Source organism: Aethalodelphis obliquidens, unplaced genomic scaffold (assembly GCF_003676395.1).
Source record: "Aethalodelphis obliquidens isolate GAN/ISIS:26980383/991018 unplaced genomic scaffold, ASM367639v1 scaffold1, whole genome shotgun sequence".
Lineage (NCBI taxonomy): Eukaryota > Metazoa > Chordata > Mammalia > Artiodactyla > Delphinidae > Aethalodelphis > Aethalodelphis obliquidens.
The window spans coordinates 67,563,743-67,707,921 of NW_020837945.1; the positions used below are offsets into that span (position 1 = coordinate 67,563,743).

The window sequence follows — 144,179 nt, forward strand, 5'->3', positions numbered from 1 at the left end:
ATGCAGCATGCAGGATCTTACCTCCCCGGCCAGGGATCAAACCTGGTCCCCCTGCAGTGGAAGCACAGATTCTTAACCACTGGACTGCCAGGGAAGCCTGTCCTTTATTTCTTCTTACATTGCAGATCTTCCCTGTAGGACAATTTTCTGTCTATCTGAAGTACATGTTTTAGAATTTTTTTCTTTCTAATAAAATTTTTTTATTGAGATATAATTAATATACAAAATGCTGTACATATTTAACATATACAACTTAATGAGTTTGGAGATAAGTACACCCCAGTCAAACCATCACTTCAAACATTAGAATTTCTTTTAGTGATGCTCTGCTGTTGAAAAACTCAGTTTTGTTTATTTACCCTTATTTTTGACAGATATAAAATTCTATTTTGGCAATTATTTTCCCAGTGCATTGAAGATACTACTTCACTGTCTTCTAGCTATCCTTGTTAAGTTGAGAAGTCAACTGACAAGCTGTCACACCTTTGAAAGCAGTCTGTATTTTTTCCCCTCTGGCTTCTTTTAAGATAGTCTCTTTGTCTTTGTCTTTCTGATGTTTCATTATGATGTGCCTAGATAAGGATTTCTTTTTATTTATGTTGGTTAGCTTCTTAAGTTGGTATATTGCTGTGTCTTTTTCATTTTCAGTGAGTTACCCATTATCTCTTCATATATTATTTCTCCGAATTTCTCTTTCCTCTCCTACTGCAACTCTGATGAATTGATTTAGACCTTCCCATACTATCCTCCTTGTCTCTTAACTGTTCGTTTGTATTCCCCCCAGTTTTTTTTCTCTAGACATTTTTTTCTGTCCTATCTTGTAATTCACTAAATATATCTTTACCTATATTTAATTTGCTGTTAAATATTTTGACATTGTACCTACTATGAAATATAATCCCTGGTCCTTCTCGGGATGTAATGGTTACCATGCATTCATTCATGTATTCAATTAATACTTACTGAGTACTTTCCATGTGCCAGGCACAGTACTAGGCCTTGGATATACAGTGGTGAAAAGCACACAAGACCCCTGCTCTCATGGAGCTCACAGTCTAGTGGAAAGAACATACATTAAACAAGTAATTAAACAAGAACATTCATTTCATATTGTAGTAAATATGATGCAAGAGAAAAACAAGGTGCTGTGAGAGAGAATGAGTGTTAGAGCTTCCACTGTGCCTGGCTCACCTCCACAACAGCTCTCATCATGATTTATTCTAATTGTCTGATCCCTGTGGCTATTATTTTGCCTGACACCATTCCTCCCTAACAGTGATAGACTCTACTTTGACTCTGCTTCCCTCTCTCTGGCTGCCCTGCTGACTCAGCATGGCCTGGGTCACTCTGGCTCTGAGAAACAAATTTCTGAGAAAACTGAGCCAACAAACAGGTGACAGAAAAATAAAACTCCTAGCGTAAGGGATTTGGAGCATGTAGGGGTGGAAAAATCACTCTGGAGTTTGTCAGATGAACCTGATCCAGATAACATACTCTGTGCTTAGATGAACAAACAGATAGTACAGTAAATAAAAGTACATTGTGAGTACTGTTTGAAGCAGTGGCATGTAAATACCTCCTATACCTTGAGAGAGGCCCTCACAATAATAGGGGAGATCTTGTCACAAAACCAAACCTAAATATATGGACTATGAAAAAAACAGAAAATAGGACATGCAGTCAATGAATCCACATTTTCTCTGTTCATCATCTGGGAAACAAGCCATTATAGCCTCAGGGTTTCAGGATCTTAGAAGTCCTAAAATGACAGGAAAGTGCCTTCCAGTGTCTTCCCTGAACTCAGGGCCTGGCATTTCCAGTCAAATCTCTGCTCCACCAGCTGCGTGGTCTTGGGCAGGTTGTTTAACCTTACTCACCCTGGGCTCAGTTTCTTCATGCATAAAACGTGAATAATAATGGGTCTCCTATGTTTCCCACCCCCCAGTTTTATTAAGAATCCTAGGAGTTTTTAAATATTTAATATATAAAAGGCATTACACTTTTATAATATTTAATTTTTCAGCACGCAGCTCAGTGCTGCACATATTAGGTACCCAATAAACGTTTTATTGTTTGATTAGCCGTGCTTTTATTACTGGGGGCTCTCTGAAATAGTGAGGCTGCATCTCTGAGATAAATGAATAGGTGGTCTCTGTGACCCCACAGAGGCTTTCAGAGGCCTGGTGATAAGTCTACAGAGTGACTCAGGAGCATTCAAAGACAGCTGAGCCTAGATAAGGCCCTCAGGGATGGAAAAGAAGAGCCTTCCTCCATTTACCTGCTCAAGTGCCTTGCTGGACTTATTTACCTTCCAACTTCCTAGGCAGACCTAGTCACAAAAGCAGACAGCAATATGGATATTCTTTGCTTAAGTGAATAAATTAAAAGCACTGGGTAATGTATATTGCACACTCTTAGTCAAGTTTAGCTAAAAGGAAATCTCAAGCTGGCCAGAGGCTTTGCCAACCACCTGCTCAACACATAAGGTTGTATGATGTTAGTTGGACACTGAGCCTGTCCCAAGCCCCATACCTGGATCTGGAGCTTTCTTTCCTAACCAGAGCTCTATCCATCCCACACCGTGGTGGTCTTCAGTCAGCTCACATGTTTTAACTTTCCCAGTGGAGCAGCAGGAACTATCTTCTCTATTCTGTCATCTGCTTCGTCACCACCCCACGCCAAATCATGAACTGTCAGAGGATGGCTTCGGGGCCTGCCTGCAAGGGCACCACCTCTGGCTGCTTCCCTGATTGTTTAATGGAAGCTTTAGCTCTGCAGGGAACTCTGCTCACGGGGGCCCAGAAGCAGCTCCCTCTGAACCGCACTCAGTCCCAAACCAGTCTGTGACATGGGATTTGCTCAGAGAAGTAGAGAGACAGTCTGCACATCTCCACCTGAAAGGGGAAGGATCATGCGAGATATTCTGATGGAAATTCTGATGGACCCAATCAATAGATCATCTGAAACTCAAGGAGATTTTCTTCTACCGCAAAGAAAAATAAGGCCAGAATTTTCCTTCTCAAAGTAGCCTGAACCACTACTTGGAAAGGAAGTTTGATATTTCTAATTATGGTTTTCTTAGTAATCAGCTGACAATAATTTTAAAAATCGAGAACTGAGATAGAATTAAACACTCAGATATGAGCTTGGTACATCGCAGTTAAGGACAATACTGAAAGAGTACAATGATTAATCTTGGGTTCACGGCTGTGGGGTAAGACTCAAAGAAAAGTTTATTTCCTGAAAGCTAAAGACCAGGCTCTCTCTCTAATCCCAGACCGTATTATCCTGATAAATAAGGAAGTTGTGCTTATTAACAGGAGCTTAATAAGATTGCAGACCCTTTAAATATCCTGAAGACACCAGCCGCTTCCCTCTCCAGCAGCAAATTGTGGTAAGCAACTCAAGGTCATTTCCTGCCTTGTCCTTGACTACCGGCTACAGCCTGTGGGCATGGCTGACCAGGGCACGGAGCCACATGTGTCATCTTTCTTCCAGCATATGGATATGAGGGCAGCACCATTTCACATGAAAGCACAGTTTTGTTTTAATTTGTCTAATGTGGTTCTGAGACAGCACAAGCTGTCCCTAATCTGAGGCGAGAGAATTTGATTTCCTGTCTTACCTGTGGAAATGGGTTCAGCATATAAGCCTATTTAATCACAAACTATTAACACTAACCTTACTAAGATGGCCAGCCCTGGGCCACCACAGATGCAGCGCGGATCCTTCTCACTGAACCTTGCTCCAATCTCAGAATACAGAGCTCTTGGCAGCCGCATCAACCACAGGAGGCATGTGTGATCTAAACCATCATATATTTCCTCAGTTCAAAGATGCATATTTTTTATTCACTAGGAGAAGAAAACACATTACTACTTTAATAGTTGACACCAGAATTCCACTAAGGGAAGAGTACAACCACTTCTCCCAACAGTAATGTACATTCATGTTGATGCTCTTTCCAGTGCTATTTTCAAATTCCTCTCTGTTATCCCTAATTCCTCAATCAGAGTCTAGGATAGACAGCCACCTTGTATTCCTGAAGAGTTGGGGAATAAAGGAAGAAAGGTGGTGCCTGTGTGGGGTGAAGCAGGGGGAGACAGGACCACAGCTACCGACGCTGAAAGACAGGGTAGAAGCCAGGAAACAGTAGAGAGGCTGGCTGCAGTGTGGACAGACTAAGAGAGACAGACACAGGAGAAACCCTGCAGTCGAGGGGACAGGGAAGGGAAAACAGGTAGACGGGGCTAGAAGGCCTTGGGGCTGTTACATAGAAAGGGGCTTTCCAAGTGATAGGCATGTACTTGTTTAACACATCTGGGATGATAATTCATGAAAATCTAGTACCTTGACTATTTTTTGCAAAATATAATCTCAGTAGCACTTTCTATGTTAATAATATATTATCTTCATGAATATCATTTTCAGTGGTGTCATAATAGTCTACTGAGCAGCTTTACCATGGATTACTTAACATTTCCCTATTTTGGACTTTTAAATAAATTCAAAATTTTAGCTATTAAGGATGATGCTATGAATATCTTTATGTATAAAGCTTTTTCGTAGTTATGATAACTTCCTCATGATAAATTGCCAGCAATGGAATTTACCAGTTCAGATGACATGAAATTTTTGAACTCTTGTTAATATGGGTAAAGTAGTTTCTACTTCCATCAATACTAGGGGAATCCCATTTTCTTCACACAAAAGAAACTCTCTGTTAACTTCCACTTATTCTCTGGAGGGAGATGTTCTTAAGATTGATTGGTATTCTTAGAGGTATAATTGCTAAGTCAAAAGATATGTATATTTGAACTTTTGGTAGATAATGCCAAATTACCTTCCAAAAAGCCTAGACCACTTAAACTCTCATCAACCATGTATGCAAATACTCATTCCTCCACATTTCTGCAAACATGGGTATTATAAAATTCATCATAAAACTATTTTGGTCAATCTGATGGTCAAAGATATATTATTATTTTAACTTACATTTCCACAACTGCTAGAGGGGCTGTCTTTTCATATTATCAGCCACTTGTATTTTTTTCATCTGTGAATTGCCTGTTCACATACCTTGACCATTATTCTATTAGATTGTTCATTTTTTACTTACTGATTGTAGAAGAGCTCTAAATATTACAAAAATATATTGCCTATTACATATATTGCAAATATTTCCTTCCTTCTTTGTTTTTAATGCTTTTTATTGTACAGAAAATTTTAATTTGTATGTAGTCAGATCCATCTGTCTTTCCCTTTTGAACACCTGTGCTTTTTACCTACCTTAGAAGGGTCTTACCCATCCAAGATTATAAAAATATTCTCAGAAGATTTATTCTAATATTTTTGTTTTTTGTAGTTAGCTATTTAATCTATATGGAATTTAGTTTTGAATAAAATGTGATTTTATTTTTCAAAAACAATTAGCAATTGTCCATTTATCACATAATAAATTCATAGTCTTCTTGTATCTAGCTTTTTTTGTTTTGGGCCACGTGGCTTGAGGGAATCTTAGTTCCCTGAACCTGGGCCCTGGCAGTGAAAGTGCCAAGTTCTAACCACTGGACCACCAGGGAATTCCCTTGGATCTAGTGTTATACTCTCTAATTATTACCTTCATAATAGGTTTTGTTCTGCTAGAGCAAGTTACTCCTTGATATTTTTCCCGTTTTAAAATTTTATGAGTAATTCTTGTATATTAACTTTTCCAGATGAACTTTAGAATCATCTGAAGAGCATTTTTTTAAACAATTAATTTTTGTTGAGACTACACTGAATTTATATACTGCTTTGGGGATGAATAGTACCTTGCTATAATATTAAAACTTTCTATGCATAAAATGGCATTACTCTCCATTCATTTATTTACTGGACTACTTTTCAATTTATTTTTATTGGTATTTTCAAATTTTTCACTTTGTCTTGATTAAATTTTAATAACAGCTTTATTGAGATACAATTCATGTACCATAAGGTTCATCCTTTTAAAGTGCATTATTGAAGATGGTGGAAGAGTAAGACGCTGAGATCACCTTCCTCCCCACAGATACACCAGAAATACATCTACACGTGGAACAACTCCTACAGAACACTTACTGAACGCTGGCAGAAGACCTCAGACCTCCCAAAAGGCAAGAAACTCCCCACGTACCTGGGTAGGGCAAAAGAAAAAAGAATAAACAGAGACAAAAGGATAGGGGCGGGACCTGCACCAGTGGGAGCGTGCTGTGAAGGAGGAAAGGTTTCACACACTAGGAAGCCCGTTCGCGGGCGGAGACTGCGGGGGGCGGAGGGGGAAAGCTTCGGAGCCGCGGAGGACAGCACAGCAACAGGGGTGCGGAGGGAAAAGCGGAGAGATTCCCGCACAGAGGATCAGGGCCGACCGGCACTCACCAGCTTGAGAGGCTTGTCTGCTCACCCGCCAGGGCGGGCGGGGCTGGGAGTTGAGGCTCAGGCTTCGGTCGGAGGGCCGGGAGAGGACTGGGGTTGGCGGCGTGAAGACAGCCTGCAGGGAGTTAGTGCGCCACGGCTAGCCGGGAGGAAGCCCGGGGAAAAGTCTGGACCTGCCGAAGAGGCAAGAGACTTTTTCTTCCCTCTTTGTTTCCTGGTGCGCGAGGGGAGGGGATTAAGAGCGCTGCTTAAAGGAGCTCCAGACACAGGCCCGAGCCGCGGCTATTAGCGCGGACCCCAGAGACGGGCATGAGACGCTAAGGTTGCTGCTGCCGCCACCAAGAAGCCTGTGTGCTCGCACAGGTTACTATCCACACCCCCCTTCAGGGACGCCTGTGCAGCCCGCCACTGCCAGGGTCCCGGGATCCAGGGACAACTCTTCCGGGAGAACGCACGGCGCGCCTCAGGCTGGTGCAACGTCACGCCGGCCTCTGTCGCCACAGGCTCGCCCAGCAGTCCGTGCCCCTCCCTCCCCCCGGCCTGAGTGAGCCAGAGCCCCAGAATCAGCGGCTCCTTTAACCCCGTCCTGTCTGAGCGAAGAACAGACGCCCTCCGGCGACCTACACGCAGAGGTGGGGCCAAATCCAAAGCTGAGCCCCTGGGAGCTGTGAGAACAAAGAAGAGAAAGGAAAATCTCTCCCAGCAGCCTCAGAAGCAGCGGATTAAAGCTCCACAATCAACTTGATGTCTGTGGAATTCATGAATAGACAACGAATCATCCCCAACTGAGGAGGTGGACTTTGAGAGCAAGATTTATGCTGTATAGCTTTGCTTCCACCATTTGTCCTAGGGTTCCATCCATACGTTGTTTTTTTTTAAATTTTTTCTTAATAATTATTTTTTTATTTTAATAACTTTATTATATTTTATCTTACTTTATTTTATTTTACTTTATCTTCTTTCTTATTTTCCTTCCTTCCTCCCTCCTTTCTTTCTTTCTTTCTACTTCTACTAATTCTTTCTTTCTACTTTTTCTCCCTTTTATTCTGAGCCATGTGGATGAAAGGCTCTTGGTGCTGCAGCCAGGAGTCAGTGCTGTGCCTCTGAGGTGGGAGAGCCAACTTCAGGACACTGGTCCACAAGAGACCTCCCAGCTCCACATAATATCAAACGGCGAAAATCTCCCAGAGATCTCCATCTCAACACCAGCACCCAGCTTCACTCAACGACCAGCAAGCTACAGTGCTGGACATCCTATGCCAAACAACTAGCAGGACAGGAACACAACCCCACCCATTAGCAGAGAGGCTGCCTAAAATCATAATAAGTCCACAGACACCCCAAAACACACCACCAGACATGGACCTGCCCACCAGAAAGAAAAGATCAAGCCTCATCCACCAGAACATAGGCACTAGTCCCCTCCACCAGGAAGCCTACACAACCCACTGAACCAACGTTAGCCACTGGGGACAGACACCAAAAACAACGGAAACTACGAGCCTGCAGCCTGCAAAAAGGAGACCCCAAACACAGTAAGATAAGCAAAATGAGAAGACAGAAAAACACACAGAAGATGAAGGAGCAAGATAAAAACCCACCAGACCTAACAAATGAAGAGGAAATAGGCAGTCTATCTGAAAAAGAATTCAGAATAATGATAGTGAAGATGATCCAAAATCTTGGAAATAGAATGGACAAATGCAAGAAACATTTAACAAGGACCTAGAAGAACTAAAGATGAAACAAACAATGATGAACAACACAATAAATGAAATTAAAACTACTCTAGATGGGATCAATAGCAGAATAACTGAGGCAGAAGAACAGATAAGTGACCTGGAAGATAAAATAGTGGAAATAACTACTGCAGAGCAGAATAAAGAAAAAAGAATGAAAAGAACTGAGGACAGTCTCAGAGACCTCTGGGACAACATTAAACGCACCAACATTCGAACTATAGGGGTTCCAGAAGAAGAAGAGAAAAAGAAAGGGACTGAGAAGATATTTGAAGAGATTATAGTTGAAAACTTCCCTAATATGGGAAAGGAAATAGTTAATCAAGTCCAGGAAGCACAGAGAGTCCCATACAGGAAAAATCCACGGAGAAACACGCCAAGACACATATTAATCAAAATGTCAAAAATTAAATACAAAGAAAACATATTAAAAGCAGCAAGGGAAAAACAATAAATAACACACAAGGGAATCCCCATAAAGTTAACAGCTGATCTTTCAGCAGAAACTCTGCAAGCCAGAAGGGAGTGGCAGGACATATTGAAAGTGATGAAGGAGAAAAACCTGCAACCAAGATTTCTCTACCCAGCAAGGATCTCATTCAGATTCGATGGAGAAATTAAAACCTTTACAGACAAGCAAAAGCTGAGAGAGTTCAGCACCACCAAACCAGCTTTACAACAACTGCTAAAGGAACTTCTATAGGCAAGAAACACAAGAGGAAGGAAAAGACCTACAATAACGAACCCAAAACAATTAAGAAAATGGGAATAGGAACATACATATCGATAATTACCTTAAATGTAAATGGACTAAATGCTCCCACCAAAAGAAACAGATTGGCTGAATGGATACAGAAACAAGACCCATATATTTGCTGTCTACAAGAGACCCACTTCAGACCTAGAGACACATACAGACTGAAAGTAAGGGGATGGAAAAAGATATTTCATGCAAATGGAAACCAAAAGAAAGCTGGAGTAGCAATTCTCATATCAGACAAAATAGACTTTAAAATAAAGACTATTAGAAGAGACAAAGAAGGACACTACATAATGATCAAGGGATCGATCCAAGAAGAAGATATAGCAATTGTAAATATTTATGCACCCAATATAGGAACACCTCAATACATAAGGCAAATACTAACAGCCATAAAAGGGGAAATCGACAGTAACACATTCATAGTAGGGGAATTTAACACCCCACTTTCACCAATGGACAGATCATCCAAAATGAAAATAAATAAGGAAACACAAGCTTTAAATGATACATTAAACAAGATGGACTTAATGGATATTTATAGGACATTCCATCCAAAACCAGTAGAACACATTTTTCTCAAGTGCTCATGGAACATTCTCCACGATAGATCATATCTTGGGTCACAAATCAAGCCTTGGTAAATTTTAAAAAATTGAAATTGTTTCAAGTATCTTTTCCGACCACAATGCTATGAGACTAGATATCAATTACAGGAAAAGATCTGTAAAAAATACAAACGTGTGGAGGCTAAACAATACACTGCTTAATAACGAAGTGATCACTGAAGAAATCAAAGAGGAAATCAATACCTAGAAACAAATGACAATGGAGACATGACGACCCACAAGCTATGGAATGCAGCAAAAGCAGTTCTAAGAGGGAAGTTTATAGCAATACAATCCTACCTTAAGAAACAGGAAACATCTCGAATAAACAACCTAACCTTGCACCTAAAGCAATTAGAGAAAGAAGAACAAAAAAACCCCAAAGTTAGCAGAAGGGAAGAAATCATAAAGATCAGATCAGAAATAAATGAAAAAGAAATGAAGGAAATGATAGCAAAGATCAATAAAACTATAGCTGGTTCTTTGAGAAGATAAACAAAATTGATAAACCATTAGCCAGACTCATCAAGAAAAAAAGGGAGAAGACTCAAATCAATAGAATTAGTAACAACTGACACTGCAGAAATACAAAAGATCATGAGAGATTACTACATGCAACTGTATGCCAATAAAATGGACAACCTGGAAGAAATGGACAAATTCTTAGAAATGCACAACTGCCAAGACTGAATCAGGAAGAAATAGAAAATATGAACAGACCAATCACAAGCACTGAAATTGAAACTGTGATTAAAAATCTTCCAACAAACAAAAGCCCAGGACCAGATGGCTTCACAGGCGAATTCTATCAAACATTTAGAGAAGAGCTAACACCTATCCTTCTCAAACTCTTCCAAAATAGAGCAGAGGGAGGAACACACCCAAACTCATTCTACAAGGCCAACAATACCTTGATACCAAAACCAGACAAGGATGTCACAAAGAAAGAAAACTACAGGCCAATATCACTGATGAACACAGATGCAAAAATCCTCAACAAAATACTAGCAAACAGAATCCAACAGCACATTAAAAGGATCATACACGATGATCAAGTGGGGTTTATTCCAGGAATGCAAGGATTCTTCAATATACGCAAATCAATAAACGTGATATACCATATTAACAAATTTAAGGAGAAAAACCATATGATCATCTCAATAGATACAGAGAAAGCTTTTGACAAAATTCAACACCCATTTATGATAAAAACCCTGTAGAAAGTAGGCATAGAGGGAACTTTCCTCAACATAATAAAGGCCATATATGACAAACCCACAGCCAACGTTGTCCTCAATGGTGAAAAACTGAAAGCATTTCCACTAAGATCAGGAAAAAGACAAGGTTGCCCACTCTCACCACTCTTATTCAAAATAGTTTTGGAAGTTTTAGCCACAGCAATCAGAGAAGAAAAGGAAATAAAAGGAATCCAAATCGGAAAAGAAGAAGTAAAGCTGTCACTGTTTACAGATGACATGATACTATACACAGAGGATCCTAAAGATGCTACCAGAAAACTACTAGAGCTAATCAATGAATTTGGTAAAGTAGCAGGATACAAAATTAATGCACAGAAATCTCTGGCATTCCTATATACTAATGATGAAAAATCTGAAAGTGAAATCAAGAAAACACTCCCATTTACCATTGCAACAAAAAGAATAAAATATCTAGGAATAAACCTATCTAAGGAGACAAAAGACCTGTATGCAGAAAATTATAAGACACTGATGAAAGAAATTAAAGATGATAGAAATAGATGGAGAGATATACCATGTTCTTGGATTGGAAGAATCAACATTGTGAAAATGACTCTACTACCCAAAGCAATCTACAGATTCAATGCCATGAAGAACCTGGGGTAAGACAGGAATAAAGACACAGACCTACTAGAGAATGGACTTGAGGATATGGGGAGGGGGGTGGGTAAGCTTTGACAAAGCAAGAGAGAGGCAATGGCATATATACACTACCAAACGTAAGGTAGATAGCTAATGGGAAGCAGCTGCATAGCACAGGGAGATCAGCTCAGTGTTTTGTGACTGCCTGGAGGGGTGGGATAGGGAGGGTGGGATGGAGGGAGAAGCAAGAGGGAAGAGATATGGGAACATATGTATATGTATAACTGATTCACTTTGTTATAAAGCAGAAACTAACACACCATTGTAAAGCAATTATACTCCAATAAAGATGTAAAAAAATAAATAAAATAAAATAAAGTGCATTATTCACTGGTATTTAGTGTCTTAATAGAGTTGTGCATTGATCACCGTTGTCTAATTGCAGAAGATTTTTATCATTACTTATAGAAACTTCATACCCATTAACAGTCACTCCCCATTCCTTTCCTCCCCCTAGCTCTTGGCAACTACTAATCTATTTTCTGTCTCTGTGAATTTACCTATCCTGGACATTTCATTTAAGTTGAATCATACATGGCCATTTGTGTCTGTCTTCTTTCACTTTGTGTAATGAGTTTTTTTTTTTTTTTTTTTTTTTTTGTGGTACGCGGGCCTCTCACTGTTGTGGCCTGTCCCATTGCAGAGCACAAGCTCCGGACGCACAGGCTCAGCGGCCATGGCTCACGGGCCCAGCCACTCCACGGCATGTGGGATCTTCCTGGACCAGGGCACCAACCAACGTCCCCTGCATCAGCAGGCAGACTCTCAACCACTGTGCCACCAGGGAAGCCCTGTATAATGATTTTAATGTCCATCTATGTTGTAGAATGTTATCAGAACTTTACTTCTCTTTATGGCCAAATAATATTCTGTTATATGGATATACCACATTTTGTTTATCCATTTATTAGTTGATGGATTTTGGGTTGTTTCCACTTTTAGCTGTTACAGTAATACTGCTATGAATATTTGTGTACAAGTTTTTGGTGGAGGTATGATTTCATTTCTCTTGGGTATAGATATAGGCATATATACTTATATATATCTGCAATTACTGGGTGATATGATAACTCTATTTATTACACTTTTAGGAACTGCCAAACTGTTTTCCAAAGCAATTATACCATTTTACATTCCCATCACCAATTTATGGGAATCCTAATTTCTTCCACTCCTTGTCAACACTTGTTACTGTCCATTTTTTATTATAGCCATCTTAGTGAGAATAAAGTTGTATTTCATTGTGGTTTTGATTTTCATTTCCCAAATGACTGATGATATTGAGCATCTTTTCATGTCTTCCATTTACTCCTATGTTTTTTTCTAAGAGCTTTTTGGTTTTAGTTCTTATATTTAGGTCTATGATCTATTTAAGTTAATCTTTGTATGTGATCTGAAGTAAGGATCCACGTTCATTCTTCTGCTTGTGGCCATCCTGTTTTCTCAGCATCATTTATTGACAAGACTATTCTTTCTCTCAGTGAATGGTCTTGGCACCCTTGTTGAAAATCAGTTAACCATAGATTCATGGGTTTATTTCTGGACTCTCCATTCTATTCCATTGATCTATATGTCTATCCTTATACCAGTACCACATAATCTTGATGATTGTAGCTTTATAGTAGCTGTGAAATCAAGAAATGTGAGTTCTTAACTTTGTTCTTTTTCAAGATTGTTTTGACAATTCTGAGTGCCTTGCAATTCTATATGAATTTTAGAATCAACTCACCAATTTCTACCCAAAAGTTCAGGTGAGATTCTGATAGGAATTACATTGAATCTGTAGACCAATTTAGGGAGTATTGTCATCTTAATAATATTAGCTCCTCTGATTCATGAATATGATATGTTTTTCTATTTATTTAGGTTTTCTTAAATTTCTCTCAACTATGTTTTGTCATTTTCAAAGTATAGATCTTCTATTTGTTTTGTTAAATTTATTGCTAAGTATTTCATTTTTTAAATACTATTGTAAATGGAATTTTGTTCTTAATTGCATTTTCAGCTTGCTCATTGTGTATAGGAACTTGATTTTTATATTGATCATGTATTCTTCAACCTTGTTGGACTCATTTATTTGGTCTTATAGTTTTTTGTAGATTTCTTAATATTTTCTATATAGAAGACCATGTCATGAAGATGGTTTTACTTCTTTCTTTCCAATCTAAATGCTTTTTTTTTTTTTTTTTTGCCTAACTATTCTTACTAGAACATTCAGAACTGAGTAGAAGTAGTGAGAGCAGACATACTTGTCTTGTTCCTTATCTGAAGGAGAAAGCGTCTAGTCTTTCACTTTTATGTGTGAAGATAGTTGTGGATTTTTCAAAAATGCCCTTTTTCAGGTTAAGGAAATTCTCTTCTATTCCTAGTTTTTTCAGTGTTTTTATCTTCATAAAAGGGTGTTGGGTTTTGTCAAATAATTTTTCTGCATCTATTGAGATGAACATTGTCCTTTATTTTATTAATGTGGTGTATTACAATAATTGATTTTCAGATGTTAACCCAACATTGCTTTGCTAGTATTTTGTTGAGAATTTTTGTTTCCATGTTCATAAGGGATATTGGTCTGTAGTTTTCTTTTTGTGTGGTTTCTTTCAATGGTTTTGATATCAGAGTAACATTGACTTTATACAATGAGTTAGGGAGTTCTTTATCCTCTTCTATATTTGGGAAGAGTTGGTGAAAGATTGGTGTTAATTCTTGTTTAAATGTTTGGTGTAATACATCTGTGAAGCCATCTGGGCCTGGACATTTCTTTGTAGAAAGAATTTTGATTACTAATTCAATATCTACTTATTATAGATTTATTCCAATTTTCTATTTCTTCCTGAGTCAGTCTTGGTAGGTGTCTTTTGAGGAACTTATACATTTCACCTGGGTTTTCTAATTTGTTGGCATATAATTTTTTATAATATTCTCTTATAATCTTTCTATTTCTGTAAAGTCAGTAATAATGCCCCCTCTTTCATTCTTTAATAATTTGTGTCTTCTCTCTTCTTCCTAGTTAATCTAGGTAAAGGTTTGTTAATTTTGTTGATCTTTTCAAAGAATCAAATTTTTGTTTTACTGATTTTATTAGTTTTCTAATAAATTAGTTTTCTCTGTTTCACTTATTTCCACTCCAGTCCTTTTTTCCTTTCTTCTGCTTGCTCTAGATTTAGTTTGCCTGCTTTTGCATTTTGTTTCTTATGGAAGGTATTGTAGAAAACTAGATTATTGATTTGGGATCTTTCTTCCTTTCCCATAGAGTTGCTTACAGCTATACATTTCTCTCTAAGCACTGCTTTGCCTGCATCTCATACATTTTGGTATGTTGTTCATTTTTATTCATCTCAAAGAATTTTCTAATCTACCTTATGATTTCTTCTTTGCTATATTTGTTATTTAAGGGTAATGCTGTTTAATTTCCACATATTTGTGAATTTCCTGAATTTTTTAATGTAATTAACTTCTAACTTCATACCATCGTGGTCAGAAAACATACTTTGTGTGATTTCAATCTTTTTAAATTAATTGAAGTATGTTTTACGCCCTAACATATGGTCTGTCTTAGTTCGTACAGGCTACTATTAAAAATATATATACCATAAACTGCATGACTTGCAAACAACAGAAATTTATTTCTCACAGTTCTGGAGGCTGGGAACTCCAATATCAAGACACCAGCAGATTTAGTGTCTAGTGAGGGCTTGCTTCCTGGTTTAGAGATGAATGTCTTTTTTCTGTGTCCTCACATGGGGAAGGAGGCAAGGGAGCTCTCTGGGCCTCTTTTATGGGGCTCAGCACTCATGACCTAATCACCTCCCAAAAGCCCCACCTGAAAATAACATCACATTAGGGATTAGGTTTCAATATATGAATTTGGGGGAGATACAAACATTTAGTCTATAACACAATCTATCCTAGAGAATGACCATGTGTACTTGAGAAGACTGCATATTCTGCTGTTTAGGGGTAGAATGTTCTAAACAGTTATCTGTTTAGGTCTAATTGGTTTATACTGTTGCTCAAGTCTTCTATTTCCTTGTTGATCTTCTTCCTAGTTGTTCTAGTTGTTTCAGATGATGAAACTAGAGTACTGAAATCTCCAACTATTATTGTTGAATTGTCTATTTCTCTCTTCAATTCTATCAGTCTTTGCTTCATGTATCTTGCAGCTCTCTTGTTATGTACATATATGTTTAGAATTGTTATGTCTTTCTGATAGATTGACTCATTTATCACTAAAAAATAACATTCTTTATCTCTAGTCATAAGTTTTGCCCTAAAGCATATTTGTCTGGGTTTAGTACAGCTGCTCCAATTCTGTTTTGGATACTGTTTGCAAGGTACATCTTTTTCCACCCCTTTATTTTAAACCTAAGTGTGTCTTTGAATCTTGTGTCTCTTATTACAGTATATAGTTGGAGCATGTTTTTTTTAATTCATTCTGCCAATTTCTGCCTTTTGATTGAGGTTTTTAATCCATTTACATTTACTTACATTACTGCAAAAGTAGAATTTATGCCTGCCATTTTGTTGTTTGTTTTATGTGTGAATCTTAGGTCTTTTTGTTCCTCTATTTCTCCATTACTGCCTTTTATCAGATAAAATATTTTCTAGTGTAACACCTTAAGTCCCTTTTTGTTTATTTTAGTATATAATTTTTAGTTATTTTCTTAGTGATTGCAATTAACACCCTAACTTAAAACAATCTAATTTAGATTAGTACCAACTTAATTTCAATAGTGTATAAAATTCTTTCAAAGCTCACCAACACAACATTATAATTATTCTTTATGTGGTTATCTTTTAAATTAGATAGGAGAAGAAAAAAACATTATTTTTTTCCTTGGTAGAAAAAAATAATAAATTAGATAGGAGAAGAAAAGTATTACAAACAAAAATACATTTATATCCTCTCTTATAATTATCTCTGTAATTACCTTTACTGGTGCTCTTTATTTCTTTAAGTGGATTTGAGTTGTCATCTGGTGCCCTTTCATTTGAACCTAAAGTATAACAGTTAATATTTCTTATAGGGCCAGTCTCTCACTTTTTGTTCATCTGAAAATGTCTTAATTTCTCTTTTGGTCTTGAAGTATGATTTTGCTGATTATAGAATTCTTGTTAGACATTTTTTTCTTTCAGTACTTGAACATGCCATCCCTCTGCCTTATATCATGTGGGGCCTGAAGGCCTGTATAGTCTCTGAGAATTCTATCAGCAGTTGATCTCATTTAGGATCCCTTGTATGTGATGAGTTGCTTTTCTCTAGTTATTTTCTCTTTGTCTTTGCCTTTTGCCAGTTTGATTATGATGTCTAGATATGGTTTATCTGAGTTTTTCTACTTTGATGCATTGAGCTTCTTGAATGTGCAGATTAATAGTTGTTTTTTTTAATCAAATTTGAAATGTTTCCCACCATTATTTCTTTAAACAATCCTTTATGCCCTTTTCTGTCTCTTCTCTCCTTCTGAGACTCCCATTATGTGTATATTGATATTCCTGATATTATCCCACAGGTCTGTGAGGCTCTGTTTATTTTTTCTTTATTCTTTTTTTCTCTTGAACTGAATAATTTCAATTAATCAGTCTTTGAGTTTGCTGATTCTTTTCTTCTGCCAGTTTAAATATGCTGTTGAGTCCGTCCAGTAAAAACTTTATTTCAATTATTTTACCTTTCAGTGACAGAATTTCTGTTTGTTTCTTTTCATAATTTATTTCTTTATTGATATTCTCTATATGATGAGATATAGTTCTCAAAGTTTCCTTTAATTATTTAGACATCAGTTCCTTTAGTTCTCTTACCACATATAAAATAGCTGATTTAAAGTCTTGTCTAATTAAGTCCAATGTCTGGGCTTCTTCAGGGACAATTTCTATTGACTGCTTTTTTCTTTTGTATGGACCATACTTTCCTGTTTCTTTGCATGTCTCGTAATTTTTTTGAGAGCTGGACGTTTAAAATAACATAGTGTATCAATTATGGAAATCAGATCCTCTTGCAAAGTCTGTTGTTGTTATTTATTGTTTGTTTGTTTGCTTGGTAACATTCCTGGACTAATTCTGTAAAGTCTATATTCTTTGTGGTGTGCAGCCACTGAAATCTCTGCTTAGTTAGTTTAGTGGTCAGCTAATGATTGGACAGGGATTTCCTTAAATGCCTGGGACCAACAGCCTCAGCCTTTGCTGAAAGGCTCTGTGTGTTGGGATATGCCTTCAATGCTCCCACAGGCAGTTTACAACTCTGTTTTAGCCTCCACTTCCTGTTTGCACAGAATCTCAAGGCCAGAAGTGAGAAGTTAGAGCCTTCTCAGAACTTTTCCACACAGCCCTGCACATTAGAGTCCAAGGAATATGTCACAGCTTTTTAAAGTTCCCTATGGACATCTTATTCCCCATGTTTTATCAAGTTTTTCAACTTCTTGTTAGCCTCACTGGTAATGCCACATCAGGCAGCTGTGATGTTAATTACTGCTGCTTGTTTCCAAGGAATACCCAGAAGGCAGGGCAGTTTGCATGCGGTGAGCTCTGAGTGAGGTCTAATAAAGGCAAGCCCTGAGAATGGAGCTTTTAAACAAGTTTCTAGGCAGGTAAAATGGTGATTATTCTCTGGGGATGGGGCTTTGGGGAGCTCCAACTCTTTTTGTTCACTCAGTAGCTTCTAGCCTGCTGGTTTTCACAGCTACCATAACTGCATTACTCTTGGCTTTCAAGGCTACCACACAACTGGGGAGAGGGAGATAGGATTAAGGCAAGGTAAAATGCCACAAGATTTGCCATTCCAAGTAAGCTTCAGCAGATTTTCTTGAATAAACACTCCTCTGATTGTCGTAAGACTTTAGTGAATTTCCAGAGTTCTGAAAAACTTGGTCTGTCCATTTTTGCCAGTGTTCTAATTAATTGCTTTTATGGAGATTTTCAGAAGTCCTTACTCTGTCATTCCAGAAGTCAAGGGCTTGATTAAATTTTGATCATTTATGATTTCCTATTAATTTTTCCATTTTTATCCATATTGTCTAATATATTGATATAATGAATTTCCTTTCAACCATTGTAGTTCTGTGTACTTTTTTGTTTCTAATGACTTTATGATTTTTTTTTGTTTTTTTGAATGACAACATTTATCTATTTTATTGGTTTTCCCCAAGAAAAAATAGTATCTGATTTAATTGAAGCACTGGATTTTTTTTGTATGTTTGTATTTCATTAATTTCTGTCTTTAACGTCTATTAATTCCTGTCTTCTACACTTTTAGACAATTTATTGTCCTTTTATGGACTTAAATGTTTAGGTACTTTATGTTTAGTCTTTATTTTTTTCCCAAGGAGAAAATTTAAGACTATACATTTTTCTCTGAATAATGCTTTGGCTAAATTCAACAGGTTTTTCTATGTTCTACTTACTGCTAAGCAATCTATAATGTCAGTTTTTACTTCTTTAATCTAAGTGTTACTTAGAATAATTTTTGTTAATATCCAACTGTAGACACTAATAAATATAAAATAGATAACCAACAAGGACCTACTGTATAGCACAGGGAACTATACTCAGTATTTTGTAATAACATATAAGGGAAAAGAATCTGAAAAAAATTAGATATATATGTATGTATAACTGAATACTGTATGTATAACTGAATTACCTTGCTGTACACCTGAAAATAACACAAAATTGTAAATCAACTATACTTCAATTAAATAAAGATTTTTAAATATCCAACTGTAGAGAGTTTAAATGTCTGTGTATTTCATTATTTTATTATAATTGAGAAATGTGGCTTTTATGATGTCTACTTTGGAGAATTTGTTGAGATTTTCTCTGTGATCTAATACATGGACAATTTAAAAAATATATTCTAGAAGTGAGCGAAAGGAATTAATATTCTCTATGGACCACAAAATTTTATGCATACACGTGTGTGTTTAACCTCAATTGTAGTACTCACATAGCATATGTTCTTACTCATTTTTTAATTTACTTGATCTTCTAATTTCTTTAAAAATGTATCTTTTTTAAAAAAAGGTGTCAATTCTCCCTCTATGAATGTCAATTTGACAATTATCTTTGTGCTTCTAATACATATTCTTTTATATGTTTCAAGATAATTTTTGGTGTATCAGCTGATGTGCTTTTTGCTCTTGGTAATGTCTTTTTTCCCAGTGTTTCTTCCCCCATTCAAACTAGACCTTGAATCATTCATTTCTTTGAGAGAGGAAGGCTTCTACACAAAAACAGAAGAAAATAAAGTCCGATATCAGTCAAAAGCTTTTGAGTTGCACATGCCTGGCTTTCAAAGGTCTAAATCATGATGGATTAGAAGCCCAAAGCCATAAAACAAATTTGCAAGAATTCCTGATGTTATAATAGCTAGGTTTTACTTTCTCAGACTAGATCAGTATTCCTTGGGCTAGGCTCAGGAGACCGGAAAGGAATTAAGAGAGTTGGAGACTGGTGTGTCTCCTTGAGAAAGTGACCAGCTCCCTCTCCCCTCCCCACTATGGGCTAACTTACTTTGGTTAGAGGACACACTAAAAACTCCAGACAGGGTTGAAAGATCTAAGAGCATAGAGGACCTGCACGTTGCTTCCTGAGTGAAGCTTGAAGAAGTGGCAAATACTCAGAGTTCTCTATCATGAAATATGGAATGGGAGCAGTAGAGTAGAGGTGGCTGCATTCACTGACTAGGCAAATATTTCATACAGTGTTGTAGAGGTTTCCAAATTTTCCCAAGAGGGGCATAGAAGTAACCAAGAGAGGGTCGGACTTGAAGAGGTCTTGAAATGAGGACAAGAAGAATACTGCCTCACTGATTCACATGGGCCAATGATTAGAGACCTATCAGGAATAAGCATTTCAGCAGATGCTAAGAACAGACAGAAAATCATGCCCCCCTGGCATTAAGTATGTCCCCTGGAACACAAATTCAACTCAAAGAATTTGTCAGGTAGTATAAATGGAATACGGAAAATCTGAACTAACTGAGATTCGCCTGAACCAAGTAAGATTACATTTCTGCCATCTAGCAGCATGAACAGTTGAAACAAAATTTAATTTCACTTACATAAAAATTTGTTTCATTTTAATTTTTATACCTAAGGTTGTAAAACAATACCCACAAGATCTATTTCAAAATTAACTTGATAGATGCATAAAGAATTGACAACTGTCCTATCTTCTAGATGGATCATACTTTCTACCAGTGTAAATTTTTTTCCATTTGATGCTTTTAGCTTTTAATTCAGCCTTTTCTGTTACTACTATTGTTTTTGTAAGTGTTTATCAGTTACATTTTTATTCCTATAATTTTAAATATCCTCATGTCATTTTATTTTTGGTGTGTCTTTTGAAACAGCATATAGCTGGATGCTTTTAAAACTATCCTTGCGATTTTCTGCCTTTTAATAATTTATTATGATTAGTGATGTGTTGGATCTATTCCAGTCATGTTCTTTTATGTTCTCCATTTATTATGCCTTCTTGTTGGGGCTTGTTTTTCTATTTCCTGCTTTTTGTTCCTTGATCAAGTTTCCTTTGTTCACTTTTTTTCCTCTAATGGTTTTTAAAAAGTTATCTCCTAGCTCTCCTTTGTTGCCACCATAAAATTGGATGAAGAAAACATGCAAATTGCTTCTTTGGCTAAGCTCCATCTTCTCTCCAGTACCTGGGAGCTGCTCCAACCCCTCCCCCTTCTCCTCCAAGCTGGAAAAGGAGGAGACTTGAGACAAAAGACAAAAGCAAAGGTGGAATCAACGGGAGGAAAGAGAAGCAGAGGTCAGGAGAGGCTGTATGTTCTCTACAGCACACCTACCACTGGCCCAGCTGGCCCCTGTATTGTTACAGATGATATCAAGAGTGGTACATGGAGTTAGGAAGGTGAAGGAATGTTCTTATGCGTATAGAAGCTGGAGAAGGGTGACGGTCAACAGCTTGGGTCCAGAGAGCTGTCTCAAATTGCAAATTACACCCATTTGAAGAGTAGTGTCTGTCTGTCCCAGGACTTTTGCCAGTTCTCCTAAACAAAAGACTTCATTGTGTGGGTTTTGTGTTTTTTCTAATTCTCTGACACTTGCATGAGTGTGGTCTCTTTTTCCCAGTGAGACTAAAACTTTCTATGGAAAAGGAATTTAATAGCTAGTTCAAAAATAATTTATAACCAGGCTATCAGTGCTGAATCATGAAAAACTGTGGCAAGAAGTTGGGTTAGGACCATAGAACCTGGTAAATACGAAAAGTTTAGCAATCCTAACATTCCTAAAGGATGGTAGCTCAGGGAGGACACTGTGTTGGGACTGGGGCAAAGAGAGGAAAACTAAATTTCCTCCAACCATACGCCTAGGTAGCTGTTTACCAGTGCAGAAAAGGCAAAACTATTCTAGATCTGTTTTGCCTCTATCTTCTCAATCAATCAAAGTGGCCTTCCAACAGAAAAGGGGAGAATTAACATCGGAAAGAACGTCTGAGGTAGATGGAGAGATAATAAAGATACCTAACCCCTATGAACGGGTTTGAATCCTCAGATTCCAGAAAACCTCATTCTAATGAGGTAGAAAACGTTAAAGGTATGATCTAAAAGTCCCTGTATGCAACACTGAGAAACCGTAAAGAATGGATAAAGAAGGCAAATACTCTCCTTATTTTCAAATAAGGGGCAACAAATGGATTCTGGACACAAAAGACAAATAAGGTAGGTGTTGATTCCAGACAAAATTTTTTAAAAACTAAACTTTTGTTTTTTTTAGTATTTAGAAGGAAGGGTCATTCAGTTCAATAATACAAGTTGAAACAAGCAAATGTCATTTCTTTTTTTACAGAATTACTAGGATTATAACAGGAAGGGTGTTATTAGATTCCTTGAGTTGGACAAGTCTCTCGTGATAGTAATGTTACTTGTATGGTTAAATAAGAGCTAGATGATAATATAGCCAGCAATTCTGCAGCTGATTGGCCAAGTGTATCTTCAGAGAGTTGATAAAGAGATTGGTATTTACCCAGAGGTGTAAATAAGTGAAGACCTGCAGGGCCTGGTCTTTAACCCTATCTAGGTTTGTAGGTTTTAAGTTACTTAAATAATGTATAAGAGAACCTGCTTATCAAATTTTCTAGATACACAAGGGTTTAATAATATGATTGATGACAGGTTCAAGACTCAAAATGATCTCAATGAGTTGTAATGCTAGGTTAAAATTTAGCAGGAGCAGATCCAAGAATTGTGGGGCCTGAAGCCTACAGAATTTGGAGGGGCCTCTTTAATTTAAAAAAATTATAAATACAAAAAAAAATAAAGAAATAAAATACAAAAGTGAATATTTATCAGCATGGTAAAGAAATCACCCCAGGCTTGGAGCTAGATCTCTTTATCCAACTCCCAACATCTCCCTACATTCACAGGGGCCATACAAATAAAAGACCCTGAAGCTTAAACTTTTTTAGCTTCAGGGTATAAGTACTTCTGGCAATACTCCTTCATATATATTAAAATAATTAAACTTTATTTCAAAAATACAGGCTGGGGGATATTGTTTGACCACAATCTTACTATGCATCAATATTGTGACACAGCAAATAAAAATGATCCAGCTCAGGCAATTAATATTCTAAATTTACCATATACATTGATCAGATCAATTCTGGGAGCCCAGATTGAAAGGGAATATTGGCAAACCAGAGCATGTACTAAGGGGAAGCAGACAATATAATAAGAGAATTCTGAAACCTGCCTCATGAGGAACTGCTGAAAGAACTGAAGTGCTTGGCTTTGGGAAAGGAATAGTGCTGGGGGATAGATGACAACCCACAGTATACAAGAAGAAGGAGACTTATTCTGTATTGTTCTGGAGGAAGGAAGTATGAGTTGCAAGAAGATTTCAGCTCAATATAAGTCAATCCAATTCAATAAATATATATGAAGTCTATTATGTGTCAGGAACTGGTTAAGGCACTGGGCATAAAGAAATGATCAAAATAGACAAAATTATCTAGTCTCACATAGTTTACATTTTGGAAGAGAGATAGACAATAACATAAATACATAGTATATCAAGTGATGAGGTGATGTATCCTAAGAAGTTAAATATAACAAGGTATCAGCAACAAACAATTAAGAATACAATTTTAAAAGGATGTCAAATACAATTGCATCAGAAAGCATCAAATACCTAGGAATAATCCAGCAAACTATGTGCATGACATATACACAAAAAACTGTAAATTATTGGTGAGAGAAACTAAAGAAGACTTAAATAAGTGGAAGGATATCCTGTGTTTGTGGATTAGTAGTCTAAATATTTTCAGGATGTCAATTTTCTCCAAAATTGTTCTAGAGATTTAACATAACCCCAATGAACAATTCGTGAGTGTGTGTATGTGTGTGTGTGTGTGTGTGTGTGTGTGTGTTGACAAGCTGATTCTAAAGAGGTATATGGAAATGCAAAGGTCCAAGAGTAGCCAAGATGATCTTAAAGAAGAATAAAATTAGAGAACTTACTGTACCAGATTTTACAACTTACTATAAAGCCACAATAAATAAGACAGTATGGTATTTTGGCAAAAGAATAGATAAATAGACTAACCAGACACAATTGAGAGTTCATAAACAGAACCACACATATATGGGTGCCTCAAAGCAATGGTGACACACAGAACAGTAGAGAAAGGTTGATCTTTTCAATAAATGGTGCCAAGTCAATTGGAAATTCATTGGGAAAAAAATGAAAGTTGACCCGTACAAAAATCAATTCCAGCAGGATTGTAGATCTTAATGTAAAAGACAAAACAAAAAGGCTTCTAGAAGATAACATTGGAGAATACATTCATGACTTGGTGTAGGCAAAGATTTCTTAAGCAGGACCAAAACACATTAACCATAAAGGAAAATATAGATAAACTGGACTACATTAAAAATAAGAACTTCTGTTCATGAAAAGGCACTATCAAGAGAGTGAAAAGGCTGTTCACCTGAAATTAACACAATATTGTAAATCAACTATACTTCAATTTAAAAAAAGAGTGAAAAGGCAAACCACAGAATTGGAAAAGGTATTTTCAATATCAATAATTGACAAAAAAAAACCCTAAATATAAGCCTAGCATATCAGAAAAAAAACATATATTGATAAGGAAAAAGAGAGACAACCCAATTTTTAAAACGAGAAGGGGGAGAGAGACATAAACAGACACTTCATTAAAGAGAATATCTAAATAGTCAATAAACATATGAAAAGGCACTCAACTTCACTGGTCATCTGGGAAATGCAAAGTAAAACTACAATGAGACATCACTTTACACACACAAGAGTAATATTTTTTTTAAAAGACTACACCAAGTGTTGGTAAGGAGATAAGTAAGAATTCTCATTTACTACTGGTGGAAATATAAATTAGTATGACCATTCTGGAAAATTCTTTGGCAATATCTTCTAGTGCTAAACATATGCATATCTTTTAACCAAGTAATTCTACTCCTACATATTGCCCAACAGAAATGCAAGCACATGTACACCGAGACATATACAAGAATTTCACAGCAGCATTATTAATAATAGCTCAAAACTGAGAGCAATTCAAATGCCCATCAATAGTAAAATGAATCAATAAATTATGACATGGTCACACATTGGAATAGGACACAGAAATGAAAAAGCAACAAACTACTGCACAGTATGGTTGAATCTCACAAATTACTGGGTGAAAGAAGCTAGACGTAAACGAGTGTTTACTGAATGATTCCATTGGTATAAATATAAATAATCTATGGTATTAGAAGTCAGGCTAGTGGTTACTCTCTGGAGGGTTTAGAGGATGGAAAATGATATACGCACTGGTCAAACTGTACATGTTTCTAAACATATGTTATACTTTAATGAAATTAGTTAATTAAAACAAAAATGAACAAAAGAGATAGGCCCCATTTGAGTTTTTTAGAGTATCCTGAGCGGGGTTAGAATAAAAAGAGCACTTGGGCTACAAGTGAGAGTGTGAGAAAACCCGACAGTAATGAAACAGGAGACTGGGAACCATGGAGGAAAGACGGCCAACAAGAAATTCACAGTAGCTGGATTCCTTAAGTGTTTTTAAAGAACAGAGTATTTAATATTCATTTTTAAGTTGTTTTCTGTGCTGTGATTTGCTCTAATCCCTCTATGACCCCATCACACACACACCCCGCAAATTTACTGCTCTCAAACCATCAGTAAACTTTACAACATCTTTAAAACATAGTAAAGCAGGATAAATAAACAGTGATGAAGAGGGGTGAAAGAGAGGCTATGCTATCAGAGGACAGGAATCCCAAAGGAAGGTCTCTCTGAAAAGGTAACACTTAGAATTGAGAGCAAAAGAAGTTAGGGAGAAGAGTGCTCCAGACTGAGAAAAGTAAATGCAGAGACCCCAAGGCAGGATATGCTGGGCACATCCCAAAACCAGTAAAGGAACCAGTGTGTATGGGGCCAAGAAAGATTGTAGGAGATGACGTCATAGAAATAGCGAGGGGCCAGATAATGCTGGTCTCCATGGGGCATGGATTTTACTAGGTTTTACTCTGAGAGAGACAGGAAGCCATTACAGACAAGGTTTTAAGCAGAGAAATTACATATCCAAGTTGTTCCAAATCTATCAATCCAGTTGCTGTGTGAAGAATAGACTATAGAGATATCCGCAAGGGTGGATGCAGGACCAGTTAGGAGGTTTTCTAAGAGTAAGATCATGCTGGCTTAGAGAAACTGGTAGTGGTGAAGGTGGAGAAAAGAGTTTGATTCTGGATGTATTTGGAAATCAGAGCCAGCAAGACTTGCAGATGGACTGGATATGGAGTGTGAGGGAAAGAAAGGTATCACGAATGCCTCAGGAAAGAACCTCCTAACCCAAAGAGCTGTCTGACAGTTAGATGAGCTTTCCCTTGATGCAGTTATCTGAGTGGAAGCAGTTATTCCTTCATGGGGCCTTCTGAATGCTCTTCTCCCTCCAGCTCACCTGCCAAACAAGCTAATAAGAGGATCTCTGCCCTTTGAGGCAATGGACCTAGGTGACCTCTAAAATAGCTCATGTGCAAAATATTCTAGAACTTTAAGGCAGTCAGAACGTGGTCTATACATCATCAATTTTAGGCTAAATGGTTGCGAAGTAAATTTCCTAAACCAAAGTAACTTTTTAACTGCTATTTACCTTTTTCCCCACACACATATTTTTATTCCAGTCAAAACGGGTTACAGTGAACAGCAGAAGCAGCTGCTTTGGGGTAAGCAGATACCACAAAAGCCTGGAGCTGGGAGATGCTGATGTGTGGAAGGAAGGAGCAACTCCATCCTCTTGGCCCTTGGGGATGGTTATGAATACAGGCTACTCAAAAGAAAGTGTAATTAGAGAGTAGATAATTGAATTGTAAACAAGCATCCTAACATTTTCAAGTGCTCCATAAATTATACAGTTGGCACAGTGGTGCAGCTATTGCTCAAAGCTCACTTGGAACTCTTCTTTGGGATTTGTCCTCAAAGGAAGTTAATGTAACTTACTCCAAAATCCAGTCTTTGAGGTGGTCAGATCCCTGGGAAGCTCTGCTTTCAAAAATCTCAGATTCTGGTTTGCAGGAACTATAAAGCTTCTAGCCTATCTGGTGTTTGACCTCTCATGGCATCATTCATGACAAACAGGCATCTAACCTCTGTTTCAACCCCAGAGTGAGGGAAATATGGTTAACACCCCCAAGGCAGCCCTTTTTCATCTTCCTAGACAGCTCTGATTGTCAGAAAGTTCTCATTCATTTTGAACTGAAACCCACCTCACCATACCTTGCACCCACTGATCATAACAGAGTGTAGGGCAGTATTTCCCAAACATCAAACACCTGTGTACCACCTCCACATTTTGTCCTTTTTACCATATCTAAGTATCACTGGTCCTATTAGCTCCTTAACATCTCCCTTTCAAATTACCCAATTTACTTAGCCAAGTAATTTTGCCTTAAATGGAAACTACATCACCTTGTAAGTGAAAACCTCACACCAATTACAAATTAACAGCATAAGGAATAATATCAGAAGGAAGAGAAAGTGATGATGTTAAATTCTACTCAGGAACTGTTGCCTGGCAAGAGTGCTGCTCCTGAGGCAGGCTCTCGCTTTGTTAGAACAGGAGATTAGCAAGTGTTGAGAGGTGTGAAGACAAAGCACCACAGAAATGATACTTCTTTCTTAACATTCATAGGTTCAAGAGAATTGAAGAAAGCATAACTTTTTTCACCATGTGATCCACTGTTATTTAACATTGTCTGTGTACCACTCAAAAGCACTGCCTATACTTCTAGTGGGAGATGTACACACTGGGACCCACTGGCAAAGCAGCTTGGCAGTGGTCAACCTGATCAGATTCAGGTCATTGTTCTGCCATTTTCTAGCTGCCCAATCCTATACACCTTAACCAGTTTCTTCATCTTCAAAGTGGAAGTAACAATAGCTCTTCAGAGTGATGTTTTCTTAAAGACATTTGAATATTTTGCTCCAGTTGTAAGTTGATGATTGAAGAATATAAATTCAGGCTAAGATTGCAGTGTCATTCAGCTTTTGGGCTGAATTAATTCAGCCTTTGGGCACTGACCAGGCTGTGCTGGTAGCCAACTAAAATCTCTAAGATATTTTGATATGGACGGCTGCTGAGCCAAATCCCCCACTGTGAACTTGTATTGCTGGGCATTTGGGCCTGAGGGAGGACTAGGCATTTATTCTTATTAACTAGATTCTCCCCTTCACTTTAACCTGGTGCTTCAACATTTGTTCAACTCCTTCTCTTACCCTACATTTGAAGAGAAGGAGGTCAGCAGAACTGGGCTAGGATGAGGATGTATTTGTGATTCAAGATGTATCTGTTCTTCTGGAGTAGGAAAATGGAAACTTTTTGCTGAGTTCCCATTAGGTATCAGGCACTTTTCTCCAATAACTTATTTAATGCTCCAAGAACCCCTTAAGGTAGGTGTTAACCCCATTTTACTGAGAAGAAATCTGCTTTTTCACTTGAAGTTGTTAAGCATGGTAACTATTCAATTTCTTACTCTTTTGGCTTAATATTATTTTGTAAACACTTTATCACATTGCTTCATATTTTCCTTTTTTTTTTTTTTTTTTGCTTTATAAGTAAATAAATACTCCCTACTTGTTCTAAAAACATCTTGAGGCACTCCTGCCTTGATGTTTCTCATTTTAACGATTGTATAATATCTCATTAAGTTACCCTACCATAATTTATTTTACCAGTTTCCTATTGTTGACAGTTTGATTTTGTTTCTTTGCTTTTTGTGGTTTTTTTATTGTTTTCTGTAATAAAAGATCCTGCTACAAACATCTGCACATAAGTATTATTTTGTTCCGGAAATTTCTCCAAGAATGGAATTAATGCATCAAAGAGGATAACAACTTTTGTGGCTCTTTATAGAGACTAGCAAATTGCTCACCCAAAGGAGTATGTGTTATTTGAGGATAAAAAGAAATAACTGGCTGTTTACAAAAGAAATCAATTTTCCACTTATTCATAAAGGATTCGATCCCCTGATAGGTGGCAGGTGCCGTGCCAGGGACTGAGTACAGGGATGAGCAGGGCAGGCCGAGTCGCGGTCTTCAAAGAGAGCACGGTCAGGTCGGGCAGAGGAAATGACACGCAACAGGTGTCTGCCTCTAACCAGGGAGGGCCGAAGCGCCCTTTCGCACAAGAGAGTGGAAGGAGGGAGCTGTTTGCAAGCACCGAGGAGATCTCGCAACGTAGGCAGCACCTGACCTGAGTCTTGCAGAATGAGTAAGAATTTTGGTACGCGATTTGTATTTATTTTACGGTGACTTTCTGGCCTTTTATCGGGGAAAAAAAAGTTTCCCACTCTTAGCACTGAGCACAGAGAACGTTGGAGGAGTCGTAGGCCCCCAACCTCTTAAGCCTCTTTCCATCTCCAAGGAGGAGGAGGAAAGTGGGGGTCTCTCCAACCTCCGGAGCAGGATCTGGGGTCCGGGACCTCCCAGCGCGGCACCGGAAAGAACAGGAGAGGACGCGAGCGCGGGGCCCGCCGCCCCGAGAACCAGACCCGACGCGTGGCCCTCGGCTCCTGGCTCCAGCGGAGTCAGCTCAGCACGACCTGGGAAGCCGGTGAGGGAAACGGAGCTGCCCGGGGTGGAGGGCTGAAGAGCAGCCCGCGAGCGGCTCCGAGGGAAGCTGGACTCGGCAGTCGGGGACCCCGAGGGGGCGGGAGCGGGAGAGGGGCGGAGCTCCGAGGCCGGGGCAGCGGCTGCAGCCCAGAGGGTCTGCGGGGGCTGCTTTGGACATATCCGAGGACGAGGGCCTCTCCGAGACCGTGACCTTGGCTTCGGGAGCTGACCCCGCGCGCCGTCTTGAGCGCGCCTTGTGGAAACCCACGGCCGACGGGCCAGCGCTGCCCGCGGTGAGGCAGCCCGGGCCGGGGCGCCAGGTAACCTGGACCACCGGCCGCGAGGGCGGTCAGAAAGGGCCCAGTAGGGGAGGGGCAGTGACGGGGCTGGGGGCCGCGGGCTGGGGGCTAAGCGAAGGGCGCACGCTGGAGCAGCTCAGGCCTCGGGACACTGGGCGTGGGGCGTGGGGGAAGTCAGAGTCCACCTTACCGGACCAAGGGCTCACCGGTCCTCAGAAGGGGCAGTGGGTCGCCCTCGCGGATGAACGGGAGTGCGCACGAAGACGCGGCTTCTGGGTAGCGTCTTGCGCCTCCGCCTTGTTTCTGCCCGTGACACAATCAGAAAGTATTCCCTTTCCGTGTGTTAATGAGAGAACGGGCAGTTTTCTAATGTGTGTGCATATGGAAGGCTACAGCGTCAGCACCCATCCTTCTGGGCCATGAGTCCCCTAGCAGAATCCTTGGCCCAAGCCTCCAGCTGCCTTGGGGACCTTGTCTCAGTGACACCAAACTAAGGTGTCAGTCCCAGGGCTTTATCACCAGCCGCTATATTCCTTGGGGAGAAAAAAGAAGTACCAGTTTGATAGAATCTTTTATTATTTTTTAATCAATAAATTATAGTTTAAATAGATGATTTTTTAAAAAATCAAACAATGCAAGTTTAACTTCTAGAGATATTCCTATACTTGTATTTGTGTCTATTTATACCTTCCTTGTTTTTTACCCATATCTTTTTCAACTCTACTTCTTCTGTCCCCTCCCTTTGATTCGTTATCTCACCTCCTGCCTAATGAAAGTACCAAAAGAAAATGACGTCACTGCCACTGGCTGCATCCCTTAATCTCCTGGGTTACTCGCTGGTCCCACCCCTGCTCTCTTCAAAAGTCTTTCACCCGGGTGGCCCTTGGGGTAGGGAGCCCACTCCCGAGAGGACATTTCTTTTACTTGTCTTAACTCTCCCAGAGATTTAAAGAAAGGAGCTTTGGGAAAGAGCCCCTGATGAATTCTGTACTACCTGTTCTTTCCCTTAAACTGGACTTTGCAAATGCAGTTTAAGTAGAGTCTGGTACTGAGGAAAATTAATGAAGGAAATTTCCTAAAGTGTTCTAGATTTCCAGAAATTAACACTTCACTAGTTCCTATTCCTGAAAGCAGAATTTTGCCAGTCACACTTCCCATTTTCTCTGCTGCCTTCACCTAGGACCAGCAAAGTAACAGGAATAGGATTTTTCATCAGTAGGAATCTCCTAGGGTGGATGTTTTATATTTGTGAAGGGGCTCAGTGACATACCTTTGCGGTAGACAAGGCGGGAGGGGAAGATATAGAAGAAGGAGTTAGAGGGGATCAGGGGATTAGAAAGAGAGGAGCAGGCCAAGAGCCTTAAGAGGAGAAGAATCCTGGAAGCGGGGCCCTGTCATTTAGGAGCAACCTCTAGATAATTTGGCTAGCAGACCACACATGCAGCTTACTTCTTGCCATCAACCAACACAATCAACTACTTTCCAAGACTTTTTCTATGCAAGGCAAAAACATACTGAGAAGTGGGGGAAAAAATCAGCAAATTAACCCACTTTAGTCTGTGTGATAAAATAGAAGTGGTTTAAATTATTTTTCCTGAATTAATAGGGTTTTTTAGGAGTTGTGTAGACTGTTTAAAATAACCTAATAGCTACTCCAGTCACTACATTTTCCTTTGCTGTGTTCATTTTTTCATGTTGCATGACCTTGACCTGCATCCCACACAGTTCAGGAAGTTCAGGTTGGTTAGAAGCTGCCACTTCTAAGAGCCTTTTTAAATGAAGGATTGGGAGAGGAGAGGATTGGAAAATAAGGACTGAGCCTTGTGGTAGGGTAGGGGAATAATGAAGAGGGATGCACTGAGTACCAGCTTGAGACTGGTAAGGAATCGGGTATAATTCTTAGAACAAGGCAATAATGAGTAAGTAAGACGTGAAGGACTCATTCATCATTCATTCGTTCATTCAAAATGTTTGCAGAATGCCTGGCTATGTACCAATCACTGGGAGAAAAATGATGAATAAAACCAGGCAAGGTCTCTGATCTCCTGGAGTTTACAGATGCTTTGGGGAGGCCACCATTAGTAAAATAACTGAGTATTGAATATGTAATTACAAAGTAAGATAAGCTTTCTTTTTTTTTTTTAAGCTTTCCTTCTTTTTTTCATTTTTATTTTATTTATTTATTTTGATTGCTCCAGGTCTTAGTTGCGGCTCACGTCCTGCTTAGTGGCATGCAAACTCTTAGTTGCGGCATGCATGTGGGATCTAGTTCCCTGACCAGGGATCAAGACCCGCGTCCCCTGAGTTGGAAGGCAGATTCTCAACCACTGCGCCACCAGGGAAGTCCCTAAGATAAGCTTTCTAAAGGAAAGAAATAAAGGTCTTTGAGGGTGTATACAGACTGTCCTCTGAGATCAGGGAAGGCTTTCTCAAGGAGGTTTCCCTTGAGATGAGATTCAAGGGTAGGTGGGAATGTTGGGGATATATATGGCTTTGAGGTAGGACCAGAATGTATCAGTTAGGAATTCCATTTGGCTGCCAGTAATCAAGAAGCCAGGTGTACTGTTTGCAATACTGCATATGCACACATGTAGAGTTGGAATTTCTGGAATTTGGGGCAAGGATGCTTTGTTATCACAGCATTGTTTGTACTGCCCTGAGTTGGTCATGGTTTTCCATTATTGTTGTTCTTGCTTCTAAATTAAATGTTTAGATTAATTTTATTCTTGTCAGTTTAGTTTATTGTGCACAATAAAATGTGTGCATTGTGGTTCAAATGTGAATCATCCATATTTCCACTGCTAAGGTAGATACGTACATAACTCCCATACCAAATTTGGCTTGTATGGTGATAGCTCATTGTTGTCACTGAATACTTTCCCAGGTGAAAACAGGTGTGGCAGGTCAGCTACAGTGTCTTCTCTCCACCCCTATCCACTGCTCTAGTTTTAGTTACCCTAAAGCCGCATGTACCTCTTCAAAGTTTCATATACAGTCGTTAGGTAAAGAAAAAAATTACTAATGGCATTGACGCTGTAAGTAAAATTAACATAAATCTCACAATATAGTGGCATGGTGAGTCTTGACCAAGCATCATATTTCATGTGCAAATATTTTTATTCATTCAACAATATTTACAGTGAACTTTCAATATGCCTAGCACTCTGTTAGATACTGTGGGTAAAATGGATTAGTAAGATTCAGTCCCAGCATTTAAGGAATTCCCAGAAGTGTAAGAGGAGACAGTCATACTTATCTATGTAAGGGTAGGAAAGCATTGTGGTTGCTAGAATGGAAGCATAACTAAGGTACAGTGATGCACAAGGAAGGGGAGTGGTCAATTCTAGTAGAAAAGGAGAGGAGGGGTCCAGAAAAGGTTCATGGAAGAGTTAATACTTGAGCTGAATCTTGAAAGATGAGACATACCACAAGATAGACAAAGGGGAGAAGGTATTATAGAAGAGGGATCCATGTGCCCAAACAAACAAAGACACGCATGAAACAGAGTGTCAAGGTCGAGGACCTGCAAGTGTCTCAAAGAGCTGAAGCATAAACAGCAAAGAGGGTCTCATGAAGAGATAAGGCTGGAGTGGCGGGCAGGCCAGGTCACAGAACCTGCATGCCATCACACCGATAGCATTGTGATTAAAGTATGTGCTCTGAGGTCAGACAGTCCCAGGTACGAGTCATGGTTCTGCCATTTTCTAGCTGTGGGGCCTTGGTCAAGTCACTTAGCCTCAATAAGTAATGGTAACGAAGGTTGTATCTCTCTCATAAAGTTGCTGCAAGAACTGAATTAAGTCGTGGAGTACCTGGCACTTTATGCACCCACTTGTTGTTGGCTGTTATTTTCATTTTTTATCCTGGGGCAAAGGGAGCCACTGGAGGGTTTTACGTAGGGAAGTGACTGAGTGAGCATTTTTGTTTGGAGCGCTGTCATTCTGGCTGCATGTGGATGCTGGGTTAATGGGGGGTAAGTTTGGAGGAGAGCAACCATTTAAAGAGATTATAACCATTCAGATGATGGTGATGATGGCCTGAACCATGGTGGCCATGGGCATGGAGAAAAGGAGACAAGTGCTTGAGATGTCTGCAAGGTAAATACCACAGAACTCAATTACTCATTAGCTGTGATAAGTGGGATTCTGGTCTGTCATCCTTTGGTACTGTCATCCAAGTGTTCTTAGGATAAAAAAAGGAAGCCAGGTGTCAAGCAGAACTGGGGATCAGATATTTAGGAAGTGCTTATGTACTGAGGACTCAGTGATTGATACCAAAAAAAAGCTGCCTTTCTAATTTAGGAGACCCCTTGACAATTTCCATCTCATAACATTAAATAGGATCAGGAAAGTCTAGTTCATCCATAACAAATTTCATTCATTCATTCATCTTGTCTCTCTGTTTTTCTCTCTCTCTCTCTCTCTCTCATTTCTGGGAGGCTTTTAGCTCAAGGTGGACGAACGTTAGACTTCATCCATTTGCCATTGTCATAATGTGGCACATATAACCCTCACTCATGACTGGTACTTTTGGTTCAATTCTTGCCTGACACTAGCATGACTGAATTTTTCCTTCTTTTTTCTCAAGCATCCTCCCACAGTCCAATAACCTCTGGCCAAGGTGCCTTTATTAAAGTCAGTGAGAATTAGAGGATTTAGGTGGTCCCTATTTTATAATACAGTGTAGTCTTGGTAACCACATTTGTCCATTCATAAGACAGAAAATAATCCAGACATATGGATAGTGTCTGCTGAAAAGTTGCTGAGAGCTTTATGCCTGTATCCCCCAAATGTGGATCCTGGGAAATGCTGATTGAATGTGATTCTCTTGGATTCAGTTGCTTGAACAACTGTCTAATTACTTGAAGCCACAGAAATGAACAGACCTTAAATTAGGCAGGGCCAATGAGTGAGGTGGCAAAATGTGAAACGAGGGGAAAAAAGGTCTGTTTCTGTCATGGACAGTCTAGAATTTGATTAAAAGTGGACTTTCCCTTTTCCGATAAGCAGCCTGAGGTGACCTCTAAAACTGGTTCGCTATTCACCTGACCCAGAAAACCCCACAAAACCATGCAAGTCAAGATGTTCAAATCTTCATGTTCACTTTAAGAACACTCGTGAAACTGCCCAGGCCATTAAGGGTATGCATATCCAAAAAGCCACCAAGTATGTGAAGGATGTCACTTCAAAGAAGCAATGTGTGCCATTCCGTCGTTACAATGGTGGAGTTGGTAGGTGTGCCCAGGCCAAACAGTGGGGCTGGACGCAGGGTCGGTGACCCAAAAAGAGTGCTGAATTTTTACTGCACATGCTCAAAAATGCAGAGAGTAATGCTGAACTTAAGGGCTTAGACGTAGATTCTCTGGTCATTGAGCACATCCAGGTGAACAAAGCCACCAAGATGCGGCACTGGACTTACAGAGATCATGGTTGGATCAACCCATACATGAGCTCTCTCTGCCACATTGAGATGATCCTTACAGAAAAAGAAGTTTGTCCCTAAACCAGAAGAGGACGTTGCACAGAAGAAAAAGATATGCTAGAAGAAACTGAAGAAACAAAAACTTATGGCCTGGGAATAAATGCCACAAAAAATAAATGCAAATAAAAGTAAAAAAAGTGGACATTCCATCTCTGTGACCTTCGGCAATATATCTAAGCTCTATGAGCCTCAGTTTTCACTGGTGGCTGTCCCTTTGCTATCTATAAATCTGAGGTAATGTTTCCTCCAAAGGGTAGTTGTCAGGTTTAAATGGACTATATATGGAAAGTGCTTAACACAGTGCTTGGCATATGGTAGCTGCTTACCTGGCCCGTATCCTTTGCCCCTGCTTGTCTCTGAGGTTTATCCTTACATGGAAAAAACAGGAAGGATGAAGGTTTCTTAGGTTAAGTAAACTGAATTAATTGGCTTTTATGTATTTCTCATCTATGATTGATCACCCCCCCCCCCCCCCCCCCCCCCCCCCGCCCCCTGGGAACCGGGTTGGAAACCTGTTTTCCTCCACCCTCAGGGAATGCTTATCAGTGATGAGGGCAAAGGTAATATGATACCTGCAGAGAGGAAGCTAATTTTAGATATTCTTCTTTCAACAAATCTTTCAATTACACACAAGCAAAATTACTATCAAATAGAAAAATGGAATTATTTGACTTCTTTCACCCATGTTGCTTTGTTGGTGGGGTTCCTAATATGCATGTTTCTTGTTTAAATTGTTGTTTTTCATGTAGAAAGAAAGAAGCAGGCTCAAAGAGATTGTAATTGTTCCCCCTAATAACTGTGAACTGTTTGTACTTAGGAGAGAAAAAGTTTTGTTTTTCACCTCATAATGGAGGTTGATGGTTGAAAGAATGATCATATCCTCAGAGTCTCTCTAAATGTTCTATAATTTGACATAGTTTAGTTCAACAAGCATCAGTTGAGTTCCAACTGCTTGTCAGGCATTATGTTGGCACCGTTCACTCAGAGACACCAGCTGTGGTACCCAGATCTCCAGTCTGGTAGCCCTTGCGGAATAGGGTGGCCAGGGAGAGGAGGGTTGCCAGCTAATCTGAAAGAGCTGGTGAGAGGGGAACCCTCAGGCCGAGGTTCTCCACCACAAGCTTCAGAGCTTCTTCAGACCACAAGTCCATCAGATCTTGAGCACCTTCAGGTCAGGATCCAGATCTGCTCATCCTTACGTCCACAGGGCACCTTCTGTGCTAAGTGATCAGGAGAAGAAGGGAGTGAGGAGGCCAAGTGACCTTTCCTTTCTGCACTCTTAAAAATGAAAATATTCCAAATAAAGTATGGCTCTGTGCCATTGTCAGCCAATTTTCAGCCTCATCTTAGGAGAGGCAGTGCAGTACATTGGTTAAAAGTCTGGGCTCTGTAGTTAGATTACCTGGGCTTATGTCCCATCTCTACAGCTTATCAGTTGTGTGACCTTGGGCAAGTTGTTCAATCACTCCAGGCCGTACTTTCCTTATCTATAAACTGGGGTTATTAATATTATCTACCTCATTGATTGTTAAAGGACTCATTGAGCTAATACACATTGTTCAAGGTCGTCAGGCACAGACAGCATGTCTTATTTAACACTGAAACCCCAGAATCCAGCATAGTGCCTGGTACGTTGGAGGAGCATACAGAATGAACAAGTCTAATACACAGGCTGGTATAGCAGTAAGTGACTGACAAAGCACTCATAAGGGATATGGGCAGGCTAGGTGTCATCTTTTACAAATGAGGAAACCAGCAAACTGAAAGGTAGAGTGACTTGCAAGAGAAACACAGCTATAAATGATATAAATGACAGACCTGGTTAATGCTCCTGACTCTATCTCTAGCCCTCTGCTCTTCCCACTATCTGACTCTCGATCCTATACAGGTTTTGTGAATATCCACCTGAAAAAATATCCACCTGAAAAAAATGAACACACATAACTTGTTTAGCTCTCTGAAAAAAATGAATCTTACTGTAAATATCCTCAAATAGTAACTTCAAGTTAAAACTTGAAGTTTGGAAAGTTTCTATTTTGGGGTGTGGGGAGGAAAGCAGAGGATATTTTTTGTGAGAATGCAGAAGTTCTTTCAAAGTGAGAAAGTAACAGAGAATCATAAAGGAAAATTTTGATAGATTGTATTACATAAACATTTTAAATACTTATGTATAAAAAGTCATAATTAAATTAAAAGGAAAATAAACTAAAAAATATTGCAGCAAGTATGCCAGTTGGTTAAAAGTTTCAATATCTAAAGAGCTCATAGAATTTAAAACCATGGCTTCAAAAAATTGGGCAAAGGCTATAACACTTTTCAAATGAGGAAAATCACATGGTTGGTGAACATATACAAACATTTTGACTCGACAAAAGAAGTAAGAATTTTTAGAATGATATACCAGTTTGTTGATCAAGAATACTAAGACTTTAAAGATAATGAAGATGGAGTAAGGAAATGGCTACCCTCTTAACATATTGTCTGGAAAACAATTGCCTTAAAATTGTTGATCACCCTTGACCAAGGATTTCAATTTCTGGAACTCTATCCTAAAGAAATCATCAGAAATATGGTTAAAAACTTATACCCAAATATGTTCTTCACAGTGTTTATTAATGAAGCTGAAACACTAGAAGCAACCACTGTGCCCAATAGTCAGGGGATGGCTAAGTCATTTATGGTGGGGGTGAAGCAGCACAGACTAGCAGCTAGAAGCATGGATCTGGAGTCTCACCGCCTCGCTTCAAATCCTGGCTCTGCCAGTTATTAGCCCTTTAAGCTTAGACACCTCTCCACGTCTCACTTTCCTCATCTATACACTGGGGATGACCAGAGTACCTATCACAATAGGGTAGTTTTGTGAATTAAATGAATTGATATAGGTTTACAATTCTAAAATCCTCAAAGCTTTAAAAACGTAAAGGTTTTTCAGAACTTTATTATCAGGAGAACATGATTGAATAACATAAACTAGCATAACTTTATCCCACTTACGGTGACTATTTTCTACTATTATAATTAAGATTGAATCTTAACTCTTTTTCATAGTTTCACTTTCCTTGTAGAATCTCTAAGGTTCTCTTTATAAATTAATAACCCTCTTGCACATGTGAAAAGACTAATTTTGAGGGCAAAGCTAACTGGAATCAGGTATATCTACTTTGAGCTAATTTCTTGGCCAAGAAACTTTTCCACATCCTCCAGTCCAGGGCTTTCATACTTTAAGATGGGGATATTATTAACATGCAGATTGCTGAGCTCCACCCCCAGAAATTCTGATTAAGTAGGTCTGGAGAGAAGTCACCGTTGTTACAGCTCCCAAGGTGATGCTGGTGATGCTGATCTATGGACTACACATTACGTAGCCCTGCTGTAGTCCACGCTTTAATTTTTTTTATATACTAAAAGAATAAAGATTTTTATTAAGCATTGTAAGTTGCATTCAGTAGCCTTCAGACACACCACACCACAACCCATCTACAATCGGTCAAACCCAACAGCAGTTCATTCTTGCACAATCCATGAGTTAGGGCAAAACTCCCTTCAACTTACAGTAAGATCCTATTCAGGTCTTGTCACGCCTTAATTTTTTTTATTATTAATTAATTAATTTTTTAACATCTTGATTGAAATATAATTGCTTTACATTGGTGTGTTAGTTTCTGCTTTATAACAAAGTGAATCAGATATACATATACATATATCCCCATATCTCCTCCCTCTTGCATCTCCCTCCCACCCTCCCTGTCCCATCCCTCTAGGTCATCACAAAGCACTGAGCTGATCTCCCTGTGCTATGTGGCTGCTTTCCACTAGCTATCTATTTTACATTTATGCCTTAATTTTTAACACCCCTTATGTTGTCCCTTTTTTTTTTTTTTTTTTTTTTTTTTTGGCGGTACGCGGGCCTCTCACTGCTGTGGCCTCTCCCGTTGCGGAGCACAGGCTCCGGACGCGCAGGCTCAGTGGCCATGGCTCATGGGCCCAGCCGCCCCGCAGCATGTGGGATATCCCGGACCGGGGCCTGAACCCGTGTCTCCTGCATCAGCAGGCGGACTCTCAACCACTGTGCCACCAGGGAAGCCCTGTCCCTTTTTAATGTGAACATTTTCATTTCTGGAAATCTTCAACTTGCTTTTTATATTCTCATTCTCCTGTCCTCTTATTTCTATGCTGTGCTTTTATGTCCAGGAGTAGTAACATAATAAACTTATCTATCACTTTCCAAAGCACTTGTCATGTACTGGTAACTGTGTTAGTGCTCTATTCATATCATTTTTTCACCCTTTCAACAACCCTGAAAAGAGGGCATTATTATTCTAGTTTTAGAGGTGAGAAAACTGAAGTACTAGGACTCCCAGTAAGTGGGAAGAACAATTTACTTTCCATTTTACTGCCCTACCTCTTTCACACAGTGGTACATGTCACCAAGTCTCCAGTGACATGCCTTCTCAGTCCTGTCCCAGCTGCCTAGCTCCCCAATATGGAACCCCTCACCTCAGAATCTGTCCAGATCCCATCCAGGCCTTCTACACCAGGAAGCTTTCCTAGCTATACCCTGCCCATAGCCCACAACCCTCTGCATCTTTTGTTATAATCTGGCCATTTATCGTATGTGTTTGCATTTCCATACCAAGGGATTTTGTCTTCCTAACTGGACTTGGAACTCCTCGAAGGAAGGGCCCATCCCTTGCATCTCTCGGTCACCCTTGGAATAGCCATGGTGGGGACTGATTGCCCCCCTTATCCCCCTTTCTACTCTTCTCCTTTCCGATCCCCCCAGTCTCTACCTTGTCCTTTCCTAATTTGGTAAAATCAAGCCACATCAATGAGAAGGTGAAAAATAGGCCAGGCTGAACCCTTCTTAATCCCCTTCCCTGCAGTGCAGTTGTGGGTGGTTTGCTGGTGTTTGCCCTGTTGTTCCACAGTATCATGAGAAGGAAGGTTTCCATGCGGCCGTGCACTGGGCAGCAAAGTACCTGCAGTGCCCTTTAACCCTTGGCTCTTCTTGAGGGTTTCCAGACACCCCTCCCCTCCTTTCATATTTCCTCAAATCCCATTTCCTTTGTTTTACTTCCCAGTAAAACAAGAGTTTCGGGCTTCCTGGTGGCGCAGTGGTTGAGAGTCCGCCTGCCGATGCAGGGGACACGGGTTCATGCCCCGGTCCGGGAGGATCCCACATGCCGCAGAGCGGCTGGGCCCGTGAGCCATGGCCGCTGAGCCTGCGCGTCCGGAGCCTGTGCTCCACAATGGGAGAGGCCACAACGGTGAGAGGCCCGCGTACCGCAGACAAAAACAAAAACAAAAACAAGAGTTTCACTCTCCATCCTTGTCTTCATTCAAGTATATGTCAAGAAGTTCTCACTTGCCCACTCCTAACTTGTACATCTTCGGAGTTACTTCCCCCCTAATGAAACCTCCTAGGGCCAGTACAGTGGGACATATTCACCTGGTCTGTACACTTTGGTTCTTTTCTCCTTTCTCCTCCCCTTCCCTTTCCCCTCCTCTTCCTCCTCTTCTCCCTCCCTTCATTTCTCCCTTCCTCCTTCTGAGGTCATCATTCCTGATATTGCTTGTTTGGTATTATAAACCCACTCTGATAGCTTACACATCTCAGGCCTTGTAAGCTTCCTTTTGTAATTTTCCCAAAACTTGTAAGGGGTCTTCAGAGCAACTGTGCCTCGTAGCAAAAGGGTAAGATTTCTGTGTTGCTTTCATTTCCTCCCTGTCCATTAGATGAAAGTATTGGTTGTGTCCGCCTCGTGGAGCTACACTGCTAAACTGACACCTGCACTAGTACATGATTTTAGATTCAATTAGTTTTCTCATTCAGATGGTTTTTTGTGACCCATGGTTATGAGCCAGCTCCGTGGTGATCCTGATACTCTCCTTCAGTGTCTCCGGGGCCTCAATTCCTTCCCCTTGGGGCCTCATTCCATTTTCTTGGATGCTTTCAGAGTGAAACCCTAGGAAAAAAAGTCTTTCTGAGGACTGCCCTTTACTGTTTCTTTAGTGTTTCCAATGTATTAGGCATGTTGCTAAGTATTTTTTTTTTTTTTGCGATACACGGGCCTCTCACTGTTGTGGCCTCTCCCGTTGTGGAGCACAGGCTTCGGACACGCAGGCTCAGCAGCCATGGCTCACGGGCCTAGCCGCTCCGCAGCATGTGGGATCTTCCCGGACCGGGGCACGAACAAGCATTTTTATACCTTGTTTTGTTTAATCCTGTCAAAAACTTTAGTTAGGTATTATCCCAATATGATGGGGAAACTGAGGTTTAGGAGGTTGACTTGCGTGAGGTCTTGTGGCCAGTAAGTGGAACAGGCTAGATACAAACCTATGTCACATAATTCCAAAGCTCATAGTCAAAATTTAGTTTCTGGGAGCTTTCTTCCATCCTTCAAAAAATATAATGATTTTGCCAAAAGCTCTCACGTACATCACTGTGACAGTATAAATGGGTACACCCTTTCTGGAGGGCAATTTGACCATACATATTAAAAGCTTTAAAAATGTTCTTATCCTTTAATCTAACAATTTCCATGCCTGAATTTATGCTAAGGAAATAATCATTAGTATGTGTAAAGACTTAACCCTAAGGAAGTTCAGGGCAGCAATATTCATAGTATGAAAAATTTGAAACAGGCTCCATGTCCAACAGAAAGGAATTGGCTAAATTAAGTATGATACATAGAAACAGTGAAATACCAAGCAGTCATTATAAATTATTTGCAAAAAAGAATATTTGGTGGCATAGAAGTGTGTTCATGATGTAATAAATAACATACTATAGGATTTCAGGTATGTAGCATACATAAAAACTGTGAAGAGTCATGAGATAAAGGAGATAGAATTAAGACTGATTTTTCTTTTCTTCTGGAGAAGAAAATCTCCAGATTTTCATATGTAATATGAAAATCTTTTTTCATATGTAATAATTACTTTTTTAATTGACATTGAGGGTTTTTTTATATTTATTTACTTTTTAATTGGAAAAATGTCTGCACGTTGTTTGGACATGCAGTCTTTGTTCACATTTACTAGTGCTCCCATTTTATATTTATAATTTCCCCCACAAACAAGCATTTCTCCAGACACTGAGTTTACCTTTGCAGTTTCTTTTATTTATTTTTTTTTTAGTGTAGGTTTTCATTCGTTTTTTTTCTCATTAGCCTAGTGTGCTTTGGTGTCCTGACCAGGTCGCCTCCCAATTGCCTGTGCCATTGACTCACACTGATCTCCTGCACTCATCACACTGCCTCTCCTTCTTTCAGGACTCAAGGCGTCTTTACAAAGTGCCCTCATTCTTGCCTCAGCTTTTCTTTCTGCTCTCACCACTCTCATCATCTGTCTGCTGCTTGCTTCATCAACCCCTTTGTATTCCCCTTTTCTGTTTCTGTCGGGCCCACCTGTCTGTCTCTTATCTATTTACAGTAAGTCCCCTACATACGAACCTTCAAGTTGCAGACTTTCAAAGATGTGAACGTGCGTTCCATCAACGTCAGGTGTGAGTGAAATTCCAGCTTGCCCTCGGTCCCCTATTGCTGATGATCCTTCAGCTCTACCATCTCCCACCTCCTCTCCCTCCTCCAGTCAGTAATTCTTCTTGCCTGTTCACTCCATGCCAGCCCCTGTATGCCAGCTGTTGTACTGTACTACTGTACTTTTCAAGGTACTGTACTGTGAGATTAAAAATGATTTCTTTATGTTTTGTGTTTGCTTTTTATGTATTATTTGTGTGAAAAGTATTATAAACCTAGTACAGTACTATATAGCTGATTGTGTTAGTTGGGTACCTAGGCCAACTTGGTTGGACTTAAACGAATATGCTCTCAGAATGGAACTTGTTCATGGATAGGGGACTTATAGTATATTCTCCATTTAGCTGGCAATCCTTGGTCTGATCATTTCAGCCTTTGATCTGGGCCTTCCCTGAAGCGTTGTTTCAGGTATTTTAAAACCAAGTTCCAACAAAAAAAAAAGAATGAATTCAATTCTTTAATGGAAAAAAAAAAGTCCCACCACACCCTGTCCTGAGAGGGGTGTGGAGTTTTCTGACTCGTGCCTTTTTCTTTAGGACCTAATCAGTTGTAGAAGGAACAGTTTAACCTCAGAAAAATAAAATACTAAAACAAAACATTAATTAGCATTTCCTCTATAAGATATATATATATTATCCCTGACTAACCAAAACAAGAGTTCGTGACAGAGCATTAATTTCCACCCCTGGGAATGAATCCTAAGAAGATCTCTGGCAAGTGTTAAAGAAGTATTTGAAACTAGGTTAATTGAAATGTTGTTTGTAATAGTAAAATAAGAACTATCTTAAATGCCCAGCAGTGGATGATTGGCTATGTACATTTGGACTCGTATATACTACTATAAAATCATTGAATATGATTATTCTGTATTTATAGCAATAAATAAACTGGGTTGCAGACTGGAATGTATAAGAGGATCCCATTTCTGTAAAGTTATACATGTACGTCTGTATAGAGTCAGCAAAAGGAAGTCTCTTGATGATGAACTTTTTGGATGATTTTTAATTTTCTGTTTCTTTTGATTTCTTCTTTATACTTTTCTACATTGCTTGCATATTTTACAGTTAGCAAATTTTGTTTTTAAACAAAGAAAAATCTTATTTTTTTTCTTAGTAAATTACATAAATAACTTCAATTTTTGATTGTTTATTTTATATTTTCCTACTGGTTACAATGAAAACATCAAACATCCTTTGCCTGGCTTCTTCTTATGAAATCTGTCATTCATATCAGAGATAAGTTATATTACAGTTTAAAGAATAATAATAAAATGGATACCTGTGTACTTATAATTCAGCTTAAGAAAATTAATTCTTTGGAGCCCGTATGTGCCTCTAGTCAAGTCCTACTCCTTTTTCCAAAGAGGTAACGACTCCCAAATTTGTATTTCACATTCCCTTGCCTTATAGTTTTATGAGATACATATGTTCAGTTCATTATGCTACAACTTGGTGTTACTGTAATGCCCATTGATTCATATGCAATAAGTAAATAAGGGAATTGTGTCAATATACACAGGAGTCACATTGCTTATACAGTATTTTTACCCACATGTAAATGTGCATCACCAAGGAGCAGCAGCTGACACAGAGTACACGGACACAGCTGAATGCAGCAAGCTGTGAATCTCTGTTCCCGAAGCTCGTCCACTCCAAGTTTTTCTCTTGGCTCACTTTGGCCTAATACCTTGTGTGGGAAGTGCTTGTTACACATGCCTTGATCATCAGGCGTTTTGTCCAAAGGCAGCTTCCTCAACCTTTCTTAAACCTTCTCCTAAGAAGCTATCTTCCTCTTTTCTCATATTTTCAGTATTATTTATTTATTAAGAATGCAATGTATGTTGTGATTATACTAATGTGTTTATTAGGAGTTTTATTGGTTTTATTAATACTCTGTTTACGAAGTGATATAGCACTTTTTTTCATTTTTTCCATAGGAAAACAGTCCATAGTCTGTTACTTTTTAAATTTTTTTAACATCTTTATTGGAGTATAATTGCTTTACAATGGTGTGTTAGTTTCTGCTTTATAACAAAATGAATCAGCTATACATATACATATATCCCCGTCTCTCTTCCCTCTTGCACCTCCCTCCCTCCCACCCTCCCTATCCCAACCCTTTAGGTGGTCACAAAGCACCGAGCTGATCTCTCTGTGCTATGCGGCTGCTTCCCACTAGCCATTGGTTTTACATTTGGTAATGTATATATGTACATGCCACTCTCTCACTTTGTCCCAGCTTACCATTCCCCCTCCCTGTGTCCTCAAGTCCATTCTCTAGTAGGTCTGCGTCTTTATTTCCATCTTGCCCCTAGGTTTTTCATGACCATTTTTATTTTTTTAGACTCCATATATATGGGTTAGCATATGGTATTTGTTTTTCTCTTTCTGACTTACTTCACCCTGTATGACAGACTGTGGGTCCATCCACCTCACTACAAATAACTCAATTTCGTTTCTTTTTATGGCTGGGTAATATTCCATTGTATGTATGTGCCACATCTTCTTTATCCATGCATCTGTCGATGGGCACTTAGATTGCTTCCATGTCCTGGCTATTGGAAATAGAGCTGCAATGAACATTGTGGTATATGACTCTTTTTGAATTATGGTTTTTCTCAGGGTATATGCCCAGTAGTGGGATTGCTGGGTCATATGGTAGTTCTATTTGTAGTTTTTTAAGGAATCTCCATACTGTTCTCCATAGTGGCTGTATCAATTTACATTCCACCAACAGTGCAAGAGGGTTCCCTTTTCTCCACACCCTCTCCAGCATTTATTGTTCGTAGATTTTTTGATGATGGCCATTCTGACTGGTGTGAGGTGATATCTCACTGTAGTTTTGATTTGCATTTCTCTAATGATTAATGATGTTGAGCATTCTTTCACGTGTTTGTTGGCAATCTGTATATCTTCTTTGGAGAAATTTCTATTTAGGCCTTCTGCCCATTTTTGGATTAGGTTGTTTTTTTTTTGATAGTGAACTTCATGAGCTGCTTGTAAATTTTGGAGAATAATCCTTTGTCAGTTGCTTCATTTGCAAATATTTTCTCCCATTCTGAGGGTGGTCTTTTCGTCTTGTTTATGGTTTCCTTTGCTGTGCAAAAGCTTTTAAGTCTGTTACTTTTAATGCATGGTTTTGTAGGATGAGAGAGTTTTTTTTTTTTTAATACATATATTACCTTATATGAGAAACACCTATGTATTCCTAAACAATGCATTGTTTAATTTGCATTGTTTTGAATTTTGTACAAATGGAGTCATGTTCTTTGCATTCTTCTTCAATGTACAGTTTTTTAAATATTTTATTTGTGAGAGTAATCCATGTTAATGACTATAGCTGTGGCTCATTCATTTTCACTGCTGTATAGAATTTCATTGTACAAGTGTTCTAAAATTTATGTATTCTCCTGTCGACCAGCAACTAGTAGTTGCAGTTTCCTGCTGTTGTAAAAATAAAAATGTTGTTATAAATATATATATATATATATATTTTTTTTTTTTTTTTTTTTTTTTGCGGTACACAGGCCTCTCACTGTTGTGGCCTCTCCTGTTGCGGAGCACAGGCTCCGGACGCACAGGCTCAGCAGCCATGGCTCACGGGCCCAGCCGCTCCGCGGCATGTGCAATCTTCCCGGACCGGGGCACAGACCCGTGTCCCCTGCATCGGCAGGCGGACTCTCAACCACTGCGCCACCAGGGAAGCCCGTTATAAATATTTTTGTACATGACTCCTTGGCATATGTGCAAAAATCTCTAGTGCATTCTACCTAGGGGAGGAAGGGCTGGGCTTAGAGTATGGACATCTTCATGTTTACGAGATAATGTGAAATGGATTTGCAAAGTGATTTTATGAATTCAAACTTCCATCATTAGCGTATGCAACTTCTCATGTATTCATGTCATTGCCAAGAGTTGAGTTGTTGCCAAATTGTTGTGGTTTTAATTTGTTTACAAATGTGTATATATTTCTTTCCTTGTCTACTCATTTTTTCCTCTGTGAAATGTCTGTTGATGTCTTTTGCCCATTGTTTTTCCATTGGGAGGTTTCTATTTTTCTTACAATAGGAATGCTATATATTCTGGATACCACTCCTTTTTCAGTTATATTGTTACAACTATCCTCTTCCTTTTTGCAGCTTATCTTTTCACTTAATAGGGTCCTTTTATGAATGGCAGTTCTTAGTTTAATATAGTTGAATTTATCATCTGTTCTTTTGTTGTTTGTGCTTCTTTTACTTGTTTAAGAAATCTTTCCATATTCGGGGTTATAAAGATGTTCTATATTTTCTCCTAAATTTAAAAAACTTTCGTCTATCACATTTAAACCTTCAAGCCATTTGCAGTTGATTTTTGTGTATGATCTGAGTACAGGTCCAATTCATTTCTTTCCCACATGGTTAACCAGTTGTCCCAATACTGTTATTGCATAGTCTGCCCTTTCTCCTACCAGTACAGATGCCATCTGTCAACGATCACGGTTCCATGTATGCATGAATCTGCTTCTGGGCTCTCTGTTCTGTAATATCTGTCTTCTCTGCCATTATCAGCTGTTTTGATTATTCCAGCATAGTATTGTTTTGGCAGCTGGTAGGGTGAGCCTTCCTTCCATGTTCCTCTTCAGGAGTATTGACTATTCTCAGCCTGTTGCTCATCCATATAATTTTAGAAGAAGTTTGTCAAGTTGTGCACATGCAACACACACACCTGCTGTCAAGTACACATGCACGCACACACACACACACACCTGTTGAGATTTTTATTAGGATTGCAGTGAATTTATAAATCAGTTTGGGGAGAATGACATCATAACAATATTGAGTCTTACTATCCATGAATACAGTGGAGATCTCCATTTATTTCAATTTTTTCAAAAAGTTTTTCAATAATGTTTGAAATTTTTCCATACAGTTCTTACACATCTTTAGTTCATTCTATTTTTGAGAAACTTACTTTTTTTCTATTATAAATAGTATCTGTTTACAAAGTATATATTTCTGTTACTGATGATTAATAGAAATGCAGTTGACTTATATAGTATATGTCTGGTAACTTTGCTCATTTCTCTTATTCTAATTATTTGAATGTGGATTCTAAGGTTATCATGTTGTCTATAATTAATGATAATTTTATTTTTTTTCTAAACCTTACACTTATGATATCTTTTCACTATGTTACTAAACTGGCTAAAACCTCTGGGAAAATGTTAAAGAGAAGTGGTGAGGGGGCATCCTTGTCTTCTTCCTGATTTTGAAGGGAAGGCTTTTAACATTTTATCATTACATGTTGTTTTCAGCACCTGTAGCACCAAGTTTCTGTGTATTTTGGAGTACACTTTTCTCATACTTAATTGGAAAGAGCGCAACTCAAAGTTAGCCTTGGAGAAAGGGGCACGATTGCTTGCCTTAGTCTAGATTATTTAGGCTAACGTAGTGGAGAAAGAGGATCCTCCGTGTTGTTCACCCTCAGTTACTAGAGTTTGACATTGGGGTTGGGGGGCAAAGCCCAGATAATATTCTCTGTACTTGCATTTTCCTCTGAAACCTTGAGGGCAGGATTTGAGTAGTTCTGAGTCCCCAGCCAAAACCACCTCATAATGCAGTGGGTGGGGTATCAGAATTACTCATCGTTGGGTCCCACCCCAGAGTTTATGACTTGAAAGGTCTAAGTTGGGGCCTGAGAATTTGCATTTCTAAGAAGTTCCCGGGTGATGCGGATGCTGCTGGGTTTGGAATCACACTTTGAAAAACACTGTCCTAATACTGTCTCTTTAAAACATCCCAACACTGGGCAGAACAGAGACAAGGAAGCAAAATTATTAAAGTGCCTGAGAAGGAAGGAGGAAAACTCAAGAGAGTGACAGCAGCTACCATGAGTAGCACCCCTGGAGGATGACAGACGGCTACCTCCAAACATGGGAGAATGGAAGGAGAGGGAAATGCAGGAGGAAATGGGAGATTTGGGACAATGAACAATGGAAGGAACTCATGGGAAAGTATGAAGGGAGACCATGAATAAGCAAATACATCAGGTAGGGCTGATCATTCAGTTTGCATCCCACAAAGGACACTGAGGGGAACGTTAAGAGACCTGTGTAACTTTGGGAAGGAGAAGTAACAGGATGGCCATTTAAGCCATGGTTCCTTGTAAAGACCTGTTCCACATAGAGACAGGCCTCTGCCTAGTAAGACAATAAGTGCTATATAAAACAGAAACCCAAGCCTCAGGAAATGAAACTTAATGCAAATTTCCTATTAAGCAGATAAACTGGATTTATTCTTTTTTTTTTGATTTTTAGAATTTTATTTATTTTTTTATACAGCAGGTTCTTCTTAGTTATCCATTTTATACATATTAGTGTATATATGTCAATCCCAATCTCCCAATTCATCACACAATGAATTGGATTTACTCTTAAAGTGGAAAAGAAAAGGGGAAGTATTATAAGCAAACAAGGCTTAAAATCACGTTCATCACTTGAGGAGCTGCAATTCCTGCCAGAGACGCTTTGACTTGGGCTCAGGGCCTGCGAGGTGGCAGGAGTGAGACAGGGAGAGTCACTCGAAGAAGAGGAGGTTGGGGCTTTGCCCTGCTGGAGGGAAGGCAATACCAGAGGCGCCAGAGAGAGCCAAAGGCTAACTCTACACAGAGAACTGGAATCATATGGTGCTTTCGAATCTGGGTTTTTACTCATCAACAGTGTGAATAAGCAACTGATAAAAATAAGAAGGGCATGAGCTCTCCACTCCCCTTGCATACCTGCTGCCAGCCACCTTCCTGTCAAGGACTAGCTGGCTTTCTGGGGCACCATGTCTTAAAGCTGCCTCTGGCTTTGATAGTGTACAACATGTCAGAGCTGGAAAGATCTGAAGAGGTGATCCTCACTGGTCCAGCAGGGCCCAGACAGCAGGAGTGACTTGCCAAAATTCAACCAGAGTAACTGCATTCATTCATTTATTTTATTTTACAAATTCGTCATTAGGACTGCTTGATTCAATTTATTGACATATTAAAACATAAAACTCAGTATCCCCATATTTACTGTATAAAATCTGAAAAGCTTGCCTTGGATTTATGTAGTATCTTGCCTCTGGGTAAACTCAAGTAGCTTCATAGGTATAAGTGCATAGAAACCACTGAGAATTATATTCCTAGGAAGGGTTTTGGTGTTTTTTGTTTTCAATGTTTTCAACTTAATTTTAATGATAAAACTCAGCTTCTCAGACTGATACATCAGATCCCACTGGCTCACTGGGGCCCAGATTCTTCTTGCTATGATCACAGAGTGAATGGCAGTGAGGCCTTATGCCCAACGTCCAAAGAGAAACTGAAATAGTACCTATGTGTTAAAAGGGAACATTTCATACCTTTTATATTTTTAAGACATTAAGGGAAAAAATGCAAGCATTTTTAAAAAGCTATCAAAAAAGCCTTCTTAAACTAAATGTTTTTCAATTATTTAAAAGCTATGCCTTAAAAAATATTTTTAATCACTCTCCTTTAAAAAAAAAAATTTATTTATTTATTTATATGGCTGTGCTGGGTCTTTGTTGCGGCGCACGGGATATTCGTTGCAGCACGTGGGATCTTTTAGTAGCGGCATGTGAAATCTTTTTTTTTTTTTTTTTTAGTTGTGGCATTCGGGATCTTTAGTTGCGGCGTGCGGGACCTTTAGTTGTGGCATGTGACCTCTTAGTTGCGGCATGTGAGATCTAGTTCCCTGACCAGGGATCGAACCCGGGCTCCCTGCATTGGGAGCTCAGAGTCTTTGCCACTGGACCACCAGGGAAGTCCCTAAATCATTCTCCTTTAATGTTATTTGAAACGTCAAAATAAATGTTATGATTTTTAAATTAAGAATATTAAATCTACTTTTGCAAAGCACCACTTCTGTGATCCCCACTAACAAATAACAACAAAACCCATTGCTTTAACCTGCAGCTCTCTGTGGCCACTAGTGTTTCCTAGAGGCCCAGAGCCTGGTGGCCGCTGATTGACAGGCCCACAGAAGGGCTGTGCTGCCCCTGTGGGCAGCATCACTGCTGCGGCTCATACGAGGCCCAAACTGGGAGCTCCTAGGAAGGGTTTTCATCCCAAATTGGCTGCAAACAATTTTTAAGCAAGTTGCTTCATTGTTCTGTGATTCACTGAATCTTGTGAGACTAGAGGTAAAGGCACTTTAAGTTCCAAGAAAGAAAAGTGCAGGGACTTCCCTGGCTGTCCAGTGGTTAAGACCTCACCTTCCAATGCAGGGGGTGCAGGTTCTATCCCTGGTCGGGGAGCTAAGATCCCACATGCCTTGGGGCCAAAAAACCAAAACATAAAACAGAAGCATTGTATTGTAACAAATTCAATAAAGACTTTAAAAAATGGTCCCCATCAAAAAATCTTAAAAAAAAAAAGAAAAGTGCAATATAAATTCAAGATTATTCTTAGAATTGCAGGTTCCTCTAGTTGGACCTACACATCTCATATCCACACTTACCCTGGCACGATGTCCTCTCTGCTTCCCTTACACCTGATCATCTAGCCTTTTTCTGAAAATGTTTTCACTTTCACTTTGGGAGGCAATATTTCCATTGTTGACTAGCCCTACTTGTTGTAATGGGAAATTTTTCTTGTGCTGTGTTGGAAGCCTAGTGCATTGCTGTACAATTCTGAGGTTAGCAAATTCTTCCTCACATCACACCAAAATCTATCGCCATGGAATTTCTGCCTGTCTGTCCAGCCCTATTCTCCATACCCACCTAGAAAAAAATTTGAGACTTCTTTTAGCATCTCGAGTGTCCAAACTATGTCCCAAGTAAGAGTTCTTTTCTCCAGGCAGACTCTCAGGGTTAGTTCCCACTATTGTTTCCTCCCCATGGCTTCATTTCCAAGCTTTCACTGTCCTGCTCTCCTTCTCTGAACATAGGCCAGCTTGTCTGGGTCCCCTTCTCTGAGACTGAGGTACACAAACTTGGACACCATACTGCATATGAAGTCTAGGCCAAGGCTGAGACTGATAGGTCCCCCTGGTCCTTGCTAACGATACATTGCTTTTAGTAATCACCTGACCCTGAGGCTCATGTATTGTCTTTATGAGGCATCGTAGACTCTTTTGTCTTTTTTTCTAACTATTTACAAATAGGGACTAAGCCAGTTTCATAAACACCTGTCTGAATTACTGAAATCACTTATTCCCTATCTGCCATTTTGACAACCATAGCAAGGAAAGGTCAAGGATAATCTAGGATGACTTGCTCAGGGTGGCTCCTGACTATTTCACCTGTCGTTTCTAAGAGGTGCAAGACCTCCACTTGAAGTTGTCTTTCTCATTTCTCCCATGTGGTTGTTCCTCTTGACCAGATTCTGCCTGTTGTCCAGGACCTATATCAGTGCATTGTCTGCCCACATTTAGCTCCTCAACATTGATTCTGTGTCATCCCCTCTTCTGGAGAACGCCAAGGTGACTTTTAGAAGTGCCTGCATTTCTGTTGTTTTGTATACTATTTCCTTATCCCTTTGTCCCTCTGGTCTCTGTGCCAGAGTCTGTCATTTGCTCTTTTAGGCTTGTTGATGCGACTTTATGACTCTGTTCTTTTTTTCTACCTACACTATCCATTTGAAGATCCTTTAATGGAGCATATCCATTTTACCCATTAAAGTCTTTATTTTGTGCTGTCTTCTAAAAAAAGAGAAAAAAAGGAAACAAGCTTCCTTCTGAACCTCTCTAAAATATACCATAGTAGCTTTATGGTATCTTAAATGGGAGGGGAGTGGTGAACAAGCAGTTTCAAAGCTGGAAGAAAAGCCAGTTCTCCAGCTTCTCATTTGTGTGTCTCAGACAAGAGCATGGAGACACAACCTTCTTATTCTTTCTTAGTTCAGAATGTTTATAAACCTCCAGGAGATAGTGGGGTGGGTGGGAGGTGGGGGTGCTGGGCTGGGCACATCAGGAGCATCTAATGCCACATCTGAGTCCCAGCTCTAGCCCAACAGGGAGAGGTGTACCACTATTCAAGTAAGCTCTGTTGTCGTTCACTTTGTACTTGGACTGTATAGGAATGCTTTACGGTCTAGACTCTAATGGCTAAAATTTAGCCAAGTAAAATTTTTCTTGGCTGCTAAGGAGTCCTTGGAATGAAAATGGCCGAAAAAGACCATTTGCCCTAACAGGACACGTGGCAACGAGGCAGTAAGGCCAATTCCTTATTTGAAAGTGCCCACAGCACAGTACTTTTTCATTGACTGGACTGAGGGTCACACAAAAGCCCATGATAAATGACTTGCTTTTCTTCAGAGTCATTTATTAACCTCAGGAGTGTGGAATGCATCACCAAGAGACTAATCTGTGTCACTGAAAGGACATAAACCAGAGTTTTCTGGACCTGTAAGGGGGAGGGTAGAAGAAAGGAGGAAGTAGGTTTATCCTTGCCTTTGCTACTTTCTCAAATATGGATGCCGCACCATGTAACAAATGGATAAAGAGCCTTGCCTGCACATAGGAGTAAGGTGGGCCATATTATGATTACCTCTGCCTCTGGGTGGGAGCAAAGGGCACAGCTGGACAGTTGGACTACGAATGAAGCATAAAATAACTTGTTAATTTATTTTCCACCAACACACTGGTGTGTGCACAGCCAAATGAGTGTGGTCTTCTTTTAAGAAAAGCCTTTTGAAAGGCTTTCCACTTATCCCATGATGCTTCCGTTGCTCAAAAGATTGTTGGGGAACTGGGTGAAGGAAAACACACACATGCACACAAATGACAACCATCTACATCTACAACTCAGAATTAGATACTGTTAATATTTTGGCATATTTGCTTCCAACATTTTTGTTTATTTAAGAAATCTCTTTCTATTGTTTCTCATTAAAATGAAACATGGTTTATTATAGCAATTTCAAGTCAGGTAGAAAAGAACAAATATTAAACGATTTTTTATAAACACCTGAAAGTTCATCGTTAATATTTGGTGAACATTATTACAGGCATTTCTCTGTATTTCCCATTCTTTTGAATATCTTCAGTTTGGGCCAAGTTTCCACCTTTGAAGGAGGATTTGATTTTCAGAAATAGGTCCAAGTTGCCAGGAGCCAGCTAAGTCTGGTGAAGGTAATGATTAAGCTAAGTAACAAGATTGTGTTGCCAAGTCAGGTGTAATTGATTTTCTTGGACAGCTTAGAAATTGGCTCTAAGAGGGGCACTCATATCAGAAGTGTTCTGAGCATCAAGAGCTGCTCTCTGAGGGGCTGTCTCTGAAGGACATGTGCCTGGGGTGGCAGAAGCCTAGGGAACCATAAACTCTGGAACCGAGCCAGGCTTGTGCCCTAACTTGAGGGCTGTGGCTTCGATCAGGTCCTTACCCTCGCAGAGCTTATGTTTGCTCATATTTAATGGGATGTTCCTAATGTCCACTTTTCATGAGCTGTTATGAGAATCAAATTAGGTCATGGACATGAAAGCTCTTTTGCAAACTGTCAAGCCCTATACAAATGTAAGGCACTATTATTTAAGTATGTTTGTCAAATTAATCTTGTTTCTTCGTAGGTGCACCTCCTACAAACACAGTCACTCCATGGCCACATCATCAAAGCATAAGTGGGTAGGACCATTCTCTTCCCTTTTGCTCTCCTTGGGCTGCAGGTTTATTATCCCTTCGAGGCTGCTTTGCCCTTGACCTTATGATCATTTTACCTGATTTTTCCAATGCCCAAGCGTGGGCAAGGGAAATCAGAGAAGGCCAGTGGGACACAGTTTCACACATCACCACTGGCATTTCTAGCTTTCAGCAGCCTGGGGTGGGGGGCAGGTGTGAATGATCTCAGTTTGGGGTGTCTATCTTGGAAGTTTAAAAGGATCTGATCGATTTACTAGTTACCTTAAAGTTCTTTTGACATTTGAAACTCATCAAATCATCTTTCACAGAACAAGGGAATCTGAGTTCCCATGATGCATTTAAAAAGGGAAGAAAGATTTAAAACTCCAGTTATCTCATCTAGAAAAGCGGGAGTAAAACTGTACCATCCTAACAGGTGGTTGGGTGGGCTAAGTTTCAGGTACTAGTACAGTCTGGCACATAAAGTATGCTCAATAAATGTTAGCTATTATTTCTGGTGTTATTATTAACACGAAGATTGGAATCTATTGACCCTGTAAGTTAGAAAGATGTCAGTGTATATGTTATCAGTGACTTTTGATGCATGAAAGAGTACCTCAGCAATAATGAGCTCTACTACTCATACATAATTTATAGATATAATTTCACCATTTGGAATGTCTGCTTTTTAATTTTTATTCATCATATATTCATTGAGTGTTTACTACATCTAAGGCATTGTGTGTCCACTGGAGATACAACAGAGAACCAAACAGCCCTCATCCCCATGAAGCTTACTGCATAGTGAAGGAGACAAGCAGTAAACAATTACGGAAATGAATATTCTATTAGAACTTAAGTGCAATGATGGGAAAGTATAATTCTATGATGTCATGTAGCTGAGTAGACCCAGTCTTGTGTGGATGAATGGGGAATGGGTAAGGAAGATTCAGGGGAATTTTCCTTAAGTACATGACAGGTGTGCTGAGATCCAAATAATGAGCAGGACAAATGTAGCAAAGAGTGAGGAGAAGCAGCAGATTCCCAGTGAAAGGAATGACAGATGCAAAGGCCCAGAGGCTGGAAAGAACAGGACATAGTCACATCTTGGAGTAGTGAGAATGATGGGTGTGGAGCAGAAAATGAGGTTGGGGCAGGCGGTGACCGAAAAAGGCAGGGCTTTATAGACCATGATAACAGTTGTGGTCTTGACCCTCACAGCAAAGGAAGCCATTGAAGTGACTTAAGCAAGAACATGAAATGACCAAATTCCTGTATTCAAAGATCACTCCCACTGCAAAACAAAGCATGGATTGGAGGGGAGGGGAGCCCAAGTTAATGCAGGGAGACAGTGTGAGAGGCCATCACAGCATGCCACATGAGGGCTGATGGCAGCTTGACCTAGGTGATAGTGGTGAAGCTGGAAAGAAGTGGGAAGAATCAAGCGTTATCTAAGAAGCAGAACTCTATAGGATCTCCTGATGAATTGGATGGTAGGAAAGGGGAGGGTGAATAGTCTGTTCATTCAGCAAATATTTATTGCACCCGTATTAAATTCCAACATATGCTAAGTACTGAAGATTCAGCTATGAACAAGACAGGCAGGTCCCTGCCCTCAGGGGGTTACAATCTAGGTTTGGAGCTTAGAGGGTTGATAATAAGTAAGTAAACAGATAAACAATTACATGCTTGCCTTTGCAAATTACAATTCCGTGTTACAGAGTGTGTGACTACAGATAAGTGCTACGAATTTAAAATATACAGGGATGTCAGAGACTAGGTGAGGGCAACTTTTGATATATTAGTCAGGAAAGACATGTGAGGTCAGACCTGAAGGATGAGAAGGAGGCAGACAGAAGAAGAGCATTTCAGGTAGAGGTAAAAGCAAGGCCAAAGAGCTTGGTGTGTTCCAGGAACAGGTAAGAGTCTAGGGTGGCTGCATATAATGAGCAAAGGGAGAATTGTACAAAATGGAGCTGGAGAAGCAGGTCATTTAGATTTAGATCGTTTAGGAGAGGCAGATCCGTCGGTATTTAAAAGATTACTCTAATTGCTATGTGAAAAATGGGGGGTGGGGAATGGATTATTTAGAAGGAAGCGTGAGAGCAGGGAGACCAGTTAGGAAGCTGTCATTCAGGAGATGGAAGATGATGGCTTGGACTAGGTGGGGTGTTGGTGAATCAGGGAGAGGTAGACGGATATGAGGTGGATAGTTGTGTTTCGTAGATAAATCTAACTGGCTTCACTTAAGATCCAAATGGCCCCTAAAGCAGTGGTGACATGATTCATTTGCAGATTTGCAGAGGTTGACAGCCTGGTGTAACCTACCTATAGAAACAGTATAGGGCTCATTTCCTGAGTCCAGGCAAGGATGGGGCTGCAATAGTCCAAGCTCCAGAAGAGCAGGTTGTTGGCATTAGGGAAACCCAGCCTGGATCAGGGATCAGAGACTCAAACCTGGCACCAGGGTAACTGGGATCAGAGTTCACCAAGACTGGGGTCGCCAAAGTCACACAGTGAAGGGGAAATCTGTTGAGCTAGGTCTCAACAGGAAGAGCTGCCTTCCTGGCACGAGAAGTGGGAACTGGTTCAAAACCTGGGTCAGGGCTGGGCCAACCATGGAGGTTAGAGTGGCAAAGCTGCCAGTTAAAGGTTAGAAGGATGGAGACGTGCCGCCTATCACACCAGTTTGATGAGACATTTGGAGGATGAGTCAGACATTTGAGATCTATTGTAGAATAGCACACAGTGTGATCTCAATGTTCTTTATTTCTTTGTGCTTTAGACAGGAGGAGTCCCTGCCTCCCAGTCTTGGTTTGACCTAGAGCATAAGACCTTTTGGAACCCTTGCTGGGAACATAATTGGCTTCATGATTCCATTCTGTTTCTCTGCCATTTCAACAGCATTTTGCACATAAGGTAAAATATTCAGAATTCTGTGACAAGTTTCATTCCAGTGCTCCCATGCTGGTATATCTGCACGCACATAGGTGTATACACACGTTGTGTCAACCATGATGAACACATGTGGCAGCTGGGGTGTGAGTAATGGCTACACTAAGGTGCACTAACCTGCAGGGTAACAAGCATCACCATGCTCTGAGTTACATATGAAGTTAAAGATAAGCAAAACTAATCTCAAGTAATAGAAAACAGAACAGTAGTTGGGGGTGTAATTGACTAGGAGGGGGGATGAGGGAGTCTTCCGGGGTGCTGGGAATGCTCTATGTCTTGATCTGATTGGTGGTTACATGGATGTTATACATTTGTAAAAGTTCATCAAGTTGTACTTTTATGATTTGTGAACTTTGTTGTATGTTAGTTTTACTTCAGTAAAAATGCTTTTATAAAAGAAAGAAAAGTGACACCTGATTCCAAGGCAGACGACAAATAAGGATGGTCCATTCTGGTGTCAATCACAAGGATCAGCAATTACCTTCTCCCAGAGCTTGGCTGCATCTGACCACTCCTTCCTGTTCTTCTCCCAATCTCAATCCCAGCCAACGTTAAATACCAAACAACACACAGAAAGTTTGGCAACTTACGACAATAAGCCAGAAGCCAGTGACATGTCAGATAGTACTGATTATTTCTAACTAATCCAGTGTGACATAGACTGAAAATTTCTAGAGAAACACAGAGCAGCATCCCTGTTCATCATCATCAGGGAATCACAGTTAACCACAAATGAATTAAATAAATCATAGAACATCAAGGACTTACAGCACTTTGAACTTGAGATCCAGGGAAGAGAAAAAATAAGAAGAAAATTAACAAAATGACATTAGTTTGTCTTAACTTTCAACTTTATTTACTATGTCCTTTTCTTGGAGATTATACGATGCACATTAGACTGTATATAAATTCTGCAGTAAAGAGACATGTTTACTTTTATTTGACACTGTGTTTCCATATATATTTGACCAAGAACACTTGGCGAAATTCCACCTTAAGGCTATCGTTCATTTTCTTTTCCCCTTACTGCCTTCCTTGGAGAATCATCACTCCTCACCATTTGGTGCTAAAGTCTTTCTTGTCCCAGCCCCAGCCCCAGCCTCTCCCTGCCCATAGCAGATCTTCACCTGGATGGTCCACAATGGGGTAGAGTAAGGATCTACAGAGGTTTGGAGGAAGCTCTGAATTTATTAATCTTTCATTCAACAGATATTAAGAATGAACCTAATTGGTATGGAAGAGGCTCTAATTCTGCAGTTTTTATAAAGCCATTTAAACTCAAATCTTTTATTAAAGTTGTAGACTCTTTACTGATCTATTACAGCTAGAAAGACTGTAACAATAAAAACAACAACAAAAATCTCCAGTACACCAGTGAAGTCTTCTGGGAACAATCCACCCTAGGTTTAAATTCTTTCTCCATCATTTATTACAGTGTGACTTGGCCACATTGCTTCACATATCTGAGTGTCACAAAATTCATCCTGTGAGCGGGGAAAACATCTGTGGAGATCGTTGGGAGGGTTTAATGAACAGCTATGGCAGATACCTTTTACCTTTTACTCACGTCTCTCTTATTTGTCTATTAGCTCTCATCTTCTCCTACTTCCTTTGAGATTCCATTAAGCTGCACATTCTCCACACAAAATACCTGCATCCACATCTATTAAGCCCCTTCCTCCTGACCCAGGCACATCAACTAAGAATTCTACCAGAAAAGGAGAACTTTCTTTCAGGTTTGAGGTGGGGTTGGTCTTCTTCTGGGATAGCCTCTAAAAGACAACAGCATTATTTCAGAGTAGATTCTACAAAGTGAGATAATGGGGACTGGAAGAGGCCCTCAGGAGTGTCCATTCCCAGCTGGGGGTAAAGACAATTCACTTTGTCTTGACCCTTCATGTTCTCATTTGCTAAGTATTTCCCAGGGTCCCCTCCAGCTCTGATAGCCTAGGGGCAGAGAGTGTGTGCATAACGTGCCTGGCAGCTTGCCCATACGACTTGCCTATGAGAGATTCAGGAAGCAGGGAGGATGTCTTTCTAAAGGCATCTAAATGACCCTGTGACCATGTCAGTATGGCTACGGTAAAGTAACATGTCCTTCCTGAAATGTTATACCTATGAGGGACACCAGCAATCTGGAGGAGTGGCTTAGAATGGTCCAGTGGAAGAACATTGAAAGTGGAATGCGAAATCTGGCTCCAGCTGAGGCTTTGTCAGTTACCAGTTATGTAATATTGGGCAAATAAGTTGCTTAATCCCCGTGAACCTCAAGTAATTTTGCTTTTGCTGTTGTTTGTTTTCAGCATCATGGGACCAACACTAGTAATCTCTTCCCTATTTAGCTCACAGGGATGTTAATACTCCTCCATCTTTTCTTCCTTTGTCTATTCGTATTTTCAGAACAAATTAGTTTCACTGTACATTCTGTTCCGTAAATTTGTTTTTTAAATTTATTTAACAGCATATCATAAGTATTGTCCCATGTCTTTAGGTAGTTTTACCGTGTGTTTTTTAGGAATGCACAGTCTTCTGTCGTGAGACTGTACCATCTTTGCATGCCAGTCCTCACGTGTTGGGCATGGAATTCCATTATTTGCTGTTATGAATAGTGTTGCCAGATGCAGAGAAAAGGAAGGAATCTGAGCTCCTCAGACTGAGGTCACACCTCTTGGGCTCTACTTACATAGACCCCTCTGTCTCTGGCTGGAATCAAGACCCTGAAAACCCGAGGGACTGAAGGGCTGGTAACTTTGAAGAGGGGAAGGGTCTGAGTAGAACAGAGCCAGAGCTGTGTCTGTTTATTGGGGACTAACACTTTTACGTGTGCTAAAACAGCAACACTGTGAGGTAAAGGTTATCCCCTAAGAACAGAACCACCACTGTGCCACCCCCTCCTGTGCTTCCTGTCCCCACCTTCCATCCCCCAACACCCCACTCCTTTCAAATACATCCCTCAGATACTCACTGATTTATCTTTTCCGCGATTCTTAACCGCATATTTAGCAGTTTATTATGAATGACTTAACCCTCAGATTCTTAGGGTTACCACAGTTGGTTTACACAGCCCTGCCTGCGTGCAATCACGTCCCTACAAGATAGACAAACTCCTTGAGCTTAAATTTTCGTGATCCCACAACACTATAAAGATACTGTATACTAAGTGTATATTTTATGGTAAACAGTCTTAAATTTTAAATGTACATAAGTCTGCTAAACACTTCTTACCAGCCTCCATACTTTTCCCTCCCACTCCACCCTACCCTCAAAATCAGGACACACACTAGAAGCAAACTTTTTTCCTTTCTTACTGGATTGTGTGTATGGATTTTATTTGCATTTCTATTAAGATGAGTTTCCTTATTTAAAAACAGCTGGAGCAGTGGCAGGGTCTGTGGGAGTCTCTGCTCTTCTCTGCCACTAAGCAGTCCGTGACTGAAGTGAGTGAATGAGCCAGAAGACCTCTAATATCCTTTCCAAATTTAAAATTCCGTATCATTTGGACACAATATGTAAATGTTCCAGTGGGATGGATCTTTCTGTCGACAAAAACAAATTAGCCAACAGTCAATCTAAGAAAGAAATAGAAAATTTTATTCAAGCCAAACTGAGGATTATAACCTGGGAGTCAGTCTCTCAGAGGGCTCTGAGAACTGTTCTGAAGAAGTAAGGGTGGGGGGTCAGAATATATGTGCTTTTGATGAGGAGGGTATGTGCAACCAAGCATACGTCTTGGTAGAAGGTTGCTGCTGGTCATGAGGAACAGACATCTTAGTTAACGGTTTTAGTGCTTTTCTAAGTATGGGAAGATGCAAGAATCCAGGCTCATAAAAAATTTCTCCTGAAAATATCTATCTGAGAGCCAGTTCTGTAAGTTTTCCCAGGGCACAGTCCCTCATCCTGATCTTTGGCTCTGAGTTCCTTTTAGGATGTATTGTAGGTCAGCGACTGCAGTGGCAAATGACTTGATTCGTATAGAACAAGAGGTCAGGCAACAATTACTTTATAATCCCTTCCCTTTCAGACTTAATTTCGACCAAGATTTGGGAGGCATCTCGCGACCAATTTGTTCCAGGGCACTAGGAATGCTCATTCCCAGGTCAGGGAAGGATTTTGTTGTTAGGCCACTCAATGTGCTGTTATTGGACTAGGCCCTGTTAACAGTAGCCAGAAGCCTCTGGATTGCCCGTCTTATTAGTCTCTCATCGTCCAGGAAATGCTTCCCTCTTATTGCTTCTTCCTGTATCTGGAGTTACACTGTTAAAATCATTGATCTTATAGGACTATATATTTGGTCAATTGTTTGTTGTTAATTTTATTGGAGGCTCAGTCATTTGGTAATGCAAGAAACAGTCATCTTATAAAATAGGCAGAATACAAGTAATATAACTAGTAACATTAATAAGGTCATAAATAAGTATTTAAGCTAAGAACTTCCATTAGGTGCGGCCCAGTATCTTCCCAGGTCAGCTGACCAGTCTGCACCAACTGATGTCTTTAAGGAGATAATACGTTGGCATTTGTGCATAACGTTCACCAAAGATGTCTGCACATGCAAGTCATTGTGACGTTACATTGTGACCTGTAAGGTCAGCCTTACGGGATTGAGAAAGCAATGTTATCTTCTGGGGAGCTACAGGGCTGGCACCAGAAGAAGAAAACTTAACTTTTATAGCTGAGCAGGTATTTCTGCCATTGGGGAGGTCTAGTTAAGACATAATGCACAATAGAGAGGAGGGGGGAGGCCAAAATGGGCAGAGAAAATTTTTATGTTTACATTTTTCTTGTCATGCCTTAAAATATGAATTATTTCATCATTTCCATTGTTTTATTTTCTTTTGTAAAAAGTTTGTACACTAAAAAAAATTTGAAAACCTTCCATTCCTTACCTAAGTAAGCTCTATGGAGTGAGAGACATTCACATCCTACTCCTAGCACTGCTAGAGGCTGGCCATGTGACCTTGGCAAGCTGCCTCCCCTCTCTGAGCCTCAGTTTACCCTTTTGTAAATGGGAGATTTAAGCTAAAAGTATTCCGAGATGACTTCTGGCCCAGGCATTACTGGATTCTAATTACGTATTCATTCTGCTTAGAGTATGTCGCTGATCTTAAGTTATCAATAACCCCTGGAGGAGCTAGGACCCTGGGCCGGGATGCTCCGAGCCCAGTAGAGGCACGCAGGGGCGGCCCTTCGGAGGAATGGCCCGCCTGGACCAGGAAGGCTCAAAGGCAGCATCCCCGCGCCGTGGAGCCAGCGCCCAAGGCCAGAGGGCCCCTCCTCTAGCCCCATGCATCACAAGTCAAAACAATCTCTCTTCCCTGCTGACGCCACGGCCGGGTTGGGGCTGAAAATCGATCTTCAATCTTTCTGCTCCAGCACAGCCAGCCCCGCGGCGGATGTGGGCATGGACGCACAGGCGGAAAGGCCGGCTGGCTGCTGACGGCGGAGAAAGCAGCCCGCGTCCGGGGAGAGCCCTTCTCTCCCCACACGGCGCCCCTAGCCGCAGGACGGTGGCTGAGACCCCAGGAGATGGGCGGTGGGTAGGAAGGAGGAGGGAGACCCTCTCACCCACGAGCCGAGGGGAGGGGACAGGAAGAGTGGCCACTTCTAAGCCCAGTAGTCACTGAGGCTCCGCCTGCATAGAAGGGTCCTCGCAGGACCCACGAAACCCGCGCTGCTCAACCCCGGCCCACTTACAGATGAAAAGACCAACGCCCAGAAAAGGGCAGCAGCTGGTCCCAAGGAGCAGTGGCAAAGCCGAGCCTAGAACCACGGTCTCCTCCACCAGGTTTCTTCAGCCCGAGGGCTTTCTCTTGGTTTCTTCACTAGCAGGCTTCCAAGTTGTTGCGTTGACCTGTCAGATTGTTGGGTTTGCACACTGGGAACCTGAAACCCATCCCTCCCTGTGGAATCTACAGCAGTCTCTCCTTGCTTGTTCTGCTTGCCATCAGTTCAGACTTTTTGCAGCTTTCTGAATGTCACCATCTGGCCTGTGTCACCTTAGAGATGTCAGCAAATGTTTTGATCATGATCCCATGTAAGAGTGTGTCACATAGCTAATCTCATCCACCCTGTGGACAGCATGCTAACTGCATCTGGGAGGGTTCCATTTCTCTAATCTAGCTGTCGGGTGACGTGCCTGGCTTTCTGAAGCAGTCCTGTCTCATCGTCATACACTTGCTGTTTGAAGGCAGCCATGCTGCAGGTGAACTAAACCAGGTGTGTTCTAGGACCAGAGGGAGATGGCACACTGACAGTTCTGCTCAATTCAAGTGGGGCATCACTATCCTCATCATATGAAGAACTAAGTTTCTTGAGCATTTACTATGTGCTAGGCTCTCTGCCAAGTTCTTACAAGTATTTTAATATAAGCAAACCTGCTATTGTTCTTCCTGTATTGTTATACAGATGAGGAAACAAAGTCACAGAAATTAAACAACTTGCCCTAAGTCAGCAGCTAGTGGTTGTCGAAGCAGAGATTTGAACCCCAGGTTCATCCAGAGCCCATACCTTCAAAGGTTATGCCCTGTTGCCGCTCGTGATGGGATAAACATTTTGTTGTAAGGGAAAGGATACTACATGAGGAATGAGGAAACAAGCCTTCTAGTCTAGCTCTACCTCTGTGGGCAAGTCACATAACCTTTTTTTCAGGTACATGAAACCCCTGAGACATTTAGAATCATGTGCAGATGTGCATTTTTCTGGGACGAGCCTCCATAGTTTTCATCAGCTGAATCTCAGCTAGATTCATACACCTTCTCTGCCTCCCCCCTGCCCCAGAATACTATATATGTATAAGAACTCTCTGAACTATCTTAGCTTTTATACACTTTTTCATGTCAGTCTTCTCTATATTCTCTTCTAACATTTTAGATAATGATGCAATAGCAGCTTCAGACTCCAGGACCTTTCTCTGGTTTAGGGGTGTGAAGGGCTCCTGGCTGCACTCTGTTCTTTCAAGCACACCCGCATGTCCAGATAGCGATCGCAGGAAAGACGACGTTGGAATAAGATCATCAAATTAATCCTCCACCTCCTTGCAACACCTCAGCATTTTTACTTTAGCCCGTTGTATTCTTTACTTGCAATCAGACTGTACGTTTATATAGAGGCCCCAAGATTTCAGAATCCTTTTTCTACTCTACTATAAAAAAAATTCTAGTGGTAGAGCCTCCAGCAGGCTTGGGGTAAAGCATCCATTCATTAGTGAGCATCTGCTGTGTCCTGAGCATACAGCAGTGAACAAGATAGACCAGACCCCCGACTGCATGGAGACTCAGAGGGAAGTGTTAGAAAGATGCACAGAGCACAGGAGAGTGGGGCCTGGGGAATCAGGAGGGGGCCTGCTTAAGAACTGGTGTTTGAGCCAGTCCCTAAGGATGGGGAGGAATGGATTGAGCAAGAGGTGGAGATCATAGGGGTGGAAGAGCGTTCCAAGCAGAGGGAACAGCTTGTGGGAAGGGCCTAAAACAGTAAAGAACCTGACCTGTTGGAAGAACTGAAGGGATGGGCAGGCTGGAGCACAGAAAGAGGGAGAGCAAGGTAGGCTCTCCCTGCACCTGTGGATGAGGCTGCTGAGGAGGTACAGCCAGTGTATGCAGGGCTTTCAGAGTCGGCTGTGACATGCCACCTGTGATGCTTACTGGCTGTGTGATATTGGCAAGGCAGGTAACATCTCTGAGCTTTCATCTCTTAAACTTAAACATGAGAGCTTTGAACTAGGTGGGGGTTTTTTTGTTTTGTTTTGTTTTGTTTTTTGCAGTACACGGGCCTCTCACTGTTGTGGCCTCTCCCGTTGCGGAGCACAGGCTCCAGACGCGCAGGCTCAGCGGCCATGGCTCACGGGCCCAGCCGCTCCGCGGCATGTGGGATCTTCCCGGACCGGGGCACAAACCCGTGTCCCCTGCATCGGCAGGCGGACTCTCAACCACTGCACCACCAGGGAAGCCCTGAACTAGGTGGTTTTTAAAGTCCTCTCTGTTTCCACTATCCTGTGATTTTGTGACTTTGAAAAAAGTGAAGTGGTTAGTGAAAAAGAGAAAAATGGCCCCTGATAGCCAGGAGCAGGGTTGTACTGTCAGTGAGGCCCTGGCGTTCTCCTGTTGAACATAAGCAATTTCATAGAACATCACTATCAAACACGGCCACTCTGACCATGATAAATAAAGACGAAAATAAGGCCACTCCACAATCACATCCGCACATGGACAAAAGCACATTAACATTGTCACCACTCCACAGTCACACCTGAACACACACACACACAAAATTAACACTGTCCAAACCTCAAAAATGACCAAACATCCCCTCATCCTGGCTCAGATGACTGCTGCTTCTTTACCGATTACAGCTTCTGCATCACGCTAGTCTTCCTTCCTTCTAGACAAGATTTACTAAGATACCCAATCATAGAATGACCCCTGCTTCCTGACAGCATGCAAAGCTCTGCTTCCTTAAACCCTCCCCAGAATCACCGTGCACAAGCCCCAACCCCGTAAGTCCTTTCCAACAGTCTACTTCTCTGCAGTGAGTAATGAACCCTCTTGTCCAACCACAGGGGTGTTCCTCAAGCAGGGTGGGACTAGGGCCACTACAGCAAGCAGCGCCTTTTGCATTTTGCACCCTCGCTGTCTGTCTCTCCTTCCTCACCCTAGTTCCAGCCCCGTCCTAGTGTTCCTTGGCCAAAGGGCATCCGCTGCTGATGCTCACCCAGCTCTGGGCCTCAGGGTGTTAGGGAGTGGAGCCTTGAAGTTGTGGGGCAGGGGAGTGAGGAAGGGAAATGCAAGATGACGACTTCACACAGGAATTTGCTCCCATCCAGCAATGAGGGAGCGGAATTAAGACTACCTCCAGAGTGAACGTTTCTTCCCTCACTTGAAGCCCTGGGCTTTTTCCTTTGGGCCTACACCCCACCCAGATTATGCCTGGGCTACTTGGGAGGTAGCCGTACTTCTGTTGTACTTCTGTACAGCCACACCACATCAATCATACCCTCCCTCAGAGTCGTCTTCACAGGAAGGTCACTGGCTCCCAGAGAACTGACTCATTTGCCAGTGTTGAAGGGGCAGAAAGCGCTGCTGCTGGTGATTCAGCTTGGACTTCCCATTCTTAGCTAAAGTTTTTTCACTGGCGGGAGAGTCTCACCGCACAACCCACTCTATTCTGTTCATGTGAACGAATGGTAAACAGACACCACACCTGGTGCCTTCTGAATCAGATGGCAACCAAGGGGAAGAAGTGACCTGTTTGGCCACAAAACAGACTGTTGGACTCACTCCTCTGAGAAAGCTAGTGGAGTCAGCTCCTTCTTACCTGCAGAAACCAGTGCTCTCACCGGCACATAACTGTTTCCAAAGCTGTCATTATACAGTCATGGCAAAAGTAGAGTTTTCTCTGTGTTCAGTTTAATGCAGGAGTCAACAGACTTTCTCTGTAAAGGACCAAACAGTTAACATTTTAGGCTTTGTGGGCCAAACAGTCTCTGTCATCACTACTCAAATCTGCCCTTCTAGCCCGAAAGCAACCATAGATAATATGCAAATGAATAGGCATGCCTATATTTCAGTAAAACTATCTACAGAAACAGGTGGACCAGATTCGGCCCACTGGCTTGGTTTGCTGACCCCTGGTCGAATGTAATCCACACATGGGCACAGCTGAATAAGAAAGGAATAGTGTATCCTTACATGTAACTTTTAAAAGAGCCTTATTTTTCATCAGAAAGATAGGAAGAAGACTTTTTTTTTAAAGTTTAGAAACTTCCAGAAGACAAAGGAAAGAAAAGAGGGAGAGAAGAGAGAAGAAAGCAAAAATAAGAGAATAGGATTTTATTTCAAAAAATGAATGGGGACCTGAGATGGGGAAAGCTCTTTTAAGGCGTCTGGTGGCTGCTTCTTACCCCGGCCAGCTCTGCAGGAGCCCCTTACGGGCTCAGGGGCAGGCAGAGAGGCACCGAGAATGCACTGGATGGCCAGGGATTGCAGAGTATTCAGGACTGTTCCAGCTCCTGAGGAAGAGGCCTTTCTGAGCCCTTGGAAGGACTCCCAGAGAGCAGAAGAGACTGATGGTGCTGAACAGAGGGGATTCGTGAAGGTGACTTCTAATGGCCCCATGTAAACAGGGTCCCAGACCTTCCCAGGCTTCTGGGGCTAATGCACTGGCTGTGAGGAATATTCCCTCAAATTTTGCAAATCTGAAAATGGTTAATAATGAAAGATTTAAGTTTAAAAGTAGAGGTCCCAAGATTCTAACAGGGAAAGGTAGAAGAGAATGGTAACCAGATAGGTAAATCCCCTCCATTTCTCTGGGAGAAAAGGCAAGAAGTGGCTGGTCTATGGTAAATGGGCATTTTCTGTAGTTCACAGAACATGCATACTGATTATAGGTTCAGAAAGTTACCCTAGCAGTGGAGCAATGATTTCTGAATTGTGTTTCCTGGAAAACTAGTGTCATAAAATGTTAGCAATTATTGCATGAGAAAAATTTCAAGGAATCTGAAGAATGAATTGACATTGACAGGAAACTGTTGTGTTGCTGTGCATTTCTGTTTTGCTAGGTTATGCTCAAGGGTGTGGGGGAGGGAGAGTCATAGTATTAGGGAAAAAAAAAAAAACACGTTCATTTTGAAGATTATTTTTAGGAAACAGGTTTTTCAGGGCCAAGACCAGACTACTAACCCGAGCTAGTGCAGTGTTTCTCAAAATTGAGTGTACATTAGATTTATCCAGAGGGCTTGTTAAAACACAGGTTGCTTAGTCCCACCCCCAGAATTTCTAATTCAGTAGGTTGGGGTAGGACCAAGAACTCGCATTTCTAACAAGTTCCCAGGTACTGCTGCTGATCCAGGGACCTCACTTTGCCCTGTACCCAGCCTGACAGATATGAGGCTCTTTATGCCATCACATTTCTATCTGAGGGGTACCACATTACAGAAAATCAATTGGTTGGGTTTCCACCATGTGTGAGGGTGTGTTGGATAATCCAGCTTCAAAGTCAGGCTTATAGAAACATCCGTGGGATTTATTTGGGGAAAAGGCTTATTACTTTGAGACAGGCTTCCTCCAGAACAGCTGCAGATATCATTAGCAATGGAGCATCTTCTCACAGGGACAATGGAAGGGGGCATATTGCAGGATTTATTTTTTAAATGATGGCTCACGATTCTCCTGTGCTAAGCTGGAGAGGCCAGTTGATAAATCCTTAAATTTTTCACTGACATTTTCTGACAGGGAGACATGGTCCTTCAAAAATGGGAACAAAATCCAAAATGAATTTAACAGGGGGCTATAGTTCTTCGGTAATAAAATGCAAATTCAACAATTGCACTGTGATATATTTGGGGATTTAAAAAATACAAATATAAGTTCGGATAGGACTGTTCAAGCAAATGTATATTAGAAAAATGAAGAGGACCTAAATGACCAGAATGTGGATGTGAGTCAGCCAAATTATGGAGTTACGGGCAAAAGGCAACAAAACAGAGTCATGGAAGGGCTGGGACATGATGCCTCCCAACCTTAGGTCAGTCTCAAACATGGTATCAATTTTTGTTAGCATACTCTAAAAAATGACATAAAGGAGTTAGAGAAAGTCCATGGGATATTAGCATATATCTCTAGAAAATATGAAATAGCCCTAAGCAGAAACATTTGAAAGAAATTTGGGTTGTTAAGCCTGGAAAAAAATGAAGACCACTCTATTCTATCTTTAAATGAATGAGAGTTTTCTGACTCTGGTCTTTCATTGCAGTGGTAAAGTAAGCAAGAGGAAATGGCCCTAATTTTTAAATATTGGGTTGGCCAAAAAGTTCATTCAGGTTTTTCTGTAAGATGTTATGGAAAAACCTGAAAGAACTTTTTGGCCAACCCAATATATGTGATTTTCACTAACTTTGAGGAAAACAATATTCTTTAAAACAGCATGATTAAAACACTGGTGGGGGGGGCTTCCCTGGTGGCGCAGTGGTTAAGAGTCCGCCTGCCGATGCAGGGGACACGGGTTCGAGCCCGGTCTGGGAGGATCCCACATACCGCGGAGCAATTAGGCCCGTGAGCCACAACTACTGAGCCTGCGCGTCTGGAGCCTGTGCTCCGCAACAAGAGAGGCCGCGATAATGAGACGCCCGCGCACCGCGATGAAGAGTGGCCCCCGCTTGCCGCAACTAGAGAAAGCCCTCGCACAGAAACGAAGACCCAACACAGCCAAAAATAAATAAATAAATAAATAAATTAAAAAAAAAAAAAAAACAAAACACTGGGGCATGTCATTTTGACCTTGCAAATGTGCAAGAAGCTAATAGCAGTTATCCATATTTTTTTTTTTTGCGGTATGCGGGCCTCTCACTGTTATGGCCTCTCCCGTTGCGGAGCACAGGCTCTGGACACGTAGGCTCAGTGGCCATGGCTCACGGGCCCAGCTGCTCCGCGGTATGTGGGATCTTCCCGGACCGGGGCACAAACCCGTGTCCCCTGCATCGGCACAGCAGTGAGAGGCCCGCGTACCACAAAAAATAATAATAATAACTTAGAAATAGAGAAATAAAAGTGGGCGAAGTTGGTCAAAAGGTACAATCTTCTAGTTATAAAATAAGTCATGGGGATGTAATGTACAGCATGGTGACTATAGTTAATAATACTGTATTGTATATTTGAAAGTTGCTAAGAAAGTAGATCTTAAAAGTTTCATCACAAGAAAAAAAAGCTTGTGACTATGTACGGTGTTAACTAAACTTATTGTGTGATCATTTCACAATATATACAAATGTCGAATCATTATGTTGTAAACCTGAAACTAATATAATATTATATGTCAATTATATCTCAATTAAAAAAGAAATAATATTCCTAGAAAATACTAGAGAATCAATGAACAATAAAGCTAATTTAAATGATAAAAGAACTCAGTAAGGTATCAGGATATATAATTAACATACAAAACTCAATAGCTTTCATAGACACAAACAATGACCAGCTAGAGGAGATAATGGTAAGAAAGCCCCATTTATAATAATAACGAAGGTGATTAAATACTTAGGAATAAATTTGACAAAAATGTGCAAAACCTAAAAGATGAAACACTCTCGAAAGACACAAAGTTAGACTTGAACAAAAGGAAAGGAATTTCTGTTCTTAGGAAGATTCCTCATCATAAAGATGTAACACAATTCCAATAAAAATATCTAGGGACCTAGACAAGTTCATGCTCAAGTTCATAAGGAGAAAGAAACCTGCAGGAATAGCCAGGAACACACTAAGAAATAAAAGCTACAAAGGTGGACTAGTCCACCAGGTATTAAACCATACTATAAGTTCCCATAATGAAAACAGGGTGCTACTGCCACAAGAATAGATGTACAGACCAGTAGAATAGAATAGAAAGACCTGAACTAGATCTGGGTAAATATGGAAATAATAAACATGGCATCTTAAATCATGGAAGCAAAGATGGGCTTTTTAATAAACGTTGCTGGCACAACGAGGCAGCCACTTGGAAAAAAGATAAAATTAGATCCATACCTCACCCCATACACAAAAGTAAACTCCACACTGATTAGGAAACTAAATGTAAAAAAAAAAAAGAAAATAATTTAATAAGCTAGAAAGTATGGTGAGTTCCTCTATAAACTCTGTAAGGAAAAGCTTTCTAACACTGACTCAAAATCCAGTGGCAATAAAAGAAATAATTCATAAATTTGACTACATAATAATGTTTTTAAAAATTGCATAGTAAGGTAAAGTCAAAGAAGACCTGCTAAATTAGAAGAAAACGTTTACAGCATGTATCACAGATAAAGGGCTGATCCATAATATATAAAGAAGTCTTAAAATTTGAGGGGAAAAGGACCAAAACTCTGATGAAAAAATGGGAAAGATATAAGAACAGAAAAAATTTAAATAATAATAATAAAGAAATAAAAAAGGACCAGGCATGGGCCAATGATAAAGATATGTCACCAACCAAGGATTATGATTAATCCAATTTTGTGCACCTGAGTTTCATTAAAACTACGAGAATTCCCAAAATAGATTTTAGGCTATAATTGAAAGTAAGTTTAATCTTCTGAAGACCTAAAATAATACTAAAACACACTAGGGTGCTCTGACAAATCAGAAAAAAAAAGAAAAAAGAAAATGACTTCCTTTTCATCACCAAACCTCACACAGTTTTTTCAATGAGTTCTGAGTTCCAATTCCTACTATGATAAAATTGGCCACCACAGTCCAAACATCAGTGTGTCAGAAGCCTTCAGTGTGAACCAGATAAACTTCCCAGGTCCCTTTTACCTCTAAAATTCTGTATTTTAAACTAATGACCTGGTGTCCCAAATGGTCTGTTTAAATCCACCCACTCAGTTAATGAGGCAAAAGTGACTTTCCCAGGCCCCTTCCTCCTAATTACACAGGGAGTTTCACCTGGGGACACAATTGCCTACAGCAAAACTCTAGATTTATGCATTTGTTTGTTTCTTTGTGTGTTTATATCTCTATCACTGTTTATAAAAATGAAAGATTTAACATGGTGAGGAGATTGGAGTGAAATAAGAGCAGTAAGAAATAAAAAGTAATACTATAAGTAATATTAGAACACAAAAATGCACACTTTTGGTTTCTATCTTAGCTACAGCTGGGCCACAAATTTGGCTTGCAGTTTCCTAACAGTTGGAGCAGAGATGGAAACAGGAGGAGATAAAAGATTCACAATGCCTATAAAGTAATTTGGGCAGTTTTTCCAAAGACCAGGATTCCACTTACTTAGAGATGTGTCCCAGTGGTGTGCTGCAATAGGTTCTACCAGTTCACAAGAGGCAGTGGTTAAATATCAAGGATTTTTGCAAGTTGGCTGTTAAACCATTGGTAGCTTGAAATTAGCCATGGTGGGAGTATTCAGCAAACACTACAAATCAGGGCATTTAGGGGTTTGTTTGTTTTTGTTTTTTCTTTTTGCCTTCAGAGAGCTGGTTTGCCAGCACTCCACTGCATGTTCCAATGGTCCTTGTAGGGGGACACAATGCAAGGCCAGAAGAGCTACAAGTAGGAGAGAGAAGGGCTCAGTGTGCAAACTTATTGAGTATAGCAGAAACTCCCTCAGGAGAAGAGAGAGGGCATATATGCCTGAGACCAGAGAATGATGGCAGAATACATCCTCATTCACCTAACCCACCTCAGTCCTTCCTTCTTTCTGGTACTACCCTTTGGAATTTCATAGCTGGGGTTACAAAAAATGTTAGGTCCAGTGAGAGGCAGACATACCTCTCCATTCAAAAATGCATCCAGAGAGACTGGGAGAGGCTCAGGTGAAGGGTTTTATGCTTTCCACTAGGTGAGCACTTCCCAAGCCTGTATTTCACAGCATTGTAACAAGTGTCCTGCAGGGAGAAAAGTGTCCCAGGCCGAAATAAATTTGGGAATGAGTGGGTTAAAGTTAAGCAGTTTTCTTTACTGCAGGTCTTACAAGAGCCTTTGGGAGGTGAATGTGCCCTTTGGCACAGAGTACACATCAATTCCCAAACTTATCTTACACGAGAATACCTTGCGGTGGCACGTCTTGGGACACCAGGCTGAAAAACGCCAGCCTGGGTAGTCAGGGTTCCTTGCAATTTTGAAAGGCAATACTGAGGATGTTATCCCACAGAAACATTACTTTCACGTAGGACTTGAAGCTCTGGCATTTTTCTTTATAAAAACATGACTTGCATGTCTTTGCTTTTCACCTGAACCGTTTCATTAAGTCTGTGGGTATCCACATATCCGTCAGCAGAGCTTACTTAAGGGAAATGTTTCAGGCCAAGGAATTTCGTAACTCGTGTCCCATGTCCCAAGGAACTCACTCAGTCCTGGACCACCCTGCATTAGTAATGTTAATGCCCAAAGCCAGTGTCCACTTACTTTCAACTCACCAGATTCTGGACCAGAGAAATGAGCATTTCTTGTCATTTTTTAACCTTGATTGTTCACCCCCCTCAACACCCATTCTATTTCTTTTTTCTTCTTCTGTCACTTTCTTTCTTCTTGCGATAGTTTCATAAACTTCTAAGACAGTGTATCATGCCGTGGGCACTCCACACATATTCAGTCCTTTACGGAGCCCCTCCAGGTCCCCAGGCCACGAAAGGGACAGACCAGGCCCTGCGTCAAGGAGCTCATAGTACAACATTAATGAATGTTCGTTTCCTCTCCTATTTGTCTTCTTTATTTGCTTTGTCTCCGCTCTTTGCCCCACTTTGCTCGGCGCCCCCCTGTGCTGCTCCTCCCCATTCTCGTTCATCTTTTCACCTCCCTCCCCTGATAGCTTTTTCCAATGACTAACGGGGACCCAACTCAGCTGGTTTTTATCACGCTCCTGTCCTTGCATTTTTCCGACTCAGTTAAGCCATTACCAGAGCTAAATGAGGCATGGACTCTCCAAAAGTCACACCTGTCGTCGGGGAGATGGAGGGTAAGACCCTGTGCAGCTGGCGGGCGGGCAGCAAGCAGGGCTGGAGGGAGGCAGCCGAGTGTGACCTGGTAGTTTGTGTTCCCCCAGTGCTGAAAGAGGGCCCTCGTTGTGAAACAAGATGCCCCTTGCTTTAATATAGAAAGCATGGAGTCTGACACAGAACTGAGGACGGTCACGTTTGTGATGACAGATGAGATGTCCCTAATTCTTTGGCAAATGTGTACCAGGTGCATAGAATAACCCACGTTGTGGATGTGTCCTCAGCAAGAGGTAAAGAAAGCTGTAACCAGAGCCAGCTACGCAGGGTTTCGTGATTATTGGTTGAACTTCCTCAGGTTTTTCCCTGTTCACCCTCATTAAAACACACACATTTCACCTTTCTGCAATGGTGGCTTCACGCCCTACTGTTAGTATTCTTTACGATCAGAGTGACGAAAGAGGGCAAAGATCACAGTACAGTAAACCGGAGACAAATCAGTGTACTCACCCTACGAAGATAAATGATAAACGATCTCTACTGGAAATCAATTTTGGTTTCCACCTTATTTCTAGGCAACCTAGAATGTTTATTTCTGCAGCCTAGGAGTTGAGAAATTGTAGCTTCTGAGCTTGTTGTGCTTCTAATTTACAAGAGTTGTTTTATGTTCAGAAGATCTATGCCTCTCTTTTCTCTAGTTGAAATGTGGGCAAAATCATTCTGCTCTAGAGTTACACAATTTCCAGAAATGTTAAAGCCAAGAGGCAAGAGCCAGGGTTTTTACTTTGATGAGTGTTGCTGTGTTGACCCTAACCTTGCCTTGCTATCCTGTGTTAATTTGTCCTTAACTCTGGAACTTGGATGAGCCATCCAGCTTTTTGGACAAATGCAAGGTCAACAGATTTTTTTGAGCATTCATTCAGTACCAGGTTCCTTGTTCCATGCTGGGGATGCAACTGTGATCATGATGAGGCCCCTGCCCTTGGGAACCTTCAGTCTTGTGGGGTGACCCCTTCCCTGTTCTGTCCTAGAATTGCCCAACCAGCCCCTGGTTTTTACTGGTTATGCTTTATTCATTCATTCAGCAAATATCTGTGGAGAATCTACTAAGCTCTAGGCACTGTGCTTGGTACCAGGCTACAATGAGAAAAAGAGACGGGCCCTACCCTCATGAAGTTTCCAGTCCCCACCTTGAGTTAATTCACTGTCCTGGCAGTCACCAGAAAGAGTGTCACTCCTCCCTTTGTACTTTCTCAGTGCTTAGTTCATGCCTCTTCCTAGGTTTTGTATCACTGTAATTATAATACATCTTCCTGTCTCCTTTTAAACCATGAGCACATTGAAGGCAACTGTCTCAACTTTCTTTCCTCAGTACCTTGTACTCCCTAGTGTCTAGCAAATGGAGGAGCTCAATCAATGTTTCTTGAGTGAATAAATAGTTGCATGAATTTAGAAGTTCATGAACCTGTGGAACCATAGACCAGTCTGCTCTGACCTCCCATTCCAAGTCTCTTGGACGAGGAGCTCAATGATCAATCAATCACCTGTCAGTACTGAAACACTCCTCGTGATTTCAAGGACATTCTAAATGTAAAACCAGCTGTTCCACGGGTCATTTCTTCTTCCAAACATATCTGCCATTGAGATAAAGAACAAATAGTAGCTTCAGCTTGTATTTGCGATACTTTTTGCAGGAGGGTAAACATGATTATATGTGATTTAAATGAAATGAACTTACAATAAAGAGAACGAATGGGTTTATTTGTGACTCTTGGATAGATACTGTTAATATATCTGCAGTGAGAAAAATATAACAGTGGCTTAAACAAGCTAGAAGCTTTTTTCCTCTGTCATGCCAAAGTCCAGGAACAGTCTGATATAGAGCTTCTGCTCCATGAAATCCTCAGCTCATGGCACCATCATTCCCTGGGATAGGCTTATGGTTCAATATGGGCTCCAGCTGTCACACCCACCTCCATGCAGCAGAATGGAAGAAGGCAGATGAAAGAACAAACGCCAACTGTCTCTTAAGCAAAGTTTCCTAGAAGCTGCCTCAGGGCCCTTCAGCTTACATCCTACTGGCCAAAACATAGTCATATAACGAAGTTGGAGAAAGTAGTCTTTATTCTGGACAACCTTGTCCAGCTAAAAACTATTTTACTGAGCCATAAAAGGAGTATGGTACAAGGGCTACAATTTAAAATCTCTACCATAGATCCTAAAACTGAAATGTTAGTGATTATTCAAGAACTTTTGTATTCTAATTGTTGCAAACTGAAGTCACAATGATGAACCCAATAATTAATCCATTGTGCTAGGGTCATGCTTGGTACTGCTGTGATTGTCGATATCTAGTGGGTAGGAGGAGTGAGGTGGAAAGAAAAGAAAGCTTTTGCGATAAGGATGTTGGTGGGGGGCGATGGGAGTCTGGCAAAGGCAGTGGCAACAAGAATGGAAAAGGGAAGGCAGAGTGGAGAGAGATGGTAGAATTAAAAAGACAACGTAATCGGAGATGGGAGGAAAGGGGCAGGGAGGATCTAGAATGATTCTCATCTTTGAAAGCAAATTAGACCCTGGTAATTGGACTAAAAAGGGTGGTTTGGAGACTACATTAGACTCGAGGAGTTAATTGCTACAAATTGACCTGAAATCTCTCCTTCATCTATTACTTCTTGCCATGAATTTTCTCTTGAATGGACTAATGAAGTTAATAAACTTCTCCAAGTAGTTAATCTTTCACAGGAAAAATCTAACAGGTCTCAGTGACTTCCCCTAGCCAGTTATAATGTTCCCTTTCCTAATTCAGTACACCACACAGGACTCCTTAATATTCTGAGTTCTTGAGGCCTTCTTAATTCAAGTGCCAGAATTTCTCACTTGAGTAATCCAGTCCCCCGTCTCAAAAGTGGAGTTTGTATGGCCCTCTTTACCACTGTGAAATTTAAAATACATTGGATGTTTAAAGGACCTGACACTCTGCTTGGTTCAACAAATGCTAGTTTCTGTCTCCTCCCAAAGTATTTTCTTTTCTTGTGCATGCATTCAACCAGCATTTATTCAACAGTTACTATTTCAGACATTGTGCTAAGTACTGGGGAGCAAAGTTGAATTTAGTCATTGGAAACAAAGTTACTATATATATTTTTTTCACTTCTGAATGTTGAGGTAAATTCTGCCCACTGGCTGGGGAGCTCCTGAGGGCAGGGAACATGATGTGTGTGGTACCTTTATATTTCCAGTCCTTAGCATGTGTACTTATTAAATGTATGAATGAATATATGACCAAGGTTAAGAAATGAAGCCAAAAATCTAAGAGCAGGACTGGAGTCAGAGAACTAGGATGGTCATGGATGTTCAGATGTTATTTCAGACAGTTCTGTGACTGTTGAGTGTCTGCTGGGGTGCTCCTTCCATTTGGGGCTCAGTACCCTCTACTTGTAACTCTGTAGGAGAAAGAGCCCCCTTCCTAAGGGGCAGGAGCAGCATATGACAATGGTTAAGAGCTTGGGGTCTGGAATCAGACATTTATGCATCTAATTATAACAAAGTATGATCAATCTTCCAAGAGAGGAACTCCAAAATCCAAGATATAAAAGACTATAACAGGTGGACCTACCTAATCTGAGAGTCCAGGGCAGGCCTCCTTAAGGAGTCCTCAAAGTTGCTCACTGCACAACTGAGGGGTTAGTGTGGGTAGAAATCCAACCTGTGCTCCACTCCCCAAGCTGGACATCTTGGTACAAGATTGTATCTGGCCCATAGGAGTCCTTTTCTCCATTCACACAACGACCCCACAGTTGACCAAGCCATGCTCCAATAGTTATGGACGTCTGAAAGCTAAAAGACAAGTAGATGTTTTCCAGAGGGACCAAGGAGGTGGAACAGCATGTGTGAGGTCTGAGAATTTTTTAAAAGGCCTAACTTGAGGATCTAAAGGAAATTCAGTGTGCATGCAGTATGGAGTTCAAAGGGAAGACTAGCAAGGGTGAGGCTGGAAAGGTATTCATTACAGCTGGCATTTCCTGTGAGTTTACTAGTTACACTGTGCTAATGGCTCTCCATGCATTATTTTATTGAGATCAGAGGTTAAGTGACTTTCCCAAAGTCATATGTTAGGAAATAGTGGAACTGTGATTCAAAGCCAGGTTTAACTCCAGAGCCTGTGCTTCAAACCACTTGTTCCATGGCATCCAAAGACTTGCAGAGGTGGGTTGCAAAGGGACAAGACTGAAGGCAGGAAGACCAGTTAGGAAATAGTTACATAAACCCAAATAAGAAATGCCAGGGTACTTAAGATGGCCTTGGAAATGGGAAGGTGTGGATGCATTCCAAAGAGATTTAGGAAGTAGAGTCTACAGGACGTGGTGGTTGTTTGAATATGAAGGATGATGATGAGAAGAGGGAGGGGGTAAGGAGGATTCCTTATTTTGTGTCTTTGTGGATGGCATGTCGTTTGCTGAGGAAGAAGGCAGTGAAGGAGGAACAAGGTTGGGAGGAAGGTGAGTTTAGAGTCTGTCAAGTTGGAAGCACCTGTGGGACATCCAGGTGGCGATGTCCAGTTGACAGTTCAGTGCTTGGGCCTGAACCTCAGGAGAGGCTGTATAGTTAGTCAACATTGGCATGTAACTGGTAATTAGTAATTGACCCACAGAGTGGGTGAGATAGTGTGTGGAGCGAGAAGAGCAGAGAGTTCCTACTAGGATAATGATGCTGAAGCAGAAGGACCATTCCCTAGATCCAGCTGTAGAGTTTGGTAGAACATAATCCAACCCTTGATTTACCTGCATCCTTTCCAAGAACTATTCTTCAAAGGTTTATGGAGTATCATATTATAAATGGAACCAGAAATCTGGGATGAGGAGGCCCCGAAAGTGGGGTGGGGGGAGTACAATAATAAATAAAAATAAGTGGCCTTCTCTGACATTTTTGTTTGATTTGGAGTCAGATTTAAACTTAACTATGACTCATTCTGTATTTTCCATACAAACATATATGGTGAATAAAATAGCATTACTAGTAGTATAATACAAGGAACTGCTACCACTAGGCCAACTCTGTGCATTATTCACACGGAAGAATGAAGGGATTAAAATCCAGTGGCAACATCAGTGAAGGCCTCAGCTTATCAATGGCCTCTTTAAAATGAACATGGTCCTTCTCTGATATGGGCAATTGAAATGTTCTGTATCTTATGTGAAGTGCTATAAAAATGAGGCTCAAAGCCATGCCCTCCCCACCTGCTACCCCTCAGCCTCTCTAAGTGGAAATTCTGAGCCACTTCTGTTTCAGTCATCATAACAACATGGGATTTAGGCTTAGTTGAATTCATTTTGTTTCTCTTTTGTTTTTAGAAAGCACTACAGGCGGTCTCTGCATGATGTGGCTTCTGAAGACTCAAGAACCACCCGCCTCACTAGCCTGCGATGGAGAGGGCAGAAGTGGAAATTCAAACACCACGGTTCCATTCTGTTACTAATTCTGTAGACATGTGCCTCCACCGTAGGGAGTAAGTCACACCAAGGGGGAAAGTTCTCAGGGGCCCCCAGACCACCAGCACCCTTGTCCCTCCCCCTGGAGAGAAAGCAGAACTATGGCATTTTATAGCTGCTGTTGGATCTTCTTGGCTTTTACCTGGTGTACTTCTGCCTATGGGCCTGACCAGCGAGCCCAGAAGAAAGGGGACATTATCCTCGGGGGGCTCTTTCCTATTCATTTTGGAGTAGCAGCCAAAGATCAAGATCTAAAGTCGAGGCCGGAGTCTGTGGAATGTATCAGGTAAGGTCAGGAGCCACCCTGGAGAGTCTTTTCTCCTGGTGGTTGGAGAAAAGCTGTACCAAACCTGAAATAATTTTTTCAAAGTTGGTTCTCTCTTTTCAAAAATGGTGACTGGTAACCATGCTGAAGCTTATTATTCCCCCCCCCTCATTTTTTTAAAAGAAATTTTTCCAAAAATAAAATGTCAAAGATACTGAATAGAAAAATCCATGGCCTGTTGGAGCCGTGCTTGGTCACTTGGTAACTCAGTCATCATTGTTCACCTGGAGGCTGTGTTACTTAATGGAAGACCAAGTACCTAGAAAGAAATTTATTGTAGGTTTTGCAAACCTGAGTAGTAAAATCTCCCAATGACCTTAAGTGCCCCAGTGGTCATAATACCTGAGTGTTGGCTGCCTCACTCTTATTTTTTTTAAGGATTTTAAAGCTGAAAGAAACTTCAGTGGCTGGCATGACCTGGGCGTCTTCAAAATGCAGCCCGTAGCATTTGGAATCACTCCCATTAGAATTCTTATAGGAAGCTGAAATCCCCCTGCTAACACAGAATCCATCTACATAGATAGAGAAACACAGAATCCATCTTAACTCTCTCACTGGACTCTGTCTTCGGCCATTTGAAGACAGCTAACATGCCCCCTTGAATCATTTCTTTTCCAGACCAAATAGTTTTCTAAATAGTTGTTTCATGACATGATTTTCAGACCCTCACCATTCTGGATGCCCTCTCTCTGATGTTCCCTAATTTATCATGACTCTTAGAATATGGCGTCTAACACTAGGTACAATTACTTCAAATAGTATTTGACTTCTGCAGAGTACAGAGGGCTGTATATCACCTGCCTTAATCTGGACATCAGAGACCATTACTGCACCTCAAGTCTTGACCCATCTTGTGAGAGAGAAGAGCACTTTCTCTTGAGATTTGCAACTTCCAGAAGGGATCCAGCACTTTCCCTTGGTCTTCCTGATACCTAGAAAATGAAAATGAAAACTAGAATCGTTCCAACAAAACTGGATTTCTGCTCGTGTTCTAATGAGGGCTCACAAATTAGATAACATTTTCACATTTTTTTATGAGTGCAGAAAAACTAAGTGTAGAATTTCACTGATGCTGTTTATATCCTTCACGTAACCCATGTGGACAAATATCCTTTTTGTTGTTCCCTTGCTGGACAGAGTTGTGCAGGTGCCACATACATACCTGAGATCAAGCAAGAGCTTGTTCTGAAATTATATATATATATATATATATAAATTGTATTAAAGAAAGATAGGAAAATCAGTTTAGCAGTATAGATGTTTTAGGTAATGAAAAATTCAGTAATAGATCTTCATAACTTTGCAGGTTTAAAAAAATAAATAAATGAAGGAAACATGAAGAAAATGACTAAGAGAAAATGTCACATTAAAAGTTAGACCAGGACATTTAGGAACCTAACTGATACAGTGAAGTATAACAGCTTGTATTTCTCTCCCCCTGCCTTTGAGTTCAAGTCAGGAAACCCAGGATACAAAGAGAGAAACTGCAGACTTGTTAGCTTTTCTTCTCTGGGTGCTGATACACTGATTCAGAACATTTATCAAGCTCTCACTATGTGCTGTGTCCTGGAAGAGTGAAAACTATGTCACTGACCCTGTTTCGCTTTGTTAATTTGCTTGATTTTTATTTAAAATAATGTTCTTTGAAAAGCAATGCATGCTTATTTTTTAAAATAGAAAGTATAAAGACAAAATCACACAATTTTAAAACTCATCATTCTACCACCCAGAAGTGACCACTGTTTGTGAATAGCCTTCCGATGCATAATATTTGTTTGCTTGTTTGTTTATGAAGATATCACTCATTTCCCTTTCCTCTTCTACCTCTAGGAATGTCAGTTTAAATTTGTGACTCTGCAAATCTGAAGTTATTTTTAGCTTCTTATGTATTCAAATCCTAATCTATTTATATTTTCCCTGGTCCTTTTTTTTTTTTATATCTCTGTATTACTTTTACTAAAGTACCTCATATCAGTTATTTCAAATTCTTTGTTGGATAAGGCAGATACAAATGATTCATTCTATTACTAACCACAATCCTTGTTATTATTAGTCCCTAACTCTGTGTGAGGCACCATGCTGAGAATTGTGCATAATTATCTCATGCTCACAGCCACCCTCTGAAGTAGGTGTTATCCCCATTTTACAGAGAGGACTTTGAGTCTCAAAAAACACAACGTCATGAAACCAGAGTAATGGAACGAGGTTCAAACCAGCTTTGCCCAGTCTGTACTCTAAAGAAGTTGACCAGAAAGCCTCTTGCTTTCTTCCATTTCTTTCTTCCAGGTATAATTTCCGAGGATTTCGCTGGCTACAAGCTATGATATTTGCCATAGAGGAAATAAACAGCAGCCCAGCCCTTCTTCCCAACATGACCCTGGGATACAGGATATTCGACACTTGCAACACTGTTTCTAAAGCCCTGGAAGCCACCCTGAGTTTTGTGGCCCAGAACAAAATCGATTCTTTGAACCTTGATGAGTTCTGCAACTGCTCAGAGCACATCCCCTCTACTATCGCCGTGGTGGGAGCAACTGGCTCAGGCATCTCCACAGCGGTGGCAAACCTGCTGGGGCTCTTCTACATCCCCCAGGTACGCGTGCCATCTCAGATGGGGCAATGTGGGCAGGGGCCAGGAAAGCAGGCTGGGAGGATGCCACACCCAGTGTCCATACAGTTTGCTATTTTCCCTTCTCTGGCTTTACTTTGGCACAAAAGATCTTTTAATTATCTGTATCGTGACCACTGGGGATTTTTGAGACCCCAGAGTCAACAATGTCAACTGAGCCTTCACAATTCTTCCAAAATTTTTTTAAACATACCTTGTATAAAACTTTGTCTTTTATTCCAAAGGGTTCAGTTATTTATTTTCCACTCCATTCCATCAGTAAATGGCTGTTCTTCTGCCTTTACTAAAAGGAATGAGACCAAATGATGTAAATCCCACCTTTCAAACCCAAAATATCTGCCCCAAATCCTAGTCCCTTAAAAGTCTCTGCCTCTCTCTCCTCTGGTTGAAAGTTTAGCTCGGAGGAAAGCAGAGCATATTTTCTCACAAAATCGGAACTTAATCATTATCTTGCACATTCTAGAAATGGAAAATATTCTATTTCATTCAACAAATACTTGTAGAGTGTATATGAATAAGCAGTTTCCACCCTGCAGGAACTCAGCCTAGACAGGGAAATAGACGTCTACATTTTCAGATACTAACAATTCACTGAAATAAGTGCTTTAATAAACATTTGTTCAAAGTTGCATATGTTTTTCACCAAAAAAAGACAGCAAACTCTAAATGCCATCTTATAACCTGATTTTTTTCCCATTAACACTATAGAGCAAACCTTTTTTTCATATTAATATTTATAGGGCTGTGACATCATTTTATAATAGTGAAAAATTGGAAAAAACCTAAATGTCCATGGGTGGGAGAATCAGCTCAATTGTGTTGCATCTCATATATCAATTTTTTAATTTAATTATATATCACACTTTAAATTATTTTCTTCAGTGTCTAGTATTTAAAATTTTTAAGACTACCTTTGATAAATTCACATTTCTATGCTGGGAGGTCTCTGTTTCCTTGGTGATAGCCATTATCCCTTTCTATACATGTGGCAACTGAGAAAGTCTTGTCATCATTTCCCGAATCCTTACTTCAGGGAATTAAAGGTGTTTCCCATGGGGAAACCCTGGCTCTATAATCTTTGTGCCAAAATGATCTGACAAAGCCCACAAGAGTAAATGTGTTGGGCAAGATGCAAATATGCATCTTTATATTTGGCATATTGCATAGTAGTATTTTAGATACACAGTTAAAACAGGTTGTCATAGCCAACAGACATAAGATGTAATTGCCACCAAGTAAATAAAGAACACGAAGGGGAGGGTTTTAATTCATTGTGGTTTGGATGAAATATAAGGTTAAGTTGAGCTTGAATTATAAAAGTGCTGAGAAGGCTATAATGATTATCAGTCAAACCAATGTAAGTGTATCCACAGCAGTGGTTCTCTGTCATGGCTGCCTGTTGGAATCACTTCAAGAGCTTTAAAAATACTGATGCCTGGGACTCACCCCCCAGAGATCCTGGTTTAACTGATATGAGATGCAGCCTGGGCGTCAGGAGTTCTGAAAGCTCCCTAGATGAGTCTAATGTGCAGCAGAGCTGGGAACCACGCCCTGTTGGGTGAAGGCAGAGGCCCCAGTTGAACTTCTTATGCCACTCACGCCACCTAGTGGATGGAACAAGCAGACCAGCTAGAACAAGTTGTGGTTAGAAGTTTTCTGAATCATTCATGAAACTCTCCCCTCTTACAATAAAAAAATTTTGTGTGTTTTTAAGGGGTTTTTTTTTGGGGGGAGTGGGTAATGAATTGGTATTTATCCCCACTTTTATAGTTTTCCTTTTAAAAAGTGGACAAATATTATAAATGCATTCTTTAAGAGAAACATATCCATGGAGGATATGTTTATTTGTAATTTTTATATCTTTAAAACCCTTTTTGGCCCATTTTTCAAAAAAGTATCAAGAAGTAAGCAATACTGAATGAATTTACAAAAGGCCTGAGTAGACTTTTCATTTGCAAAAACCTGATCAAGAAGCCTGTTGTTTGGGTCTGCAAATAGAGCTCTCTAAAAACAATAACATCTCAACAATTACTTAATCTAACTACCTGCCTCATGAGGTGTCACAGTAGAGCAAGAAGGAGCTTATTTTAATAAAAGGAAAAAAATCACTTTCATATTATAACTCTCAAAATCAAAGCTCTTGTCAGAAAAATAATGCCTGCTCATTAGCAAAGTTGGACCAGGTCTTTCATGTATCAATGTCTTTTATGTTTTTGATGTAGAAACTATTCATTAATAAGAAGAAATATATAGAAAGAATTCATTTTAAAGCACTGAACATTGAAAACTAATTGTTTCAATCAGTGAAAAATAGTAAAAAGGCATTCCCCCAAATTTCTTCAACATTCTTAAGAAGTTTTAAATCTCTCTAGAAAACTGGAGAACAAGAGATATTAAACGTTCTTTCATTACCAAGAAGAAATTCCATTCAGTGTAAAAAGGTTTTGTCCTTCATAGGGAACAAATGTATGGACACCAAGGGGGGAAAGTGGCGGGGGGTGGTAGTGGTGTGATGAATTGGGAGATTGGGATTGACATATATACACTAATATGTATAAAATGGATAACTAATAAGAACCTGCTGTATAAAAAAATGAATAAAATTCAAAAAAAAAGAGTTGAAAGACAAGACTGCTAATGGCAAAAATGCTGAAAGAATGCAGGGATGAAATATGAATAAACCTCAAGTTAAATTAAAATAAAAATACTTTGTCCTTCAGAAGAAATGGTTCAATAACTTGGAACTTCCTAACTGGTGAGCCAAGACACACAGGAGTGCTGCAGATAGGCTGAGATACTGACCCTCTCCAGGTCTGGGATGGTGGGTGGGGTCTAGGGTGGTCAGAACACACCCATCAGGGCTGGTCAGCCTCCTCCATTCACCCCACCTTCTATGTTTGCCACAACTTGAAAAGAAATTGGGAAGCTCTGCACTAACGAATGCTTTACATGATATTTGGATACTTCTTCAGGCAAGAATCTTTTACCACAAAAGGTAAGGCTTTCTACCCTTGGTGACCCACATCCATGCTCAAATATAGTACTGGCTATGTCCTAGAAAGTGGAAACACATCAAGGCAGCTTCTCCAGGGTTCCTTTTCAGCCTCTTTAGGTTTTGGAGACCCACAACAAAAGCCTGTCAAGAGGCCTCGACCACCACTTGAAATTGCACAGAGGAAAGGGCTGCCGGTGGTGGTTGAACTCACTGAGAAGCCAGGAGAGGAAAGGATGTTTTTCTGACTGTATTTAATGATGTACATCATCATGATTGTGATGAAGGGGAATTGAGCCTAATGAACCTAAATGGCTAATTGAGCCTAAATAATAAACAGTTCTTAGAAATGACTGCAATTGAGGGTACTTTTATCTAAAGTACTTCTGGCATGGAGGAGGTGGGGAGATAGGGGAGGGGAGAGAGGGAATAGCTGGAGACTGGAAGAGAGAAACTAGGCAGAATAAGAAAGGGGAACCCCAGAGGCTTCTCTAAAGAGCCTTAGGTTCATAACCCAAAGGGAACCTGATTCCTTCCAGAAGTCATGGACAAAGTGTTCATTATAGTAAAGGGGAAGCTAAAATGTTCAAATGAGAACCTGGACCCCACAGGCAGAAGATATGTACGTGGATATATTGTAGCCAATGAGGCAGCATGGAGGAAGTTAGGAGAAACTATGGAACAGTGCATAAAGGTTAAGTAGATCCTACTGTTGTTGGGTTGACTTTATGATCAGACCCATTTTTGAAGGTAGCATTGTGAAGGATCACCTGCTGGGAATTAGAATGCTCCTTGATAGACTGACAGATGCTTGAGTGCTCACACTGGAGAGGAGTAGATTCTGGTTGTCTTCACGCCTTCATCCTGTCTGCAGTGACCAGCATTTGATATATTAGATCAGTGAATGTTCAAAAAGCCTCCTCCACACAGTCTGGAGGCTCACCTGGCACCTCAATCACTCACTCATTCTGTGTTCTTTCCAGGTCAGCTATGCCTCTTCCAGCAGACTCCTCAGCAACAAAAATCAGTTCAAGTCCTTCCTCCGTACCATCCCCAATGATGAACACCAGGCCACCGCCATGGCTGACATCATCGAGTACTTCCGCTGGAACTGGGTGGGCACAATTGCAGCTGATGATGACTATGGTCGGCCAGGGATCGAGAAGTTCCGAGAGGAAGCTGAGGAGAGGGACATCTGCATCGACTTCAGCGAACTCATCTCCCAGTACTCTGATGAGGAAGAGATCCAGCAAGTGGTGGAGGTGATACAGAATTCCACAGCCAAAGTCATCGTCGTCTTCTCCAGTGGCCCAGACCTGGAACCCCTCATCAAGGAAATCGTCCGGCGAAATATCACGGGTAGGATCTGGCTGGCCAGCGAGGCCTGGGCCAGCTCTTCCTTGATCGCCATGCCTGAATACTTCCATGTGGTCGGAGGCACCATTGGATTCGCTTTGAAGGCTGGGCAGATCCCAGGTTTCCGGGAATTCCTGCAGAAAGTCCATCCCAGGAAGTCTGTCCACAACGGTTTTGCTAAGGAGTTTTGGGAAGAAACATTTAACTGCCACCTCCAAGAAGGTGCTAAAGGACCATTACCCATGGACACCTTCCTGAGAGGTCACGAAGAAGGTGGTGGCAGGATAAGCAACAGCTCCACCGCCTTCCGACCTCTCTGTACAGGGGATGAGAACATCAGTAGTGTCGAGACCCCTTACATGGATTATACACATTTACGGATATCCTACAATGTCTACTTAGCCGTCTACTCCATTGCTCATGCCCTGCAAGATATATACACCTGCATACCTGGGAGAGGGCTCTTCACCAACGGTTCCTGTGCAGATATCAAGAAGGTTGAAGCTTGGCAGGTACATCCTTCACTTAGATAGCAGTTCACTGTGTAATAAAGCAGAGTTAGACTGATCCAAGCAAGACAGATTAAAGTGGTTACCTCAAAAAGCCAATATCTAAGTGAGGTCACTAGATGTAGCCTGGGATTCAACTTGCCTTTTCAAACATCTGAGCAACTGACTTCTGCAAAATTGATAGTAATTTAATTTGATTATCTGTTTGAACCCTTGAGCTCAACTATTCTTTAGTCTAGTGGTTCAAAATATCAGGAGTATGGTCCCTAAATGTTTTTAAATATCCTGGGACAGATTTAGTACTGAGTGGAGTGTTTTTATAGTGCTTAAATTAAATATATTGTTCCCTTGTACTTAACAAGTATTTCTTGAGTACCTATTATATTCCATATACCAAGGGGCATAAAACCATAAAACTAGTGTCACTATGTTTAGCCACCACTTTTGCCATTATATTATTCAAAATATAATGTGCTGGACCCCCCCCATAAGTCAACTAAGCTTAGGACACAAGCAAATCAAGGGGACAGAAAAAACTCTTCTTAAAAGGATATTGGATATTTCAAAAAGAAGCACTGAAGTAGTTGTCATAGAAAATAATCAAAACTTAAGTGGATTGGGCTTCCCTGGTGGCGCAGTGGTTGAGAGTCTGCCTGCCGATGCAGGGGACACGGGTTCGTGCCCCGGTCTGGGAAGATCCCACATGCCGCGGAGCAGCTGCGCCCGTGAGCCATGGCCGCTGAGCCTGCGCGTCTGGAGCCTGTGCTCCGCAACGGGAGAGGCCACAACAGTGAGAGGCCCGCGTACCGCAAAAAAAAAAAAAAAAAAAAAATTAAGTGGAATCCCTACACTTTAGTTTAGACTTGTTTTGTATTCTTCAGTTATATGCAGGAGAGACATCATAATCTTTTTTATTTCATAGAGCTTCTGAAGATAAAAGTCTGGCCCAACTTATATCCCATGGAGCTGTTCATGTCTTGCATATGTACCTTGATTTTTCAATAAGACCGTGTTTTACGCTCCTTTTGTATTTTCCTCAGTCCCAGACTGAGCTATCAGAGAGTGCATGATGCGGGGTGGGGCGTGAGGGGAGGGTGTGAATCCCTGAATATGGGTTGAATGACTCAGCCTCTAGCTTCAGCTATGGCTCCCCCACTTACTGGCTGCATCATCTCAGGAAAGACACTGCTCTGCTCAAGTCAGTCTCCTCATCGTTAAAATCACCCTAATACCCAGCCTACTTTCCAACCAAGTTTCTTTTGAAGAGGAAATAAGATGATATATGTAAAAGCAATTTGTAAATTTTCAAACTCTTAAACAGGTGGTGATTATTTTAAGTAGGATTTCAATATGCCTCAAATTAATCAATCAACTGAGTAAAACATGATAATGAAACCAGCTTTGCATACAGAACTCAACCACCACAAACCCTTGGGAAAAGATGCCAAGAAACAAAGAACGTACATCCTATGTCAGTCACTCTAGAGATTCTCATGGGATGAGGAGTGACTGTCTAGGCTGGTAGAATGAGCCAAAATGACCTACAAGTTCTTAGCCCTTCTCGTGCGTGGGACGTGTCACTCAGGCATCATCGTTGGCTAAAGTTTCTAATCTTTATGAGGGACTGAAAGTTTCCTTCCTCACATTGCACCCCACACACTGCCTGGCAAAAAAAGGGAGCTCTAATGAAGGTCAAAGACCAAAAAGACTTCAGGAGCCATGATGCCATGGAGTGGAGTTTTAAGAAAGAGGAATAAAGGGACAGTCTTTTAGTAAATACTAGTGTCTTTCTCTCTTCCCTTCCATGTCTCCCTCCCCTTCTTCCTCTCCCTCTTGAAAAGCCTATGGGGGAAAAAAACCTAAAGAAAAATCCCAGGGTGGGATTGAAGGGAAAAGAGGCTTCCAGTAGGTAGTTTGACAGTTCTGCTCTCCAGGGACTCCTCTCCCAGACAAGGAAGTAAAATCCAGATGGCCAAGGTCAAAGCATGGGCACATGAGAAAAAAAGCCAAGAATTAGGCTATAGTCAAGGGTGGGACTCTCCGCTGCATGCAATAGAAAATTCAAACCAAAGTGACTTAAACAAAAGAAGGAACATTATTAGCTCACAATACTGAAAAATCTCAGAAATACCGCAGGTACAACTAGATGCTCTCATCTTCATCTCTTTGTTCCTCTTCCTTGGGCTTAGCAGTTTCCAGCCTCTGTAGCAGCTTCAGGCTCATAAAATCCTTACTGCTAGGCTCTGCTTACTTCCCAGGATTTCTTGGAAAAGTCCCAGAAACCACGTCGATTAGACAGCCTAAGATCACAAGTCCATCCCTGAAGCTAGGAGTGGCATTCTCCCAAACTACTTAGACTGAGAGTAAGAGGGGGGTTGGATCCCCAAAGGGCAATCAGAATGCTCTTACCGAAAGGAGGAGGAAAGAGTAGCAAAGTGGCCAAAATAAAAAGTAGCCACTACACAGACACCTCAGCTGACCCTCGGACAGGTAAATTCGTGTCCTCCTGGCTCACATGCGGTCTGGCACAATTCATCCAGGAGAGGAGACAGATAGGAAAATAGGGTCAGAGCTCTGGGGAGGAGCAACATGTGGGCATTGCCCAAAGTGTCCTGTGTGCTTGCTGTAAGTCTCCTTTAAGCCTTAGGAACCCAGGCGGTTGGGTGGGCATTCTGGAATTTAAGCACTTGGCCATGTCTCTGTCTATCAGGAGATGGACCAACAATTCTTCACTCTCATTACTAACACCTCCATGGAAACCTATCACTCATACAATCTAATTCAAGTATCTCAGCCTGGAATTCCAGCCCCACCTTCTTTCAGTTCTCTTATAAGCCAATCTGCCTGGTACCTCCCCACAAGCACTTATTAGTTTTTGGCACAGTACTTTTACCTGAAGAGCTATCAAGTTTTGTCTCCTCTATCATTGTCCACCACGAACTTTTAACTCTTTTTCAAAATTCACTTTCTCCTGGAAGTCTTTTCAAATCATACTACCCACACACACTTGCTGACCATGCTTTCTTCCTCGCTTTTGCCGTTTATGTATACCCAAGTTAATCTTCCACAGCTCTTCAGTTAACCAAAATAGATTCTTATCAACTAAACTTCTGATTAAATAAGGTCAATCACAATCTTCTTCTTTTGTTGATCTTTTCTCCCCCTAAAATTTATCAATCAAGTCATATGCCTTTAAAGTAAAGTAACCAACCAACAGGTAACTTAAGAGCACACAACACCCAATTCCCTCCTGACCTCCACAGAGACCCCAAGCCCTCCTCACACGGTTCCTCAGCTCTCTCTTCCCTCTGATTCCTCTGCAATACTCTGAGCTTCATACGAGCAGGAACTATGTCTGTATTGTTCAGCGCTGTGTCCAGAACACCTGACACCTGAATATGCGTAGAATAAGTGAATGAATGAATGAATGAGTAGCAATCTAGTTGATTTGACCTGACAACATGACATAGAGTCCTTTGCAGAGAATTATTCTACCCAATAACCCAGGCTTGAATCAAATGACTCCGGCCAGGGTAGTCTAGACTCTGATTAGATGAGCCTGGGTCACATGCCTAATGATCAAATTTGAATGGAACATCATGTAAATAAGTAGGTAAGGAACCACCGGCTTCCTTCTCTCAGGACAATTGTGCACAAGGCATGCTTCCTACTTTCCCCCACCTTACACCAACCACTCACTAGTCAAAAAATAGGCATGCATGGGAATTTCCTGGTGGTCCAATGGTTAGGACTTGGTGCTTTCACTGCTGGGGCCCAGGTTCAATTCCTGGTTGGGGAACTATGATCCTACAAGCTGTGCAGCGTGACCCCCCTCCAAAACAAAGGCATACATGGTGAAAGAACCATGGTGATAACAGAAGTCAAATGGAATTGATCTGACCAGGAAGTTTGGGGGAAGGGGACGAATTGAGGTGAGAGCCAGAGGAGATGGAGGGGAGATAAGAAAATACTACTGAGGTTAGAGAAAGCAATTGGTCCTGGGCTTCCCTACACATAGCACAGGAAGTGGCCAAGAAGCAATAGGCTCCTTATCTCTGTGAACTGTCCCTCATTATCTATGTGAATGGGGTGCTTCGTGCATTCCATCCCATTTTCCCTCTGTACTAAAAAGTGATACCCTATGTAAGCTCTGGAAATTCTAGTTTCTAGTCTTCGGCTTAATTCAATTGACCTTGAGAGTACATACCAAGAGGTGATTCCCATTTATGCTTATAATGAGCAATAATTTGACTTTAAAACCCTTTAGAGGAAATACCCTAAAAGGCCACAAGATGGAAATATTACCACATAATAGATAACACATGACCATCTAAGTGACGCGTGTTACGCGTATCTGTCCCTCTTTTAGTAGTCTTTCTCGGTGTTTGGTTTTCTTTTTGAGCCTGTCAGTCTCTGTCTGTATATTATATTCTATGTTTAAGTCTTTCTTTTAGCTTTTTTCTTTTCTCTTCCCCTTCATTTATTTTTTCTTTCTCCTCATATTTCTCCCCAAATAAAATAACTTAGAAGTGTATTATACAGAATTATAATCTCAAGTATCGACAAAATTGTGTATTTTCTTTTTTAATGGAACTATTAGTTCCTTCTTTGAAAATTCGCGAAAAAAAAAAAGGGAGTTCCTTGGCGGTCCAGTGGTTAGGACTCTGCACTTTCACTGCTGAGGGCCCAGGTTCAGTCCCTGGTTGGCGAACTAAGATCCCACAAGCCTCACAGTGCAGCCAAAAATAAAAAAATAAAAATAAATAAAATTCTAAAAGAAGAGTGTTTTCTCTGGAGGAAATATCTAAATTATTTTTTAGCTTATGTTGCTTTTTTGTGGTTCAGTGGTTATCAATTTAAAGATTCCCTATCATTGCTTTTAAGGGTGAAATTGTTCCCATCTCCACCTTCCCTGTTATGCAAGGTATGATGCAGAAAATTAGGTGCTCGAGTGCAAAACATGCAAGTCAACATGCCAAAAGAAATATTAAAGATGCCTAAAGAGATGACTTAAAGACATGACTTAGTAAACAGATAAGTGATTATTAATGGACAAGGTGCAAATTTTGACTAGAAAAATGCAACACTCGTGTGATCTTGCTTGCATACCTGCTGTGAGGATGAAACACTACAGTACTATGCAGGTTAGGATTTGAAGTAAGGAAGAAAGTAAAAGATATCATCTGAATAGGCCTTTAAGGATGAATCAGATGTGTGAAAGGGATCTATTCCTTGAAGGAAATATCAAATGCAAAGGCAATTCCCAACAACACAGGCAAATCACAAAAACATCATGCTGAGTGAAAAAATCTGGACTGAAAAAAAAAAGTACAGACAGTATTGTGCAATTTATATGATATTCTATCTCTAATGGTAGAAAGAAAACAAGCAGTGGCCTAGGGCTGCAAATGGGGTGAGGATTGACTTGAAAGGGACATTAGGGAACCTTTTGGGGTGACAGTAGTGGTGGTTACACAGGCAAATACATTTGCCAAGACTCAGAGCTACACTCTTAAAATGGGTGCATTTTATCCTATGTAAACTGTACCTCAATAAAACTGATTAAAAATGGAAAACAATGGAAAGCCCCCAGGGAAGGGGGCTTGCACGGGGATCTGAATGCCATTCAGTTTGGACCACTTTTCCTATTACTGCCTCTTGGGTTGCCCCAAGCATTATATATGTCTCTACCATCCCATTTTTAAAATATGTCTATCTTCTCAACCTAAATTTTATACTGTTCAACCTGTTGTAACTAGAGATAGGCAACCTAGTAGATGGGCTATATAATCTAAGTATATAGTGTAATGGTTGAGAGTTTGGACTCTAGAGCCAGACCAACTGGATTCAAATCCCAGTTACTACCTAACGTAACAGCTTTATGGCCTTGAGCAGTCACTTAGTGTGCCTGGGCCTCACTTTCCTCACCTGAAGAATAGATATCTCTATCTGAAACTTATGAGGTTTTTATGAGGATGACATTAGTTAATATGCATACAGTGCTTAGGATACTGCCTATACATAATAAACTATTTTTTAAGTAATATTTTGGCCTTTTTTATAAAAAGAAAAAAAAGGAAGCCTCATCCCTCATGCAATTAGTCTGAATTACTTTATCATAGCTAATTGAATAATTCTGGTTCTCTCTATATTAAGAGACTTCCAGTCCTACATTTTAGGTGTTGGTTGCTCTCTTCATCCTTCATCTGGCATCCTCCTGTCACATTCTTATATGGAACAGTTGTGTTTGGGACTTACCCTTCTCCTCAAGCAACTCCCAGCTGTTACTCCAACATTATTACACTATGGTCATTCCAACTCTCTTTTCCCTCAAGAAAGTGGTGGAGGTTTTATAATCAGTTTATTCTATGTTTTGAATGGTTACTGAGAATTAAATTATGCCTATAACCGAAAACATGACATGCAAAATATAATATTTAGCTCGAGCCTTCTAAAAAGACCACAAAGGAAATATTTCCTCAGAAAAACCCAAGATGCCTCTTTTTCCTTCGTGAAGAGAAAGTTATTTTATCCTATGAAAACTGTAATTTACTTAAGTGTGATAGGATGTATCTATCCTATCACACTTAAGTAAAATCTTCTAGCACATTTTAAAGCAAATTCTAGTATTTCCCTGTTTGCTTGTTTGCCTGCTTGTTTGTTTGAATCTAGAAGTTTGATTTTTCTTTTTAAATCAGAAACCAAGAACTTAGGTTACATTTATACCTCAAAAGGAGAAACTGTGTTGGCCCTTAATCCCATAGTATAATTGTAAGTATTCTGCTTTTTAATATATAGGTTTAAATTGCAACCAATTATATAAAAGCCTTAATTTTTATGGTCCTTCTTCCTATTTACTCTTTAACGAATACAGATCTCATGTTGACCTTGTTTTTCTCATCTATCCTCAGACTGGTGAAAACCTCATTCTGGGCACCATTTGACAAACCTAACAGTGTTGATTTAATGTTTACTCTATTAACCAAAACCTTTAACACACATAGTTTGAGTAGCCATTAAAATGCAGGCCCTCTACAAATCATTAGGAATACAAAAAGGAATAAGAAAACATCTGCTTTAGAAGAGCTTGGTCTAATAAACTGTAGGTATAAATTTTCTAGCCACAAAGATTCCAGGGTGCTTTCTTTTCTGAATAAGATGTTTGCACTACTAACTCTTACCTTCTGCCTGTCTTTATCTCCTGTCCCATTTGTGGCTAGAGTTACCAGGTCTCATTAGTAAACTCTCAGCACCAAGTATCCTAGAGGTCACCTCGGTATCAAGGTCTCTACCTGCAGCTGAACGTCAGCTCCACCAATGAAGTCATATTTGTATATTTTAAATCCCTTTCTATACTTTCTTTTTTGGAACAGCTTTACTGAGATATAATTCATATACTATATACAGTTCACTCATTAAAGTGCACGATTCAATGGTTTTTAGTATATTCACAGAGTTGTGCAGCCACAACCACAATCAATTTTAGGACATTTCGCCATATCAAAGCTGTCACTCCTTACCACCTCATTCCCCCAATTCTTTTTTTAATTTATTTTATTTTTTTAATTGAAGCATAGTTGCTGTACAATATTATTTAAGTTACATGTGTACAACCCAGTGGTTCACAATTTTTAAAGGTTATATTCCCATTTATAGTTATTATAAAATATTAACTATATTCCCTGTGCTGTACAATATGTCTTTGTAGCTTATTTTATAGCTAATAGTTGGTACCTCTAACTCCCCTACCCCTATACTGCCACTGCCCCCTTCCCTCTCCCCACTGGTAACCACTAGTTCTCTATATCTGTGAATCTGTTTCTTTTTGTTATATTCGCTAGTTTGTTGTATATTTTAGATTCCACATATAAGTGATATCATAAGTGTTTGTCTTTCTCTGTCTGACATATTTCACTTAGCATAATGCCTTCCAAGTCCATCCACGTTGCTGCAAATGGCAACATTTTGTTCTTTTATGGCTGTGTAGTATTCCATTGTGTGTGTATACTATATCTTCTCTATCCATTCATCTGTTTTTTTAATTAATTTTTGCTGGAGTATAGTTGCTTTACAATGTTGTCTTAGTTTCTACTGTACAGCAAAGTGAACCAGCTATACGTATACATATATCCCCTCTTTTTTTTGATTTCCTTCCCATTTAGGTCACCACAGAGCACCAAGTAGAGTTCCCTGTACTATACAGTAGGTTCTCATTAGTTACCTATTTTATACATAGTAGTGTATATATGTCAATCCCAATCTCCCAGTTCTTCCCATCCCCCCTTTCCCCCTTGGTATCCATATGTTTGTTCTCTACGTCTGTGTCTCTATTTCTGCTTTGCAAATAAGATCATCTATACCATTTGTCTAGATTTCACATATAATGTGTTAATATACGATGTTTGTTTTTCTCCTTCTGACTTACTTCACTCTGTATGACAGTCTCTAGGTCCATCCACATCTCTACAAATGACCCAATTTCATTCCTTTTTATGGCTGAGTAATATTCCATTGTGTATATGTACCACATCTTCTTTATCCATTCATCTGTCGATGGGCATTTAGGTTGCTTCCATATCCTGGCTATTGTAAATAGTGCTGCAATGAACATTGGGGTGCATGTGTCTTTTTGAATTATGGTTTTTTCTGGGTATATGCCCAATAGTGGGATTGCTGGGTCATATGGTAGTTCTATTTTTAGTTTTTTAAGGAACCTCCATACTGTTCTCCATAGTGGCTGTATCGATTTACATTCCCACCAACAGTGCAGGAGTGTTCCCTTTTCTCCACACCCTCTCCAGCATTTATTGTTTGTAGATTTTTTGATGATGGCCATTCTGACTGGTATGACCCAATTCTTAAATAACTACAAATCTACTTTCAGTATCTATATATTTGGACATTTCTGGACATTTCATATAAATGGAATCATAAAGTATGTGGTCTTTTGTGACTGGCTTCTGTCATTTAGCATGTTTTCAAGGCTCATCCGTGTTGTAGAACGTATCAGTACTTCATTTCTTTTTATGGCTGAATAGTGTCCCATTGTATGACACATTTTGTTTATCCATTCATCCAATTGATGGGCTTTTAAGTTGTTTCCACTTTTTGGGTATTATGAATGATGCTGCTATGAACATTCATGTACAGTTGTTGTGTGGACTTATGTTTTCATTTTTCTTGGGTATATACATAAGAGTGGAATTGTTGGGTTGAGTAGAAGCTCCATGTTTAACTTTTTGAGGAAGTGCCAGACTGTTTTCAGAAATGACTGCACCATTTTACATCTCCACCAGCAGTGTATGTCAGACTCCAATTTCTCTACATTCTTATCAACACTTGCTATTACCTGATCCTACGCCTTTTGACATGAAATCTAGCCTCTTTGCCTTGACTGCTCTTTGCCTCTCAACTTTATTTTCCCTTGTTCTCTAGCACTTACATAAATTTTGAGAAGTTGGTCTCTTCACTGCCTCCATAATATTGATACTTGTTTTCCCATGTTGTGCCCACTGTCTTTAATACCTTTCTTCCCCTTGTCCTTTGCCACTACAAATTCCTATCATACCTCAAGCCTGTGTTGACCATTTCAGCCCTTTTTAATGTCCATCTCCCCTGAGTTTCTCTGTACTTAGAGTTGATACCCCATAAGTTAGGCATTAACTGTATTTTGTCTTGCACTGTTGGCTCTATCATCCAATGTCTTATATCTTATCACCCTAATCCATAGGTAAACTCCATGAGAACTTTATTACTATTACATCCTGTACTACTGCAGCCCAGTTCAGAACACACAGTGGATAACCTATAAATATTTGTTTGTTGATTGATTCTAACAGTATACAAATCTAACCTTGTATTTACAATGAGTTTTTTAATAGAAAAATTTTTAATGATTTTGATTGGTTCCATTTTCTTTCAAGGTAGGTTATGGTAGAAATCGCTAGCCTGTGCCAATAGCAATACAGAAGAATTATAGCCAGCGATGATCTTTGAGTCACTTTTCTGTCCAATCTAATGTGGAAGATGACCATTTAATTATGAAATGATCTTATGCCAGTTCCCCTTCCAATTCACCCACTGTTGTCTGGAGAGTTTCACTGCAGAGAAGCTGTAGACTGAGAAAAGGAGAGAGGGAGTTTGTTGCCTGGAGAATAAGAACCTAGGAATTGAAACCTGGATAGGAGGAAGAAAATTTACGCTAACTACTCTAGCTTTACTGCTGCATATGCTTTTTAAAGTATTCTTCAAACAAGAATGTTGCTTTTTAAAAATATATTTAATGAGGAACTATTACTAACAAATACCTGCCATCAACACTCTCAACAATTTATATTGGAGGCAGGAGGGTGAAGCAAAAAGCACATGTTGAAATCACAGCTGGAGAACTTTCTAGCTTATGACTTTGGCAAGTTTCATGCCTCAGTTTCCTCATCTATAAAATGAAGATACTAATAGTTCCTATCCATAGATTTGTTATGAGGATTAGATGAAATAGTGTGTGCAAAGCATTAGTACAATGTCTGGCACATAGGAAGTGTAAATAAGAGGTAGTCCCCTACCTCTCCACTCTTCGCATCTTTTACACACATCAGGGCAAAGGCAGAGTTAGCATGACATGTGGAAAGGATATGGTGAGGATAAAACATTTGCACTAACAAGTAGTGGTAGTTACATGGGACCGAAGTATGGAAGGCTTGGGAAGCTACCTAGAGAAGGTTGAAGCATATTTCATCTGAACCATGGTAGGTCCCCAGGAGGAAGTAGGAGGGGTATGGGTATGGAATGGAGAAGGGTGGATTGTTCATGTCAGAAAAGTTCCAGAGTAGGTGGGAAGAATGAGGTTCTGAGTACCACAAGAGAGGTCAGCCTTATAGAGAAGGAACGTGTGTTCCTCTAAGAGAAGATGTATCAGGACAGGGATGTGTTAGGGTAGAGACAAAAGGATGTACCCCACTGCATAGGAGGAGATCATCCCAAGAGCAAGGGGACAAAGGGAGGAGAGTTGGAGGTATAAGAAAGGAGTATGTCAGTGGCACCACCTCTCTGAGGAATGTTTTAAGGACTCAGTAAAAATGAAGGGAAAAAAGTAAGATTGATGACCACTGAGGAAGGCTTGGGAGAACATGGGTGGCGTGAATCCTTGGTAGGATTCATTCTCCATCTTTTTTGAGGATGACTCAGCAGCTCTGGTTGCAGAACAGAAGAACCAGGCAGCAGGGAGTAAGGGGTCCCCTTTCCCCCACAGGCCTGGGACAAAAATCAGGGCAGCCAGCATCTGCCAGGGCAGCAGTGAGAGCACTAAAGGAGTAACCACACACAGCAGTAATCACACAGGCGCCCTGGGTGCTGTGCCCGTGCACACATGTGGCCGGCCACAGACTCTATCCCCAAGCTCATCCCAGGGCTGTTTATGAGCAAATTCAGGTGGCTCCTTTTCTTCATTTGATTTTCCTTACAATAAATGCTTACTTTAAAATAAAGTCAATACGGATATAAATTGTTTAAAAGCTGTGTCATCTCTGGAGTGGAGTGGAACATGAAAGGTGCCTCCCTTTGTCACACATGTGGATAATAGGTGCTGGGCCCAAAGGTTTCCCAGTGTCAGATCAGATGCTGTTTTTTTAGGCACCTTAAAAGTTATGCTAGGGGGACTTCCCTGGTGGCGCAGTGGTTGAGAGTCCGCCTGCCGATGCAGGGGACACAGGTTCGTGCCCCAGTCCGGGAAGATCCCACATGCTGCGGAGCGGCTGGGCCCGTGAGCCATGGCCGCTGAGCCTGCGCATCCGGAGCCTGTGCTCCGCAACGGGAGAGGCCACAACAGTAAGAGGCCCGCGTACCGCAAAAAAAAAAAAAAAAAAAGTTATGCTAGGGAATTCCCTGGAGGTCCAGTGGTTAGGACTCTGCACTTCCACTGCAAGGGGCACAGGTTCGATCCGTGGTTGGGGAAGTAAGATCCCGTGTAGCACGGCCAAAAAAAAAAAAAAAGCTATGCTAAAAGGGAGAGGGACCTCTAAATGTACTCCTGGGGTACGCCAAACCATAGAACAGAAAGAAGTTCATACTAGAACCTGGAGATTCCTGCAGCCGCTCTGGCCCAGCCCTCTCATCCTGCAGGTGAGGAAACACACTCAGAGCCAGAGAGTGAGAAAGCCCCATGAGTCGTGAGGTACAGTGGACGTGAGCACCCCTACTCTCACAGTCTGGACTGTGTGTGCTTCACTCTCTCTTGGTGCCTCAATGGCCCCCTGGCCCTGGGCAGGTCCCGCATGAAAGATAAGCTGCAAAGTGCCCACTGCTCCCTCTTGACCAAAGTCAGGGGCACACAGGAAGCAGAGGCAGGAGCCTAGTGATGCTGCAGTAGAGCAGAGCCACTACAAACGCAGGCTTGGCACCACTTGCTAGCTGTGTGACCCTGGACTAGATACTTCTATTTTCTGTGCCTCGGTTTCTCCATCAATAAAGTGGGGGTAATAGTACTATTTGTTGTGAAGATTAGATAATGAATATAAAGTATTTAGCATTGTGCCTCAAAGGTAATAAAATGACTAGTAGGGTTTAGTAATTATTATCATTACTTTTTTTGTACAAGGGCTTTATGACCCATAAAACCCTGTAAAAAGTAAAGGATTGGCCATGATTATTACAACAATGATGGCCAAGACTCCATTCACACCCTTGTTTCTTTCTTCCTTCCACCCTCTCTCTGTGATCTTTGGCAACAAGACACTTCTACAGAAGCAGTAGCATAGGGAAAGATGGTGCAGAGCGTAAGAGTACTTACTCTCTCCAAAGCCCATCTCAGAAGACACCAGGGATGGCTCTGGCTTACAAATCCTGCCCCCCTCCTGGACACTGCCAGGTGATGGTACACCTGCAAAAGTCTTGATTTGGCCAGTGGCCATGGTGAGATATATTCCTTTTCCTTTCCTGACTTCAAGAAAGTGTTTCCTACCCCAGTTACAATTTGAGTATCAAATAAAGTTGAGTATCAAAGTTCATGGGTTACCAGGGCTGCCATTAACACATATAAGTACCTTAGTGTGAATTGCAAAAAGGCCTCTCTTCTTCAAGGGATGTTCCTTCCACTTTGTTTGAACAAGATAGTTTACTGTCCTGTGTAGCGCTCAACCTACATAACCATACATGGCAGCCTGTGGCTTCTATTCAGAATATTCATCTCTATTCTTCAGGTCCTGAAGCACCTACGGCACCTAAACTTTACCAACAATATGGGGGAGCAGGTAACTTTCGATGAATGTGGAGACCTGGCAGGGAACTATTCCATCATCAATTGGCACCTCTCCCCAGAGGATGGCTCCATAGTGTTTAAGGAAGTTGGATATTACAATGTCTATGCCAAGAAAGGAGAAAGGCTCTTCATCAATGAGGAGAAAATCCTGTGGAGTGGATTCTCAAGGGAGGTACGTGTTGTCCATCAGGATACCAGATGCCTCCACCACAGGCAGAAACTGCGCTGGGCTTTGGGAGGGCCTTGGACTTCACCACTGGACTTCCAGAATCATGAGTCCACTTCCCTCAACTCACTAACTGCATTGCCAGGGCTCCCTGTGAAATCCATGAGTGTTTAGTGTACAGAAGAGAATCTTCAGAACCTGAGCCCCATACTTATTATATTGAAACAATTTTATTCTTTACAAATCTGACTCCTTGGCTAATAATAGTTTCCTTGGCTAAAACTTTCCCCAACCAGAGCAAAACATCACTCAAGGCAGGGCATGGACAATTCACACAGAGGTAGTTCCCTGTCATCCAGATAGCTCAGGACTGACGTATAAGTCAAAAGCACAATTTATTCTCCTGCTATGGGAGACCTGTAACAAATAGGAGGATGCTTGTGACCATGATCAGGACCCCCTTCCATGAGTATCACTGCATCTAGATGCTTGATTAATAACCAGAAGCACATTACCCAATGAATATGCCCTTAAGGAAAAGACGCATAATATGCTGAAATAATAACTATTCCATGATGGTTGCGTCCTAGAATATAGTAGGCTGCTGAGGACCCGGATCCTCTGTAGAAACAGACCCTGGACCGGGCATCCTCTTTAACTCTCCCAAGAAACCTGGATGAGACCCACTACATTTCTCTTTGCATTTGCCTTTCTATTATCACCTTTGAGTGTCTTGAACCACTTTTTATAACATGACCAAAAATTCAACTTCATCTTTTTACCAAATGCTTCTTAGGTTGATGGGTTTCTGATGAAATACTACAATTTCACTGTTTCCCAATATATAGGATAAGTTACCCACGAGAAGTTCTCCTATAGATAGCTAATATCATCCACAGTGTGCAAGTCTTTTTTAGCTTCTACCTCAGAGGGTGGATTCTCAATTATAAACATGTCATAACCTTTTCCAGACAGAACTTTTGGGGTTCCAGAGGTTATATCCCTCTGTCCACTATTTATACTCTTGTCTAAATTATCACAAGTTTCAACTGACTGAAGTCTAAATTGATCAGCTATATTATCAAGTCTTCCCTGCTGTTGACTCATCCAGGTTATATTTTACCTCCATTCATGCACATAATTGATTGTCTCTGATTGGTGTAGATTGAACCATTTTTATTTTGTTTTTTTTGAGGTTTTTGTCACTCACAGCCTAACAGAAGCCAAGAGGGAAAGCCACTAAACTCATTTTATGAGGCTGATATAATCTTAACACCAGAAACAGACAATAACAGTACAAGAAAAGACAATTATAGGCCAATTTATAAACATAGATGTGCTCACATCCTAAATAAAATATCAACAAACTTGGACCACCAATGTATAAAATATATAATATATCGTGATCCAGCAGAGTTCACAGTGAATTTACAGGAACATAATGATAGCCAAACATTCCAACGTTGTAGTGTTTGTAGATGTAGTTTATCCTTTCCTTCCCTTTCCTTTCCTTCGAACCAGGGTCCTGAGAATCTTAGCATCATCAGGTCTGATACTGCCATTTCTATTCCTCTTTCATTAGAAAATAGTGTCAATCATCTTCTGTTCAAGTGTTTTGAAATTCCTTGTTAAGCCAGTTATTTCTTTTTTGCTGGAAGCAATGATAATTATTTTATTGCTTTCCATGTGTTTAACTTTGTAAGACGTCTCCAGTTCAAGCAGTCGTGGGGACAGGGAAGGTCTTATTAAAGAGATATTTTGGAAATAGTATGAGCCCTACCACGTATCCAGCATTATTCAAGGCTTTGTAACTGGGGCTACAAAAATGAGGAAGACTTGCTCCCTACCTTCAAGATGCTTTTGCAAAGTATACTTCATTCTTATGATACATCTATTATCTCTGATACACATAGACTGTTAGGCAGTAAATACCTAATAAATTTCTAGAGTAAGTACTCAGTTACCTGGCATGATCAGAGAACGAGATAGAAGCAGGACTTCTGAAATGGTGAAGCTATGGTAAATTGGGCAAAACTGTCAAAAACAACCCTATAAGAACCTAGAAATCAACCAATAGCATACATCAAAAGGTGAAGGATTTTTTTTTTAAGAAAAACTAATGAAACTCAGGTAAGAATAGTGGCAGTCTGGGCATTTTAGCCTGGGGCTGCTCTCCAGTTGTTTCTAATGTGGACAATCATATCATCTGCAGTTTTATTTAAAATAGCAGATTTATTTAGCCTTTTCCAATATGTTTGCCCTTATTTTTCTTGTTTTATTCCACCAGCCAAGAACTCCAGTGCAATATATAATAATAGTGGTGATACTGAGCACCGTTGTTTTAAAGTAAATGCTTTTAATATTGTGTATTAGAATAGAATGATTTTTAAGAATTTTGGGGGCTTCCCTGGTGGTTGAGAGTCTGCCTGCCGATGCAGGGGACATGGGTTCGTGCCCCGGTCCAGGAGGATCCCACATGCCGCGGAGCAGCTGGGCCCGTGAGCCATGGCCGCTGAGCCTGTGCGTCCGGAGCCTAAGAATTTTGGGGGTCTTTTTCAAGATAAAGGTATTTCTTCCTACTCTCTTTCATTGTTTTTATCACTAGTTTGTGTTACATTTCATCAAATACTTTTCATCCATTGATGATCATATTTTTCTGTGTTAATTTATTATTGCAGTGAATGACACAGATTTTCTAATATTAAACTTGTTTGCATTCCTGGCATAAACTCAGCATGATCATGGTGTATTTTCTTTTTCATATCCTTTGAGTTTTAGTATTTTTCATGTATTTTCAGGTAGTAGAAAGTAGTTGTACTCTTTCCAGATCCTTTCAGACTCCTTACACTTTGCATGTATCTCCAGGACTTCTGTACATTTTTACTTCCAATAACCAGAACTTGATGCTGTTTTTCAGAAGACTGCTTGCAGGCTAATGAACCCATTTTGCTCACAGGCTCAGAGAGGCAAAGGAGAATCTCAGAAGAGTCTAGGAATTTACATTTCCCTTAACCTATGAGTGGTGTGGAAGTGTGAAAGCCCTCGCCCTTTTCTTCAGATCAGGACAGCTCTGGGGTATAACCTACAGTCCAGAGCTCCTGTGGGGGATCAGGCAGAAGTCTGAGGGACGTTGCTCGGGATCACACCCTTGCTTGTTCTCCTCCCTTCTATGTCCTACTTCCTCTAGTCTCTTCCTGGTTCCCTTGGGAGAACTTTCCTTATAAATCACTTGGACACAAATCCTCAACTCAGCTCTGCTTCTGAAGACAACTTAATAAGTGAGATGGGCCTGTAATATATTTTTTTTTCTTTTTCATGCTGTCCTTGTCTTGTTTTGGAATCAGGGTTATTATACTGGCCTTACACGACTGAGTTGGAGGGTACTCCTTTTTAAAAAAAAAATTATTTTCCTGATCTCTGATAGAGTTTGTACAAAATTAGGTTGCTCTATTCCTTGAGAGTTTAGTACTACTTGCTTGTGGTGAACACAGGATGACGGTCATCTCAGGTATGACTATGTGCTGAGGAGGAAATAAGTGGAAAGGGGAGTGTATAGTTAGATGTAGGTTGCTGTCCCAGTCCTAGTTTTTGTCTTGGATGGTAGTCATTAAAAATGACTAACCAAAGTGGTTCAAACATGGACAAGTCATGATGGAAAGAAACAAGGATTATGATTAATCAAATTCTGTGCACATGAAGTCCACTACGGAAATAAATAAATTAAATTAAATCCATGTTATCTGAAGTTAATGTAGCTACTGAAGCTTTCTTTTGGTTAGTAATTACCTGATATATTTTTCTGATCCATTTACTTCCGACTCCTCCATGCCTGTCCTGCCTGCCTCACTGAGCTGTTGCAAGGATCTCAGAAATCACCCTATAAAGCCTAAAAGAAAATTGCAGGAATTGCAATTCGCTACAAAGTTCAAAGTCTCATTTTCAAATAAATTTCCCTTCGTCTCAGCATCTCCCCTTGTGACTCTCCCTCTCTGTGTAGGTCCATGTTCCTGTGTCTTTTAGTTTGTTTCAAACTTTTACTTCTATGGAAAGTAAACAGATGTCTCATTATGGGACTTGGAGACGATGGAAGGGAAGACTGTTTAAGGAGGATTTTGTCACGGTGTAGACTCCCAACAATTAATCTTTCTAGAATCCCACTGAGGTGTGTGTGTGTGCACGCACGCGCGTGTGTGTGTGTGTGTGTGTGTGCTCAAGCGCACGCACGCGCGCCTGCACTTGCCCATAGGCATCCCTCCCTTTCATAGATAACAGGAACAAAGACCTCTGGACTTTCCTATGCCTGGATTGGGCCTGAGTCTGCCTCACTGGTCCTGGTGCCCAGCCCCTCCGTTTTACACATGTCAGTGGAGCTGCAAGACTGATCCTGCGGCTGCAGCCCCTCACTATTGTGATCTCTGTCCTCCAGGTGCCTTTCTCCAACTGCAGCCGAGACTGCCTAGCAGGGACCAGGAAAGGAATCATTGAGGGGGAACCCACCTGCTGCTTTGAGTGCGTGGAGTGTCCCGACGGGGAGTATAGTGATGAGACAGGTAAAGGAGCAGCCCCTCGTGGACACCATGCAGAGCTCAGTTCACTTTGGGGCCCTGGGATCAGCAAAGTACCTGGAAGGGCTGGGCTGCGATGGTGCTTAGCATGGTTTCTCATTTAACAAGGTGTGTCTGAGCGTCACGCTGGGCTGGGCACTGAGGGGGTAAGAAGAGGAATGTTAGTCTCTGTAATACCATAAAAGCTTACAAACACACCTGTTACACATCTTTCTCTTACTTCAATACTGCTCTCCAATATGGTTTTCTTTTTCTTATAGCTCAATGATCCTGAATAGACAAAGTTCTGTCTGTTCCCGTCTCCAGAGTTAATAGGCCATGATAGATGGCCTGCTGAGTGATTGGCACCGTACTTACACTGTCTTACTTATGTTTTTCCTGTGCCTCAGTTTCTTCATCTATAAAGTAGGAATAATAATAAACCTATCTTATAGAGTTTGGAGGATTCATTGAGTTAGTATTGGTAAAGCACATGGTAAATTATAGATAAATATTTGTTAAATAAAAACCTTGATTAGCATATTGGAAGCACTCTATAAATATGAACTATTATTATTTTATCATTGTTTTTGATTCATTTCGTCCTCACCACAATAATGGGGTTATTATTGCTTACATTTCACAGATGATGAAACTGAGGCTCAGAATGTTTAAGTAGCCTGATGAAAGTCACACAGCTAATAAATGGCAGGGCCAGGATTCCCAACCAGATCTCTGACTGCAAAGCCCATGCTCCTTTCACTCCCCAAAACTGCACACTGCATGAGACATAGCAGAGACTTAATAAACATTTGTTGGTCAAATGAGTCTGTAGACTCCCTCACTAGAAAGCCGTGGATGAGGAAGGTACAGGTCACATGCATGGGAAGCTTTGCCTTGATCTACGAAGAAGTCTGCTCTGGCATGTCTACAAAGCCCATCCTTATGTCCAAAATGAGTCAGGCTGAGCGTGAAGCACTGTGAAATTTGGTGGCCAGTGCCAGACCCTTAGCGTGCAGGGCAGCCACCTACCCAGCAAGACTAATCGTTCTCTGCTACAAACCATCAGCAAGGAGCGTTAAAGGAAACAAGCAGCCCCCTTATATACAAAGGAAAAATATAATGGAACCATCAAAGACACATGAAATTAAGTATATTATTAAGCATAAGTCAGGGTTCAATACATTATTTGATAACGTAAAAATCACAATTATTTCATCAATAAAGAAAATTTAAAGTGCCCTCACCACCACATTCACACTCACAAAGTTCAGTCTTTGCCACACAGTACTAACCCTTTACTGGGACATTTTACAGACGCGAGTGCCTGTGACAAGTGCCCTGATGACTTCTGGTCCAATGAGAACCACACTTCCTGCATTGCCAAGGAGATTGAGTTTCTGTCCTGGACTGAGCCCTTTGGGATCGCACTCACCCTCTTTGCTGTGCTGGGCATTTTCCTCACTGCCTTCGTGCTGGGCGTCTTCATCAAGTTCCGCAACACGCCCATTGTCAAGGCCACCAACCGAGAGCTCTCCTACCTCCTCCTCTTCTCCCTGCTCTGCTGTTTCTCCAGCTCCCTGTTCTTCATTGGGGAGCCCCAGGACTGGACCTGTCGCCTGCGCCAGCCGGCCTTTGGTATCAGCTTCGTGCTCTGCATCTCGTGCATCCTGGTGAAAACCAACCGCGTCCTCCTGGTGTTTGAGGCCAAGATTCCCACCAGCTTCCACCGAAAGTGGTGGGGGCTCAACCTGCAGTTCCTGCTGGTCTTCCTCTGCACCTTCATGCAGATCGTCATCTGTGCCATCTGGCTCAACACCGCGCCCCCCTCGAGCTACCGCAACCACGAGCTGGAGGATGAGATCATCTTCATCACCTGCCACGAGGGCTCGCTCATGGCACTGGGCTTCCTGATCGGCTACACCTGCCTGCTGGCTGCCATCTGCTTCTTCTTCGCCTTCAAGTCCCGGAAGCTGCCGGAGAACTTCAACGAAGCCAAGTTCATCACCTTCAGCATGCTCATCTTCTTCATCGTCTGGATCTCGTTCATTCCCGCCTACGCCAGCACCTACGGCAAGTTTGTCTCTGCCGTGGAGGTGATCGCTATCCTGGCAGCCAGCTTTGGTTTGCTGGCCTGCATCTTCTTCAACAAGGTCTACATCATCCTCTTCAAGCCATCCCGTAACACCATCGAGGAGGTGCGCTGCAGCACCGCGGCTCACGCCTTCAAGGTGGCGGCCCGCGCCACGCTGCGCCGCAGCAATGTCTCCCGCCAGCGGTCCAGCAGCCTTGGGGGCTCCACAGGATCTACCCCCTCCTCCTCCATCAGCAGCAAGAGCAACAGCGAGGACCCCTTCCCGCAGCCCGAGAGGCAGAAGCAGCAGCAGCCGCTGGCCCTGACCCAGTGCGCGCAGCAGCCGCAGCCGCGGCCGCCCTCGACCCTGCAGCTGCAGCAGCAATCGCAGCAGCAACCCAGATGCAAGCAGAAGGTCATTTTCGGCAGTGGCACAGTCACCTTCTCGCTGAGCTTTGACGAGCCTCAGAAGAGCGCCATGGCTCACAGGAATTCCACGCACCAGAACTCCCTGGAGGCCCAGAAAAACAACGACGCCCTGACCAGACACCAGGCGTTACTCCCGCTGCAGTGCGGGGAGACAGACTCGGAACCGACCGCCCAGGAGACAGGCCTGCAGGGGCCTGTGGGTGGGGACCACCAGCCAGAGATGGAGGACCCGGAAGAGATGTCCCCAGCACTTGTAGTGTCTAATTCACGGAGCTTTGTCATCAGCGGCGGAGGCAGCACTGTCACAGAAAACATGCTGCGTTCCTAAAACGGAAGGAGAAGGCCAGTCCAGGGGGAATTCCAGAGAGGTTTCCTGGGATCACGGTCTCCGACAGGGATGAGGAATCGCCCCAGACTCCTTTCCTCCAGGAAGGAGGAATAAGACACCCCAAATGCGTGGAACTTAGTTGCACTGCCACAAACGACAGTGAATTGACTAATGTTCCCTTTAAAATTAAAAAGAGGAGAGCTGTGTGCTTCTGTGGTTGGATTTGTCAGAGCACTGAGATCCCGTAGTCAGGTTCGCTGTTCATGTCCCTGCCTCTGTTCTCCTCCTCTGTTCTATCCCACTCAACAGCCCGGAGATGAAACCAAGGCTTTAAACTACCCACCTACTCCCCCTGTTTTATGGGTTCTGGTTTTTGGTTTTAATACTGAAATGTTTGCCCTGAACTTTGCAGACAGCCTGGTCCAGAGACAAAAGTGTGCAGAGTGACAGAACATCAGATTTGACCACCACTAGAGTTGAGTCTGAAAGACAGAATGTCACCAGCACTGCCCAACACCGTGATGATGGAAAGAACTTGAAATGTCCAAAACTGTAAGGTGAATGTGTCCCCTCCTATTTATGAAAACCATAAAATATTTAGACTCTTACTTGCTGCTGCTATCATGTGACACTGAGAAGGTTAGCATCCCTCCTGTACCAGGACATCTGGTTTGGTCCAGAATGTGTTAGTGATGTCATGTTTAGATTCCATGATCACAAGAATCACCTCAGATTGTTGGGAAGGGACTGCATGAATCCAATGATCTGTATCTGTAATTAATATTGCCATATGTAGCTTTATCCTTAAGAAAATACTTCTGTCGTAATAGTCCGTGGACAATATAAACTGGGAAAAAGTGCCCCAGTCTGGTTTATATAAGGCAGTATTATTGAGCTCCATTTTCCTTGCCCATCCCACCACCTGCACCCCCATGAGCTAAGGCCTATGTGAGTCCTTTCAGGGCCCCAGGGGTCCAGAAACTCCCCGCTTCCCTGCCGCAAAGGCTTCCTGAAGCCAAATCCATGCCTTCCCCTGTGAAGAATAAGCTCCCAGTCACTGGCCTCCTACCAGTTGCTGGGATAAGAAAATGTGATTCTGAGAGAGCTCTCATGGGGAATTACCCTGGCACTCTACCCCCCAAATGCTGTACCTACGTTCCCTCCAGCAGTGGGAGTCTGCCCACAGGTAGTTACAGGATTGAACGTTGAACGGCATGCTGCTGAACGGTCAGGCTCTGGAGCTAGAGAGACCTGGGTTCAAGCACTGGGTTGGTCACTGACAAGTTGCGTGACCGTAGGCAGGGAACCTTGACCTCACTCAGCCCCGGCTTCTTTGTGTCTAAAATGGGGGTAATAATCATTCTTTTCCCTCAGAGCTCTTATGTGGATTAAATGAGATAAATGCATGTAAAGTACTTTAGCATGGTGCCTAGCCCATAGTAAGCAGTCAATAAATATTAGTTAATATTATTCCTGATATTGTAAATTTTTTCACGTGTTTAAAATACAAAACAACACATTTATTTACCATTCAGATTTTAACAACAAGCTCACTGAGCACAATAACTTTCTCCATAATAAGCCCAAGAACTCTAGGGCCCAGTTCAAGGGGTCCTGAGCGACACCGCTCATGGTGAAGCCAGAAGGTCACTCCCCCAAGCGCCCCATGCTACCTCTACCTCTGGTGCCAGAACCCAGATCTCTAGCACCAAGGGGAGACCATTCCACTCTGGCATTAATTTCCCAGATCACTCTAAATGCTGCCCTTAGGCCAAGGTCAGGTAGAGCAATCAAATCTGTGGGGTCCTCATGACTTCTTCCTCTGACCATTTTTCTCCAAAGGGCCACCTTTCCACGATTTTTAAAGTGACTTGTGGAAATGATGGTTGTCAATCTGGATGAAAAGGCATCAGAGGGCGCCATGTGGGAGCACCGCTGTGAGACACGGAGAAGGTGTCACACGGGAAGACCTGGTGAGGCACCTGCTCCCTGAAGCCAGGCCCAGCCTGCCGCCCCCACCCCGGTTACGCCTCTGAGCAAGGCCCAGAGCTGAGTGAAGATTTATATTTAACATTTTACTTGGACTTTTTAAGAAATGGCTGAAAATTTGATGGCTGGGTTTTTGTTTTATTGGTCAAAACAGCTGTGTGCAAACAGCTACTTTGCTATGCAGAGTGCCACACACTCAAGCTCACACTTCCCAGGTCCGACAAACAGCTCCCCCTCGTGGCAGAGCTGCAGGAAGAGGCTCGTCGGGGAAAACACACACCATTTGCAATGAGCCTCACTTCACCAAGTGCTTGCAGATGAAGTCATCTCTCCCCACGTCCTTGTCAGAAAGGGAGACGGCATCACTGTTCTCAGTCATACGTAGCAGGCACAACTCTCAGCACACAACCAGGGGTGTCAGATATGAACCCTCATTATTTTTCTGTAACAGCCTAGTTTCTTTCTCAAATTCCCATTCAGCCTAATGACAGAAACTTCATCTTAGTCAAGCTGGGTTTTTTCTCAGTAACTTCAGAGCTTTCTGAACCAATTTAGATTTCTGGGGATCTGTTCAGAGGTTTCTTCCTTCCCGCTTACAGGAAGGTTTTTGTAGCGTAAGGAGGTGGTGTTCCCCAAACATCTGCAGCTCCTGTTGACATCTCTGAGAACATTCTTATCTGACCCTCAGTAATTGTTATGCCTCCACACTGGCATCCTCTGAGGCATCTCATCCCTGTGTATCCCGAGTCATGGGATCCACAGTGATTTTCACTGCTGCATCACTTTGTCCCAACTACGAGGCCCCTGCCGGGCCTGCCAGATCTCTAATGAGACAGCCCTGGGGCCTGGGAATGACCAGGCAGCTCTCAGGCCCCTCCCTCCTGGCCCCTCCACTGCCATGTCTGCTTGACGGGGGCCCCCCCATGACGGTATGGAGAAGTCACAGAGGCTAACAAGCTTCCAAAGCGCCAGAGGAGGAACAGGGCACTTATCGCCAAACCTATACAAGCCTTTGTGGAAGGGTGAACAATGGCCCCCCCAAAGATGCCCACGCCCTAATCCCTAGAACCTATCTATGGTTGTGTTAAGTTACATGGCGAGGTGAATTAAGGTTGCAGATTGAATTAAGGTTGCTAATCAGCTGGCCTTGAGATAGGGAGATTATTTTGAATTATCCAGGCAGGCCCAATGTAACTACATCTCCATAAAAGAGGGAAGCAGAAGCAGCGGCGTCCGAGTGATACCATGTAAGAAAGACTCCACTGACTATTGCTGCCTTTGAATATGGAAGGGAGCCATAAGCCAAGGAATGCAGGTGGCTTCTAGAAGCTGGAAAAGGCCAGAAAACCGGCTCTCCCCCACAGCTTCCAGAAGGAACCAGCCCTGCTGGTTTTAGCCCAGGGAGACCTCTTCTGGACTTCTGATCTCCAGAACTGTAATAAACCTAGATACATAAATAAATAAAACCTAAGAAATAGATGTTGTTTTGAGCCACTAAGTTTGTGGTGATTTTTTACAGGAGCAACAGGAAACTAATATATATAGCATTTTTACTGTCATCTCCTTTCCTGAGGCCACGGCCTTTCTCAGAGAGCAACACCTGCTCCTGCTGTAGTTCTCTCCCCCCCCAGCTAGCTCCCTCTCTCTCCTCCACAGTTCCCTTCCTCCTATCTGCTTGGGGAAGTATAAACCTTGTGTTCCGAGTCTTTCTGGGCTTTGGTTTTAGACAACGAATGGCTGTGTTCTCCCAATCTATTTTCTGTTAGTAGCAGAAACCTGAAAAATAATAGCTTCAAAAAAGCAGTTTGTTTTTCTCTTATATAAAAGAAGTCAGAAGTTTTTGGAGGGACTTCCCTGGTGGTCCAGTGGTTAGGAATCCGCCTTCCGATGCAGGGGATGAGGGTTCGATCCCTCTTCGGGGAACTAAGAGCCCACATGCCACAGGGCAACTAAGCCCGCGTGCCACATCTACTAAGCTCGTGCGCCTCAACTAGAGAGCCTGCCTGCCACAAACTACAGAGCGTACACAACAACTAGAGAAGAGGAAAAAGACCCGCACGCCACACCTAGAGAGAAGTCCACACTGCAACAAAAGATCCCACATGCCGCAAGGAAGATCCCACATGCCGCAATGAAGACTCAACACAGCCAAATAAATAAATTAAATAAATATTTTTTAAAAAGTTTTTGGAAAGATTCTTTAGAGTCCCTTGGCAATGGGAGACAATCTTTCTTTTGAAAATAAAAATGAATTATATAGTTATGAAGGATTTTCACTCAAATGAGTTTCTTAGCAGATTCTAAGAATTTACATTGGAACTTAGGGGTAATGATCACCATATAACATTCTACCCTGAAAGTCCCTATGATCATCAAAACGGTGTTGAATTGCGTTAGTTTCAATTTGGGGGAAATTAGGCCTGCCCTACCTCTGTCTCAAAAAGTTGCATTTCAGGACAATATTATTTCTCCTCTTGGCCTGGCTAAAGCCATATAATCTGTGGGCTGGCTCTGCATGGAGCCAGAACTTCCCTCTGCTCATCTTCTGCATTTGAACTCATTAGCGCTGGAAGAGCAAGGGAACATCAGTAAGGGGTGCTGGTTAATCACTGGAGGAGGTGGCCTGCATTGCTCCGAGCCTGGCTAGTCATTTCAGGAGTCCGCTGGAGACAAAGGCATCTCCCAAAGTTGGGCGGAATTTGGGTAAGTGGAAAGGAGTTGTTATAGTGAGATCACTCGTCTCTAGGAGACCCTGTATTTCCTGTCACTAATCATGGAAAAATACTAGGGATTGGTCAAGAACTTATATCTATATATCTATATATCTATATATATATCTTTATTGGACTATAATTGCTTTACAATATTGTGTTAGTTTCTGCTGTACAGCAAAGTGAATCAGCTATATGTGTATATATATCCCCATATCCCCTCCCTTTTGAGCCTCCCTCCCACCCTCCTTATCCCACCCCTCTAGGTCATCACAAAGCATCGGAGCTGATCTTCCTGTGCTATGCAGCAGCTTCCACTAGCCTTCCATTTTACATTTGGTAGTGTATATATGTCCGTGCTACTCTCACTTCGTCCCAGCTTCCCCTTCCCCCCACACCCATGTCCTCAAGTGCGTTCTCTACGTCTGTGTCTTTATTCCTGCCCTGCAGCTAGGTTCATCAGTACTGCTTTTTTAGATTCCATATATATGCGTTAGCATAAGGTCTTTGTTTTTCTCTGACTTTTACTTCACTCTGTATGACAGACTCTAGGTCCATCCACTTCATTACACATAACTCAATTTTGTTCCTTTTTATGGCTGAGTAATATTGCATTGTATATATGTGTCACATCTTCTTTATACATTCATCTGTCGATGGACATTTAGGTGTCCGTGGATGAGAACTTTGAATGAATTTTGCTGTTATGCAAGAAGTGAGGTAGCAGCTTCCCTGGTGGTGCAGTGGTAAAGAATCTGCCTGTCAATGCAGGGGACATGGGTTCGAGCCCTGGGCCGGGAAGATCCCACATACCACGGAGCAACTAAGCCTGTAAGCCACAACTACTGAGCCTGTGCTCTGGAGCCCACGAACCATAACTACTGAGCCCGCAAGGCACAACTACTGAAGCCCATGCACCTAGAGCCCATGCTCCACAATAAGAGAAGCCACCGCAATGAGAAGCCTGCGCACCGCAACTAAGTGTAGGCCCCGCTTACCGCAACTAGAGAGAGCCCGCGCGCAGCAACGAAGACCCAACACAGCCAAAATAAAGAAAGAAAGGAAGGAAGGAAGGAAGAAAGGAAGAAAGAAAGAGAGGTAGGGATCAGAGATATACATACAGGGTAAGACCAGCCATGGAAATAAAGGTACATTCCGAGGATACGGAGAATTTTAGCCTTGATGGGAACTGCTCAACCGGTGGTATGAGAAGTGAACTACTCAAAGAAGGCCAAGTAGGGGCAGGAAACTGGGAAGAACCATCATGAAAGTGCATCTAGGAACTGGAGGGACAACTGTGACCCAAGCATCAAGTGGGGCTAAGAGCACCTTCTTTTCTGTTGGAATGACCACCACATCCCTCCCTCCCCCAAGTCCCACACTGGAGTGGAGGGAATTTGGAGTGGAGGTAGGGGTACCTGTTTATATAGTAAGAGCTGGATTGGAGGAAGGGAATAGAAATAGAAGTATATCACAAGCTGCCTCCCTCTGAAATCTGGATACTGGCTGTCTGAGTAACTAGCTAGGGTAGGAGGCTAGAACTAATATACGCAATTAACTCTAGGACTGAGTTCCCAGGGCATGGAGGGCAAATGCCTGAGAGTATAGTGAAAATAGGTAAGAGATCAAAGCCAGAGAATAATTCTCAGGGTTGGTACAGGATTTGATTCCTGACAAAAGCATCAGGAAATGTTTTTTGAAGAATGTGGCTGTTCTCCTTGACATCAGCCCAAAGATGTGGTTATTGCTCAAAACTTCCCGATTTTCTTTAAATGTTTTGTTTCTATCTCTGAAAATATTCAAATTATAAGCAGAGATTTCATGGAAAAAGGTATTCCATGCAAGTGGAAATTGAAAGAAAGCTGGAGTAACAATACTTATACCATGTAATGAAGTTTCAAACAGATGAGCATACCATATTAAATAAGAATCACACTACTAGGTCAGTGGCCACGCCTATAAAGTTTTGCTAGAGCTCTAATTGGTCCCAGGACTTCTACAGAAATATTTTTTGTTTTATTTACTCATGTTTTATTTATTCCACTATATGGAATAGTGTAAAACCAGGAGTGGGATTCTAAGCAGCATAGCAGATAGACTATATGTCCTTGGATGAGCTGCTTAATCTTTCTTTCTCTCGGTTTCTTATATAAAGTGGATATAATATTACCTGTCATAATTACCAATTATTGTTACTTTCCAAATAAAATAATTGATGTAAAGTCACTTTCAGGAACATGGGAAAGCTATGGAAAATCATTAACACTACAAGTGACTGAAGTTAAGAGGGTTTGCTTTTGAATACTCAAAAAAAAAAAAAAAGAAGTACCATGGAATTCAATGGTTTCATCTATCAAGTTTCTTAGTTAGAGACAATGGAATCCACTCTAGCTACTTTAAGCAGAAGGGGATTTGTTATAGGGTATAAGAAAACTTATAAACTTTTTTTTTTTTTTTGCCTGTGCCATGTGGCTTGCAGGATCTTAGTTCCCCAACCAGGGATCGAACCCGGGCCCCTGCAGTAGAAGCACAGAGTCCTAACCACTGGACTGCTAGGGAATTCCCAGGAAGCTTATAAACTTCTAATGATCCAAGTCTGGATGCTACACAATCAGGAACAATACAACCAGAAGAAATGCTTAATTCCTCCATGGGGTCATTTTGGCAAAAACCTTACTACCTCCCATGCCTTGCACTCAGCACCTGTGACCCACAGAACCAGACACTAGAACCTTCATTGCAGCTGGAGGAACCAAAGTCCTCTGCCATTGTGCTTGGCCCCATTAATATCAACTTTCCAAGACTCCCATCAGTCACATGCAGAACTCTATGTACAGGAGAGTCTGGAAAAGTGGCCTTTGCTGTCTAGCCTGTGGAGTACAGGAAAACGTGCTGGAAGAAGGCAGATGATGAATGAGCCAGTCTGCAGTATCCACTGCCCACAAACAAAGCATGTTTAAGATCAAACACAGGGACTTCCCTGGTGGCGCAGTGGATAAGAACCCGCCTGCCAATGCAGGGGACACAGGTTCCATCTCTGGTCCGGGAAGACCCCACATGCCGCGGAGCAGCTAAGCCCATGTGCCACAACTACTGAAGCCCTCACGCCTAGAGCCCATGCTCCACAACAAGAGAAGCCAGCACAATGAGAAGCCCACGCACCGCAACAGAGTAGTCCCCGCCCACCTCAGCTAGAGAAAGCCTGCGTGCAGCAACAAAGACCCAACACAGCCAAAAATAAATAAAATTAAATCTTTAAAAAATAAATAAATAAAGGTTAAACACAAAATGAAAAACACACTCTGCTGAGAAAAAATAAGCAAAATTTGATTCCCTTTCATCTTAACAGCTGTGGTAGATAGAACAGAAAGGTACTGTGCTGAAGACAGAACTGCAGCCGGCATTTTGCCATGAAAGAGGCTGCTGGAAGGTAAGAGAGAGCAAGCAGGGGCAAGCACTGCAGGGGGTGGGACTGGAGGGGTGGGAGGATGGGAATTTGATTATAAGGTCATTAGCACTATTGGACTTTTTAAATGATATGCAGAAGTTTGTGTGTCTGTCTGTGTTTGTTGAATAGCCTGGAGAAAGATACATAATCATTTAATAGTGATTATGTCTGGGTTAGAATTATGAGTGATTCTTATTTCCTTTTTAATATTTTTTCTGGGTTTTTTCCAGGAGTGTGACTTATAGTAAAACAAGAAAAATCTGTTTCTTGGATTATCAAATGTGATGATACTATGGTCATATTTTTTGTTTGCTCTTTTTTTTTTTTTTACTTTTTATTTAGAAATCATTTCAAACTTACTTCTACCTAGACTTACTTATTATTAACATTTTACCACATTTGCTTTGTTGCCAACACTATGATCATTTAACAAAATATGATGCACACTGAAGTATTTATGGTTGCGATCATACGATGCCTGGAATTTGTATTAAATACCACAATGGGGGAGGAAATAAGGATGTAGGGAGAAAGATAAGAAAGAACAGCAGAAAGTTAGTTAATGGTTGTTGAAACTGGGTGATAGGTACATAAGGCTTCATTTTTCTACTCCTATTTTTTAAATTTTTTTCAAATTTGCGTAAAAAAATTAATGTTAAAAACCAGCCAAAGGATAAAATGGATTCACCAGTCAAAAAATCACACAAAAGATTTCAGTGATTTGAATGGCCCTATTCATCACAAGAGAAGTTAGTCCATCAAACACACAAACAAAAAGAAACTGAAAGTCTGCCAAGCAGCTAAAATTTTAGTTGAAAAGCAAAAAAATTTTAATGTAAGACCTTTACAACAAGGTTCAAAAAGCAATTCTCTGGAGTATATCAGAAAGGCCTTGTTGGAGCTTGATGAAAGACAAGTCTTCCTGGATCTTCACATGATCTATTATGATCCTATCCTTAAATGAACCAGCTGTGGACTGGTTCAAGTATTCTGGATTGTCCTCGGGCAATAGGTTTAACAGATCCCTCTTAGCTTTAGTGCCAGTAATTTTTCTTTTATGAATATACTCCCAGGGAAATAAGCCAACAGGCAGCAAAATTAATTAGTACCTATGTGTTACAACTACATGAGCCCCCACTGGGGCCACATGCGGGGAGGCCTGAACCCAGGGGAGCACAGACACACTGCTGAGATCCCGAGATTCAGATAAGAAAGAGTCCAGACACCCAACACCCAGGAGATGGCTGAGGAAATTATGCTATGATCCCATTGCTGGAGAGCCCAGCCACAAACATCAGATGTGACAGGCATGTGCACTAAGTCAAAGTAGGTAATCAAGCTTAGAAATAATAATAAGGGGGAGGGCAGGACACAGAATAGTTATGTCCACACAGAATAACATGAATAAAGTTTCATTGAAAAGAAGAGGAGGGAATACAGGGGAGGAAAATAGTTTATTGTTTGCTTCTTTCTTTTGTAAAGTTACATAACTTCATTGAAATGAGGGAGGCAGGAAGAGAAGAGGAACAAACACAGCCTTACCTGAGGTACTTTAGCTATGATTTAAGGACTAATAAAGCCGAGATACAATGGACAGTAGATTAGAAGAAATCACTTGCAGGCTCAATCCACCAGAATTCTTGATTGGATAGGCTATGGAGAGCATTAACCCATTTCCCAACACCCTGGCCAATATTAAGTGACCTTAGATAAGGTAGAAGATAAAACATTCAAAGAAAAATTTTAAAAATCACTTCATTATACAGATGCGGTAAGTAAACTTTAAACCAAATATGAAACAAAGAAAAAGTTATTGGCATTCCTCAGCATCTCCTCTTTTTTCAGTCTCTTGACCCTCCTCCCCTCCCCCACGCTAATGAAGGCACGAGACATCTCTGTCCTGGACTTTCGCAACTGTAACCATCATATTGAACAAGCAAGGCTCCAGAACCTCAACTCTTAGTAAAGTGTTACGCCGTGACACTATACGAGTCTGGGTGTCGACAGCATGACCCACCTCAGATCTGACTTCAACAGATAACCCAGGAGGGGGTGCGTGTGACCCACCCCCACCCCAAACTTACAGTTCTGGACTCTTACTGTAGCTTGAAGTGATAGAAGAAGATAACTAGAATTTAAGATGTTGAGTTGAAGCAAATTATAGGACTTACGCCACTTGGATTCTCTTATAGTCAAAGAAAACACAACTTCCTTATCAAAATCAAAGAAAACTAGCAAGTGAAACTATCTCACTTCAGATAAATCAGATACACAAACCAGCACTATCCTCCAGAACCAAATTATGGCTCCGCCTGGTTACGAGAATGTAATTTTGTGATAAAAACCTTCTAATGCCTCTTATATTAAATTCTCTTGCATAGGGTTCAACATAGGATCACCTTTTACTAAATTCCAATGCAAAACAAACAAACATATAAGGTTGCAGTGGGACTCCTGTGAGTAAGTAATGAATCTTTATCAAGCCACTTCCTGTCATAGGCAGAATAATGGCCCCCAATGATGTCTATGACCTAATCCACAGAACCTGTGAATATGTTATGTTACATGGCAAGGGAGAATTAAGTTGTATATGCAATTAAAATTGCTAATCAGCTGATCTTGATATAGGGAGAGTATTCTGGATTATTCAGGTGGGCCCAATGTAATCACAAGTCCTTATAAATGGAAGAGAGAAGCAGGAAAGTCAGGGTCAGAGTCAGAGATTTGAAGATACTACTATGTCTAACATAGATAAGCTACAAGGACATATTGTACAGCACAGGGAATAAAGACATTATTTTATAATAACTTTAAATGGAGTATAATCTGTAAAGGTATTGAATCACTATGTTGTATACCTAAAACTAATATAATATTGTAAATCAACTATATGCTTCAATTTTTTAAAACTATATATATATTTTTAAAGAGAGATTTGAAGATGTTATGCTGCTGGCTATGAAGATATAGGAAGAGACCATAAGCCAAGGAATGTAGGTGGCCTCTAGTAAGCTGGGAAAAGCAAGAAAGAGTTTCCCCTAGAGTCTCCAGAAAGGAATGCAACACCTTGATTTTAGCCCTTTTTGGACTTCTGACCTCCAGAATTGGAAGATAACAAATTTGTGTTGTTTGAAGCCACTATACTTGGAGTAACTTGTTACAGCAGCAATAGGAAACTATTACACTTACCTTTTCTACCGCGTCAGTGGCGGGTGGGCTTTCTGGCTTCAACATTCTATGGCTGCAAATCTTCAGGAGCCACGAAAGAATGAGTCAGACCAAAAGATTTTGTGGCTTCAAACCACTGCAGCTTCTGAAAACTTTCACATGGTAATAGGAATTGGTTGTCATAAAATTAATTTGACAATCTACTCTTAGAGTTAAATGACACTGCGAGGAAAAGTCAGACAAATGTCCTGGTCTCTTCGAAAAGTCAGTATCATTTTTAAAGGCCTTTGTAGATTATAAAATTCTAAATAGCAACCAAAAGTAATGTGTGAAATTTGAATTTGAGTGAAATTTGGGAAATGAGAATATGGGCTGGTTATTAGATGAAATTAAGGAAGTATTGTTAATTTTTTTAGGGGTGATGATATAGTTATGTAGGAGAATGTCCTTATTTTTAGGGGATGCTGGCTGAACTGTTTAAGGGTAAATGATCACCGTAGTTGCAACTTACTTTTAAATGTTTCATGAAAAATATGGATACAGGGCTTCCCTGGTGGCGCAGTGGTTGAGAGTCTGCCTGCCAATGCAGGGGACATGGGTTTGTGCCCCTGTCCGCGAAGATCCCACATGCCGCGGAGCGGCTGGGCCCATGAGCCATGGCCCCTGAGCCTGCGCGTCTGGAGCCTGTGCTCCGCAACGGGAGAGGCCACAACAGTGAGAGGCCCGTGTACCACAAAAAAAAATATATATATATATATATAGATAGATACATACATACATATTGAAATATATGGCAAAATATTAATAATTGCTTAATCTGAGTGGTGCTGTGGGGTGTTTATTGCACTATTTTTCTGAATGTATAGAAATTTTATAATAAAAGTTAGGAATTTACTTTTTAAAACTTTATAAATGTCAAGCTACTGCTCAGAAACTTTACATTTTAGCTTAAAGTGCCCTCTATGCATAGAACTTTCTTTCTAAAATTATTTGTAGCAATTCAGATTTGTGGTTAGAATGTGGCAAGATAAGTACCATCATATGTAAAATAGTTTAAATGAGTTTCCAGTTAGAAAGCTGATGGGAAAAAAGTAATGTCATCCTATGAATCAGTGGAAAGTTACTGCTCTCTAATTGAAGAAAGTAACCTGGTGGAATGGGGATTTTGGTCTCAGCAGGTCAGAGATTTTCATTTCTTGATTTTGTCAATAGAAGGAATAAAAGTGAAACCCTGAAAATAAGAAGTGGAAACTATGGACAAGTAAAAGAAAGCAGGCACAAAAATTATTCCCTGAGCCTCCACAGCCTGGAATCAGAAGCAGAAGGAAATTGCAAGAAATATGTGTTACCCAGTTTCCTATGGACATATTACTACAAGAGAACATCAGAAGGAATTAAAGAACAGGATTCTTGTCAGTCCATAGATAAGAATAGAATTAGTTAAGCTTCCAGAACTTATGCTGCCAGTGTCCTTGTCCCCACGGTGAGCCACAGCCACCCCTCCCGCCTCTGCAGGAGACCCTCCAACACTAGCAGTTTCAGGCTCTAGACCAGCTTCTCCAGTGAAAGAAGGCATTGCTTCAGACTGATCTGGCACCCCGTCTGTAACCAGAAAGGAAAAAGTTTTGCCTCTTCCAAAATGTCATTTAAATAGAATCATACAGGGCTTCCCTGGTGGCACAGTGGTTAAGAATCCGCCTGCCAATGCAGGGGACACGAGTTCGAGCCCTGATCTGGGGAGATCCCACATGCCGTGGAGCAACTAAGCCCGTGCGCCACAGCTACCGAGCCCGTGTGCCACAACTACTGAAGCCCACGTGCCTACAGCCCGTGCTCCACAACAAGAGAAGCCACCGCAACGAGACACCCGCACACCACAACGAAGAGTAGCCCCCGCTCATTGCAACTAGAGAAAGCCTGCGCACAGCAACGAAGACCCAACGCAGCCAAAAATAAATAAAATTTAAAATAATAAAAAATAAAGGGCTTCCGTGGTGGTGCAGTGATTGAGAATCTGCCTGCTAATGCAGGGGACACGGGTTCGAGCCCTGGTCTAGGAGGATCCCACATGCCGCGGAGCAACTAGCCCCATGAGCCACAACTACTGAGCCTGCGTGTCTGGAGCCTGTGCTCCACAACAAGAGAGGCCACGATAGTGAGAGGCCCACTCACTGCGATGAAGAGTGGCCCCCGCTTGCCACAACTAGAGAAAGCCCTCGCACAGAAACAAAGACCCAACACAGCAAAAATTAATTAATTAATTAATAAACTCCTACCCCAACATGTTCTTTAAAAGAATAAAAAAATTAAAATTTCTGGGGCAAATAAATATATGATGGGAGGACAACAAGATAACCATTCCAAAAAAGATCAAATTGGATTATACCTCAAACCATACACAAGACTAACTTCCAAATGCATCAGAAATTCTAAATGTAAAAAATAAAATTATAAAAATACTAGAAGAAATATATGGTGAATTCTTTTTTTAACCTGAATGTGGGGAAAGGCTTTCTATCTATGACTTGAAATCTAGATTCAGTAAAATACTGATAAAGTTGACTACATAAAAATAAAAAATTGTCACATCACAAAAAAAAAATACCAAAAGTAAAGTCATATTGGTAAATCACTAATTGAGGGGAAAATATTTGCAACATATATCACAGATAATGGGCAGTATCTCTAATATATAAATTATTTTTAGAAATCGTAGAAAACAAAGACCAAAAACCCAATATAAAAACAGGCAAAAGATATGAACACACAATTCACCCTAATGTGAGAGAAGGAAAAGGCTATAAAGATGAGCAGGCTCCTCTCCTGATGGTTTATAAGCAGAGTTAGAGGCCACCAACTTCTCTTTTAATAAAACAATAAATACCAGCTAGCTGCAATGGCTTTCAAAGAATATCAGGTGTTTCAAACACTTCTGAGTGGTACTTAACTGAAAACAACCTAATGAGTTAGAAAGCTGTGGTACAGTCTAACAACAAGGTCAGTTTTATCAATGATTAATGACAAAATAGCACCAAATTGTATGTGTGATTTTGCATTTCTTTACATTTGGCTTTAAAAGTGAGTAAGGAAGGACTAAGGACTATGCTTTTCTAAAACACAAAACAAAACAGAAAAAAAACCCCTCTATTTTTATTTCTAACACTTGACTAGACAGCATTATGAACCCTTTAATCAATGTTCACTATTAAGAGGCTGGAATTTAAGGTTGGTTCCAACGATGAAACCCTGTGATACTATGATAATTCTCTGATAGCTCAGCTGGGCAAGCATAACCAAGGTGCCACTGGCCACTTGGTGGCAATAGATCCTAATTGTCTTAAAGTCCTTAATGGGTGGATTTGGAAACTAATTTATAACGACATTTCACGCAGGTCACAAGGTGCTTTAGTTGGAAAGGTTAGCACAATCCCAAATATCCTTTAAAAGGGCATTAGAAGGAAAGAAAACATATCCTGTCTTTGTTAAAAACAGTTATGGATACATTCTAGAACATTCCATTAGGAAAGATCTTTGGAGCTAGAAAAGGTTCAAAGGGAGGAGAGAACTGCTGACATAGTAATGATAACTAAAAAGATATAGGCTGAAAAGAGACGTCATGAATAATATTAAGAGCCCACTTACTGTTCAGCCATCTGAGCTAGCCAGTTACCCTATCAGGGCCTCATGCTCTTCACCTGAACCCTGAGCTAGATCAGCGGTCAGCAAATTTCCTGTAAAGTGTCAGTTAATAAATGTTTTAGGCTTTGTGGGCCACACATTGTCACAACCGCTCAACCACGTCATGGTCGCACAAAAGCAGCAATAGACATTACATTTAAAAATACGCAGGGCTGTGTCCCTGTAAAACTTTAGTTATGGACAGTGGGAAATCTGAATTTTACATAGTTTTCACATGTCATGAAATATTATTCTTCTTTTGATTTTTTCTTTTTTTACAACTGTAGTTTGCTGACCCTGGGCTGGATGGTCTCTGAGCTCCCTTCCAGCCCCATGTCTCTGTTGACTGAACTGCTGTAGATTCCCTACTTAACTAGCACTGGGGTTACACTTCTTTTACACCTTCTTTTACAACTTAAAGCAGTTTCTCAAGCTTTATTTACTCACATCTCATTAGAGGAGATTTAGAAAAATGTCATATCATATGTAGCTCACAATTTTTTTTGGCTGCGCAGCATGTGGGATCTTAGCTCCGGCATCAGGGATCAAACCAGCACCCCCTGCCTTGGAAGCGTAGTGTCTTAACAACTGGACAATCAGGGAAGTCCCTGTAGTTCACGATATTTTAAAGGCAGCTAACTTTGGTCTCCCAAACATGTACAAATATGGGTTTTCAACTTTACATGTCCTTCCTCTCAACTCACCACAAGGAGAATCCAAGGCTTGTGCTCGTGCATTTGAAAATCAATGCCTTACAGTTGCTTAGGACTTGAAAACTCCCAGCGGGAAAGCCCCCCCAAAAGCCTCACTTCTGCTTTCTGCTGGAAAAGAACACCAGTTTTCCACAAAATCCTATGTAAGGGAGGATGGCTAACTTAAGCTTACTCCGTGGACCAGAGAGGGTTCCAGGTAAGACCTGGACTTCACTTCCTCTCAGTCCTTCCTTTCTTCCACGTGGTCAGAATCCACAGTATGAGAGCGAGCTAGGGTTCCTGCACTTGCCCTTCTCCCCTGTTCGTCTAAGACCATGAGACAAGATCTGATCAGCTTGATGACCACGTAACTGGTTACAATTGCTACAAGAATAAAACGTAGGAAGTTTACAGTTACGGTCCATGTGTATAAAATGTCTTTAAACTGTAGAGGAGAGAAAGAAGTTAGTTGCTTTTAAACCCCTACCTGGTGACAAGCAGCCTTAAAACTTCTCCTGGAAGGATGGGACATTATAAAATGGCCCATCTTCGTAAATAAGTCTTTCCCTGTTAAGGAGCCTCATCAGAAAGATGCCCTGGGGGCGTGAATACTGAGTGCCCAAGGTGAGCCGGTAGAGCAGCACTGGGTCACATCATCTCTTGTGTGAGCCTGCTTATCGTGTGAAGTCCATGCAGACCATTAGCATCCTGGGGCACATGAGGCCTTGAGGTTTAACCCACTTACCCCAGCTCACCTGTACCAAGGAGGAGCTAGGACTCAATTCAGACCTGCCTAGAAAAGCAGTTATCCATTCATTCTAGTTGTCTGTCTCTCTATCATATCCATCTGTCCAGTCTAGCTATCTATGTACCTATCTCATCTCAACATCTCCTCCCTGAAAAGCATTAGGTCACTTATGTTTGAATAATTAAAGTCCCCTAGGAGTTATTTGGCCAATCAAACCAGGTTAAAAGACTCCAAAGAGTAGTTGTCCACTGGGAATTTACCAGATAATCTTACCTGCAATGTTCTCTATCCAATCCTTATCACAAACCTGGTTATGAGAAATGTTATTTTTGCAGGATAGCCAGAGAGAGTGGAGCTCAGGCTCTTAATACTCCAAGTTTGACTATTAGATCAAGTCAGAACATTAGAGACCCTGATAAGCCACTCTTTGACTTTACTAAATTATAAAATGTGACATCATTAACATGACTGAAAGTTAATAAAAACTAAAGTATACTTTAAAGTTCTAAAGCTTCTTATTTTTTAATATTTATTTATTTGGCTGCACCAGGTCTTAGTTGCGGCACATGGGATCTTCGTTGCAGCATGCGGGATCTATTTCCCAGACCAGGGATCGAACCCGGGCCCCCTGCACTGGGAGCAGAGTCGTAACCACTGGACCACAAGGGAAGTCCCTCAAGTTTCTGATTATTATAAATTAATTCTTAAAATATCCAAATCATTGCTTCATTCCTTTGAAATAGTGTGAAGGAATGTCAGATATTGTTTAAATAACTCCATGATTTTATCAGATGTTGTATGGATTATATCTTACCATTCTGCCCCATAAAGCTTTATGCCCCATAAAAATATGTGCCTGGATTTGAAGCAATGTAGCTGAGAATGACCCTATCTCTCATTAGTACTTTTGTTAGGATTTTGGAAAATTTTATTAATTTCTACAGAAAATAGAAAAACAAATGAGTGGATATAAATTTCAAACCATAGTCTAAATATCAAAGAAATATAACTTGATTTTCTGTATTTCTATTCCTATTTTGAGCTCTCTTCTCACAGAGAAACAGCTTTAACTCTTTGGGGGTTTCCCTTACTTCCTCTGGGTTGTGCTGTTGTTCCAGAACCTTACATGATGCCGAAGATGGGGGAATACGGGTCACAATCTGGTTCCAAGTCTCAGCAGAGATGTCCACCATTCCAATCAGCCTTCCCCTCTGCTCCCACCCCTCACTTGGGCACAGGGATTTTTGCAAGGCTGCCTAGCATCCCACATGCCTGGATGCACCTTGAAGCTGCTTCCTTTTTAGGGTTTTGCTACCACCCTCCTTTGCTCCAGGCCCCCACGATCTCTATTCCTTCTTCACTTCCCTTCCCCTTAGCCAGGACAATATTTTCAAGTCTCACTTTGGTTTCAAACACCTTTTCTACCTCTCCCTATTCTAGAACATAACCTCTTAGAAACAGAAGCCAGAAAGTCTAGCAGACTTCTGCTTTCTGACATGCAACATCCCTTCCTTAAGACAATGAGGACAGCGTGACCACTAGCTTGAATGGGCAGGGGAGATGTATAAGAAGAGCAAAAATATAGATAAATGTCTGAAATACTATCTGGCCATTCTTTTATTTTTCAGTATTTACATAGGCTCTTAGATGCCTTGCTTGCATAATTTTGTATCTGTCATCAACCCACTTACTGAACTAAGTTGGCAAATTTAATTTCTACTTTTAACCCCATTTTTCTCAGTTGAATATTCTCTCTACTTTGTCCCTGTATTTCTGTAATACCAAGGATCCTGGGACTTGAAAATATAAACTAAACCTAACCCCAAAAATCAGGGCATCTGATCATCTTCACTAAAGAAATTGATATACTAACATCCTCTAATCAATGAACATATGTGGGCAGGAGATTATATTGAACAATGTTTGTGCAGCATTATTTATATTGGCAAAAAATTGAAACAACCTAAATGCTCAATAATGGAGAGTTGTTTAAATAGAGTAAGATCACATGATAAAATTCTATGCAGCAGTTAAATGTCAAGTTGTAGAAGAATATGTGATAATATAGGGACCTAGTCACAATAAAAATAATAAAGGCAATATGAACCGTACAGTCACAATTTTATGAAGGACATACTTCAATAGAGTCTATAGCAAAAGGCTGTAAAGTTAAAAGGGATCTCTGGGCTTCCCTGGTGGCGCAGTGGTTGAGAGTCCGCCTGCCGATGCAGGGGACACGGGTTCATGCCCTGGTCCAGGAAGATCCCACCTGCCGCGGAGCGGCTAGGCCCGTGAGCTGTGGCCGCTGAGCCTGTGCGTCCGGAGCCTGTGCTCCACAACGGGAGAGTCCACAACAGTGAGAGGCCCACATTCGGCAAAAAAAAAAAAAAAAAAGGATCTCTGTGTGATGGGATTATTAATGATAATTATTTCCTTTCCATATTTTTAAATATTTCTACAATGCACATATGTTGTTTTCATAATCAGAGAAATAATGTTATTTGAAAAACTAAGCATTTATTGAGCTTATGATTTGTGTACCACATATATGCTATACCTCAATAAAAAGATTTTTAAAAATAAAAAAGAGCAGAGATCTTTAACAAGGAGAATAAGAAAGAAAAGAAACATCTCCTGAGATGATCTCAGCCCTGACTGGGCTTCCTTGCTCACCAAAGAAATCTTTTGTACTAATTAAATTTCTTGGCTATCCCATGGAAAATGTGCTCATTTTTTTAAATTCTCATATACTACTGTGCCTAAGAAAAGTATTTTGCAAACCATATGTACACTAATTACTGATCCAAAGAGGAGATTGTACGGCAGTCTCCCCACAGCTGACTGCAGAACCAGGAAGTAATCAGAATATGCCATACAGGTTATGAATGTCCTGGATCACAGGTTAAATGAGTCATCGAGAACCTGGTGGGTAAATCTGGTCTGACTACTTGTCCTGGACTTCCTAGCTCCTGACTCCATCCTCAGAGCTCTGCTCTGGCTGTTTGACATCCCCACCCTCTTGCACAGGCTTGCAGAGCAGATGAGGCCAAACAATGATATTCAGAAGGAGGAACGGCGCTTGGCTGAGGCATGTCTAGTGCAGAATGATGGATATGAAGGACAAGAACCCGCTTGCCATTGCTGAATCTGGGCCTGACTTCACCTATAAGCACTTTATTTTTTTTTCTTCTATCTGAATCAGTTAGCTCCATTTGGAGATATCAGGTGGTTTGTTTCAATCAACAATGTCATCCTCTAGTGTCTTCTGCTTGGTTTCAAGGTTATTGTGTAACCAGAATGGTAGAAGAGGGTTGATTTCTATGACTTGTGCTGGTTAATGTTCTTTTAACTGATCTCTGACACTGAATATTCAGAGAAAGCCTCAAAATTACATCCTGAGCCTCTAGGTCTAGGTGACTTTTAATTAACATTAGTTTAACTTGTAGGACTTTAACCATCCTCAATTCATTCATTCATTCAACTATTTATTGAATGCCTGGAATGTGTAAGACACTATGCTAGGCACTGGGGATGAGGTAGGGAACAAAAGAGACATGGTCCCTGCCTGTGAAGCTATGGTTTAGACAGAAGTGCAGATCAAAAAACAAAAGTAAAATAAACAATTCAAAAAAAAAAAAGCAAAATAAACAATCTAAAAAAAGCAAAACAGGCAATTCCAATACACTGTGGTAAAAGCTCTGATAGAGAAATTACCATCACAAAGTGCCATAGGAGTACCTAGCAGAGGCATAGGCAGTGAGGGAGGGGGAGTTGAGGGAGGGGGAGTTGGGGGAGATCGTGTCCCCAGGGCTTAGGTCTTGTGTTAGTTTGCTAGGGCTACCATACAAAGTGCTACAGACCAGATGGCTTAAACAATAGAAATTTGTTTTCTCTCCTTGGCATCTAGATGTCCATCTTCTCCCTTTTCTTCACACGGTTTTCCCTCTATTTATTTGTGTCCTAATTTCCTCTTCTTATAAGGACACCAGCCATATTGGATTAAGGTCCACCCTAATGACCTCATTTTTAACTTAATTACCTCTTTAAAGACCCTGTCTCCAAATACAGTTGCATTCTGAGGTACTGGGGGCTAGGACTTCACCACATGAATTTAGGGGGGACACACTTCAGCCCATAACAGGCCTGAAGGATGAAGAAGTATCAGCCAGCCACATGGAAACACTGGGAGAGGTTTCCAGCATGAGTAGAGGCAGCAAGAAAGGCACTCTAGGAGAATTTAGCAGGAACCAAATCAGAAAGTGCTTGTGAGCCACATGTTAAAGAGGGAGAACTGTATCCTAAGGACAATGGAACGCTATTGAAGGGTTTTAATTAAGGAAACAATATGATCAGATTTGCTGTTTCATATTTGGCTGTTGTGTGAAGAATGGATTAAAGAGGAGCATGATTGGGACTTCCCTGGAGGTCCAGTGGTTAAGACTCCGTGTTTCCAGTGTAGGGGGCATGGGTTCAATCCCTGGTCAGGGAACTAAGATCCCCCATGCTGAGCATGGCATGGCCGAAAAAAAAAAAAAAAAAAAAAAAAAAGGAGCATGGTTGAAGGGGGAGACCGGGGGGAGCTATTGCTGTTATTTCAGGGGAGATCCAATGGATCTATTTTTCTAGATTCTTTAGATTTTATCTTTGGATTAAACTAACTCAAGGGATTTTTACACTGATTATTTTTTCTTTTTTTTTGGCCTCACCGTGCAGCATGCAGGATTTTCCCTGACCAGGAATTGAACCCATGTCCTCTGCATTGGGAGCACATAGTCTTAACCACTGGACCACCAGGGAAGTCCAAAGTTGCTTTTTCTGCATTGCCCTTCCATCCGTATACAAGAAACAGAATTCGTAAGCCTTGTGGAGCTTGCAATTACCGTAAGGATGTGTTGAAGACAGCCCTCATTGCTTTACATAACTTCTCTTTCTAGGCCCATGGGAGAAAAGTCCATCAGGCCTTGCTATCAGGAAACAGATATGCTTATCATTAGAAACTCTTTTTTGTTGTTATTATTGGAGTATAACTGCTTTACAATGTTGTGTTAGTTTCTGCTGTACAATGAAGTGAATCAGCTATGTGTATACATATATCCCCTCCCTTTTGCACCTCCCTCCCCACCGCCACCCCACCCATCTAGGTCACCACAGAGCACTGAGCTGAGCTCCCTGTGCTATACAGCAGGTTCCCACTAGCCATCTATTTTACACATGGTAGTGTATTTACGTCAAACCTAATCTCCCAGTTCATCCCACCCTCCCCTTCCCCCACTGTGTCCACACAACTGTTCTCTACATCTGTGTTTCTATTCCTGCCCTGCAAATAGATTCATCTGTACCATTTTTCTAGATTCCAAATATATGCGTTAATATACATTTGTTTTTCTCTTTCTGACTTACTTCATTCTGTATGACAAACTCTAGGTCCATCCACATCTCTACAAATGACCCAATTTCATTTCTTTTTATGGCTGAGTAACATTCCATTATATATATGTACCACATCTCCTTTATCCATTCATCTGTCAATGGGCATTTAGATTGTTTCCATGTCCTGGCTATTGTAAATAATGCTGCAATGAACATTGGGGTACATGTGTCTTTTTGAGTTATGGTTTTCTCAGATTATTTTCTCATCTCCATGAATCGTGTAAGTAATCCTGTTTCCTTCTTCGCTTTGGCTCCAAGGACCTTAAAAGCCATATTTGTAGTTTGTCTCCAGCAACTAACCCTACCTTAGATATGCCAGCATTTAGTGTAATAACCTCACCTTGGCTTCATTTTTTTTTTCTTCTTACCCTTATTTTTCTTCCCTCCTCCATTCCCTATTTCTTTAATTACATATGGTACATGTTTATCTTGTTGATGTGTTTTAAGCACCTGGGCAGGCGGATTGGAATCCTTTTTAGAATATTGCAGGGTGGAATAGATCATCAGTTCAAGATGGAAAATTGAAGGCTGTTGTATGAATGTTGATGAATGTTGTTTAGACCCAGATGCGTAAGGAATGATAACCAGGGCCAAACAAGGGTTCCCTTTGCAGTTTTGAAACCTGCTTCAGTTGTTCCACAGGTTTATCAGTTTTGACCTGCTTCCTGGCTAGCCCTCAGTTGCTGCACAAGACAGAGATCGCCAAGGCTCTGGCTACCCACAGTTTCCAGGGGTGTCCTGCTTTTCTTGCCATTAAGTTGTCAGTCTCTCTAGAGCCCAACCATTTTCTGTATGAAAATACAGAAAATAATTTTCAGCTTATCTGTAAAATGTAAGCCCAGCTTCTCTGTATGAAGAGAAGAAAGAAAGCAAAACAAGAAAAGAAGAAGAATGTGACCCTTATCATTCTTATATATGTGAAACTATGTTTTATCATGAGAGAGACACAAATAAGCAGACAGACACCTGAAGGTGTTACAGCCTGCCGGCAAAGTGATTGACTGGATTTCTCTCTCTTTGTGGTTTTTAAGATCATTTAAACTGGTAGTTAAGTCCAGTCCCAGTCCTATGATTAACAAGCACTGTGAACCCAAACTGATCTTCAGTTTCCTCAACTGAAAAATGGAGAACTTGACCAAAACATGTTCAGCAAATGACCTTCAAGGACTCCAGAGGTCTATGGTGGATGGTTGACCCCTTCTCCCGAAATGAAAGTGGTGAGACTTACGAATTTTCTCACACATTTGCTGGGCAGATGCTGTGTTTGATAACCTCGGAAATACAACGGGTAGCAGCCAAGACAACAGGGTCTGCCACGGAAGAGATTACAATCAGATTGTGGAGAAAATAAACAAAATAGAAGTGTAATACCTGCGAGAACAGGAATATATAGTGCAAACCAAAAGCTAAGGGGAAACAGAAAGCTCTGGGTGGTGTGGTTTTTGAAAGCAGTACTGAACATAAACTGATGGAGAAGAGGAAGGATAACATCCATGTGAAGGGGCATTGTATGAGCAAGAACGTGCACGCAAAGATGAGAATGAGGAAGGGGCGTGAGAGACACTAGGACTCACCTGGAGGGGAGTTCCGAGGGAGGAGGCTGGCTCAAGAAGGATCTTGAGTACTTGAGTGTGATTCTTAAGAATTGAGGGTGGATTTGATCGATGACAGGAAATTCCCAGGTTATGTATGCAGAAAATTATAAGACACTGATGAAAGAAATTAAAGATGATACAAATAGATGGAGACATATACCATGTTCTTGGATTGGAAGAATCAACATTGTGAAAATGACTCTACTACCCAAAGCAATCTATAGATTCAATGTAATCCCTATCAAACTACCACTGGCATTTTTCACAAAACTAGAACAAAAAATTTCGCAATTTGTATGGAAACACAAAAGACCCCGAATAGCCAAAGCAATCTTGAGAACAAAAAAAGGAACTGGAGGAATCAGGCTCCCTGACTTCAGACTATACTACAAAGCTACAGTTATCAAGACGGTATGGTACTGGCACAAAAACAGAAAGATAGATCAATGGAACAGGATAGAAAGCCCAGAGATAAACCCATGCACATATGGACAGCTTATCTTTGATAAAGGTGGCAGGAATGTACAGTGGAGAAAGGACAGCCTCTTCAATAAGTGGTGCTGGGAAAACTGGACAGGTACATGTAAAAGTATGAGATTAGATCACTCCCTAACACCATACACAAAAATAAGCTCAAAATGGATTAAAGACCTAAATATAAGGCCAGAAACTATCAAACTCTTAGAGGAAAACATAGGCAGAACACTCTATGACATAAATCACAGCAAGATCCTTTCTGACCCACCTCCTAGAGTAATGGAAATAAAAACAAAAATAAACAAATGGGACCTAATGAAACTTCAAAGCTTTTGCACAGCAAAGGAAACCATAAACAGGACCAAAAGACAACCCTCAGAATGGGAGAAAATATTTGCAAATGAAGCAACCGACAAAGGATTAATCTCCAAAATTTACAAGCAGCTCATGCAGCTCAATAACAAAAAAACAAACAACCCAATCCAAAAATGGGCAGAAGACCTAAATAGACATTTCTCCAAAGAAGATATACAGACTGCCAACAAACACATGAAAGAATGCTCAACATCATTAATCATTATGGAGCAACATTTTTGATGGTGAATGAGAAAGAGTTTGATTTTCAGGAGGGACTAGAAGGGCGAGACCCAGCTAGGAAGTGTCAGCAATAATCCAGTAAGGGGAGGAGGACAGTTTTGATGGACTGACACCTGTGAAATCAAGGAAGGGTGAATTTGAGAGACCTTGTAAAGTCATAAACCGCCAGTGTATTTCAGTAATTCCTGGCAATATTGCCCCTGGGTTTCTGTGCAACTGAGCCTTTAAGTTAGCTTTCCAGGATCTCAATAATATGATGCCAAGACCTCATTTATTCAGTTTAATGCTAGGTTTGGGTTGCTAATGCTCCATTTCAGTCCTGAGAAAGTCCTCTATAAGAATACAGTATTTCGGGGCTTCCCTGGTGGCGCAGTGGTTGAGAGTCCGCCTGCCAATGCAGGGGACGCGGGTTCGTGCCCTGGCCCGGGAAGATCCCACATGCCGCGGAGCGGCTGGGCCCGTGAGCCATGGCCGCTGAGCCCGCGCGTCCAGAGCCAAAAAAAAAAAGAATACAGTATTTCTAAATATCAATGGATGTAAAATAAGAGCTGGTTTAATGTTTAACTCTGTCTTACCTTCTTTCCCAGGGTGGCTGAGTCAGTGCAGGGGAAAGGGAACACTAGAAAGGTTAAAATGGAAATGACACGGTAGGCAAAGGGATTCCACAGATTGCAGAGAAATATTGATCAGTTTGAGTTTTGATTAACAATGTGGTGAGGCTATTATCATCTTCTGTCCTCTGCTGATTAAATAGCTCCACCTGGGACTTCCCTGGTTGCGCAGTGGTTAAGAATCCGCTTGCCAGTGCAGGGGACACGGGTTCGAGCCCTGGTCCTGGAAGATCCCACATGCCGCGGAGCAACTAAGCCCGTGAGCCACAGCTACTGAGCCTTCACTCTAGAGCCCGCGAGCCACAACTACTGAGGTCACGTGCCACAACTACTGAAGCCCGGGCACCTAGAGCCCGTGCTCCACAACAAGAGAAGCCACCACAATGAGAAGTCCGCGCACCTCAACAAAGAGTAGCCCCTGCTCACTGCAACTAGAGAAAGCTCGCGTGCAGCAATGAAGACCCAACACAGCCAAAAATAAATTAACCTGCCTGGTCACAGAATCCTCAGCTAGGATTGGGGCCATGGCCATTGGACTAGGACAAGCGCTTTTAAGGACTGGCTCATTACATGACCCCAGCTGAATGTGCTACAATGTGAAACCCAGAATCGACTTGCCTTTAACTTGATATGAACGACACATTACCAACATCCGCTTTAGCTCTTTCCTTGAGCTGTGTTCATTTGTTTTCTCTTTGTAAAAATGGCTTCCAAGTAGCAATGGACTGGTCTTCCAGATTTCCTCCTTTTCACTGCCCTACTACATCTGTAAGCTTAGGACACCAACACTGTTATTTGCTAGGTCTCTAAATTTAATGCACACAAGACTTGCCTGGGGAGCTTTTTTAAAATGCAGATTCGAAGCCTCACCCTAGAGACTGTAATTTAATAAGTGTGGGATGGGGCTCAGAATCTGCATTGAACAAGCACCCCAGGGGATTCTGATGTAAGTGGCCCCCAGATCATATGTTGGAAAGCACTACTAAGTTGAACTGGCAGCACAATTAGCCCATGCCAAGCCAAACATAAATTAACATATAACAAGAAAGCTTTGAGAGCACAGCCTTAAGTTTATGTATGAGTCCATTTTTCCCAGGGTGTAAGCTGACACGAAGCCATGCTGGGAGACACCTATGATCCTACAGTATGCAGCAGGACAGAATTTTCTCCCTAGGGAGAGGCGTAGTAACATTGATTGCATAATACTACTCCACCCTGGCATTTATCAGTCATAAAAATTGACTGAGCCAACTCCAATTCTGCCAGGTCACTTGATGAGTGTCCAGGGTGTGTAAACCCCTATAATTCCCTTCCCTGTCCCCTCAAAGGGCAATAACACAATGTAACTCAGAAACTAAGCTACTGGGCAAAGGTCATACAAGCTTTTCTACATTGTTCTGAGAGTTCCCAAAAGCCATTGGGTTTGCTGAAATCACAGTTCCTTTGTCCTGCAGAGAAGGAGAAGGTGATCGATGCTACACTCCCTTTTGAAGTGAGAAAAGCTGCAGGTTGCTGAAAGATTTATTCTTAAATTCTAATTCATATGATCCAGCAGTTCCACTTCCGGGTTTTTCTGAAGAAAACAAAATCACTATCTTGAAAAGATATCTGCACCCCCATGTTTATTACAGCATTATGTATGTATAAAGCATATATATATATGCATGTATGCGTGTGTGTGTGTGTGTGTGTGTGTGTGTGTGTTATTCAGCCATTTAAAAAAGAAGGAAAACCTGCTATTTGAGACAAGGTGGATGGGCCTCAAGGGCATTATGCTAGGTGAAATAAGTCAGACAAACAAAAGCAAGCACTGTATGGCCTCACTTATATATGCTAGCTAAAAAAACAAAAAAAAAGAACAAAATTTTTAAAAAAACAAACTCATAGAAACAGAGAGTCAATGAGTAAATCAGCCATTTCCAGGGGCAAGCATGCGTGAAATGGATGAAGGTGGTCAAAGGGTACAAACTTCCAATTATAAGATGAATAAGTTCTGGGGATGTAATGTACAGCACGGTGATTATAGTTAACAATACTGTAATTGTATACTTGAAAGTTGTTAAGAGAATACATATTAAATGTTCTCAGCACACACACAAAAAGGCAACTATGTCAAGTGATGGTTGTGTTAACAAACCTTATTGTATGGTAATCATTTCACAATATGTACATACATCAAATCATCACCTTGTATACCTTAAATTTACCCAGTGTTATATGTCAATAATTTCTCAATAAAGCTGGGAGAAAAAGACAAGAGATAACAAATACTGGGGAGAATGTGGAGAAAAGGGAGCCCTTGTACACTGCTGGCGGGAATGTAAACTGGTATAAACACTATGGAAAGCAGTATGGAGGTTCCTCTAAAAATTAAAAATAGGGCTTCCCTGGTGGTGCAGTGGTTGAGAATCTGCCTGCTAATGCAGGGGACACCGGTTCAAGCCCTGGTCTGGGAAGATCCCACATGCCGCAGAGCAACTAGGCCCGTGAGCCACAACTAATAAGCCTGCACGTCTGGAGCCTGTGCTCCACAACAAGAGAGGCCGTGACAGTGAGAAGCCCACGCACCGCGATGAAGAGTGGCCCCCACTCGCCGCAACTAGAGAAAGACCTCACACAGAAATGAAGACCCAACACAGCCAAAAATAAATAAATAAATTAATTAATTAATTTTTTAAAAAAGTAACAAATGTTCAAGTACAATTGGTGTCTTTAAAAAAAATAGAGTGACCATATGACCCAGCAATCCCACTTCTGGGTATATAGCCAAAGGAAATGAAATCACTATCTTGAAGAATACTCCCATATTTATTGCAGTATTATTCACAGCATTTAAGGTATGGAAACAACCTAAGTGTTCATCAACAAATGAACAGATAAAGAAAATGTGAGATAGATGATATATTGAATAGATAAAGATATATGGAACGTTATTTGGTCTTTAAAAAGAAGGAAATTCTGCCATTTGTAACAACATGGATGAACGTAGAAGGCATTTTACTAAATGAAATAAGCCAGACATGGTATCTGGCTTATTACTGGGTAAATACTACATGGTATCACTTATATGTGGAATATCTAAGGGGAAAAAAAGCAATTGAACTCATAGTAACAGAGAGTGGAATGGTGGTTTCTAGAGGCTGGGGATGGGAGAAATAAGGAGAGGCTGGTAAAAGGGTACAGACTGTCAGTTATGAGATGATTAGGTATGAAGATCTAATGAGAAATATGGTGACTATTGTTGATAATTCTGTATTGAATAACTGAATTTTTTAAGAGAGTAGACTGAAGTTTTTCACTACCCCCACCCAAAAAAGGTAAATATTTGAGGTGATGGAGGTGTTAATTAACTCAAATGTGATGATATATCAAATCATCACAATGTACACTTTAAATACCTTACAATTTTATTCACTAGTTATACCTCAAGAAAGAGATGAAAAAAATATTAAAGAAGATTTAATGCAGACACCAATCACTAAATTGTATATTTAAATAGAGTTTAAAATCTAGTGAAAATTTAAGAAAGTGTAAACACATGGGGACAACTAGATACTTTTTTTCGAAGTTTGCAGCTCTTCTCTAAAATTGTTCAATCCAACATGTTTTTCCCATATTATAAAACTACATCCTCTCTTGTGAGCAACTTCCTCCAACTTTAGATTGTTGGAATGAATAAAGGTGGGTCCTTGGAGAAGGATGGAGGTAGAAGAGGCATTTGTGGTTTAGCAAAGTCAGAACAAGTTTTTGAATCAAGGAAACACTGCTTTATCTGCACAAAGGGGAGGTGATCACCTAACTGGTGTGATTAATAGATTAATAGACTATAAATACTTCCCAAAATGTATTTGCTCGTCTCATATATAAAATTTCACCATCGTATTTCTTCATCTCAAAGCACTTACTCCAGCCAGAATGTCAACATCCATGAAAGATTTTTGTTAGTTATTTGTACCTTTTTGTGACAGATTTGCAGATTCTTTCCTAAGAGTAAATTTTAATAGATGAGACAGGGAAAGTAGGTGAGTATAGTAACAGCAAAGGGGATTGGGGAAAGGATGAAAATCTGAGAGCCTCGGTCACAGGCTAGGTCACCCCCTAGATTCACATAACCTGGTTACAAACCTGGCATTTAATGCCTTTACCAACAGAAAAACTATATGCATTATAGGAATATAGTTCTTAGGGACAGGGAAGGACAAACTTAACAAACATGCACCATTTCCTTCCACGTGCCTTACTCTATAGATCTAGATTTCCTTGGAAAGATACCTGAAATTTGCTGCCTTTTCCCCTTTCTCTCTCTCTCTTTTTTAAAACTTTTATTTATGTATCTATTTATTATTTTTGGCTGTGTTGGGTCTTCGTTGCTGCGTGCAGGCTTTCTCTAGCTGCAGCGAGCAGGGGCCACTCTTCGTTGCGGTGCGCGGGCTTCCCATTGTGGTGGCTTCTCTTGCTGCGGAGCACAGGCTCTAGGAGCCTGGGATTCAGTAGTTGTGGCATACGGGCCCTAGACTGCACGGGCTTCAATAGTTGTGGCGCACGGGCTGAGTAGTTGTGGCGCATGGGCTTAGTTGCTCCGCGGCATGTGGGATCTTCCCGGACCAGGGATTGAACCAGTGTCCTCTGCATTGGCAGGCAGATTCTCAACCACTGCACCACAAGGGAAGTCCCTTTTCCCCTTTCTCTTGACTTATCAGGACCTAATGGGAAAGACACACTTAATAGTAAGTGTACAGATCTACACTTACATAATCAATTTATTTTCAACAACTGCATTGATTAAATTCAGTGGTGAAAGAAGGCTTTTTGTTTTGTTTTGTTTTTTTCCAGTAAGTAGTATGGAGCAACCAGCAGTCTAGCAGAAATTTCCGGAACAGAAGAAAAAAAAAAAGTAGGGAGCATGGGGCAAGACTAAAATAGGCACTTCATGAAAGAAAACATGCAAATAATCAATAAGCACATGAAAAGGTCCCAAAAATTGTTACTCATTAGGGAAATGCAAATTAAACCACAGTGAGATACACTATATAACCACAAGAATGGCTAAAATTTAAAAGACTGACAAAACCAAGTGTGAAAGTGGATGGAGCATTTAGAACTCTCATGAACTGTCAATGGAGTTTAAATGGTACAACCACACTGAAAATTATTTGGAAGTTTTTAATAAAGTTAAACATACACCTCCCCTATATCCCAGGATTTCTACTCCTAGGTATATACCCAAGAGAAATGACTTGTTCATAGCAGATTTATTCAAAATAGGCAAAAACTAGAAACAACCCAAATGCCCATCAGCAGGAGACTGGATAAACAAATGTGGTACATTCTTACAATGGAACAGTGCACCACAATAAAAACAGAAAACAAAAAAAGAACAAACTATTGATAAAAGCGACAACATGGGTGAATCTCAAAAACATCAGCAAAAGAAGCCAAACACAAGAGAACATCTCTTATATGATTCCACTTATATGAAGCTTAAAATGGGCAAAACTGGTGGTTGAGCGAACGGTAGCGACTGGGAAAAGGCATGAGGAAAATTGGGGGTATGATGGAAATAGGATATAATTTACTATATGGGTGTATACAACTGCAAACACGTAGGCATGTATTACTGGGCTGTGCACTTGAAATGTGTGCATTTTGCCACACATAAATTATGCTTCAATTTTTAAAATGGGGGAAAGAAATCCCACCTGGAACCTCAAAGTATGTGTAGCCTAGATGGGAATTGGGAGCCCCCGTGAAAAGAGATCTAGGTAGGGTTACCACACCCCTACTCTGGAGCTGGGGGAAACCCTATGACTCCCCAAGAGTTTCCTGAGCCCTAAGGTCTCCCGATTCTCTTCTGTTCACTCTGCTTTCCTCCACAGCAATACAAGCATGAAACTGAGCGCACTCCCCCTCAAAAAAAATCCTCTCATGCCAAGCATTTTGCAAGTTTAGTCACCTTTCTGCCGGTCTGAAGTCACAGGGAGGGGTCTCATCATGGAGCACAGGCTGGCCCCCTGCCACCTGGCGGGCTGAACTCTTCCCCCTCCTTCTGAAGGCAGAACAAAAACTGCTTTTCTCAAGCCAGGAAGCCAGCCAACACTCAGGCCACAGGGTCTCAGCTTCCTCCCTCAATGGGGCTGAAGAAGAAAATTCCTTTGTAAGAATAGAGCAATCCTTCTAAAAGGAATTCTGGAAAATACAGAATTCTCCTCTCTCTGTGTGTAGCCATGCCACTCTGGTTGAAGCAAAGAGCAGAGGCAAAGCCTCTAGGGGAAGCTAACTGCTATTTCTCCTTCCGTGCTTCCCCGTCCCCTTCACCTCCAGGCGCTGGGAGAGCTCTGAGAAAACGTTAGAGTCCCTTGAGGACAATTTGAAAACCACTGCACTAAACTTTAGGAAAGGAAAGAACTGTGACAAAAAATGCAGTTTAAAAAAAGAGGGCATTAGCCATGTGTCTAAAGAGCTGGAGTAGGGAGTGGCTGGAGGGGAGATTCTGGTTACACGAGTGTTGGCACCAGGTGCTTTGGGATCTGCTATGGTCACAGGCAGCCACCCTCTAACTGCCTCAACAGTCCATGTGCATTTCTAATATGCAAACATCCACTGGAAGAGGCCACTGGCCCGTGAACTCCCCTTTCCCTCCACTGAGGCCTCCTCACCTTCTTCCTTCCTCTTCCTCTCACTGTCACAGCCTCTCCTGCAGGTCTGGCCCTGCTTAGATGTTAGTGACAGGCCTGATGTGGGCTCCCTCAGTCCCAGCATGTTCCAACCCCTCCTCAGACGCTGGCTCTATTATTTTAGAGATTTTCTATTTCTTCATGATTTACTCTTAGAAGGTTGTATGATTCTAAGAATTTGTCCATTTCTTCTAGGTTGTCCAATTTGTTGCCATATGGCTGTTCATAATATTTTCTTATAATCCTTTGTATTTCTGTGGCAGCCATTGTAATTTATCCTCTTTCATTTCTGATATTATTTACCTGAGCCTTTTCTCCTTTTTTTTTTTTAGTGAGTCTAGCTAAAGGTTTGTCAATATTGTTTATCTTTTCAGAGAACGAGCTCTTAGTTTCATTGATCTTCTCTGTTGTCTTTTTAGTCTCTACTTCATTTATTTCCACTCTGATCTTTATTATTTCCTTCTCCTGACTTTGGGCTTCATTTGTTCTTTTTCTAGTTACTTTAGGTGTAAGGTTAGATTGTTCAGTGAGATTTTTCTTGTTTTTTGAGATAGGCCTTTATTGCTATAAACTTCCCTCTTAGTACTGCTTTTGCTACATCCCATAGATTTTGGTTTTCATTTGTCTTCAGGTATTTTTTTATTTCTCCTTTGATTTCTTCATTGACCCAATAGTTGTGTTTTTTTCCAGCTTTCTTCTTGTAGTTGATTTCTAGTTTCATACTGTTGTGTTCAAAAAGATGCTTGGTATGATTTTAATCTTCTTAAATATGTTGAGATTTGTTTTGTGTCCCAATATACAGTCTATCCTTCAGAATGTTCCGTATGCCCTTGAGAAGAATGTGTATTCTGCTGCATTTGGATGGAATGTTATGTAAAAATCTATTAAGTCCTTCTGGTCTAATGTTTCATTTCAGGTCACTATTTCTTTTTTGACTTTCTGTCTGGATGACTTATCCATTGATGTAAGTGATGTGTTAAAGTCCCTACTATTATTGTTCTGCTGTCAATTTCTCCCATTAAGTCTGTTAATTCTGCTTTATATATTTTGTGCTCCTATGTTCAGTGTATGTGTATTAATAACTGTTATGTCTTCTTGATGAATTGTCCCCTTTATCATTATATAAGGTCCATCTTTGTCTCCTGTTACATTTTTTACCTTGAAGGCTATTTTATCTGATGAGATATGGCTAACTGCTTTCTTTTGGCTTCCAGTTGCTTGGAGTATCATCTTCTACTCCTTCGTTTTGAGTCTGTTTGTTTTTAGAGCTGAGATGATTCTCCTGGAGGCAACATATAGTTGGGTCTTGTTTTTTTAATCCACACAGCCACTCTGTCTCTTTTGGTTGTTGAATTCAATCCATTTATATTTAGGATGTTTATTGATAAATGAGGACTTAGTACTGCCATTTTATCTTTTGTTGTCTGGTTGTTCTATATCTCCATTATTTCTTTTTCCTTATGTTTCTGTCTGCCACTTGGTTGGTGGTTTTCTATGATTTTTTTTCTCTTTTTCTCCTTTTTTTATGTTTTGCATCTCTACTCTAGATTTATGTTGTGTGTTTACCATGAGGTTTATATAAAACAGCTCATAGATAAAATAGTCCTTTTTCTGTGATAGCATCTTATATTCATTTGCCTATACGAGTTCTGTCCTTTTCCCTTTTTATTATTATTATTTGTTATTGTTGTCTCTATCCCTTGTAAGGTTGTGATTTTGTTACCAAGTTGAAGTAGCTATAGTTATTTTTATTGATTTTCCCCCTTTAACCTGTGTACTCTAATTAAGTGTTTAACAACCTATTCTGGATTGATGTGGTGATGTCACGCTCTCCTGGGCCAGGCCAAAGCCACACCAGACAAAGGACAGACGTTCGTGGCAAATGGGCCACTCTTCTCGTTCTGTCCGTGGGGCCCCTTGCCTCTCCTCCCTGCCCATTGGTCGTGTGTGGAAGGCAGGGGTGCAGCATCCAGCTGGCGGTGCTGGAGTCCTCTGATGCAGCAGACACTGTCGCTTCAACTCCTCCCCATGGTGGGGAGGGCCATCCTGCCGCTGCACTGCACTCCCATCAGTCAGCATGTGAACATGTCTCACCTGGCCCCCTGTGGTGCCCATGGAGCACTCCAGGTCTCCCCTCAGGTGCCCGAGGCTGAGCGATGAGTCGTTTCCCTTTCCCAGCTAGCCCCTCGGGTCTCCACTGCAGTGGTGTGTCCTGTGAGCAGCTCTCTTGGGGGGTGGAGACAGAAAGGGAGGCACACCTGTCCCCCTTGCAGGGCCAGGTGCTGCCTCCTCATGGTCATCCCCACTCCATGGGGGCAGGGGGGACTGGTAAGTGATCACCAGAAAGGTCGCCAAAGAATATGGGGTTGGGTGTGGTGGGAGAAACTCCTAGAGATCCGAGTCCATGCTGCTATGTCCCATCATCTCTGCATAGTGAGGCAAACACTGGTTTACCAAACCTTTGCTTTTCCATCTCCGGGTGAGTGACCTTCCTCCCCTTTGAAGTCCCAAACCACTACCCTCCACACCCTCTTCGGTCTTTAGGAGCCAAAGGTGTTTTTCAGAGGAGGGCTTTGGCCATTTTGGCAAGTGACTCAGTTCTCCCAGCAGGGTTTCTCCTGTGGATGCATGTGTAGGGGAGCAGAATTTGCCACCCTCACCTATGTCTCTTTCGCATATTGTTTGAAGCTGGTTATTTCTTGAGTTGTGGAAAGGGCTCTGGAAACCAAATAGGAGTTGCCCTTTCATAAGGAAATTCTCCATTTGTAAGCGTGACTCCCTCTCAGGACCTGGAAGAGGAGGATCACCCATTCTCTAAAAAATCTTATTGAGGACAAGGACGGCCAGAGAGGGGAAGGCACGGACTTAAATGTGCATCACAATCACCCTTGTCCACTGTGTTTTCCCTGATCACCTCCCCAAATGGACTCTCTCCACCCTTGACATCCTCGTTTGTCTTTAGCTGAGAATGGTATTGAAGATGAGGGCTTCAGCCACTTTGACGAGTGAGTCAGTTTTCCTGGGACTCTCTCACGTGTTATTCAACTTTGACTTTCTCCTGTTCATCTGCTGTCTTGTGTCAATTTAATTCTTAGATCAGCCAGCAGAACCTAGAAAAGCAGAGGAAAAGCTCTTCCTCCCCGACAACACTATCGATACACTTGTCACTATGAGATACACTTGTCAAAACCTATAGAATGGGGACTTCGCTGGTGGTGCAGTGGTTAAGAATCCGCCTGCCAATGCAGGGGACACGGGTTCGAGCCCTGGTCCAGGAAGATCCCACGTGCCATGGAGCAACTAAGCCCATGTGCCACAACTACTGAGCCTGCGCTCTAGAGCCCGCGAGCCACAACTACTGAAGCCTGTGTGCCTAGAGCCCGTGCTCCGCAACAAGAGAAACTACTGCAATGAGAAGGCAGCACAGCACAACAAAGAGTAGCCCCCGCTCACCACAACTAGAGAAAAGCCCGCATGCAGCAACGAAGATTCAATGCAGCCAAAAATAAATAAATAAATATTTTAAAAAATTCTTTAAAAATACAAACAAACCTATAGAATGTACAACACCAAGAATGAACCCTAGGGTAAACTCTGGACTCTGGGTGATCATGAGGTGTCCACGTAGGTTCATCCATTGTGACCAAACGTTGCTCTGGTGCAGGATGTTCATAGGATAGTTGAAGAGTGCCAGGCTCTGAGCGCCTGGAGGGCGTGGGGCAGGCAGGGAGGAGCAGGGGACATAAGGGAACTCTCTGTCCTTTCTGCTTAATTTTGCTCTGAACACTAATCTGCTCTAAAATATAATTCAGACTATTTGAATACAAACAAACAAGAAAAAAAACCCTATTCTGATATAGAGTTGTGATTTTCTGATTCTATTTACTACTTTACTCAAAGTTTTGTGTACTTTTGCCTTTTTGTTTCAGGTAGAAGAGTTCCTTTCAATATTTCTTGTAAGGCAGGTCTAATGGTGATGAACGCTCTTGGCTTTTGTTTGTCTAGGAAAGCCTTTATTTCTCCTTCATATCTGCGTATTCTTGGCTGACAGTTTTTATCTTTCAATATTTGAGTATATCATTCCATGCTCTCCTGTCAGGTAAAGTTTCTGCTGAGAAATCTGCTGATTGCCTAATGGCGGTTCCTTTGTAGGTTACCATCCTTCTTTCCCTGGCTACCTTTAAAATTCCATCTTCAACATTCAATTTTGACAGTTTGAATATAATGTGTCTTGGAGGAGGTCTTTTTGCACTGAGGTAATTAGATGTTCTCTTAGCTTAATGGACTTGTATCTATATATCCAGTTCCTTCCCCAGGCTTGGGAAGTTCACAGCTATTATTTCCTTAAATAAACTTAAATAAACTCTCTGTTCCCTTTTCCCTCTCTTCTCCTTCTGGGATATCCATTATCCTAATACTGCCCTTCTAATAGAGTCAAACAATTCTCAGAGAATTTCTTAATTCTCTCCCCATTTACCTGTATCATTTGTACATTTCT

The 144,179-nt window shown here is 41.1% G+C and overlaps 1 protein-coding gene and 1 long non-coding RNA gene across 3 annotated transcripts; one reads left to right on the forward strand and one right to left on the reverse strand.

The window, feature by feature from the left end:
• Positions 1 to 29,030: 29,030 nt before the first annotated feature.
• On the forward strand, positions 29,031 to 108,045 carry CASR (calcium sensing receptor). Of its 2 annotated transcripts, XM_027106259.1 has the most exons (7): positions 29,031 to 29,164; positions 79,122 to 79,545; positions 81,871 to 82,177; positions 86,189 to 87,073; positions 100,264 to 100,494; positions 104,915 to 105,038; positions 106,350 to 108,045. In XM_027106259.1, exons 2-7 carry the CDS (start codon positions 79,361 to 79,363, stop codon positions 107,861 to 107,863), a joined length of 3,246 nt encoding a protein of 1,081 aa, XP_026962060.1. In that variant the 5' UTR covers positions 29,031 to 29,164; positions 79,122 to 79,360; the 3' UTR covers positions 107,864 to 108,045. The 2 variants fall into 2 exon arrangements, with proteins under 2 accessions (XP_026962060.1, XP_026962050.1); XM_027106249.1 differs by lacking the exon at positions 29,031 to 29,164 and having other exon boundaries at positions 79,022 to 79,545; positions 104,885 to 105,038; positions 106,350 to 108,027.
• LOC113620438 (uncharacterized) lies at positions 79,550 to 105,187 on the reverse strand. The gene is made up of 4 exons (XR_003432769.1): positions 104,986 to 105,187; positions 87,012 to 87,101; positions 82,407 to 82,496; positions 79,550 to 80,516 (listed from the first exon to the last, which is right to left on the reverse strand). It is a non-coding gene; the product is annotated as an uncharacterized LOC113620438 (long non-coding RNA).
• Positions 108,046 to 144,179: the final 36,134 nt, after the last annotated feature.

Excerpts from the sequence above, each read along its gene's own strand:
- CASR (XM_027106249.1), top strand. The coding sequence starts at position 79,361 with ATGGCATTTTATAGCTGCTGTTGGATCTTCTTGGCTTTTACCTGGTGT. Across the intron at positions 87,074-100,263 it reads AGAAGGTTGAAGCTTGGCAG|GTCCTGAAGCACCTACGGCA; the intron begins GTACATCCTTCA and ends TCTATTCTTCAG. Across the intron at positions 100,495-104,884 it reads GGAGTGGATTCTCAAGGGAG|CCCCTCACTATTGTGATCTC; the intron begins GTACGTGTTGTC and ends CTGCGGCTGCAG.